General features: G+C 34.1%; 6 protein-coding genes, 1 long non-coding RNA gene and 1 pseudogene across 12 annotated transcripts; 5 read left to right on the plus strand and 3 right to left on the minus strand.

Moving 5' to 3' along the window:
- The first annotated feature begins 2,580 nt into the window (after nucleotides 1–2,580).
- LOC129301672 (uncharacterized) lies at nucleotides 2,581–8,759 on the plus strand. The gene is made up of 15 exons (XM_054940262.1): nucleotides 2,581–3,101; nucleotides 3,182–3,266; nucleotides 3,428–3,922; nucleotides 4,115–4,283; nucleotides 4,662–4,811; nucleotides 5,019–5,113; nucleotides 5,316–5,407; nucleotides 6,294–6,364; nucleotides 6,450–6,589; nucleotides 7,098–7,147; nucleotides 7,239–7,324; nucleotides 7,422–7,498; nucleotides 7,599–7,669; nucleotides 8,085–8,142; nucleotides 8,231–8,759. The coding sequence occupies exons 1-15, from the start codon at nucleotides 2,881–2,883 to the stop codon at nucleotides 8,378–8,380; spliced, it is 2,010 nt and encodes a 669-aa protein (XP_054796237.1). The 5' UTR covers nucleotides 2,581–2,880; the 3' UTR covers nucleotides 8,381–8,759.
- Nucleotides 8,760–9,391: 632 nt separating this feature from the next.
- LOC129302451 (uncharacterized) lies at nucleotides 9,392–17,793 on the plus strand. The gene is made up of 4 exons (XR_008591284.1): nucleotides 9,392–9,608; nucleotides 15,371–15,549; nucleotides 15,764–15,827; nucleotides 17,248–17,793. It is a non-coding gene; the product is annotated as an uncharacterized LOC129302451 (long non-coding RNA).
- A 2,535-nt stretch (nucleotides 17,794–20,328) lies between these two features.
- LOC129301751 (glycine-rich cell wall structural protein 1.0-like) lies at nucleotides 20,329–21,475 on the plus strand. The gene is made up of 2 exons (XM_054940342.1): nucleotides 20,329–20,387; nucleotides 20,606–21,475. The coding sequence occupies exons 1-2, from the start codon at nucleotides 20,329–20,331 to the stop codon at nucleotides 21,096–21,098; spliced, it is 552 nt and encodes a 183-aa protein (XP_054796317.1). The 3' UTR covers nucleotides 21,099–21,475.
- Nucleotides 21,476–31,200: 9,725 nt separating this feature from the next.
- On the minus strand, nucleotides 31,201–32,809 carry LOC129303840 (B-box zinc finger protein 21). Its single transcript, XM_054943381.1, has 3 exons — nucleotides 32,536–32,809; nucleotides 31,975–32,436; nucleotides 31,201–31,828 (listed from the first exon to the last, which is right to left on the minus strand). Exons 1-3 carry the CDS (start codon nucleotides 32,719–32,721, stop codon nucleotides 31,571–31,573), a joined length of 906 nt encoding a protein of 301 aa, XP_054799356.1. The 5' UTR covers nucleotides 32,722–32,809; the 3' UTR covers nucleotides 31,201–31,570.
- Nucleotides 32,810–53,503: 20,694 nt separating this feature from the next.
- LOC129303712 (uncharacterized) lies at nucleotides 53,504–60,330 on the minus strand. 2 transcript variants are annotated; one of them, XM_054943202.1, is made up of 8 exons: nucleotides 60,062–60,325; nucleotides 57,243–59,216; nucleotides 57,097–57,151; nucleotides 55,989–56,137; nucleotides 55,434–55,520; nucleotides 53,934–54,062; nucleotides 53,789–53,855; nucleotides 53,504–53,679 (listed from the first exon to the last, which is right to left on the minus strand). In XM_054943202.1, exons 1-8 carry the CDS (start codon nucleotides 60,128–60,130, stop codon nucleotides 53,567–53,569), a joined length of 2,643 nt encoding a protein of 880 aa, XP_054799177.1. In that variant the 5' UTR covers nucleotides 60,131–60,325; the 3' UTR covers nucleotides 53,504–53,566. The 2 variants fall into 2 exon arrangements, with proteins under 2 accessions (XP_054799177.1, XP_054799178.1); XM_054943203.1 differs by lacking the exons at nucleotides 53,504–53,679; nucleotides 53,789–53,855; nucleotides 55,989–56,137 and having other exon boundaries at nucleotides 60,062–60,330.
- A 9,760-nt stretch (nucleotides 60,331–70,090) lies between these two features.
- LOC129303747 (S-type anion channel SLAH4-like) lies at nucleotides 70,091–72,282 on the minus strand. Of its 4 annotated transcripts, none has more exons than XM_054943254.1 (2): nucleotides 71,327–72,282; nucleotides 70,091–70,570 (listed from the first exon to the last, which is right to left on the minus strand). In XM_054943254.1, exons 1-2 carry the CDS (start codon nucleotides 72,242–72,244, stop codon nucleotides 70,295–70,297), a joined length of 1,194 nt encoding a protein of 397 aa, XP_054799229.1. In that variant the 5' UTR covers nucleotides 72,245–72,282; the 3' UTR covers nucleotides 70,091–70,294. The 4 variants fall into 4 exon arrangements, with proteins under 4 accessions (XP_054799229.1, XP_054799232.1, XP_054799231.1 ...); XM_054943257.1 differs by having other exon boundaries at nucleotides 70,428–70,605; XM_054943256.1 differs by lacking the exon at nucleotides 70,091–70,570 and adding an exon at nucleotides 70,807–71,171.
- A 6,488-nt stretch (nucleotides 72,283–78,770) lies between these two features.
- LOC129303855 (protein EXPRESSION OF TERPENOIDS 1-like) lies at nucleotides 78,771–81,637 on the plus strand. Of its 2 annotated transcripts, XM_054943402.1 has the most exons (3): nucleotides 78,771–80,052; nucleotides 80,504–80,910; nucleotides 81,242–81,637. In XM_054943402.1, the coding sequence occupies exons 1-2, from the start codon at nucleotides 79,494–79,496 to the stop codon at nucleotides 80,860–80,862; spliced, it is 918 nt and encodes a 305-aa protein (XP_054799377.1). In that variant the 5' UTR covers nucleotides 78,771–79,493; the 3' UTR covers nucleotides 80,863–80,910; nucleotides 81,242–81,637. The 2 variants fall into 2 exon arrangements, with proteins under 2 accessions (XP_054799377.1, XP_054799376.1); XM_054943401.1 differs by lacking the exon at nucleotides 81,242–81,637 and having other exon boundaries at nucleotides 80,504–81,165.
- Nucleotides 81,638–91,539: 9,902 nt separating this feature from the next.
- On the plus strand, nucleotides 91,540–103,093 carry LOC129304025 (V-type proton ATPase subunit a2-like; annotated as a pseudogene).
- The last annotated feature ends 1,673 nt before the right edge of the window (nucleotides 103,094–104,766 follow it).

Here is a 104,766-nt window from a genome sequence, read left to right on the forward strand (position 1 = left end):
GCTGTGGTGTAGCACCATACATTGCGACATGTGGCATAGAAACATTCTTCCTTTGTTTTTCACCTCTTTTGATGCCCAAGTGACCCTATTTCACTTTGAAACTAAATTTATGGCTAAAATCACACTAAAAGTACTCATTGGTCCCCTCTGACCACATACTATATGATTACAACTTATTTGCATTCAACTATTTAATTATCAAGAGTTTTATTTTTGAAATGTTACACATTTTGTCCCTTGCAACCTCTCAGGTTCATGTCACCTGCCACCTTAAAGTAGATTTTATTTTTATTTTTTGCAAAGTATAAAAAATTCATTATCTCATTAATTCTAGTGAGGTGATTAAAAATAATTTATATAAGACACGAGGGAGAGTAATTCACATGAGTGCACAATATGTAATCTTTGAGTTATGGAATTAACCATAACTCAAAAGAATTGGGAAGGGTTATTGGCTTATAACCATCCACATCAAATGCTTATAACATTTAAACTTAATATGTGTACAAACAATTTTCTTGATTTTTAAAATTTGGTAAAAAAGACTTCTTTGACTTTTAAATCTGGGCAAACAATTTGTTTTTTTATTATTAACTATTTTGGTATTCCATTAGCTATATAATTTATCATTGACTAAGGACCCATTTATTTTAATTTATTTCATAAAAAATTAATTTTTTTAAAAATCCATCTATGAATTTCTATGATGTTTGTTTAAACTTTTGAAAATAATTAGAATAAAAAAATACATTTTTGATTATTTTAAAAAGTTACTTTGAGTATCTTATAAAAACAATCTAATGCAATAGATAAGAGAGAATATTTTAAAGAGGTGGAATACGCAAAGATATCATAAAATTTTAAAATAATATAATAAATTATTTTTATAAAAAATCAAGAAATAAATTATTAAATTTAAAAATAAATAACTAATAATCACTTCTTTATTATTAGAACCAAACATAAAATAATGTTTATTTTTAATAATTTAGGCCAAGCCCAACGGTCAGCCTAACCTTGCTCAAAAAAATTAGGACTCTGACCAAAAAATATTTTTTTAATGTTTGGACCTATTTGGACTGTGCCGATAGGTCCAAAAAAATTTAAACCAAGCCTAATTTAGTTTGAGCTTAGTTTGAATACTCGAATGAAAAAAATATTTTTAAAAAATATATAAAATATAATAAATTTTAATTAATTATTTAAGTTTTATGTCATTTTGTAATTAATTAATAAAATAAAAAATATTTATATTTTTATATTTTTAATTAATAAAATATCACAAAATAATATTTAAAATATATTTTAATATTAATTTTTAATTTTTCATGACCCACTTATTTTTTTAATAAAAATTTGAGGCTTGATTATCCAAGGAAATATATTTTATAATTTTTATAAAAAAAGAAAATTAATTTAAAGTAAAATATTAAATTAAAAATAATTTTAAAAATAAAATTTAGGTATGTACAAATTCTTGACTCTACTACTACATAAACATAATAAATAGAATAATATTCTTAGATAATTATTTAGTTATCTACACACCAAACTTAGTTAAAAATTTAAAATAAATTATAGTAAATATCCTCTATATATAGGAGTTAAATAATATAAAAATTAAAAAAATAATTTTAAAAAAAATAGTATTTTACTCACAATTCAATGATTTTGTTGTATATAGTATAGTGATGATTGTTTTTCTTATATTCTTAAAATAAAAGTATAATTTATCCAAAAGTTATTGAAAATTATGAACTTATCAAGTCATGATGTTAAGTTAATGGTTTAAGTATGAATGAATTGAGATCAACTTGATTATAATTAAAATATATAAAATATTTATATATAACCAAAATAAGTGCAATATTTCAACAATTAAGATATTAATTTATAAGTAAAAAAATATTTATGAATACATTATACATAATATAGCAAAACAATAACAGAGTTATTTAAGCACTAAGTTAATAAGTTATTATTTTTTTATTCTTTTAAAATTAAAATAATATTTGATACTCAATAGAGTTACTTAAATTAAATTTGGTTCAAAAATAAAGAAAAATATATTTTTTAAAAGTTTTGGATATTCAGGTTGGCTAAAATAACCTTGAAACATGAAGGTAATTAAGTTGGGTTTGACTATATGAGTTTCTTAATGAAGTTGGATGTTTTAAGCTCGATTCAAAGTGAGTCCGGTTCATTTAAATTATCAATTCTATTTTTAGGTGACCTTATCAAACTTTGAATTATACGGAAATAACCTCTTAGTTAAGTTTTTCGTAATATACAAATAAACTCTCAATTATGGACACGCAACTCAAATGTCGAAAGGTTTATACATAATTTAATATTTAATTTTTAGCACATTGGCAAACACTTGAATTTGTCGAACCGATGCTTCTGGATAAATTACAATTATATATTCGTAAGATAAGGCAAAAATAGGCATATGCTCTTTAAATAAATAAATATTAATTTTTTGATAAATAAAATTTTATTTATTTGTCAAAAACGCCGTCCTTCGCCCGTGGCGGTTTGTAGTTTGCACAAGTCGCGGTGTGAGGCTGTGAGCTACGCGCGTTTACCGCTGTGCGCCAGAAAATATCCTTCAGTTCCTTTTTGTTCCATGCGGCGAAGTTGGCGCGATCGGCTTTGAACTTTGAATAAGTTCCTTAACCACATTTTGCTTAATCGAGCAGCTATTTCAATTTCTCTTCTTCTTTTGATAACCAGGAAAATTAAACTAAATTTCCCATTAAAATCACATCACATTTTTGTTATTTTATATAGATAAAAAAACGAAAGGAAAACGAATGAAACTCCACCTGATTAGTCACTCATTGTTTGTCATTGAATGCGTATTCAAGCTTTTGAGTCATGGAAGATTCCTCAATATTGTCGCCTACACAGAAATACGCAGCGGCTGCTTTGTTTACGCTCGCGCTTAACCGGACTCAAGTTCATCAAGCTGGGAATCGGAACCACTCAATGCCTCGCAATAAAAAAACCGTACTTGAAGGCGGCGGGAAAATTGTCTGTTCAGACAACCCCGATCTTTGGATTCACGAAAAATTTTGCCTGCTCCGGCCCGTTTTAAGGTAATCACTCTGTACAAGATGCTGAAGTGCGGATCAATTTTATGTTGTAAAGTTAAGTTCCATATTCGGGGAATAAACAGGTTCCTAGGAGTGGATGATAAGGCCTTGCAAGGCCTAAAGGAAACTGCTGGTTCCTCTTCACAATTCTGGCATCATATAGGAGCTGTACGTCTTATTCGCTCTCTTTCATTTCATGCTCTGTTATGAGTCAATTGCGTTTTCTATCCCCGTGTGTGTCTGTGTATTTGTTTGTTTGTCATGTAACGCATTACTTCACTATAACTTCATGTGTTATTTTTTAAGAATGGTAGTTAATATTATTTCAGTTCTTGACATTACTGTCAGAGGAAGGTGATGGTGCCTCTCCAGAAAGATTGGATAAAGAGCTTGCTTTGACGAAAACTATTGATGCTACAGCTGCCAGCGTGGAGGGTGTTCCTGATTGTAAAGAGGGGGAATTGAAGCATCATGAGGTCAAAGCTAAAGGCCAAGACAATTTTTGCAATATTGAGGCAACGTCCCCGGTTGCTGCTGCTAGTAAGCCTCAAGAAAGCAAGGAGAACACGGCTCTGCATGTGTCCATGGAGACAGCACCGTCCACGAGACCTGAAAATGAAACTTTTTATCAGCCTATAGAGGAGGCGAATCTTATCAGCTACCCGAGGAAAATGACAGTTCTTTTTACACTTCTTTCAGCTTGTGTGGCAGAAACTGCTGAAGTTGATAAGAAATGCTCTCAGTCAAGACAGGGCTACGATGCTCGACACCGTGTTGCCCTGCGACTTCTTTCTACATGGCTTGCGGTTAACTGGATTGAAATGGTGTGTGTGCGTGTTATATATTTTCATCTCCTCCACCATCTTACCTAATATATCAGGTTATCTGTCTGCGTTCAAAAAAGCTGGAGGGATATGATGCAGATACTAACATGCATACAGCTAGGTTGTTTTATAAAAATGGCCTCTTGACAGTTTCCATTGCCAGAAGTTTACTTTTATTAGAATGTCTTGCAGGAAGCAATGGAGAAGACAGTTGTTTTTTCTATAATGGATTCAGCGAGACAAAAAGATGCAAATGTAGATGAAACTTTGACTTCGGAAAGTAACTGGGACAAATGGAAGCGTGGAGGTGTAATTGGAGCAGCTGCTGTAACTGGAGGAACCTTAATGGCTATAACCGGCGGTATGTATCTGTATATACAAGGGAAAATCACTCCAAGGCCCCTTGGAAGGATTTTAATTACCAAGAAGCCTTATGAAATGAGCAAAATACTTTCAAGTCCCAAATCTTGTGCAATTATAACTTGGCATAGGAAAATGACAAATTTGGTATGAGTTTAATATCAAGTTGTCATTTTCTTATGCCAAGTTGTAATTGCACAAAATTTTGGACTTGGTAGCTATTTGTACATTTCATGAGATTTTAAGGTAATTAAAATCCTTGTGTTGGACTTTTTAGTAATTTTCCCTATATGCAACTTACTAATATTGTTGTTTGACACAAGATTAAGATAATATCAATATCTTTGACGTTTAAATGTTGACATGAATATTTTGACAGGTTTGGCTGCCCCAGCTATTGCACAAGGGTTGGGTGCTTTGGCTCCTACCTTGGGTACTCTTGTTCCTGCCGTTGGAGGTGGAGTTGCTGCAGCGGCAACTGCCACAGGATCTGTTGCTGGCTCTGCTGCTGTTGCTGCATCATTTGGAGGTAAAAGAAACAATCATGCTTCACTTATACTGAGGTGTGGAAAGAAAATAACATCTAAAGCAAAGCAACCCTATTCATCTTTTTCTTTTTTCCTTTTTCTTTCCTACGGTTTTTGTGTCTTCTTTTCCCTCCGTGGGGGCTGTTGCTTTGAGCCTTTGACAGTTTATCATTGTATGGATAATGTTCAGTTCTTCTTTTCTGTATCAGCTGCTGGAGCTAGCCTAACTGGGAGTAAGATGGCTATGAGAATTGGAAGCCTTGAGGAATTTGAGTTAAAAGAAGTTGGAGGCAACCATCAAGGTGTAAGTTCCAAATGCTACTGTATTATACATATTCCTATAAACTGTTACGAATGAATGTCTATTTTAGTGGTATAGGGAAAAAGAGAGTTGGTACACTTGTTAGCGCTTTGTACATGCTTTGGTTGTGAATCTAACATATTTAATTAACCATTAATTACATTAAAATGGTAGTTTATAATGGAGACAAAGCCTCCTTTTTCAGTGTCTAGCAGTTGGAATCTTCATATCTGGCCTTGCATTTGAGGAGGAAGATTTCTTAAAACCTTGGGAAGGTCAAAATGACAACTTAGAGAGGTACGGAAAAGTTAACATATATTCTCCAAGAAATATAATAGTTTTGGAAAATTTTAATCTATGTAGTCTGCCAGAGGTGAAAAATGAAGTTTTATCTTTGTGTCCCTTTTTTCTAGATTTGGTCCTCTTGAGATCTTTTATGCATATCTTCTAGATAAGTAAAGTTTTGAATTGTAAGGGAAATTTAGATATGCTAATATCTGAAAAGTTAAGTAAATCCTCTTAGTCATGAAGCGTGTAGTCGTGTGTTAAGTGTGACTTGAATTGTTGAATTAGGTGGCTTGTGTGATGACACTCAACCAGATTAACTTGTGCTGGAAGACAGACCCATGTTCCACTCCTATAAATTGCAAAGTCAACATTTTGTGCATGGCCTATTGGGAATATATAGCCAACCTCATTTTTCACTGTTCTACAGCGCGCAGCAATAAGTTTCATTGCCTTTTCAAGCTATAAATAGCACGCTTGTCAAGCCTTTAGACATCAGGCAAAGCAATGCAACGGAGGAAGAGGATTGCTTTGTGAAGCTATAGTCCTAGTGTGAAGTGATCCTCTGGTTCAAAAAATTTTGAGATTTTTTTTTTGTTTCTTGGAGTATGGGTCGAGTATAGTTAAGCTGCTTCATATTCTTTTTTTTTCCCCCATAACAAGCCACGTAGTATTCTCCCCTTGTTTCCATTTGTGAAAAATTTGTTTGCTCTCTTTGTCTGTGAATGCAGACAAACTAAACCCTGTTAATTCCTTATGTCCATTATTTTAACCATTCATTGTTTAGCCTCAATAATCCTTTTATTGGGTTCTCCTTTTCCAGCATTGTCCTCCTTTTGTTGGCTGTTTACATCTTTATATCTATTTCATGAATCTAACAACCCACATCTATAATTAGGTATGTGCTTCAATGGGAGTCTAGGAATTTGATTGTGCTGAGCACTGCAATTAAGGACTGGCTTACATCACGTAATTTCATCGGACTTGTATGACCTGAGTAATGATTGAATTAATTTGACATTTTCTGACTTAAAGTAATTTTAGCTTACTGCAGAAATTGTTAAGGAAATTATGACAAAAGGTGCAATGATGACGGTATTGAGTTCACTAGTGGCAGCACTGACATGGCCAGCAACTTTAATTAGCACATTTGATCTTATAGACAACAGATGGGCAGTTGCAGTAGACAGGAAAGTTCTATCCTTTATGGCTGTAATGACTTTTCTCCGGTTTGAATAAGTCCATACTTGATGTTGTGATGGTTTTTTAATGAAGAAAAAATCTGAAGCATACAGCCAAATTTTATTTCTGGGACACAATATATGGATTCCCTGATTCTTCTATTTCTAAAGTTATATCCAATCGTAGTGCTCGCTGCTAAAAGTACTATAACGAGCAGCCACCATTCCACCGGAGCTTCTACTTCTGCTTCATACCCCATAACAAATTGATTCCTAACTTCATATTGTTTATTGAGATGCTCTTCCTTCTGAACATCAAAGATTACTAACTGTTGTGTTCACAAATTCTTAACCTAGTATTTTGCCTTTGTTCCATAAACATCTTCATGGTATCCGTTCGTGAATTATAGAGGAAAACAAAGATGATGATTTTTAGTATTTTTGGAAAAATTATGAAGGCTTAAAACTTTTTACGTTGTATTTACCTTGACTATTCTCCATACTGGAACAGATCAGACAAGGCTGGTAAGATGCTTGCTGAAGTCTTGCTACAAGGACTGCAAGGAAACCGGTAAAACCATCTTATGCTCAGAAAAGATTGATTATGACATTGTCTCATTGCATGATACAACATACTTCATAGCTTTCTATTGATGGTCCAGACCTGTGACGCTAGTTGGCTTTTCATTGGGAGCCCGCGTTATTTTCAAGTGCCTGCAATGTTTGGCTGAGTCTGAAGGTGACAATGGTAATTTAGAATCTGCTTCTCTGGCTTTCCATGTGACTGATTCGTTAATTGGATTTTATTTATAAAAATTTCATACGTACTCTGCGTATTTCTGCAGCTGGACTTGTTGAAAGGGCTGTTATCTTAGGAGCACCAATCTCAATTAAAGATGAAAATTGGGAGGCAGTTAGAAAGGCACGTGGAATCTCTCTACATCCGCTCTTTCTCTTTTATTATTGTAAATGGTTTAACTTTCTTAGAAGATATTTAATTTCTCTGTCCTGGCCCTTAACAGATGGTGGCTGGAAGGTTTGTGAACGTTTATTCTACAAATGACTGGACACTGGGAATAGCATTCCGTGCTAGGTATGGACTTCTATACGTATGGTCGCTTCCATTCGCTCCAGCTATGACGAAGATGTTGAATAGTTTTGTAGTATCTCAATATCTGAAATGACCAGAATAAATTAGTACCTGCGAGCAATATGTCCTGTAATTGTAGATTATCATGGGCTGCTGTTATTGTTTCCTGAGATGATTGATGATTTTTTGTTTGTTTCCTCTTTTGTATCTTTTATATGATTTTTATCGATTTGAAGTTTTCAACACTTATAAATTTATCGTCATCATCCTTGTTATGATTTTTGTTAGTTTGGTGGTCAATTGCTACATGTTTCTGAAATGATATGATGCATTAGCTCTGACTACTACTCCAAAGCACTTGAAAAGCGTAGGCTTTTAAAATACATATTTATATATTGAAGCAATTGCTTATGTGCAGTTTGCTTTCTCAAGGATTGGCTGGAATTCAACCTGTTGATCTTCCTGGTGTTGAGAATGTAAGCTGTTGAGTCAATGCTTTGTTACAGTTGACATTTTGTGAAAAGTTGTCTTGCCTAAATTAAAGTCCAATAGTCTGTTTTGTAGGTTGATGTGACGCAACTTATAGAGGGCCATAATTCATACCTCCGCATGACAAAGCAAATACTGGAGCAGCTTGAATTGGACAACTATTACGCTGTTTTCGGAAGTGGATATAAAATCACTCAGGAAGAGAGAGTCACTCAGCCTTGCTAATTTGTTGCTCTCTTTCCTTTGCCCTTCCTCTCATTCCCCACTTTTGCCTTCTTGCTTATATTTCTTTTCTAATGCTAGGCAGCTATGTGTTGATTAATTTGCGATTAATATAGACGGAAAAAGTGGAGTTTCAGAAGTAATGGTTGGCGGCGGGGAGAGATGGATTTGACCGAGAAACAAGGACAATAACCAAATCCACATGTTGATTTTATCCCAAAAGCTTGAGGATCTAAACTAGCGGAGCTTTCATGTATCTAACAATTTGCAGCATTCGACTTGTCTTATGAAAATTTGGCAAGATTTATGGATTTTTTTTGCATAAATTGAAAAATAAAATAAAATAAGTTGGTAGATTAGCTTATTTAATCCGCCAACCTTATATACAGCCTATATAAAAATAAGTTGAACTTAATTTAGTTCATATTTTTTTTTATTCCATGTAGATGGGATTGGCCTATATCCTCACCCAACTTTACTACTATGTTTATACTAAGTTGAATATATTTTACTACTATGTTCATACTAAGTTGAATAAAAGTATATGAAATTTAGACCAACATTTTTAGCACTTAATTGCTTAGTTGATGTAAATAGTATTTGTTTGAGAATAAACTAATGTTGTTACTTTGAAGTTAAGGTCAATTGTGAAAATAATTTGAAATGTATATTGTAAGCATTAATAGAAGGACATAAAATGTAAGAACTCTAAATTTTAAATTGAATAAATTTTTTTTCTCATAATGAATGCATTATTTAAATAAAGTTTATAATAAGTAAAAAGGGATAGTTTATAAGGATTTATGCTGAAATTTTTTTCAAGGATTCAGAATCCAAAATTTTCTTGCAAAAGTCTGGATTTAAATTATAAAAAATTTTGTGCTCTTTATGGTAAATTTTGCGTGTCTTTTGTTGTGATTTTTTTTCGTGCCCCTTCTTGTAATTTTCCCGAAAAGTTCTTATATTAGATTTACTTATTCTCGCGAATTATAAAGAAAGCAGAGCATCCCATTTTCGTTTCTTCACCGCCATTATACACTTCTCTAGACCCTCATAGTCGGTTCATGTCTCTGACTCTTGTCAACTTCTTTAGCTCGCCGTCGAATGGGTGCTTCTGTCGCTGCTGTTGCTTGATCTGCTGCCATCCTTCTCGTTCGTGTACGCTAGCCATAGTGGAGTTAGATTGCTGATTCTCTTTCCCTGTCATCGTGCTGTTCTGTGTCAGCGAGAGGTGAGTAGTGCTCTACTTTTCTTGCCACCGAGAGTTGCTAAAATTTCTGCCGTTGCTTCACCCGTTCTCCTCATGAAATTTCCGCCGCTGCTTCGTGTTTTCATGTCGTCCTCCTCTGCTCTGTGTCTGCGTGTTCGTGGGTGTGTTTGTTCTTCATTTTCCTCCCTTACAGCCTATATATATATATATATATGGGTATTATTGGTTGAGTGAGTGTTTGCTTACATATTTAAGTTAGGATGGTTTATTAGAACTTGTCACTAAATGAAATTTGGTTTGAAAGTTGAATTGGATTGGATTGAGCTCTTGGCAAATTAAAAATTTTGGAAGTAAAAAAAAAAAAGAGAAAAAGGAGGGAAAAAGAAGAAGAAGAAGAAGAATTATTGATAGAGGGCTAGGGAAACATTTATTTATGAGTCAATTACCTACAAAGTATTTGTTAAAAAAACCTAAAAGAGTAATTTGATTGCATTAAAATAGTTAATTTCTAAATAGAAGTTTAGTTATGTATGTATGTGATTGTTTGTGTTTTTAGGCAATGTGGTGCTAAGCTTGAGATGTTTAAGAGAGGAACTTGGCAAAATGCAAGTTGTTTAATTTTCATATAACTAGTTTTGAAGGAATATGCGTAAGTAGTGATTTGGTCATTAAATTGGGATCCTAAAGTACCTAGGGTATATTGTGTTAAATTAAATGATAGTTGTGGCACTTTATTAATCTTTAAGAAGGAAAACAAAAAGGGGATGGAAAATTCTTCTCTTGCTTTAGTTGAATTTATGATAAATTACTAAATTAGTTATGAATTTATTATTGTATATTTTAGGCTGTGATGTTACTTTGGGATTGAATTTGAATGTCACCAAGTGTTTAGAAATTCCTTGATAAGTAATTTTAGAATTATGATTTATTTATTAGGAATTCCATGAAATCATTCGAGATATAAGTGAGTAGTTGAAGAGGAGTAAGCTTTAGAAATTATTGAAAAACTTTCAGGTAAGTGGATAGCGTCCGAACTGATTTTTTTCAATTAAAATTTTCTTTACTAAAATATTACATTTTTTTGAAAATCATTTTAATAGCATTAATGCGATTATTGGATATTTGTTGATTAACATTGCTTTATTTTGAGAAATTAACTTTACTAAATTTGAAATGTTATTTGATCAATTAAATCAAGTTTGGACTTTGATTGTGAGATTTTTATTTTATCAAATATTGTATTGATACAGAAAATGATTCTTGTGAGTTCAACTTTGAATTTTTTTTTTTTGATTATTTGATAAAGGCAAGCATGAGCATTGGATATGAAATTTTATTCTGGAAAGTTTCAATGCTTAAAAGTATTCATGCGAGTTTGGTTTTGAGAATGAGAACTGTATCTTGAAAGTGATGATTTTCTCGCATGTTTGAAAATGGCTTTAAAAAAAAAGGGATTTTATACGGAACACTGGTTATGGTACACCTAGCTAGCGGGGTGTTTATAGGACGTGCTAGCCCCGTGCGATGGCCAACGCATGTGGAATGGAGGGATGGTTACTCGTGAGCATCATACTCACGTTTGTTTCGTGGCTTCGGCTGCGTTTAGTTATATACCCTTGTGGACTATGTATCCACGTTTGTTTTCGTGGCTTCGGCTGTGTTTGGTTAGTTACCCTCGTGGATTGTGTGTCCACGTTTGTTTTCATGGTCTCGTGGACTGTGTGTCTACGTTTGTTAATTGTTCTGATAAGTTCCTAAAATTATATATTTGATTATTTGATGATTTTATATCCCTTAGTTTTATTTAATGATGTATTTATAAATATTTATTTCATTTAAGTGCTTTCTTGGAATCAAGTCATATTAACATTTATCATGATAGTTCAATGATTTAAGATTTAAATTTAAAATTTTATAGAGTCATTCTATTTTGAAGTTTATTAAATATTTATGAAAGCTTTTCTCTCTTGAACTCACACAATTATTTTAAACTTTTCTTTTATTCATGTTTTATTTTATTGTTGGGACGTTATTCATTGAAAAATTATTATTGGTCTCAGATGCCTTAGTTGGCGCTGATTTTCCTACCAACCCCTGAGGATCTTTAGACGTGCTGGGTGGAGAATTGATTGAAATCCATCTCTTTTATATAATTATAAATGCCCATGTACTTATTTTGAAAAAGAATGGTTATATGCTCCACATAGATTATAGGTAAGATTTTATATTCACACAACACACACACGCGCACACACATATATGCTATCTGTTGACTGGAAGGAGCCAAGCTCCTGATTGATATGATAATTTGTGAACAATCTTGTACTGTTAAATTTTCAGAAGATTTTATTTATAGGGGAGGTTTTGCCAAAATTTTTATAAAAATGCTAAAGTTTTTATGTTGATGATTAATAACATGATTATTAAAATTTTAATATGGGTGTTATTATATTTTGAAAGTGGATTGAATGTTCAAATTAAGACTTACGGGGAGATGTGATGTGGTTCACACCCGTGCCGGTCACCCTCTATTTTTGGGGTATGACATAAAACATTTGCACATTGACAATGTCCATATGTCATTTAATTTTCAAAATATAAAATCTTTTTGGTTCATGTCATTATTTCTGGAAAAAAATTAGTTATTTAATTCATAATTTTCATTTAATAGTAAAAAAATGCAAAGTTAAACCATTATTAAGGTGTTGCACTTTTCATTCATTTATGTCAATGTTATTTGAATTTTATTTTAGCTTGCCATTAAAGTGATATAAGTGAAATGACAATGAAAATTCTTAACAACTATATCTATATGTGTAACGTAGAAGTTATATTTTAATTTTAATTTTAAATATGTATAAAATGACGTACAATATTTGCAGTCTTATAATTAGTATGGTTTGCTTTGTGAAAAGCTTCATTTGCAACTAATAAGCAGAGTTTTACTTTCAATAATAGTATTTATATATACAGGATAATGAAATAATTTATGGTTTTTCAAATATTTATATATACAGGAGAAAGAAATTTTAAATATAATGAAAGTAATCTCATCTTCTTTATCATTTTATATATGATCTTGCGTATCGTGTGTCCAACAGATTGGACAGGTGAAACAAATCCTCTTGACATACATAAATAAACGTACTTGGTACATGAAACATAACATTAGCATTTTGAAACTAGGTAGGTTTTATATAGAGTTCTCTTCAGTTTCTTTATCTTTGCAATAATTATATTAAAGGAAAATTAATTTTTCAGTTTTTTAACTTTTAACTCATTTCATTAACTATAATTCGCTTGTGACTTAATTCTTCAACTTTTGACTCACTTATAATTGATAATATTCGTTGAAAATCTCCTCCCATGACAAAACACTTCCCTCCAAATGTTGAATCAAGGTGCATGATTTCTCTTAATGACTTATCAAAGGCCTCAATGCATTGTCTTTTAATCATGGATGCCTCATCCGATATAATCAAGCTAGTCTTTCTAAGAGGTTGGCAAGTGGAGAGGTTTATTTGATATTGCATGTAGAATTTTCATTGATCTCAATTGAAAAGGCAAATCTTGAGTGAGCTCTTCTGTCAGAGAGTTCCAGTAATGCCACTGGATGCTATTGCAAGGATAATTTGACCCTATGATTGAATTGAAGAAATTAGTGCATTCTAAAGGAAAGTTTTTCCGGCGCCTCCATAACCAAAATGAAAAATCCACCTGATGAAGATGTGATTGATGATCATATCATGTCAAAAATATTTTTCTCTTCAGCAATTAATGATTTCAGGAGATGTTCACTTTCTTTCTTCAATGTGTCCTTGTTGAAATTTAATTCTTGCAAGATGAATTGGTTGCCAAGATCAATTGGCGTTTGAGTTGCATATCTTGGAAGGGATGGATAGTCATCTAAGCTCTTGCCATTTGCTTGGAGTGACTAATTAATTTCATTGGGAGCAACTGCAAATTTTTCTGTATCGGTGAAGCTAATATCTGTATGGTCAAAACATAATGCAACCATGAATTGTTATTCAATAAACAAATCTGGAATCCAAAGCTATGTATTATGAATGAAGAGAGGTGGAAAAAGATCAATATTGGCAGTAATTAAAATGTGGAAGAGAAAGTATTGTTTCACATGGGATTTTCTAGAGTGAACAAACCTGTCGTATCTTGATTGTTGTGTGGAATGTAATACGTGCCTTTGCAGAGAAGTACTGCTGATTTTTGCCATACATTATCAGGATCAGATAGGTAATAGCATAAAAGCATACTAACAAAGAATTTCCTCAAATAAGTTCCAAATGCCCATTGTTCATCTTCTTTAATTGCATCAATAAATTCGTTGTCATTATCAAGCAATCCCATGGCATAGCAATCAGCTTTGAAGGTGGGGTAGACTATATTATCAACAGTTTTAATGTCATCAAAGGAAATCAAACCTTTTACCCTAGTTTAAAGAACTCAAAGGTAGTAAAATTCCCACAAAGAAGGAGCCGCATGAGTCATCCTACCGATTGCAAATCCACGTTTTCTTTCCGTCCATTCCTTTTTCTTTTTGTCAAAGACATAGTTATGTGAAAATTCAATGTAAGTCAATGTCTTTGCATACTTATCTTTTTTGTTGCACTACACCCAAGCTAGCAATTGTGATTCTTTGACTTGTGGCTTGTTTAGGATGCTCCTTGCCTTTTGATTGCCATTGTACATGACTGTTTGCTCAATAGGCAAATGGAAGCTCAACTCTTCAATTGATGCATATCAGTGATAAATTTCAAATTCAAAAATTGGCCATGCGACTTCACATAAGGAAACATACTTGAAATCATAGTAATGCATTATTTCATCAAAGACTGAATGAGGGTTGACGGATTTATTGTTGTTATAGATCCCTGAAATTACTTTGTCACTGCCGTTGCTTATGTATTTGAAAAGATACTTGATAGAAGTTGATTGATTGGTCTTCTCAACATTTATATGTGCTTGAGAGAGCTCAAGCAATTGTGGATTGTATGGAACAACATAATGGTCGTCAAGGGGAACCCTTTCTTTTCAATGTTTTGTCGGTATTTTGTCTCCTATATGTAGGAAATCCATTCTCGTCAATAATTGTCTTGTTAGAGTATTTTTTTTTTTTTAGAAGTATTTGCTGCATTTGGCTTTTTTCATGCAAGGAGATTTTGGATTGCTATGGACTCACGGACCATGGATCATGAAAGAAGAAACTAAAATGGACTCACGGACCATGGATCATGAAAGAAGAAACTAAAATGGACTCACGGACCATGGATCATGAAAGAAGAAACTAAGTCATAGAGAAGACGAGACTCGTCCTTGTCTAGAATTTTCACAGAGATTATCTTGTCAAGTTGTTTTTCATTTTAGATTTTATCTGGAGGCTCTAAGAACAAAAAAATATGTGCATGTAGTAGGCCTCATTTTTGGAATTCTATAGTATATATCTATGCAAAAATTAAATAAAGTAAATGTTCATGTACTTAACATGGCTTTGAGAAATAAAGTTATTAATAAATATGAATTGTATAGTTAATTTGTAAGTTACTTACTTTAACTGCTCCAAAAAATTTTGCTTCCTTGATGACTCTAAGAAGAGCTTTTAGTTTCATCTTGAAAATCCTGCACAAGACATCTGGTTTGTTTGCTTCCTTGATGACTCTAACAAGAGCTTTTAGTTTCATCTTGAAAATCTTGCACAAGACATCTGGTTTGTCTAATGGATGCAATTAATGCACTTTACAAAATTGTTGAATTTGTTGCCAAGCTAGGTTACAAGTGAAAGTGATAAAGAGGTCAGGATATCCCACCCAACAACATATGGCCATTACATCTTGATAGTTTTGGATCATATATCAAGCACCTCCAGTAAATGATGGAGGCAAGATGACTCGATTCCAATGCTTGGGGCATTTGTCTCTCCTCTAAGCAATGCATCAGATAGACCTTGGTAAAGATCAACATGAAGTTCTTGCTAGTCCATGTTTATGTAATCAATCCTTTGTGATTCCATCATTGTAAATCTATCCACAGTAAATTGTTGGAGAAGTCACTTTGCATGAAGTAATGTTGACACTTCAGTCGGTCTTGTCATTAATCTATATGCTAGATATTCTCGGATTGTGACAGTCTTCACTTTGTCTGGTCTTTTTTTGCTTCGCTAGTTGTGCTTAATGGTTGAGTCATAGCCACCAGAACTGAACCGGAAGAGAGGAGGATATTGCAATGGTAAGTATGAGTAATGTACCTTGTCCTATTCTTTGAAGTGTTGCCGATGACTTCTCAACAGTGATGCCTCTTTTATTGTATGAATTGTCAAAATCTCCAAGAATTAGTGCTGCAACTTCTGATATTGAAGGCATGTTGTATGTTCATTGATCTTTTGATGTATTTTTAATTTAGCATTATCGAAGTTCTATTTCTGGATGTGATTGAAGTAGTTGAATGCTTGCCTGTACTCTTGAACATAGGTGTTATTTGCATCTAGGCAGATTTCAGCAACTGCACAAGTCCAGTCCTAATTGTAGAATCTTTTTGATGTTGGCTGCAATGATCAAGTAGTTTGATTAAATTATTACAGCGCAATGAAGATATGCTTTACAGGGAGCAAAATGATAATAGAAGCTGTGTACCTTACAACTAAGATGAGGTTGTTGATTTCATTGTCGGTGTCATGGATATAGAGTTGAGAGTACATAGGTTTAGAGCCTTCTGGTGGGAGTAAGCTTCCAATTCTATGATAGTTTTGACCATATAGAACAAAAGCATACAGTCCAGCACTAGAATTAATGAAATGGTGAATTTTGCCTCTCGTTGATGTGAATGAGAACATATTGTTAAATGATCGAATATTTGTAAGAAAGTTTTTTTATTGGGAGGAAGGTTTGTTGAAGAAAAGATTTGAATTCTGGTGGAGGTTTTATTGGTGGCAGTTTAATTTTAACATGACAGCAACAAATGGAAAAAACAGGATCTGTTGGTGATCCTGTTCGTTTTGTTCTTTCATTTAGCCACAGGAAAACTCCATAGTAGTTGCATTGGTATGTGGAATCTCCATCATCAATATAACCTAAAGAAGATATATGTCATAGAATGAGTAAGTAGAAGAAGTGCAAATACGATGTAATCAGGATATGAAAATAGAGATACAGAAGGATTTGGTGTTGAGATTTGTGACCTGTGAGAATTGATGTAGTTTCAGGTAAATTTTGTTCACAGTCACTGTTATAATCACTTATTGGGTCATCTTCACTTAAATCATTTCTGATGTGTTCTATACAGAATGAGATGAATTTTGGCCAATGAATGCAAGATATAAAGTGAATTTGTTATAGATGGTTGAATAAAAATAACTGAATGCAAGAGCTGTAACAAATGGAGCGTAAATTGACAGCACAAAGGTTGTATGAAAGAACCTGCCAATATAGCCGAGTCAGAGAATGTTTTTGAACTTGTCAGTGAGGTGGTATTATTCTGTTGCGCCACTTGTTTGTTTGGCTGTGCATTGTACTGTTGAGATGATTGCACTTGTACTTGAGACACTTGGAAATTTTCTCTATCAGAAATACATGAATTTTTGTCTTTTTTGCTCTTCTTGAAAGCTATATGAGCATTCTCGTTCATGTAATGCAGTTTCTTATTGTTACAGAAATAAAGAACTTATCAGAGTTCAATGAAGATTAAGATATGGAGGTTAGACCTATTAAAAGTACTAGATTTCATAATCTGGAGCAACAGCACAACCAGAAAACAAACTTGCCAGGTTAGACAGCATTACAAGTAACCGCACTACATGGAGGGATGGTCTTCTTTTTCCTGTTAATATTTAATATGAGATTATAATGATAGTAGAACATTAGTTAAATGGGTCATGTTGTACCTTGATTGTTGGTGATATCTTGCAATAGTAACTGCTGATGTATTGATTCCAGTAATTTTGTAGGTGGAGTATTTTCAAGTTACTAGTATCTCTTGCTATTGACTCTTTTGTCGTTGGATTGGTGTAGTATGAACCATTAAGTTGAGGCTACAAGTCAGAAAACAATTGTTAGCTATCTGTGAAGAAATAAAGTTCAATTAGAATATTGAGGTTGAGGAAAGATAAATCACCTCTTGTACAGAAGTTATGATGGTCTGCGAACTACGTGCTGTAGAAAGGGAAGAATAAAATTGGAGCAAATGGTATGACAGTTAATTAGCGTTGGATATATGTTTTTGCAATAAAAGCTGAGCCAAGGGAATGCAATGCTTTGGAAAAAATGATAAAAGATTTGATACTCACTGCAAGATTTTTGGTGTCTATTATACTATTAATTCTGTACAATTAGTAAATTAATAATAATAATAATATTTTAACAGTGTAAAATATACATTTTACCGATGTAAAAGTGCAATTCTAGCATTTATTTGTGTGCAAAGAGAAGTGACATGATTATATGGCATCTGGATTGAAGTGAAGAATGACTACTGTCCTATATCAGTAATAGTGAAAGGACAAAAATCATGGGGAAAAAGTGATCCATTGATTCTGTTAATTTTCTCATGCATGGGCTTTTGAGATGGTTGTGTTTGTTGTCCTTGCATTGAAATAAAAAATGAGTTAGATTTGAAGTTGAGCATTTTACAGCGCTTAATATATGTTGGAGCTGGGAAATAATACTGGAAGTGTAATGTTTACAAAAAAGGTACCAAGAATTAATGGAAAGAAACTTTCTTTATTTTTGATTTAAACAAAATCCAAACTGGAAAGTGCAATTCATTAATTTGGGAGTATTTTCACCATTAATCCGAACTCCTACTATATATAATGATTATTATCAATGATAGCCTCACAGATATCATGAGATATTTTTAATATATTTATTTAACATGATTACATATCCTGACTTGAATATGAGACCCATGATAAACTAGTTTAATTTCCTCAACTAGTTAAACTAAGACTAAGTCCTTTTTTTCCAAAAAAAGTGGTGCGTGTATTAAAAAAATATAATCCCGTCCAGTGCTGTAATTTGTATGAGAAGAAATGAGCTTTATATGTTGTATCAAAAAAAAAAAAAAGGGCTTTATATGCAAATACAATTCAAGTGTTTTTAAGGATTTTCTAAAATTGGAAATTGCCAAAGAATAGATGAATATGATAATATATATTGTATACAACATATCTGGTTAAAAGATAAATTCTATTATATATAATATAAAATTTATTAAAAATTGCACCATTACTGTAGTCGTAAGTCATAAACAGTAAGAGCTACCTTAACTACTATAAATAACAGGAGCCATGTTAAAATAGGATTTGACGTGGACGGTTTGTGGGAGGCATGATGGGGGACGGGTAAATTACAGCAATTCTGGACGATATAAATTTGCAGCAACCGCTTTGCCCCACCACTTTCTTGTACGCCTCTTGCTTCTTGTGATATACGCTCTTTGAAGTCGTAGGCTTAAAGGCCAAGCCACAGTAATTCAGAGGGCACCTTTTATTATTTGCTGGGTTTGGATGTATACCGGGTTTGGAAGCGTGACCAACCATGCAGCAATCAACCACCTTTCCGCTGGTTGTAACGCATGAACATGATGATGATAAGTCATTATTAGGTCTCCATCCTCTGCAATGCATTGGTTGAATTTGTTCACTGCAGGCATGCGTATGTGCATTTAATAAGCTATTGCTTTTAGGCATGTTCCGGTGATATCTTCTGCCAAAGAGCTAATATATAGATGTCACTTGAAACGGCGCTTGTGAGAAACTGTGAAACTTCTTTGCAATGGAAAAGAAAATTGGTATTTGGTTATGGCAACTTTTTCCTATAAGCAAATTTGAAATGATCACTAATGTTTGTCTGGTCAAAAAAGATAGAGTTTAGTTAACCATGATTCCTTTGTACCTTTTTAAGTTGCAAGAATCTATCGCGGGACATTAGAAAATCTGGATTGCAATTGAAAGCAGATTTTGGCATCATCAAAACCTTACTATCTAATGCAAGCACGCTTATCCTAAAGCCGAAGCCAACAGCAAATTCGCCAGGGCCGTCCTATTTTAATACAAGCTACTGTTAAAACCGTGCAAATTAAAGAAAATGAGATTAGGACATAGTCAGCAAGCAAAAGATATCTACACTCTAAGGGTGGGTAGATAAAAATCCTAGTATTCAAGTCCTTGTAGTTTGCTTAATGGACAAGCTAGTCTGCAACAGTGTTCACTTCGCTCTAAAGGCATGGTCTAGGATTACAATCTAGTTGTGCATGATATTCCTTGATTTTACAGATTTGGTTGATAAGTGGGTGGTTTTGATGAAAATAATCGCTACTAACAAGAGTGATGGCTTTAATAGAATCCCCGTAAATGAACATTAACATTCGAGTGCTTTTCCTTCCAGCAAAAGACCACTATAAATTGCTTTACTAATTAATTATCCAACATCCAGCAGCCTGCAAAAGCTAGTCTAATATGCATCTGATTTGTAAAATTAAGTAGACTAAAAATATATATTACAAGAAATACGCAAAATATTATTAACATCATCATTAGTAAATACACTTGATATGACCTATACAATTTAACACGTGAATTTATGGGCATATTTGTACATCAAACTAGGTATGAAGGCTGCGTAGCCGATGACATTGAAGGAAGGGCCCAAATTAGATATTCATGGTTTTATAGATTGAATATATTAACACTGATATATGTTGATGATTTAATATTCTGGTCCGGCGGGGAGTCATGGAGGGCGAGTGGGCAAGGTTTGAGGGCCACGGGGTGAAGTGGGGACAAAGTGAGATGTAAGGCACATACTCGCCCGGCTACATCCCACGCGGTGGGGACTCACAACTCTTGGCTGTTGGCGGCCCATCACAGTCACATTCACGTACGAGTAATTATATTTAAGCATGTAAGGCGAGCGCGTCCCTGTACAAGAGCGTACTGAGAGACATGGAGAGGTTGAGAATATTTCAGCTCCTTCACTTCATGCTTGCCATATCACTCATGGCACTTAAAGGCGACGACGAGCTGAACAATCTCAGCAGTGTTTCTACTCACGTCAACAACACTACTTCCGTAACCCAGCCATTGACAAAGGCAGGGGAGAACTCAACAGCTCCAACGGCAAAGCTGATGTGTTTAATACAAGTAAAGATCGCTGGCACTACGGCGGAGGAGGAGGAGGAGGAGGAGGAGGAGGAGGCGGCGGCGGAAGTTTTAGATGGGGATGGGGCGGTGGCGGGGGAGGAGGAGGAGGTGGAGGAGGCGGGGGCGGGGGATGGGGATGGGGCGGAGGGGGAGGGGGAGGAGGGGTGTGGAAATGGGGATGTGGAGGGAGAGGGAGAGGGAGAGCGGTGGGGAGGGGAGAGTACAGGGTGGGGGAATATGCAGAATGCAGCAAGGGAAGAACGAGGTGCCGAGGCATGAGGCTGGACTGTCCCCTCCACTGCGGCGGACCTTGTTTTTACGACTGCCTCTACATGTGCAAGGCTCATTGTCGCCGACCATGATGACTCCTTCCTCTCTTTCACCTTGTCATTGCTCCGTCAGTATTTCGTTATTATCTGCTTGCTTACTTAGTCGACATTAATGGATGGAATGGGCAATAGGGTCTCAGTCTGATGATGATGTGTGAACTTCCACCCCGAATGAATGTTGTAGCACTGGGAGAGAAGTATCCCGCAAGAGAAACGGAGAAGGATGTGGAGGAACACTGGAGAGGTCCCCTGCCAACAGCACGTGAGTCCCTCATCTCCTCACGTGTCTGGTGTCGCCTTCTAATTTGTTTAGTTTGAAATGCATGACCGTGCGGAATCTTCTCTCTGCTTTGTCAGTTTCACTTTGTAATAGTATTTGATTTCAATGGAATCAGTTTCACTTCCCTAGACGTGACGTTGTAATTGTTAATATATACACGGGGACGGAGGCACAAAATTTAATTAGAAAGCCATACTGAGAAAGCATATACAATAATAAAAAAAATTATATATATTATTGATATAACATAAATATTTTAATCTATGTATTTATATTTAATTTTATGAATATATAATAAAAATAAATATACAATTTTATTTTTTAAGTTTTGCTTATCAATTTTTTATGGCATAAGAATAATTAATTATATGTCATGTTTACAATAAAATTTTTAACAATTTTTTTCTCAATATAAATTACCATTAAATTGGCAAAGATTTCACCTTCCTCATAAGTATTGAATAATTTAAATGTATCCTTAAGATCTAAAATTTTGTTCAATCTAAAAGCCTCTATTATTTACTTACTGAATTTACTATTTAATTCTTTCAATTGATAATTGTAGTAAATAAATATATCAACATAGTAATGATGCTCAATTGTCACAAATTCTTTATGTTAATAAAATCTAAGTATATCATAATAAAAACCATTCAGATAATAAATTTTAATAGTTTGGTTATTATAGAAAAATAATTTTTTTTAAAAGACTATATCTTAACCATAATCTCTTAATTTTTGGATAAGTAATTTTTATGGTAAATGTCAAGCACATAGCATTTAATTTAACTTGGAATTTTTGTTGCGTAGCTTGACAAAATCGTTTGTAATAACTCTTTTAATTTCTTTCATAAAAAATAAAATGAAACCAAAATCAAATGACATCAATGATTTAAGGACAAGTTTAGCATTATCTTGTTAAAAATAAACAAATCTTATGACAACTATATTTTCAAGCAATTAAAATAGTTGGACTATACATAAAAGATCATGTATATAATTGAAATGAAAATTCTATCAATGTCTCAAAACTTAAATAATGTGCTTACTTAAGGAATTGAAAATATATAACTCCACTATTGCGGGAAGAACGTTAGTTGTTGAACTGATGTAAAAAAGGATTTTTCACATTGATTCTTTTGAAACCAACATGGAAAGAGATAACAAAATAAAAATAATTTTTTTAAAAAAATAAAGTTATAACATCAGTAATTTGAAAAACCTTTGTGAAAACTTTTTTACAACGGTTATTGAAAAAATTATTGTTAAAAGTGATTTTTTACAATAGTTTTTTATATTTAACTGTTTTAAAAAAAATTTCACAATAACCATTGTTAAATGTTTTTTAAAAATTATTTATTTTTCTATATATCCAGACTTAAAGCCTACAAATTGTATAGATTATATGAAAAGTATAAATAGCCAACCAGTAGAATCACAATAACTATGTTACAACTACACTTGATATATATTTAGAACTATACTATATATTTGTTCAACTACTAAAAAATTATAAATTTTTATTCAACCTCTTCACTATAAAAAGTATTCTTGAAAAAATTGTTGAGCTAAAATATCTCAAATGCTGTCAATCTCTTTTTTGTTATAGGGCTCCATATTATCAAAAATCTATATAATAAAATTAATCAAAAAATAATTTAAGAAATTAAATACCAAAAAAATGTAAACTAAAATAGTAAAACTAAATACCTCTTGTAATCTTTCAATACTTTCAACTTGAATTATTTCATACACATAACAGATAATGTAATATCCACATTCTATTTATCTTTTCTATTTGTTATAATTTAAAAAAAAATTGGTAGAGTCTCCTATAAAATTATGACATTCCAAAATATCAACAATCACAAAATTTATCAATGTCAAAGTTTAGATAGCAAAAATCACAGCATTAAATATATAATAAATGTTCTACTCATAATCATTAATTAAAAAAAATTATGCAACAACAAAGATGACAAATTGAAATATAAAACAACTTCTAATCTATTATAAATTTTAGAAATAAATAAAAAATTAATAAAAGACACAATCAAACTTACTTGGAATAGGAGAGAAAATAGGAAACTTTGAAACCCAAAAACACCAACAATGAAAGAGGAGGAGGGAAGAAGAAATCTACTACTGTATCATTGAAAGGAAGAAGAAAATGTTCCAAAAAAGAATTAAGAAATAATGGAGGAGGAAGAAGGAACAAGAAAGGAGCAAAAAAATCACATACACTTAAGAAGAAAGACAAATGGTGGACAACAGATGGCAACAGAAGCAACAGACGGTGGGAGTCAGGCAGTTGGTGGCGAACGACGGATGGCTAGCAGCGAAAACCCAAGAGGCTATCAATTTTTGAAAAGGTGTTTTGAAATTTCAGAGAGAATGGAAGCAAACTATTTAGGAAAATGAAAATGGGAAAGCTGCTATGCGTGAAATAGCCTTATGTAAAATCTTCAAGTTAGACCAATAAGGTTACCCTTACTAATCATCTTTAATCTCCAAACATTAATGTAATTATCAATTTGTCAAATTACACAAATGAGACCCTAAGTTTTTAATATTTAAAACATCCTAAAAGATCTTTACAAAATAAAAATCAAGAGTTTGATCAATATGTAGAAGCAAGGGATCTAAAAAAGGAATCAAGGCATTTGTTGAAAAGTTAAAAATAGTAAATTAGTCCAGAAAAGAGGCAGGCATCGGGGCTTGACACACATGCATCGTGGCTTATGTGCCTTTGTGCCATATATCTCGACTCAAGCACCCTACGCCCCGATGCATTGCATAATTTTGATGGCAATGTTACTATCAAATGATAATAATTGGGGCGAACTTCTAACACTTCTCATTCCTTTGTTTGACGTTCAATTGAGGCGATCTAGGTGCCTACAGAGAATTTTTTCCTAACTTTAACTAATGGTTTTAGTTTCACAATCAAATTATTATTCAATCAAAAGTTAGACACTCATTTTAAAATTCACTTCTTCTCATAATTTTTACATAACTTGAGTGCTAAAAACTCACTCCAAAAGCCATAAGCTACAAACACAGCCCAAGTCATACTCAATGGACTAAAATGAAATTGTGCAATATACTACATCACTAATATGCCATATATAATATATTTTTATTGCTCAATCCCTTAATCACCAAAAATAAAAGGGGGAGCATCTAATCACCCAATCCATCAATTAATTGTCATAAATCAAGTGCCATATACAACCCTCATTTGCATTAATATTTTAGCCTTATTATAGATTTTACAATTAGTATATATACACCATAAGGCCTAAAATACACAGCATAGTTTAATAAAACACATAGTCCAAGTAAGACACAACATGAACTTTCCCTAGTTAGCAACATCATTTGAATCGTACACATCAAAAATCAAAGTAAATGAAGCCTATTAATTTTAAGATCACAGTCCTATGCCTCAGTTTGTTTTCCTCATTCGTGTCCTGATGAGCTAGTTCTTGTAATATTGAAAATGATAGGGTAAGTACAACCATTTAATAACTAAGATCTATCTAACTTATACTAATGCATGTTAATAAATTTAAATGCAAGTAGCAATAATATCAATTTCAAATCATTTAAAATGATTAAGAGCACAAATTCAGAATTCTCATTCATAATAATACATGCTCATGAGATAATGAACAAGTAATACAATTTCATCTGCAATTAAGACTAATCACTTAATTTGTTTTACTAGGGTCACAATATAGAAAATCATGTATCCCTTTATCACTACATGCATGATTACACCTCCCTTATATTCTCTTTATACCTCTGACACGAAACCATAGACTATAACACATTAGGATTATTTAAAAACTAAGACTATCCTAGCCAAAACATATGTGAGAGGTTACTTAACTAAGGTTGCCCAACTCACTAATGGGTCACAGTTTTTTTCATTTCTCACATTGTGAGGTGTTATTCTCCCTAAACTAGCTTTTTCATTAAACAATTGGAAAAAAACTAGTTAGGTTCAAGTCTCTTATTGAACCAGTAGGATAGTCTTTCATTAAACAAGTAGGATGATAAATACGATAAACTCAAGCAAACCATTGAGCTCTAATGGAAGCCTCACTATGTGAATTTAATTCTCTACTCCTCTTTCTAGGAGAACTCTCACCTTTTAAGATCATGCAATGTATAACAATATAACATTTCAAGACATGCAATTACTTAATGTTTAGGCATGTAATTACTCATCAAACTCCTCAACTATAAATTTCATTGAACTCCACAAATATCATTTCATTGAGCTTTAGAAAACTATTTCATTAACCATTCACATATCAAGTCATTGAATTTTACTTAGCACATAATCATTGAACTTCCTATCAAATCATATCATTGAACTCCAAAGAAATTATGTCATAGTACTTCAATAATAATGTTTCATAGAATTTTACATATACCATATCATTGAACTTTACAAAATCATTATAGTAAATTTTTCAAGTAATTCATGCCACACTTGCATTTCATTCAATCACACATTTAAATTATCAAATATAAATTAATAAATCAATTAACACATAAAAGCATAAAAAATAATTCCCTCCGTTACCTTAAACTTTTAAGAGGTCAAAGATTTTATCCCTCAAACACACTCTCCTAAAGCTTTTACAAAGCTTGAATGGTGCCAAATATGCTCACTCTACAATTAATCACAATATAATTAATCAATATTCCTTTTTTACACAATTTTCACTATGAAATCAAACACTTCTTTACTCCTAAGTTCAATTTTTTCACATACAAGGGTACCTATAGGATTTATGAACTTCCTGTAACTTCTATTAACCTCATTGGACTCTTAAGTAACCATTAATTGAGCCACATTACTCTAATCGCACCATTAATCATGTATTTTTGTTCATTTATGGTTTTCAGCCACCAAAAACACATGGAATCATAAGTGCTAGGTTTAAATAGCTCAATTAACTTTCATTAACTCTATTTAAGTAAATAGATTCAAAAATATAGTCTCTATATATCAAAAATCTTTTTTTTCAACTAAACTCTAACTTCACAACTAGAGAAAATGGAATAGAAAGGGAATAAGTGAGCTTAGAAATCTTATCTCAGGTGTATAAAAGCTTTAATATAATCTAAATGTTTGAATTCTCCAAGCCCTAGCAAAGTTCCTCATGCTTCTCTTCATTTTTCTCCCTTCTTTCTCTATTTCATGAGCTACAAAATACTCTTATTTCTGCAAAAAAGTGACCTTACGCCATGGTGTGTGGCATAGAGAAGTTTTGCTTAGGCTCATTAGCACACATGTGCCATAGCAGATGAGCTACATGTTGCAGCGTATGGCACAATACTTCCTCCTTTAAATTTTCTCCCTTTTTCACATTCAGGTGACCCGATTTCAATTTGGGCTTGCATTTAAGACTGAAATTACAACTAAATATGCCCATTAGAGTCTCTAGCCACACGCCACATCAATAAACTTAATTATCCTAATCAAGCTTAATTAATCATGTTTAAATTTTGAGGATGTTATACTTTATGTAGAGGATTTAACGTCAGTTATTAGAATAACTAATGTTAAATCACCTTTCCACATCGATTCTCCTATAAACTAACATGGAAAGTTTAGAGAAAAATTATTTTAAAAAATCAAAACCTTCCACATCGTTTTAAACTACAACTGACATATAAAGTTTTACATTTTTTTTAAAATAACCTTCCACATTAGTTTGACTTACAACCTATTGGATAAGGTTGGCACCTAAAAGGGATGAATTAGGTGACACTTAATTTTTTGAGATTTTAAAGATGAGTAGAAGAAGATGATAAAAGATTCAAAAAGAAAAAACTTTGACACCAAGGATTTATCCTAGTTCAACCAAAAACTTGACCTATGTTTAGTCTTCAAGATCACTCTTGAGATTTTTAAATATAATCATAAGCTTAAGTAGATACTTGAAACATCAGTACAACTTTCAAGACTTGACTAGTCTTGTTTTAACAATAATATTTGCTACAATTAGTAAGTTATTACAACTCACTTGAAAAATCTCTTTTCAAGATTTTAATTTGATTGAAATGAAAAATTCTCTCAAGAATTAACTCTCTAAAAAGAGTATATTGAATGTAGTGAAGATTTAAGAACTTATGAGAGTTTTTTTAAAAAATATGTCAAAAGTTGTTGTATAAATGAATGTAAGACCTTTAAGGCACAAATAGAATGTTTTACAGAATGTTCAAACCTAGTATACCTCACTTAATCATCAAAATTCTAGTTTTAAGATTGAATTGTATTATATATATAGTTTGGCAATGTTCAAACCATTGGAACAATAAATGTAGTCGTTGGTAACATTTCATGTGTGAAACTAAAAGATTCATGAATGAAATAAAGCCTAGGCAAGTTTCGATCAGAGGCATATATGATGAATCAAGCATGGAACATAGGATAACTCAAGCGTGATTTGTTAGTTGCAAGAATCAAACTATTTTATAAGACAAATCAAGCATGGATCCTACCAATACTCATGTTGAAATGGTTAACAGAATGCCAAGGCCATTTTAGATGATAAATCATGCGTGGAACATTCTTCTATTCATACGTGATATGGTTATCAGAGAACTTAAACCATTCTGTGAAATAGATCACATGTGGAACCAATGTGCATTTAAACATAAAGGCATGATTAAAAAACCTAGTTCCTATAAGTGACAAATCATATTTGAACTTGTTACAAAACATGCTTGAATTGGCTTTAGGGTCTTTTAAGCCAGAATTGTATTTAAGTGAATAAGTGACAAATCAAGCATGAAAATTCTCCTTTCAAGCATGAAATATCATTGCTGTAAATGCAATCTAATACAATGTGACAATTTAGGAGTGAGTATAAAGATCTTTCAAGCATGAATTAGAGTATAGAAGCTTTATCAAGACTTCTCACAGGCATAGGTGACAAATCACATGTGAACCACTTCTGATTCAAGCGCGAAAAGTCATGCAATGTGTCCAAATTGAAAAATCAAGCATCAATCAATCATGATTCAAGCTTGAAATATCATGCTATACAATGATCAACTTCTATGATCCAATTTAAGCAAGACTCATATCGGATCAAGCTTAAAATGATCATTTAAATATAAATGCACTCTAAATAAATGACAATTAAGATTAATGGACTTATGAGCCTAAAGATGATGCATTCACTTTTGAATTAATGATATGTGATTAAGCCCTCATAGTTTTCATATTGAATCTAAGAGAAATAAATAACTAAACCTATGAGTCTTCTTTTTTTTTTATTCTTCAAGTTCTTTGAGGTTTTGTCACATTGATACATCTTGATAATATCTGCAAAAGTAACACACACATCTTTTTTTTATTTTGTAATTATCAAAACACATGATTCAATGCAACCGACATGAAAAAGGATAATTTTTTAAAATTAAAATTATTTATATAATGGGTTATAGTCCAAACTGACATGGTAAGTATTTATTTGAAAAAAAATTAATAATTAATTTACCATGTCAGTCTATATAACAATCGATGTGGTGCATTCCTTTAATGTCGATTGTTGTTGTAACTGACGTTAAACGATTTGCCTTTAATTACTTTCATGCCACTATTTCTTTTTACAATGATTTTTTCCATGACTGACATTAAAAGGTGACATAAATAGCTATTTTTTAAGCAATATCCTTACATTTTATTGAGAAAAAAATAAAAAATTAGAGTGTTGTTGCCCCTACTGGTCTCCTTGTCTCCACCCCTGTTTATACCTTGCTCTCTTAGCTTTGTGTGTGTGTGTCCAAGTGTCTTTGCCTTCCCTTCCCGGCCACATTCTTCAAAGATGAGGATGGCAGGATTTGGAGAATATTATTGCTCAATGACATAGGAAATGGAGGAAGATTTTATATTTACAATTGGTAGAGAATTTGATAGTATAGAAGAAGCATGGAAATTTTGAACTACTTAAGAAAGTTTTGAATTTTAAGTTAATTGGGTAGACATTCACTAGGTGATGCTGTTTAGAAGATTTGGATAGATTTGAATTAAGTTTTTCTTGATTTTGGTTATAATAATATTCTCCAAACCCTTGATTTAATAGATAATAGATTTTGTCATATGGATATAGGCACCCAATGCCTGTAGTTGCTATAGTCATGGGATCCAAGCTCATTTTATGTTCTCATATAATTTACAGTTTTATTGCAATCAATAATTTAAATATTAAATAGTTACAACCTTACAGGAACTTCCTCTGGATTTGCAGCATGAATTACGCCAGGGAGATTGAATAAACCTTGAAAGCTTCAAGGCACTACTGTCAATTAAATCAATAAGCAACAAACTAAAATATTAATTGGTCTTTATCATTTCATTGATGATCAAATGTCGAACTATTGTCTATCAATGGTAAGCATATAAATGAAAATTAACGCCTTCTATTTGACTTGGAATAAGGACGTTCAGGTTAGGCTTCGGCAAATGGATGACCTTGAGGTCCAAAATAAATTCCCTCGAAAGTTTCTCTCAAATTTAGCATAATAGCCTTGAAAAGCAATGTATTAACTATTTTTAGTTTATAACATCAAATCTAATGTTGTTCTAAACAAACTTAAAGTGAAATCGCTCCTCTCAATACCTTCTCTCTATGCCCAATTTTTTCCATTAATTATGAATTATGATCGAATGGTTAAGAGGAAAGCTTATAAATGAGCAATATGTCTGATTTAATGGTCTGCATTTGTTATTATCAGTGGGATACTCTTGGAAAGCAAGATCGTGACAATAAATAATATATTGATTTAATTTAATGTTACAATTAGCAATTAGTCACCATTCAAATAAAATCAAGGAAAAGAGGCTGTGTGGGTAGAATTTTATGGAAAGAAAGTATTGAGAAAACCCATTTCTTAATTATCTTAATGCACTAAAATATTAGAATGCGAGAGAAGTAGAATGCCAAAAGCCCAAGTCTCATAATTCTTGAAAGCAGCTATCACTCATAATTGAAACTATACTTGTTCCTCCCATCCTTACCTTGACTTTTAATTTGGAGAAGCAATCTACCTACCAAGCAAATTGAGAATTAGTTGAGCTTGAACAGAGGATAAAAAAAGCTACTTGTGCAGGTAGATTGGGGGATGCTAATTAACACGAAGCTTCAATGAATCTATTCCTCAAGTACATATATTTGCCAGAGACTTCTTTTCAAGCAGAGCCTCTAATTCCTCCTTAAACGGGTGATACATAACCTTCAATTACACATCATCCTGAGGTCTTGGTAGACTATTCTTGCTTCTTTATTCACATCTCCCATCTAGCTTCTTAAAAAAAAAATGGATATTGAAATTTGGGTAATCATATTCCAATGATTGTTGACAAAAATTGTAACATTAAATCTCAGGTGAACTTCCAGAACCAGATCTCTCCCGAGTGCCCAACACTCTGAATTACTCACCTTTAAGGGGAAAGAGGGTCAGAAAAGTGAGACCAGATCGTACTAGAAGGCGACGCCAAATATACCAACTTTCCATTTCTTGAAACGAAAATTCAATGATGGATGGAGGGTTGACCCCAACATGAATTTTCACGTTCAGACAAATCCATATGCCATCCATCCAATCCCTTTTTGGCCCCTGGTGCCCCCAGCCCCCATCTCTTTCTCCCTGTAATCCCATCTCCATCATCACATTCATCTGCAATCTTCTACGTCAATTTTTTCTGTGAAGTCTTGCATCCAGCAAACCTAATCAGTAGAAGGAGGAACAATTTACAGTTTTCGTTTTAAGATTGCGTTTAATAGAATCATCATTTCCTTCGCCTTATTTCTGGAAACTGTTCCCTAACACGTGGAAAACTATTTAGAATGCCTGCAAAACTCTATGAATGTTCAAATATACAATGGTGTTTGCAGATTCTGCAAATACAGTAGGAAAGAGAAGCACAAAACGATCAGCTTACAGCGCAGCTGCTGGGAAGCAGAGTACAAGTCACAAACAGTCCAAAAGGAAACCAAATTAACATTAACATTATAAAAACAAGGGTAGCATGAAAATTAAGGCAGATAGAGGCAGATGCGGAGAAACAAAAGAAAAGAGGAGGGAATAGACAACACCACCACCCCCCCCCCCCCAAAAAAAACCCAAAAAAAGAAATAAAAAAGGATGATACAAAGGCTGCGTTCTGAACAAGATTCGATTTTGAGGCTTGTTTCTACCAAAGAAGTCTGGATCTCTTTGACCCAGTAGGAGGGTTAATTTGTGGAACTATGAAATTATCATCCCTCGACCTTGATCTGCTGGCCTCAATATTGGTCGCCTCTTTTCTCTCTTGGAACTTGATCTGCCGATCCACTTGTTGGGTAAACAGAGTAGTGGGTGCTTGAGGAACCCAGATCCCCATACTCTCGGGCGAGAAAGAACACATATTTCTCTCAACATCAGCGTTGAACACGGCCAACATATCATCACTCTGCAATTTATTAGCCCTTAAAAAATGTCAGATTCGAGTACACGCAATAGAAAGCAGACACCTTCAATTCAGTGATAAAAAAAACTAGTTGTTTTTAAAACCCGAACTGGAGTGGAAACATTAAAGATAGGAGGTTCACCACAGACCTTACTGAAGCCAAACGGAACGGAAGAAGAATCGAGAAAGTCGTCGACCTGCCAGCCTGGGAGAGTCTCTATCAAATACTCAGATATGCTACTTGAGGAAACAATCCCTTCGTTCGTTAACAAGTTTCCCCCAGCCTTATTAATCGTGGGCGTGGCATATGTTGATGCTGTTGAAGGTGAAGCCTTGTCCATTGAAGAGGGATGTGAGATGGCAGAAGAAGCAGAAACAGAGTTCTTAGCTATATTCTGCGTCTTGGAATTAGACACAGAATCAGAACCATTCGTCAAGACGGAATTGGTAGTTGATGGTGAATAAAGCGTAGAAGCAGCAGAGAGCTTAATCCCCGTTAGAAGAAACCTATTATGCTTCTGGGTGTGCTCGTTGGCCGAGTGAATTGGCACATCACAATCTTTGCACAGAATTGCTCTGTCCTGTTGACAGAACACGAAAGCTCTTCGCTCCTACGATTTAAGAAAACCCCAGGGATATTTATTTGCATAGTGGAACACTAAACAATTGCTCTGAAACACACAATCCACAACCGTCATAGAGCTATTTACCTGGCAAATATCACAAAGAGGGAAATGGTTGGGAGAAGGGCGGTGAAGAGAAAAGCGTTGGTGTTTGGAGGCGAGCTTGTTGGCGTGGTGGACGCGCTGGTCGCAGGCATCACAGAGGGCGGCCTCGTCGGCGGTGCAGAATAGGGAAGCCTCGTGGTTATTACAGACGTCGCAGAGGATCTTCATTAGCTGAGAGTGGGATGGATCACCGAAACTCGGAGAAGAAAGGAAGGAGAGGAGAGACGGTAATTAGTGATTAGGATTGAGCCTTTTGGGTTTGCGATGTTCAAATTTAGATTATCTCTGTGGTGGACCACGCTTCTGCGCCGGAGACCATTTTACTGCTCTAACCGTATGTCACACTGCCATACGGAAAGGACCATTTATGTCAACAAAGTTAAAATTTCAATCATCAATTATTATTTAATGCCAATTTTTTAAATAACAAAGGTTATAAATTTTTAAGTTGGTTTCAACTATTAATTTGTTTTCTTAAATTTAATTTTTATTAGTTTAATGTCTTAAATTTTTTTAAATTATCACCAGAGTTTTTTAAGTTTTAAAATACAAATCAATTTTAAAAATAATTCAATATATAAAATATGTTAAAAACTTGGCATATATATACAATTAAATATGAATAAATTAACTTCAAATCAATTTAATTTTTATTAATATAATATTTTATATTACGTTTTGTTCTCTTATTGTTTAAAATTTTAGAGTTTATTTTTTCTACCCAAATAATTATACTTTTTTTTATTAATTACATGACTACTGTCAATATTTTGCTATCAAAGTCAACAAATTTTAACAATGTCATCTCATTTTTTAATAAGAAAAAACATGATCATCAATCTCTATAGATTCATCATATTTTGTTTTCAATCTCTACAATTTTTACAAGATTATATGATATTTGTTGCTCAAACTCTTATAGTTTCAGTGCTTTTAGTGGCTTCAATCCATACAAAGAGTGAAAATATTAAGAAAAAAAAACTTAAAAGAACTGAAAGTAAAATTTAATAAAATTATAAGGATCAATGATTATGTTTTCCCTTTAAATAATAAGGATTAAATTGATAATTAAAATAACATAACGGACTAAATTAATAAAAATTAAATTTGAAGGACTAAATTGATAACTAAAATAATAAAGGTTAAAAGTTACATTATCCTTTTTCTTTTGAAATAATTATAACTCATAAATTTCATTGAATATTAATCATTTTTATATCAGTTTATCTTTGAATGAATAATAACAATAATTATAAGTTGGCAAAACAACAAAAATAACTAGAAGGCGCACAATTTAAATACATCCTCTTTTTTGTTCATTAATGGTATTTTGGTAAAACAATATCCCATTTCATTGTAACCTAACCTAGCCTCTCTCTCATTTTTTTAAAGAGAAAACACTATTTTTTATTTCTGCACTTTATTTAAATTTTAATATAAGTCCTTATATTTTTTTTCGTTCTATGTCCCTGTACTTTTTTCCATTAACAACATTGGTCCCTACATTTTTAGAGGGACGTTGACATGGCACAACTAGTGTTAATAATACTAACATGTCAATTAACACCATTAATTTTATGCACACATGTTAAATTGATGTTGGCATGGGATTTTTAATAAGCAAATTTAAAAAAAAAAAAGCTTAAATGGGATTTGTGCTTTTTGTTGATTATCTAAAAACTCCAGGTTAGCCATTTTATTTCATCTGATGTAGGTTTTTTTTAATTTTTGCTTATTACATAATTTTATGTCAACATCATTTTGACATATAAGCACGAAATTAACAGTATTAATTGACATATCAACATTATTAACACCATTGATACTATGTCAATGTCCTTCTGAAAATGTAAGAACTAATGTTATAAATGAAGGAGAATGCAAGGGTCTAGAATACCAAAAACAAAGTGTGGAGATATATAGCAAAATATAAATAGAATGAAGGAACTAAAAGTAGTATTTTTTTTAATTTTTTTTTACTATAAATTTATGCCATGCATAAGCACAACTGCACAAGTGACTTGGGAGTAAAAGTTATCAATATTATTAGCAATTAAAATTAAAATCCAATATCACTTTAACAAAGTACTGCGTTGAAAACATTAGAAATGAAAAACTCTAATAAAAGAGCTTTTCCCATTGAAAATGAGACAGTTAAACATTAAAAAGGTAATATTTATATACTTAAATTTATATAGTTGATATAATTTTATCAAATCAAATCAAGGTGAGTGAAATTTAATATACTAATATCAAGATTTTGTTATAAGATAAATAATTTATAGAAGATACATATATCTTAATTTAATTAGAAACAAACACATTAAGTATATAAAGTTAAATATATAAATTTTTTCCAAACTTTAATTATTTCATACTATTAAATATCATTTAAACATAAAAAAATGGCCAATACTTTGTTTAAAAAAAATCAATACTCTACTATATTGCCAATACTTTGGCATTCGGCCTAATATTATTAGGGGAGGTTTCTCTCCTCTTCCTTCCCATCCTCTCCCCCTTCTTTTCATAGTGTCTAAAAAATATATCAAAGTTATTAAATTATCCAATTTTGATCTCTTATAGAATATGTTATTTTTTTATCATATTTTAAATTATTAATATTAAATTTTAGCAATTTAAGTTTTATTATTTATATTTTTTATAATTTAACATTTAATAATAAGTTTATAGGATATCAAATATGAATTATCTAAATCTTAATCCAATGGTTAGAAAGGGAAAAGAATGAGAAAGAAAGGGAGAGAATTTTCCAAAAAATTTGTCTCACAGCTATCAAATATGTAGGATAGGTTAAAAAAGATTCTGACCAAATAGACCTGAGTCTATATGATAAGTAAAAGGTTTAAAAACTGCATAAGTATTTTTTTTTAATAACTCAAGTCTGAACGTACCTAAAGTTTGATTTGGTTTGAAAGCCTATTTAAAAATTTAGTTAAAAATAAGCCTTTTAAATAGGTTTATATATTTATTTTAAATGTCTTAGATATGATTTAAGGCAATTAAAGTCTATATTTATATACCATAATTTACCAATTCTAATGTATATTAGGGAAAACAACAATCAAATAGGCTTGAACCTATTCTATATTTATTTTTTTAATAACTCAGGTCTGAACGTACCTAAACCTTAATTTGGTTTAAAAGCCTATTTAAAAATCTAATTAAAAATAAGCATTTTAAATAGGTTTACATATTCATTGTAAACATCTCAAATATGATTTAAGACAATTAAAGTCTATATTTATATATCATAATTTATCAATTCTAATGTATATTAGGAAAAACAACAATCGAGGACCACTGACTAAAATTTATATCAATTAAAGATCAATTATTGTTAAAACTTGAATGGATACTTGTTGATAAACAAGCTCGAATAGACTGTTATTAATTTAGAATGAGTTATTGTTAAAACTTGAATAGATACTTGACAAATATCCATTTAAGTTTTGACAATAATTAATTCTTGACTTATATAAATTTTGGTTAATGGTCCTTGATTGCTATTTTATCTATATAATAATTAATATGACTTATCATCTACAACATAAAAGTAAAGCAACAACATTCAATAAAAAAGTCCAGCATAATTTAAAACATAACTAAAAATAAATGGTAAAATTAATGTGTATATAATATATTACATAATATGTGTGTAGGTTGGCCTATTAAATTTGTAGGTTAGGCATAATCTATTTAACTAAAAAAGCTTAATCAAATGTTTGAATTTGGTTTGAGCCTGTTTAGTAAATAGACTATGTTGGGCTTGAAATAGATCAGGTTATCAAGAGTCTAGCCTATTTTTGTTCCTTACCTGTGAGATATTTTGTGTGAAAAAAAAAACAAGAAGAGGAGGAGAGAAACCTCTCCCAACATTATCCATGTTCAATCCGAAAAGAAAAACACTTATAACATGTGTAATGATGAATAGATGTCCTTATCTTTTGGTTATAAAAGCTTCACAGATCACTAATTTAGCATATGTAAAATCTCTCAATTATTTGCTATCAAAATCCACAAAATACGGTTGACATCGCGCATCATGTAACATCCCAATTTAAATTTTAATAGTTAATTTAGGTTAATAGAAATTTAAAAAAAAATAATATTTAGAGGTAAGAAAATTAGTAGAAAATGATTATTAAATCTAATTTACGATATAATTCTAAATTAAAAAAAATTAAAAAAATAATAAATTTATAAAAAAAATTAATTAATTAAAAAAAATTATTAAATTATTATTATAATAAAAAAGGGGAAAAGGTATGCCAAAAAAAAAAGGAAGAAGAAGAAGAAAAAGAATTTGCTTTCGGCGCCGCATGAATAGTAAATATAAAATAATAATAAAAAAAAGGGGAGAGAGAGAAGAAGAAATAATAAAAAAATGTGTGGGGCCCACTGAATTTTTATAAAACTCACCCATTTCCTTTCATTTCTTCAATTCCTTTCCTGCGTGCGAGCTGAGGCGGAGAGAAGCGAGTTGCCGGTGTGAAATATCTAAATTTTTAAGGTAAGAGTTTTTAATAGGATATTTAGGGTGTGATTTTAAGCTTTTCAAGACTAAGTAAGTGTTCTAAAATTTTTTCTTAATCATCCTTTTTCTTTGGTTTCTGAGTTTGTAGTGGTAGAAAATTTAAGATCTGGAAGAGGGATGAATTTATGTTGAATAAATATAATTTTTGAGGTTGTCAGTAGTATAATAAATGTTCTAGAGTATAAATTTATTGATGATCTTTGAATCTGTGGCTTATGGATCAAATTCTAAACTAGATCTGAAAATATATGTTGATTTATTGAGGTTTAGATGATTATTTGGGATGAGAAATGAATTATTATGGTTATAGGATTATGATTCTAAGCTAGAGACTTAATTTTTAATTTTTGGGTATTTTAGGTACGAATTTATAAAATAAAAAGAAAATTTTGATAATAGAAATTAATTTAGAAGTTGATTTTTAGATTATTAATGTTTATTGATAATTAAAAGAGGAGTTAAAAATTTTACTTAATAATATTAACTATAGATTTGTATTAAGATTGAAATTAGGAATTATATTATATTTTTAATTCTATTATTAGAATTATTTTATTAGTTTCAAAAATTGAAACTAATATTTATAAATAATATGTTATTTTGTAGATTGTATTACTGGTGAAGATTGTGGTGAGAGAGAAATTTTAAGGAATAATTTATTGAAAAAGCCACAAGGTAACCATGCTTTTAATTTGTGATTAGTGTTACTTCATGTTAATTGGGTGATTATTGAGAAAATTATGAATTTTGTAATATTGTATAATTGTGCAATATTATTATGAATTTGTTTAATTATTGTGGGAGGTGTTGGGAGACTTGCTGTTATTGTTGTATTTATGTGCCACGTGGTACGCCCCTATTGGAGCTCAATAGGTGGTTTGTAAGGGCTCGGGCTAATCTACCTTTGGCCGGGTAATTTAGCACCGAGTGAGGGCTACGGCTCGAGGTTAATGGAGGGATATAAGGATGGTTGTTTATGTGTATTGTATTATTTTTATATTTATTGAAATTATATTATTTTTAATTCTCACTTAGTAAACACACACTAACTGTTTGTATACACTATCATAAATTGGCTTTGGTTACTGGGACTTTTGAGTCTCATTATGTGGTTAACAATTTTCAGGAGAAAGCCACGAGTGACACGTGGAGGAGTCCCAGAGGCTTAGTGGTATAGATCCACTGTCTCTTTTGGGTATTTAATTTATGATTTATAATGTGTTATATTGCCAATATTAGGACTTTTTTTTATTGTCAATTATATGAATATATAAATGTAATCATGCCTTTCAAACTATTTCTATTTTTGGTACAATTTGGATGACTGTAATTTTAATATTTGGTTTACTTTGGATTGGTTAAAATGGCATGATTATAAGGCCAAATAACTGGCTTGTGTTGAAAATTTATTAAATTGCTTATTTTACTTGTTGGGAGTATAAGGATGGACAAATGTGATTTAGTTTACTTGTTGGGAGTATAAGGATGGACAAATGTGATTTAGCCTAATGGCATGTGGGAGGTAAAAATTTATCTGAAATATTAATTATAAAATATTTTATATTGAAATTATTGATATAAAAATGTGTTGGGTGGCTGTAACCCAACTATGGTTGAGTTAAATTATTTAAAAAAAAAATTTGGTGTGTTACACATCATACTGTATACAATATTCTTCAATGGGAGCGATCCCCTGAGAAATCCCTGAAGAAGAAGAATAACGATATGGAAGAACAAGAATTAATCAAAGCTACCTAAAAAAAAACAGCAGGCTAAAATCATGCACTCTTTGGCTTTGCCAGATAAGCCTTAACTCTAAAACTCTTACCTGACTAAGTAAACCAGCTAGCCAACAACGCCCTGACCTTTCAAATGCCAACTAATTAAGCTACAAAACTAAGGCCGTTATTATAATATAAAATTTGACAAAAATGAAAAAAAAAGGTAAAAAAACATCCCAAATCAATAAATAGCAAACTAACATATAAAACTCATGCTAATAAATCACACTTTTGAATATCAGTAATTTATTTTAAACTTTACATAATACATTAAAAAATAGGTCTAATTATGATATTAAATTGATGAGAAAAAAGCCCCCGTAAAGACACAAAAATCTACCATTAGAGGGGGTTCAACTATTTAGATCGAGATTTTAACTTCACAACATAAGACAATGCTACAGAATATTGAAGGTGTGCACCTTATAATTATGTTACACTTTGCTTGTTAAGGGAAAAAAAATACAAATCACTTAGTAGACTTCACTTCAAAATACATGATCTGTACTAAGGCTGAGCAACGGGGGGGACAAACTAGCCCATGGGACTATCCATAGCCCATCCCGTTTTGCATAAAATAGGAAGGGCCAACCCATACCCTACTAGCCCATTTCAACTAGTTTGAAAACGGGCTGGGTAGACCACGTACAGGTCTAGGCAGGTTGACCAACCCATTTTGTGTATATAGCCTTTTTTAATTAAAAAAATCAACCAGTGTTTTACGCTCCTAATTTAAATCAATAGCCCATTTTCAATTAGAAATCAATGGAATTTTTTTAAAATCCTAATTAAAAGAAAGAGATGAATGAGAAGAAAACTTGTACCAATTCTAGTAACATTTATGTGAAAAAACAAAAAGAAAAAGAAAAAGTGAAAAGATAAGGAAGAAACAGTCTTAAGCTATTCCGGCCAATCCAATATGCCATTTTTTTAGGAAAAAAAGAGCATAAAAGAATTAAGAGGAAGAGTAGAAATTCAAGATACTTTGTTTGAATCTAATAAGAAATCCATAAGTGAAAACATTAAAATATATTCCAAATACAATACCCAATAAAATTTTTAATCATTCAAATTCATCACAACAAAAAACCTTTCAAATTCAAACCCCACATTCTTTCAAAGCTTAGGTTCAGGCAGATTCGATACTACAGACAGCCACATGCAATAGAGCTTTCCAGCGAACATGGCGACAAAGATGTGTAGACTCCATGATGCAGGCTTAATCTCTACTACATAACCGACGGTGTAGCCCTTAGACTCAAAGATCTAATTTAGGGGATGACCGCAGCAATGGTCTTGACAGTGTAGGCATAAGAAGAAGACTAAAGCTTGACTTACCAACTGACCATCGACTAACCGAAGAGTGCTCAAGGGACAATAATGGTGACTAGATCTGGACGAGACTTAAGTGGTTGAGACTTGAGAGCTGAGAGACAAGCACGAGGCATGAGCAACACTAGAGAGATGACAGAGACAAGGGGAGCAACAAGAAATAGCGACGATGAGGGGATAAGAGTCTTCACTGAGGATTGAAGAAGAGGCAGAGACAAGTACGAGCGATGGCCATAGAATGATAGATAGGGATAAGAAATGTTTGTGCGTGCGAGCGAGGTTAAGAGACCTGAAGTTGAAGCAAGATTTTTGAGAGGCAGAGATGAGAACGCATTGTATAAGGAAGGATGGGAAACACAATTTGTTTTTTGATATAAACCTATAAACGGGCTGGGACGGTTAGCCCGAGGGGTAACCCGTAGCCCATCCCACCCATTCACATTAAGAACGAGCTAGCCCATAAAATTAGCCCCCTCCCATTTATTTCTTTTAATGGGTTTGTTTTAGCCTGCCCATTTAATCCAGGTGCAGACGGATTGTGTGGATTATGAGTTGTCTGCTCACCCCTAGTTTGTATCATAAGACACCTTTAACTACCTTATTGAAATCAATGAAAGGTAATTAAGTTATTAATTTTATTTAAAAACATGATAAACTTTCAATTTTATTTGTATTTTGTAACAACCCTCCGCTCACCCCGCCTACCCGAGGTCTTTTGCGGCGCTGGACACTCTCCCCCCAGGCCCCACAACAGGGCAACCTCACCCCTTACGGTGAGCATTAGGAGAAAAAGGCTTCCCCGCAGTAGTATGCGGATTATTCCCCTTTTTTTTAATACGTTTTCCCTTTTCTTTTATTATAATAATAATTTAATAATTTATTTTTTATTTATTTATTTATTTTAATTTTTTTTAATTTTTTTTTAATTTTTTTTAGAATTATATCCTAAGTTAGATTTAATAATCATCTCCTGCTAATTTTCTTACCTCTAAATATTATTTATTTTTTTTTAAATTTCTATTAACCCAAATTAACTATTAAAATTTAAATTGGGATGTTACAATTTACTTGACTCAATGGTATCAGACTTCGCCTCAACTTCGTTAAGGTGGTAGAGGTTGGAGGTTCGAGTCTGGGGAGGTTTCAAAAGACCCCGTGAGGGTGGGGTGAGAAATAACCACTGTACCACCAGTGGGAAAGCCGGCAATCATGTGGTGACATGTGTGTTGTCCAGCGCCTGGAAAAGACCCTGGAGAGGCAGTGGTGACCCAGGAGGGCTGTTACATAAAAGGCGCCTTTTAATGTAATAGCCCTCCGCTCACCCCGCCTACCCGAGGTCTTTTGTGGTGCTAGACACTCTCCCCCCAGGCCCCACAACAGGGCGACCCCACCCCTTACGGTGAGCATCAGGAGACAAAGGTTTTCCTGTAGTAGTATGCGGATTATTCCCCTTGCGGAGAGCCTCCCCAGACTCGAACCTCCAACCTCTACCACCTTAACAAAGTTGAGGCAAAGTCTGGTACCATTGAATCAGTGGTTATTCCTCACCCCACCCTCACGGGGGTCTTTTGGAACCTCCCCAGACTCGAACCTCCAACCTCTACCACCTTAACGAAGTTGAGGCGAAGTCTGGTACCATTGAGTCTGACCTAGGAGGGCTGTTACATATTTAAATGAAAAATTACGTTTATTATATCTCATTCTTTTTTCATAGTTAATGAGTTTAATAGAATTAGTATTGAAAAAATAATTAATACTCTATAAAGTATCTTATATTAAGGATTAAATAATCCTTCTAAAAAATTTCATATAGATATATGCGTGTCCAATTGAAAAAATGGACGGAAAACAAATGATTAAGTTGTTACTAATTAAGAAATCAAATAGAACATTCCAAAGAAGAAAGCATAGTTATAGTTAACTTTTGTTGCATCACAAACATCACAAATTTTTATGGGTAGGCATGTTTGATTTACTTTTCAATTGAGATTGGAGTAGTCCAAATCTCTATTGAGAGGTAAAACTCTTATTGACTCGTTTGATGTGTATTTTTGCAGTTGGCAAAGAAGTAGTACCTCTTGGATAATAAACTTCCATGATGTAAAAAGATAAATAAATCCATATATAAATTTTAACATAAAAAAATTATAGGTTTAAATTATTGATCATTGACGATAGAAACCGATCTCATTTAAAATATTGAGGATAAGGGCAGTCTCCTCTAAACTAGATTGTTGCACATATGACTATATGAGAGTTAGAATTTAAACTGTGAATCAACTGCTAAAATGACAAGAACTCATATTACTCCTAGTACTTGTGAAATTAGAAATAGTTTCTTTAAAAAGGGTGTAACAGAATTCAGTGATTTACATAAATTTGAGATGAGTTTACTTGTTCACCACTTTGTGAACAAAGCAGTTGGTATTATTTTTAACTTTTTTATATTTACAAAGAACTGCTTTTACGAAGTAGTTAGTTTATCATGTCATTGTAAGAAAATTAAAGACATTCAAATGAGGAAAGAAGTGTGTCCAAAAAAAAAACAGAGAGAAAAGAGGGAGGTGGGGGTCCTCGAATTTTAATGAGAAGGTCCACCCAGCGTCAACATTATGGACAATTAGACAGGGTCACAGTTATAATGGAAAAAGGTTTCGACTTAATAACCCACTAACCACAATATTAATAAAATATTATTTGGGCACAGCACTGCACTTTCATCAATTCATCTCCCCTTCCACCAACATCAAATCAAATCATCCCCGTAAGCCATATATGATTGTTGCCCGCATTCATTTTCACATGTCCTTCTATAATGCAGTTAAATTTTTTCCATATTTTTTATTCTATACTCGTTAAAGAAATTGAAAACCCATAATAATGTTCACGATTCATTCCAAATTCTATACAGATATCCAGCGCCCGCTCTGATTAATGAATGATGACCTGTATTAGAGATAATAAGATCCAACATTGAAAACAACTTCTAAAGCCAAAAGTTATTTACTTTTTAACCCTGGCCCATATAAATATGACCATACTAGGAATCCGTTATTGCAATTACAAGGAGGGCGAAAAAAATAAAATGTTGGCAAGGATGGAAAATAAATTGATATAGAAAGTTGGCAAGGAAAACAATCTCTTAAAAAAACAGCATTTTATGCCGCAGCTGATGGGATTCGGATCAAGCTAAGGCAAAGTGTAACATCCTAAAAATTTTAAGACTCAAATTTATTAGAAAAAAAATAGTCAATCTTTTAACATGTCTAATTTTTAATTTGACCATTGGATCTTTTTGAAATTTGGTACACTTATATTATCCTTTGAATGTGACGTGTGAGCTTTAAAATCACTTCAATCGGAGGTCAAATGACGGAATGGCACCTCCTGGAAGTTGGCCCAGGAGGGCTGTCATGACAGCAATAAATTACTGTCATGACAGCATCTTTTTATTCCATTTTCGTCTAACTTGCTTCCGTGCGCTATAGGTAGAGCCTATAATTATTTTTAAGGTTTTAAATGATTTATTTCTTAAGTTGGTTAGAGGATCAACTCCTTAACCACACTTAGTTTGTTTGAATTATGTGATTTTTGGATAACACTCGGGGCAAGTGTTACATTTGGTATCAGTTTTAGGTTTATGATTCCTTTTTCCTACTTGGCACCTTAAATACATTACTTTTATGCTCTTTCCCTTCTACCACTAACCTAGACTAATATGGTTTTTCTTTCTCTGGCTTGTTCCTTTAGGAGGGGAGAAAGGTCCGTACGCTTGTGGCCGTACACCTTTCAGTTCTAATATGGCTCGAAGGGGAAGGGGTAGATCGAGGAATGAGGAACGACCACCACCTCTACCTCCTCCACCTCCACCTCCGCCTCCACCTCTACCACCACCACAGGGGACAGATGCAGTCATGGCTAGGCTGCTTGAAGTTATGGTGGATATACAGCAAAATCTTAGAAGTCATACTGTTCCAGATCAGCATGTTGACCTAAGTGCTGGGCAGGGATCTTCTAGTACTATGGGAGCTCATACACCAGTTGTTAATAATCGAGAGGATGACATATCTGAACCTTGGAAGGAATTCTCTCGCTCTAATCCGACTACATATGATGGTAGTATGCTTGATGGGAAAGCTGAGGAGTGGTTGGATCGGATGGAGCAGTTATTTACTGTTGTGAGGTGTACATCTGAGCAGAAGGTTATCTTGGCTATGATGCAGCTTGTTGGTGAAGCCAAGCATTGGTGGGATTTTGTTAAGCCCACAGATGGAAGATCTATGTCTTGGGATGAATTTAAAGAAAGATTTTATGATTTTCACTTTCCGCCAGCTTTCAGAGATGAGAAAGAGGCAGAGTTTCATGCATTTCAGCAGGGGGACTTAGACGAGGAGACTTTTATAAGAAAATTCAATCAGCTGTCTAAGTTCTCAACATATCTGAAGGCTTCTAATGATAGCAAGTGGAAAGCAAAGAGGTTATTAGAAAAGATGAGGCCAGAATACCGCCAGCAGCTATCTTTGTTAGGCGAGGCGACATATGATGAGATGTGCAATCGTCTGAGGATTGCCGCTCGTCGAGGCCGAGACACAGAGAGTAACCGGAGTAGGGATACACGAGGTCGATTTTCTTTTGGGTTAGCTCCTACTGGTGGTGTATCTAAGAGAATGGGTTTTAGCTCTGGTTCTTCTTATAATGGCTCCTTTAGAATCGGGTCTTCTTCTACTTCTAGTAATCGAAATTTAAATAGGGGTTCAAGATTTCAAGGTAATCGGGGTGGTAATATGAGATCTGGGGGTTCTCGTTTCTCTGGGAATGCTCCAGCACGTTCTTCACAGACCAGTCAAGCCCCAATTCTAAGTACAGCGAGGTCACCTTGCAATAGATGTGGTAGGGTTCATTTTGGTCGCTGCTTTGCTTGTTACAAGTGTGGAAAGTTAGGCCATCTGATCCGTGACTGCCCTGATTTACATGAGAGCTCGGACCGGAGGAACGTGATTCCTGGTAGAGTGTATACAGTATCTCAGGAGGAGGCTAGGAAGTCATCGAATCTAATCACTGGTATGGTTTCTATCTGTGGCCTCGATTTAGAAGCTTTGTTTGATTGTGGTGCGACGCATTCTTTTATTTCTGCCGAGCGCTTAGATAGAATGGCTATGCCTGTTGACTAGTTGCCCCATGATATAGAAGTTTCCTCTACTTCTGGTTTAGTTGGTCGATCCAGTATGGTATGTAGGACTAAGATGACTTTTAATAGGCAATTGACTTGGGTAAATATGATCAAATTACCTATGCAAGGAATTGATTTAATTATTGGTATGGATTGGTTGACAGCTTATGGTGCTGTCTTGGATTATGTGGCTAAGACAGTGACTTTGGTAGAAGTACCGGAGGTGATCAAGGAATACCCTGGTCATTCTTGTTTTCTTTCTTCTTTGTAAGTTGAAAGGTTGATTGAGCAGGGTTGTGAGGCTTACGTGGTAGTGCTCGCTACCCAAGGGTCTGAGACAGGTATAGTGGATGAAATTGAGGTTGTTAGGGAGTTCCCAGAGGTGTTTTCTGAGGATGTATCAGGATTACCTCTAGAACGTGAGGTTGAATTCTCGATTGACCTGGTACCGGGGACTCAACCAATTTCAAAGGCTCCCTATAGAATGGCTCCTTCAGAGTTAGCTGAGTTGAAGAAGCAACTTAAGGAGCTGTTAAATAAGGGATTTATTAGACCTAGTGTTTCTCCTTGGGGATCTCCTGTCTTATTTGTGAAGAAGAAGGATGGTAGTTTAAGATTGTGTATCGATTACAGGCAGTTGAATAAGGTTACGGTGAAGAACAAGTACCCACTGCCTCGCATCGATGATCTCTTAGATCAGTTGGTTGGTGCCAAGATTTTCTCTAAAATTGATTTACGTTCAGGGTACCATCAGCTAAGAGTTAGTGAGAAGGATGTGGCAAAGACTGCTTTCAGGACTCGATATGGTCATTATGAGTTTTTGGTTATGCCATTCGGGTTGACTAATGCGCCTGCGGTTTTCATGGACTATATGAACCACATTTTTCACCTTTCTTGGATCAGTTTGTGGTAGTTTTTATTGACGATATACTGATCTACTCTAAAGATGAGGAGCAGCATGCCAGACACTTGAAGACTGTCCTAAGGTTTCTGCGAGATCATAAGCTATATGCCAAGCTCAGTAAGTGCGAGTTTTGGATGAAAGAGGTTAGGTTCTTGGGACATATCATGTCGGCAAATGGTATTGCAGTTGATCCATATAAAGTTGAAGTAGTCATGCAATGGGAGAGACCAAAATCGATAACTGAGATCCGTAGTTTTCTGGGATTAGCAGGTTACTACCGGCGTTTTATCAAAGGTTTCTCTCAGATTTCTATGCCTTTGACTAGACTCACAAGGAAGGATAGGCCATTTATCTGGGATGATAAGTGCGAGACAGCTTTTCTTGAGTTGAAAGAAAGGTTAACAACAGCTCCAATGTTGGTGATTTCGGATCCTCAAAAGCCCTATGATGTGCATACTGATGCCTCTCATAAGGGTCTTGGTTGTGTTCTAATGCAAGATGAGAGAGCAGTGGCATATGCATCTAGACAACTTAGACCGTATGAGGAAAATTATCCAACACATGATCTCGAGTTGGCTGCGGTGGTCTTTGCGTTAAAGATCTGGCGTCATTATCTTTATGGAACAGAGTTCAGGGTCATGAGCGATCATAAAAGTCTCAAGTACCTGGTAGATCAAAAAGAGCTGAATATGAGACAGAGACGTTGGATGGAGTTTCTTAAAGATTATAATTTTAAATTTAAGTATCATCCGGGGAAAGCAAATGTGGTAGCAGATGCTCTTAGTCGCAAGACCTTACATGTAGCCTATTTAATGGTTCGGGAGCATAAATTGATGGAATCTTTGGTTGAAATTTCTTTGGGTATGACTGAGTTCTCTTTGAATGGTCTTAATACTATGGTTATTTCTAATGAATTTTGGAAAGAGATACGAGATGCTCAGCTTCAAGATCCGATTTTGTTAAAAATAAGTCAAGACATCGAGAATGGTGAGATAATGGACTATTGGTTTAGTGATGATGGGTATGTGGTTTTCAAGGATAGGGTGTGTATTCCTAACAATGAGTCTATTCGAAAGAAATTGTTGGATGAGGCACATCGAAGTAGCTACACCCTTCATCCCGGTGCTACTAAGATGTATCATGACATGCAGCGTCATTGGTGGTGGCCAGGCATGAAAAAGGATGTCACAGAGTATGTTAGTAAGTGTTTGACCTGTCAGAAGGTCAAGATAGAGCACCAAAAGCCATCGGGGTTATTACAGCCTTTGGAGATTCCTAAATGGAAATGGGAGAGTATTTCAATGGATTTTGTATCTGGTTTGCCGAGGACCCAGGCTAGTTTTGACTCTATCTGGGTAATTGTAGATCGTTTGACTAAGTCAGCACATTTCTTACCGGTCAAGACCACCTATACGGTTGATAGGTATGCTGAAATCTACATTAAGGAAATTGTGCGACTACATGGGGTACCGAGGGATATTGTTTCAGACCGTGATCCTCGGTTTACATCGAATTTATGGCAAGCTATGCAAAGGGCTATGGGTACAGATATGAAATTCAGTACGTCTTATCATCCACAAACGGATGGACAAACTGAGCGGACGATCCAGACATTAGAGGATATGTTGAGGTCATGTGCCCTAGAGCTTCAGGGAAGCTGGGATAAGCATTTACCTCTGGCAGAGTTTGCTTATAATAACAGTTATCATGCCAGTATTCAAATGGCTCCTTATAAAGCATTGTATGGAAGACGATGCAGATCGCCTCTTTGTTAGTATGAGTTGAGTGAGAGGACAATGATGGGACCGGATGTGGTAGATGAGACCACAGAAAAAATAAAATTGATCCAACAAAAACTTCTTACAGCACAGAGTAGACAGAAAAGTTATGCAGATAATCGTCGTAAGGACTTGTCTTTTGAGGTTGGGGATCATGTTTTTCTCAAAGTTTCCCCATTGACGGGCGTTGGACGCTCAATTCGGGCTAAAAAGTTATCTCCTCGATATATGGGTCCTTTTGAGGTTTTGAAGAAAGTTGGGCCGGTGGCTTATCAGTTGGCATTGCCGCCTCAGTTAGCGGGTCTACACAACGTGTTTCATGTGTCACAATTGAAGAAGTACCAGCCAGACCCGTCGCATGTGATAGAACCTGAGGAGGTTGAAATTCAAGAGAATTTAACCTACCGGACTGAACCAGATCGTATGTGGATGCTAAGGATAAGCAATTCAGAAATAAGACAATCCGGTTGGTAAAAGTGATTTGGAAAGGGACAGCTCCGGGAGATGCAACTTGGGAGACTGAGGATCAAATGAGGAAGGAATATCCACAGTTGTTTCCCTAGGTATGTTTATCTCTTTGGTTCATGTATTAGCTTGGATTTTGGGGACAAAATCCTTTTTAAAGGAGGGGAGAATGTAACATCCTAAAAATTTTAAGACTCAAATTTATTAAAAAAAAATAGTCAATCTTTTAACATGTCTAATTTTTAATTCGACCGTTGGATCTTTTTGAAATTTGGTACACTTATATTATCCTTTGAATGTGACGTGTGAGCTTTAAAATCACTTCAATCGGAGGTCAAATGACGGAATGGCGCCTCCTGGAAGTTGGCCCAGGAGGGCTGTCATGACAGCAATAAATTACTGTCATGACAGCATCTTTTTATTCCATTTTTGTCTAACTTACTTCCGTGTGCTATAGGTAGAGCCTATAATTATTTTTAAGGTTTTAAATGATTTATTTCTTAAGTTGGTTAGAGGATCAACCCCTTAACCACACTTAGTTTGTTTGAATTATGTGATTTTTGGATAACACTCGGGGCAAGTGTTACACAAAGTCTATCTTTTTGCGTGTGTAGGGGTATGGGACTTGTAGATAATTGAAGGGTTTCACTACCTATGATGGTTTGAGAATTGAAAGGGAAAAGGAGCGCATAAAATAAGAACAGCCACCCAATGCCTACTCCAACGAGATGGATGTCCTGTGTCCTGTCTGACCCTAAACATATTCGTTCCAATATTCCACGGCCGCACCCTATGGCATCGCTTCCTAGCACTCACATTCACTATCAACATGCGATTATTTAGTTATAGTTTAAATAGTAGCACGCATTATGAATATAAAAAATTATAAAAAATTAATATTAAATTAGGACCATTCAAGTTAAATTTGAACTATACATATTGATAATAAACCATTATACAGAAAATTTATTAAAATTTTTATAATTTTTATTTGAATAAATTTAAAATAAAAATAAAAATAAAAACTTTAAATCTGAAAAATCCAGATTTCATAAGGGTGATGAGTTTTATTATTCTCATCCCCTTGACGAGCATTGAAACTTGATCCATACGTCTAACTATAGATATTTCACATAAATATCTAACAGCTGATGAGAGACATTTTTTTTGCAGGCTAAGTTATATATTACTCTCCTCAACTTTGAACCACATATGCATAACTTCCTTAACTTTTAAAAGTTTACAATAAGCTCTCCTCAATTCTTATATTTATATAGATAACTTTATATGATTAATTTTATACATTAATTATTTATACATAACTTAAAATTTTAAAGTTTGCAGGTTATCCGCATATCAATGAAAGTTTAGGGTTTAAACGTATGCAAAAATAAAGTTTAAAGGAATATATAATTAATGGCTAAAGGTTATTTATATAAACTTGAAAGTTCAAGAAAAAATTTATTATTAAGTTTTAAAAGTTAAAGAGATTATTTATATATAGTTCAAAAGTTAGAAAAGTTGTGTGTAATTTAACTTTTTTTTATTTATTTATCGGTTCTCACTTCAATCTCTGAATTTTTATTGTTTTTAAAATATACGTAGGACTATTATATAATAACATCAGCACTAAATTATATCATTAATTAATAAATGATGTGATTTATAAATTCAATAACTGTTTAAAGGAAAAATATAAAAACTTGACCCAATCAAATCAATGCATACATGAATTAAAAGCTAATACTTCCTTTGTTTAAAAATATAAGACATTTTTTTAAAAGTTGAATGTTAGAAAATGTAAGACATTTTTAATCTTTTGAAGTGTAATTATTACCTTTTTATCAAAAGTACCCTTATTGATATTTATTGTACAGTGTTTAGTGAGGATAAATATAAAAAGATAAGGTTAGTTTGAAAGTAGGTAACTACTTTATTGGAGGGTGAGATTCAGTTAAAAATGCCTTACATTTTTTAATGGAACGAGTATTAATATGTATATATAAATGCCACGCACCCTGACTAATAAAAAAATTTAAATGAAATTAATTAATAATTATATTATCTTTTCATTGCATTTAATTTCTCTTTTTTTCCATCGAACCGTTATTAAGAAGAATATGAATGATATGAAATCATTGGGATATGTAATAATGAATAATCTCTCAACCTACATAAATTTGTAAAGTCGGCAATACGACAAATAAGATTTGATTCATTTTTTCATATATTATATTAAAATAAATCATATTATTGATCACTCATGACATTTTTATATTCGATGATTGATTTTTAAGGTATTATACTATTTATTTATCTAGTGACCATGTTTTCATAAAAAGATGTCTGAACAAAGTGCGTTTAATATAATTTTATAGCGACTATATTGATTGTTGACATGTTGCCAGTTACATATATATTTTTATGTGTCATTGTATTTATATCTCTTCAATAAAATAATAGTTACAATATTATTGAAGTTCAAAATAATCAAACTATTTTTTCAAGTGATATTGATTTCCAAACAGGAAACAATTTAATTTATTTTCAATTTCAAGAATAGAAAACATAATATCAATGATAGATGCAATATATATAGATAGTAAATGAAAATAAGTTTTGAGTATTTAAATAAAAGTAGTCAAGTTTGTGGGAATGCACAACAAAAACATTCTTTGGGGGGGGGGGGGAAGCACTTGAGATGAAACAATAGGTGTTTTGTACTTCAGAGTTCAGCCCCAATTTCACCCTGTGATTTACATTTTGTTAATTTTATTTTGTCTCCTTCTCCTTGACAAATAGTAAGGCACAGCAAGTTATAAAGAGATGGTTTCAGTGAGGGAGGGACCAAAGGATTGATGTGAATCGTAAGAAGCAAAGTAATCAAACATAGCTATGGGCAGGCAGGTGTTTATAATTTATGAATTGAAGATGAAAGATCACATGATGTGCTCACCAAATGCATTTATCATGAAGCATGGAAAGCAGAATATTCTGGGAGTGACAGATGCCGGGAAGGGCCCACCTTTTAAACTATACTCGTGCGTAGTAAACGACAAAATCATTGGACAGATTAGACTAGATAGATAGAATCCATATAGCTCTCGGCTTGAGTGTGTCAGGCTCCTTTGTGTTGTATTCGGCTATTTGCCCAGTTGATAGTTCACTTGTCCACAAGGTTATTCTCCTTGTATAAAAATATATCAACCTAAACACTGGACGCCTTTATTCAACAGTCTTTAGTTGGATGGAATGGAAGGGAGAGAAAAGAAAAGATAAATTTTATAAAAAGCATGACAAGGGATTTTTTTTGTCCTTTCTTTTTTTTCAAGCCCCCTTCCTGACTGGGATTTTACTTTCTGCGCTCTACGATAGAAACAGAGGCCACTCGTGGCTGGCTATGACTATTTGCCTTTTCCCAAGGGTTGTTCTGTTTCCACAATAATTCTAATCTCGCATTCCTGAATGTGCCTGCAACTATATTACGTTAACGTCCTTTACTCACAAAAGCAACCAAATCCAGTATTATCTTCCTGGTTATGGATGCTAGTATGGTGAAAATAATTCATTACAGTAACATTATTCGGAAGAGATGAGCAAGGTGAGGAGGCATATGGGGAATCAGGAAGCTTCCAGTTGATTGGATAGAGGCCAGGCAAGGCGTATCATTAATGATCGCAATTTGCGAGCAAGCAAGGAAGGAGGTGGTCATAGCCAGCAACTGCGAATGAGATCCAATATGCCCGCCCTGCCCATATCCTTTGTTTGCTGGATCTCCAACACACAACCCATTCTTCTCTGGAACGATGCTCCTTTGTAGGGGACCTTACCGTTCTTTACGCCTATAAAGCATGCATCACTTAAAGCATCTTCAATTCTTGGAACCTTGGTCCGAATATTCGCCATTGTCTTCCACTGGTTTATTTAATATTCTAGTATGATATAGAAAACCACCGACAGAAAAAAAATCCCATATTAAAATTCGTTTGAATACAAAAAATATTACTTCATTTTTCTTTGGCAAGTGGACGCAATTGAAAGAAATCACTTTAAAATAGGAAAAAGAAAAAATATATATTGTTGCACTTCCTTTACTGGTTCCTTTCAGTCTGTTGAAGAGATCTTCATCGACCTGGGTTAATGTGAACTTAAAAGGTTCGTGACTGCCTCATTTTTTTCCCCCTAAATGAAAGGGCGAGAAGCCCTCTCGAATGAAGGGAGAATACCGAGCAAACTAGGCTCTTTGATTATCGAATCGAATCCACACCCTCAATTTCGGGGATAAGCAAAACCCGAAAGTAGAAAATCAATTCTGTGAACTCGCTTGGCCAGCTAATTTGCGAATTCTAGTTTCATAACTCATTCAACTCTTCATAGTCACGTGTGACTGTTACATTCCAGTCATGAGCCAGCATCTCTGTCATGTCTTCAAATTGTACAGAGGATGCCTCATTCTATTACATTGGTCCGAGGAAAAGGTATGATTTTGTTCCGCACGCCGCAAGACAAGTGAACTGTGCTGGCCCGAAAAAAGAAAAGAAAGGTAAATCTGGGTATGCCTAAGAATTACTTGAACACCAATAAGTTATAATTTAATCAATCAATACCAAGATATTTGAATTTTAAGCCGATATAATTTTTAATATATTGATTTTTAATAGTGGATACAATATGTCAACTCATTAGGGTAGGGAGCCCGAAACAAAACTGACCCGATATAACAGATAAACAGCGAATTCTACAGCCTAATGACTTTCTAAAACTTTTTAACATATACTGGATTGTGTCACAATTCGGTAGTCAACTAAAGAAGCAAGCATATATTCAATGATTTATTCAGATATCAACACATGGGTTTCAATATGTCCATTTATATGTTTTGTCACCTTTAGTTGTCAGCTCGGGAAGAGGAGCACGCATTTACTTAGCCTATAGCTCAATTGCATCATGACGAGATGGGGATTCAGCATCGGTAAAATGAAAACTGGTACGCAGAAAATCTCGGGTTGGGCTATATTTGCCACATTACATAAAATTTTGGCCTAGCAATTTGTGGAAGAATGCGCCTAGACACAGAAGTCCTTTCCAGGGGAACGTAACTTTGTTAGAAGCCTTGACATACAACAGCCGAATCACACCTTACCAAAATCAGAAAGTGCAGTTAAAATAAGCACTTTCTATGCTTGTGACATCTCTTGCTGCCATTTACAATTTGGCACTACAGAGTTTGGTTATTTTCGGTATTACCATCACTATCCAGGTACTGCTTCACCTGATTTTGATTTGTCTCGAATATGAATGGCACACCCCTTATCTGCAAAATTAATCATTTACATATACAACTCAGACTTGTAGAAATGTCTAGCAACTAAATGAAGCCTCAGGAGCATACCTCGATTAGACAACTGGAACTAAGTTGTTGAGACTGACCAAGATGCACTTCTTTGTTATTTACCAAGATCGAACTCTTGCCAAGGTTTTTAAGGTAGAAAGATCCAATTTTATCCATTTTTATAATTGCCTGCAAGATTAGCAAGGTAGAACATAATTAAAAATTCTGAAGCCTTTTCATTTTTTCCTTTAACGCAGCAAAGACAACAGCTAGCCTGCCGTTTTTCCCAGTCGATTTTTCTTTTTTTTTTTTGGGGGGGGTGTGGGGGGTGGGGCTGTGTTCCAGTGTTTTGCCTTCATAAGATGACCAGGACATTTTAAGCAGAAAGACCATTACAAGTGCACATGATCCACGAGAGACAAGATTTTGTCCCCACAATCAGTCTGTTCATGATATAACAAAGGCTGCAAATTACAATGGAAAATGAAGCTACCTTCTGATATAGGAGCAAATAAAGCCAACATTAACGATACAATCGGTATGCAATAATATCAGATAACATGGTATCTTGCATGCTAAGGTATGAAATGCCATAGAATAAGACTACAAGAAGTCAAGAAGCGATGGTGGATAGATATCCAAATTTGATAAGATAATAAATGGTATCCCGCATCTCAGAACTGGAAGATATCAATGTTTGGTTGCCCCTGTCACTCTATGTGTGTTCCAGACTTAAAGTGCATCTTATAAAATTATACTCTCTCCGTTCAAAAATGTAAGGCATTTTTTGAGAGGTTGAATGTTAAAAAATGTGAGGCATTTTCAAGATTTTAAGGTATAATCATTACCTTTTTTCTAAAAGTGTCCCTATTAAACAAATACTTTATATTTATTTTAGGGTAAAACACCCTATTAAATAGGAGTAAATGTAAAAAGATAAGGTTAATTTAAAGACAAGTGACTACTTTATTGGGGGGTGAGATTCAATTAAAAATATTTTACATTTTTGAACGGAGGGAGTATGATTTTTACAAATTGCAGGTAGAAATGTAATTAAAAAATAAACTAAAAAAGAGCTAATTTATATGTAATTTATTTCCTCTTATCCATATAAAAAATAAAATATAATGTATTTTTCCGAAATTTGTTTTATATTTTAAACACTACGGTAATTTTTAACATAACTTTTTTCTGGGGTAAAAATCAATAACTCCACTTATGTGGGATGACAGAACATTTTACTGGGACACGACACCAACTCTGGACCAGAAGTTTTGCTAATTAGTAGTGCGGTTTCAACATTGGCAATTAACCCATATTAAATGTAGCAATAGCTGAATGGCTAAAATCCAGTATAAATTCAAGAAAATAACCAACGAAGCATTTCCTAAAGGGTGTAATAGTTATTAGTGCATCATAAATAATTTGCCAGCACAATCTTGTCAAGCATATACAGTAAGATGAAAGTAATGCATGCCTTACTTCCCAGAATATATGAAGGTGCAGCAAAATACTTGCTGCCACATGAAGATACAAGTCAAAGCTGGTAAATATACTAACCTGTCGTCGAGATATTTTGTTAGCATTCACTCCTTTGCCTAAGTCAATGTCAACAAGGACATCTTCTGTTGCCCGACCAAGTATAACCTGCACAAAAAGTTAGCCATCATCAACAGAATTGTCCAACAGTTGAATCTATTTTGCAGAGTCAATTTCAGTTGGATGATACTATAATGTCAGACAGAATGCTCATACTTCCAAATTTTCTCAAAACAAAAAGTCCCACACACACAAATCAAGTGTACAAGTTACTCCAGGCTCGGAGCTTCACATATAACAACAGTGTATGTCAATATGGGTACTTTTTTAAGCACATTTGCTTGCGATTGTAAAACAAACCTATCATATTATGACCTTATAGAATCTTTGACCTTCATCACGATGCACTTCATAATTTAAATCACATCACTACCTAAAGTCAGAAACACAATCCAAATAAAATATCCAATTAAGAAAAACAAAGCACAAACTTGCTACACATCGAAAAGTCAACAAGAAATCGTAAGATCCTTTCAGGTCGTAAGTAGGTCATGCAGAGTTCCAGTGTTCAAATACCTCAGGTTTCCTTATATAATGCTTTGAATGGCGACCATATAGAATAGCAAGAGCCCCGTGTGAGGCAATTGTTCTTTGCATATAGGAATCGGCACTCTGTTCCAGCCTTATAATAGTTCGCTTAGCACCCTCGTGTTGATATTTCAATACTAAATAGTAGACAAAATATATTGTTATGATACATTGGTCATAAAAGAAACAATAAGAAATTATGCACGTTCACTTTAAACACAAAGTTGAATATGACACTCACCTTACAAAAACCATTGGAAGTGTGGAATAAAAAACATGGCGAAGGGAAATTGGAGATGTACTCTAGATGTACAATAGTTTAGCATTTTATTAAATTTATTATGCGTTTTAGTAATTGTATTTAATTTAATTAGATTTTATTTTATTTAATATAGGATTACATTATTTTATTAATATTGCATTGAATAGCCCAGGGTTATTTCGATGCGAGGCTATTGCTTATTTGCTCATTGAATCATTATTGAGACTTCTTGATGTCACGCAACTCTCTTCCCCCTCTATCTCTCCTTTGTTCTTCCTGTTTCTCCTTCTCCCTCCCCCTCTTCCCCTTGCCCTACATCACATTGGTAACATATATAGCATTCGATACTGAATGCCATTACTGGATTTTAGCTGTCTTCAGTATGAAGAATCTGATAACACCAAAATAGAACTCAAGAATTAAAGAAGCATCTTCAATAACCTTATGCCAATCCAGTCAAACACACAAACAGAATCTACAAAAACTTTGGAACCTATTCCATGAAATACAGATATTTAGCAGCTGAAGAGTAGAATTACACAAAACTATAATAATAATAACAATAAAAAGAAACAAACAAACAAAAGGAATACTAGTCCACAAGAACGTTGGTAAAAGCCTATCAAATGTTAACTTTACACTACAGAATGCCCAATTAAGAGTGTGAATTGAGTCCTTAAGCACCCCCCTCCCGTGCCATGAGGCAGCTTCTTAAAAGCATAGAATGTTATTCAGCACGTCATCAGTCACATTAGATTCCATTCTTAAGAAAAACATGACACCAAACAACAAAGATCAAGCAACAATAATCATAAGGCTATATCTGAGCACTACCTTCCTCACAATAATGCAAATCCTGGTCATCAGGATCCAAGTCCATATCAAGTATCTGTGGAAGGAACAGAATAAGTCAGAATTAACAACAAATCAAAAAAGGTAAAACAAATAGTCAATTGAAATGATGGCATTACATGCCTTACCATTGCTTCTATGTCAGAATAATAAGGAACGTCATCATCACTCTCTATATATTGCTCTTCTTGATCTAATGTTGGAGGATTTGCCACCAGCTCAGACTCAGCAACAACTGAGGATCTCATTTCAGGATGTGGCAAACGTTGATCTTGAACAGGCATAGCTAAATCGTGTTCCATTGTCTTGCCAGGGGCATTAGAGTGAGGATAATTTCTAAAGCTATCAGAAAAATGAGATGCTTTCTCATTTAAAGTATTTGCTAAATCATTATGTAAATGCACTGTTAAGCCAACATCGACAGCCTCTTTCTTTGAATCTGCATTGATGTTTGCACTGATTGAACGAATTGCAACTAAGCCACCAGATTCCATAACTGCACTCCTGGACACCGGGAGGGAGGTATGACTATTGGACAACTCACATTTTACCTTAGAACCAGCACCAGCACCAGCACCAGCACCAGGCAAGGGAGGAGATCCCACTATGTGAGAAGACACATGAGATTCTCCATGGGTTTTTAGTTCGACTTGCTTCAGAGTTCTATCTCCAGTTCTGTGGCTATGTCCAAAATCCTCAACCAACAATGAACTTGATTTATTGGATTCTCTTAAAGACTGTTTGAATGAGGTGGGGGCAGTTAAAGGGGGCACGTCAAAAGGTAGGAAAACATCCTCATTAGATGGAATTTCTGGGTCCTCAGTACTGAATGCACAGCAAATGACTCCATTAGTTAATTCAGGAAATCGAGGGTCTTTAGCTAAGGCATAAGATGGAATTTGAACATCTGATTTGGAAGTTACTTTTAAATCACTAGAGCTCAACACCATTTTGTCATCTACCTCCACATGACATGAAACAGATGGATTTTTAACCAGTGAATGTGAAGCCACGGACGTCTCTGTTTCAGTTATGGTAGATACCTGATCTAGGCTGACATCATCTGGTGAATTTAAGAGAAGTGAACTTAGACCATCATAATAAGACTTATCAAACCCACCTTTTCCATCAACGTCCATCAAATAGAGTTCTTCCTCGTTAGTGAAGTTCAAAAGAGAATCAGACAGTTCTGCTAAATAAGACTCCCCAGAAGCAATTGAATTTTTAAGGGCATTGCTCGGCACATTAGGCTGTTGGATGCCCTCACCTGCTCTCCACATTGACAATTCAGGAACTGAAGATAACTGTGAGGTACTAAATGATGTTCCACACTCTAAATCAGGTGAATTAAAGACATGATTTCCATCAAAATCAGAACACAAATTTCCAGGGTCACTGTTAATCAGATCAAATGTTGATAAAGGCAGTGATACCAAACTATCATCTCCCATAAGGCTATTTACAGGCAATTCTTTTGGACCACCAAATTCCTCAACACCTCCATTAAAAGACATACTGTCTCCAAGGACTTGAGGTTCATCTTTAAGTATATTTTTTTCTTCAATAGGGAAGTTCTCTTCAACAGGGTTGTCAACACCACTGTAAAAGGTATGGGCAGTAACTCCACTAGTCGCAAGATTACCATCCATAATATTTTCAGGAAAAGCACAATGTACATGATCATAATTTGATCCTTGGAATCCAAAATGATTTGGGGCAACATCAGGCAAGCAATTTTCAGACAAAGGCTCAACTCCTATCATGGCATCATTGTCATGTTCGGGCCTCATGGGAAAACTTAAGTTCATGGAATTAATTGCATCATTCAATATTCTTTTACGCATGGCATAGTAAGAATTACGAACACTTTCAGCTTTTCTCTTAACAGGAGCAAACTTTCTTTCTTTTGAATGCCCAAATTTACTGAGTTTTGATGGGAGAGACAAAGCAGAAAGCTCAACATTATTCATGCATGCAGATGCTTCTTCAGAAATAATCGGATCATAGAGTAGAGAATACCAACGGTCTTGTATTTCTCTGATGGTAAATCTCCGTGAAAACTGCACTGCACCTTTTGCAAGGGACTCTAAGGAAGCACCAGCCTGCAAACAGGAAACTGTAGATTAACCCAAGCAGGAAACCAGGAACAGGAGTCTCTACTATGGTCCTTTCCTGAATTTGGCAACAATAGGAAAATCCCCTGCCTCTCACCCCCAAATTGAAGCATACAACAAAATGAAAAGAAGGGGAATCAAGAAATCTCTCTAATATCGATAGCAGTTAGCTACAAACTACTTTGGGGAAATTCACCAACTTGCCTTCAAGTAAGTGCGACACAATATTATATGAAAAGAAGAAAGCAAGACATAGATTTATTCAATTCACATATACTGCCTAGCAAATAAATACTTCAATGTAGAGGTTTGCACAGCATTTCCTTAGACATCAATATTCACAATCCTACACAATTCATGCTCATTTGCCATTATATTCAGGAAGTGACGAGCTAGCGGAGGAATAAAAAATGAGGTCAGTTAAGGTTCTCCGTGATAACTTGCCCCAGTGGTGAACAATAACTCCCCTTCTTCAGGTTATAAATGGATAGTGAAACAAATAACTAATCGTCCTGTTCCAAAATCCCGAGCAGACACACTAAAAGCAATACTATAGACATTATGTACCCTGAGCCACAGTGAGTAAAACATTTATTGTAAGTTTCCGGGTTTCAAAATAATCGTGCCTATAAAACTGAAAGGTATTTTCTATCCGTGCCCGACATGACAGAAACTGGCACTAGATTCTCGAACTATCAGAAGCACGGGAAACGAGAAATGACACAATGAAGGAGTAACTGCAAAATGTAGAAGATGGAAGAAAGAACGAGCGGGTTCAATTGGACTTCCAGAAAAGGGAGGGAAATGGATAGCAACGGTAGAAAAACTCTTACCTCCACAGCATTTTTCAGCAAAAGATCATCTTCGGGGGTCCAGGAGGCGACTGTAGCTAGAGCTACCATCCTTGAAACGCACCAAGACCGCCTTCGTCTTTGGGTATCACTTTGTCGAGAAAGAGCGCGCTAGTTTTTCATGAAGGGATGCTGGGAAGTGGGAAGGGTTGAAGGAAGGGTTTTAGCCCTTTAGATGTGGGAAAGGGAAAATAAAATAAAATGAAATCAGATGAAATTCAAGGATTCGGGTGACCACGGAATTCATGAAAATTCTATGCAATCCATCTCATGCTATGTCGAGTGGCGAAATCTCAGCCAGTGCAACAAATTTAGGATGTATCGTGATCGTCAGGCGATCCCTTAACACTGTTTATTTTTTCAAGTGAATAACAAATTTAGAATGTAAATTTTTTGTACTGAAAATTAAAATTGCATCATCAATCAACCCCTTATTTTTCATTTTTTTTTTATTTTGTCATGAAAATATTTTCTAGTTAAAGCCCTTCTATTTTGCAAATAATTTATCGAAGCACAGTTAAACTCTTTTCTCATTCGTAGCATTGTTAGATGGATTATATTGACTAACTAAATTGACAGTCATGACATTGAGAAAGCATTCACCAACTTAAACACATCAAATTTTAGTCAACTCGTTAATATTATTATCTACTATTCACTAATCCTGCGTTTATTTAAAAGGTCTATATCGCATTTGGCCAGCAGAAAAAGTAATTTGGATTGCAACAAAGTTAAACAGCATTTTTCTCAATGAAATATAAAATAAAATGAAATATCGAATGCTTCATTGGAATCTAAATGTGGCAACTATTTTGAAAAATTATAACAACAATAACAATAAATCTTATTAATCTCACTCAAGATTAAAAAAATCTTATTTATCTCATTAACTTCAGAAATTATAAAAAATTACAGTAATAATAACAATAAATCCAAACCATCTTACTAAGTGATACTCATTCCGTTAAAAAATGTAAGACATTTTTAATCAAATTTCATCATTCAATAAAGTAATTACCTATTTTCAAATTAACCATATATTTTCATATTTACTTCTATTAAACATCTTATAATAAATATAAAATCATATATCAATAGAGACACTTTTAAAAAAAATAATGATAATATATTGAAAGATTAAAAATATCTTACATTTTTAAATTTTTAATTTTTAAAAAATACTTTATATTTCATAACAGAGTATGAATGTAAAATCAACGTTAGATCCTGTTCCAGGCAGAAGGCCGCGTCATTGCATGGGCCACCGGGAAGCAGTAAGTTGGGAACATCGCAGCGTGAACTCGGAGAAGTTTGGACTCTTTGCACATGGGTTCGCACATCGCTTGCACATACTATTAATCAGGGAACTGCTAACTGGGTTTCCAGCCCAGCCTAAGATAGCAGGTTGCCCATTAAGTCTAGAGCCCGTTAATCGAGTCCATTGGACTTTAATCCTCGGTCCGTTGTGCGTTTTTGTACGGGGATCCCATTTGAATTGACTAGAAGGTTTATTCAATTCCGTTTGTGACTTTTTCCATAATAGTTAAAAAATATTTTTAAAATTATCTTTCATTAAAAAAATAAAAAATAATATAACATCACTTTTTAGAATTATTATATAGAGACATATTTAAAATTGTACACATTTATATTTATTATATTTTTTTTACATTGATATTGATGGAAATGATTTAAAAAATAATGGGAGGAGTATGGGTTTTTTATTTGTCATTTGATGATTCTTATCCCAAAAATACAAATTGTCATTTGATGATCTGAAATGTTCGCCGATACAGCCCCAAGTTTAGTAATTGATTATTTTTATTACAAGTGGCATTCTGACATTTCTGTTCTCACCAGTCCTTTTCTGTTTTTATAATATTTTTTTATAAATTATTTTTACTAACCTTATCAATATTAATATAAAAAAATATATAAAATTTTAAATATATTTTATATAATAAATTTTAAAAATAATAATATGTTACTTTTTTGTAAGAATTAATTTTAAAAATATATGTAAATATTATTTAAAATGATGTACTGTAATTTATAAATAAAATTAAATAAATATTTTAAAATATGTGATTTATAAATAAAATTAAATAAATATTTTAAAATATGTCTTATAAATTAAAAAAATATTATAATATCTACTGATGTGCATCGAGGTCCGAGGTCCGGTTTTTCTCCCGAATCCATCAACGTCGGATTAGTGAAAGCTGCTATAAATTAAAGGAAAACAGTGGACGTGAAAACTGCAAACCAATAGCTAAGCTAGGTGTTAGAGTGAAGCTATCGTTTGAAGATATTTTCTACTATCGGTGACGTTTCCAGAATTCTCTCTCCATTAGTTCTCCTGGTTTTTTTTTTTAATAATTCTAAACTTAGCTCTCAAAAGGTCAAATGAATACATGCGTGACGCACCAACCTTGCCTGTGTAATATACTTAATCTTAAAACTTGACTTCTAAAGTTTTTTTTAGTCCTCATTTGTTTTTTCGGTTTAAATATCGTCTTGATTTTTTTAAAAAGGAAAAAATCTCGATATGAAGTTGAATGTTTTTTTTTCTGCAGCCATTTTTGTTTGGACATGCACAGCGGACAAAATTTGAGAGCGACACGTGTTGTCCCCTGCGGTTAAGCTCTATTAAAAAAAAACAATAAGAAAAGCCGGAGTTTATCTGCATTCCGAGTAAAAGTCATGGAAAGCTCTACCTAATCCCTTTGATTTTGACGTACCTAATTTTATTTAGGTTTCTCCGTGATAAATTTAATCCGAAAAGAGATTAACTCACGATGCTCTGTGATTTGTACATCAATTCAAATGAATAATCAACGCTGAGCCCTGTTTGTCCTGTTTTCATGGTTATTTGTTAGTCCCCGTGCAATTCGCTATTATTTATTATCCAATTCGCCATTAAACAATTAATTCTGGGTTGTATCCAATTACGACTTTGATATTTTAATCCGAAACCGATGGAGCTTTCAGTGCCTGCAAACGTTTTCATCAGCCAGGATTTATAAACTAATAAGAATAAGAATGACCTTCCGAGATGTAGAGTTGCTTGATCTGATAAAGGAAAGGCGATTAGATACGAAAAAGATATCGCAAATATAAATTCATGGGGACAAATTAGGCAAAGGCCCACTTAGTTTCGCGCACATGACTTTGCGCTCAAATTATAAATTTAAAAATTTTAATTTAACTCAACTTAATTAATTTTAAAATTATTAAAAATAAATATTCATAAACCTTTATTATTAAATCAAGATTGAGTTTAGATCATCATTCTCACACTCCACTTATCATGCTTGAATTATGAAAATATATCATGCTTGAATTATGAAAATAAAAAGAGTGATTATAATAAAAGAAGTGCTTCATAAATTTAAAAAAAAATAGCGATTCCAAGGCTTAGGTATTAAGTTAGAATCATTTATAAATAGAGAAACTTTTTTAAAAAAAAATCACTATTATCATTAATAAATTATCAATCAAATTTTTAAATTTCATGTCTATTGCTTTCCCCTTTTATCTTATATTTTTAATTTTTACTTTGCTGTTGTACGACTAACATAACTCATCATTTTTTTCAATTAATGTATCTTTATTTTTTATAATTACATTAATTTTTTTACTTCACATTTTCTCGTTCAAAAGAACTATGATAAGAGAGCTTGAGGGTTGTTTGAAATTATTTTTATTTTATTATTTTGAGATCTGTTGTTTTGTAAAATATATTTCGAAATAAAAAAATAATAAAAATAGGTGTTTTTTCATTCTTCTTTGTTCTCCAAAATAATAATCACATAACACCTAAAATTTATTTTTATTTTTTATTCTTCAAAATAATATTTTATTTTTTTTATTTTTTAAAACACTTTTTAAAAATATATTATTAAATAATTTTTTTTATTTTAAAGGATAGAAAACTGTTTTCATAATAAATTTTCAAAAACAGACTTTAAGTTTTTCACGATTTTAGAGGTCGGGTTTTTTTATTTTTTTTTTTGAGAACCCCCCCCCCCCATTGTGTGTATGTGTGTGTGTGTGTTTTTTTTTTTTTTTCGCCGGATAACATGAAATTTGTATCGCAGACTTTGGCACAGGGAAAGACTTCGACTTACGCTGACGCCATTGTGAACACGATTTCAATTTCCACGTGTGGCTGCTCTCTGACGATTGCAGGTTGCAGCAGATTTATACAAATAAATAACACACACACACTTATACAATAAAACAAAGGAAAAAAAAATAAACAGCCGTGACAGAGGGGAAGAAAATAAAGGGGCTTTCGCAATTGCATTGCAGGAGGTAAAAGGGAGAATGACAAGGGCTTTAGCAAAAGATTAAAGTCAAATTATTTTTTTAACATTAAAACTCTTAAATCCAATACTCTTTTTTCTTTATTTCAATATTAAAATTCTTAACTTGACATTAATTTTCTTACAACATCTTTACTTGTAATTCCTTCGCGCGTGTGATAGGAACGTTTGAATATTTAAAAGTTTATTCTCATGAGCGAAAACTCCTGATCTTGAACCTTGATCGGAAACAAACGAATAAAAAGGTACCGCAAAAGGTTCCAATATAATTAGTTGGCTATGAAAGGTTAAAAAACTGGACAAGTTGGTTCAATCAATCTAATTATTAAACCATGAACCATTTACCATTCTAACTAGTTTAACGACGGGTAGTTAAAATTAAATTTAAGGGTTCTAAAGTTAAGATTCGTAAATTTATATGAATTTTTTTATTATTATTTTCGCTGGTTTCATTATTTTTTTTACAAAAACATAAATTTTTCTTCCTCTCTCTTTAAACAGATAAATTCTATGAAATTCATGAATTCTCATTTTTAAAAAATTTAAATTTAATGAGATTGACTCCATTCAATTCAAATTATAAGTAACTTTTAACTATAATCCATGTATAAATGAAATTTAATTATATCTATAGTTTTCTCTTTGTAAAATTAGTCCCAGCCACGAGTGATGACTTAAATCAAAGAGAATATTTATGTGAGAAAGTCAGAATAACATGAAAATTGGCCAATAAATTAAGAAGGAGGTGATAAACTGCGATGCCACATAATGAACTAGGTTAATAAATGTAAAGGTAAAATGAGAAAGACAGTTTTTATAAATATTAAACTGTTTATATTTTAAATCAATATTAGCTGGTGGAAAAACTTATATTTCGAATGAGAAGGAGCACATAAAATATTTTCTAAATCAATCAAGTCAAGCACACTATTTTGCGCCTTCCAATGGAACATAGTTAATGTACTCGAAGGATTCGAGACATTTAAGTTAGATTTATCGGATATGAGTAATGTCAAAGAATGAATATCAAAATAGCAAAATATATAAAGATAACTTTTTTTTTTTTGCGAATGATTATACATTGATATTTAGTTATAAAATAGCAAAATATATTACGGAAAGGTTGCAAATTCGTACCTGGCATCCATACGCCACTTTCGTTTCTACGCATATATAAAGATAACTTGTCGGTTTAAAAAAAAAAAAAGAAAAAAGGAAAAAAGATGACTTGGAGGTTGTAGCTGTATTGATATAATAATCATATTATAGGCAGTGCTTTCGTATGGGGTTTGATTAGAGACGAGACATACACCAGGGCGGAGTCAAAATTTAAAAGCAAAGAGAGCCAAAATTAAAATATATATATATATATATACTGTAATGTTTTCCTAAATTTAAGAGGAGTCAAAAATATTTAACACTTATATAATATAAAAAAAATTAAAAATGCTAGTCCCTTCTCTTTCCGCCACTGTACTGTTGATTAAAAAAAAAAAGAAGACAGGAGAGATGAGCCATGAGATATACCGTGTATCAATTTCTATATGTATATTTTTACAGTGGATCAATTATGAACAGTACATCTCATAAATTTTATAAATTATTTTTATATATAGCTGGTAAAAAATAAAAAAAAACAGAGAGGTGAGGTATACTGGGGTTCATTAACAAACGATAAATCTCATACAGCCGTTCAACGTAAACTACTATAGCATTATACTAAGTACGGTCCAGCTAAGAGTAACCTTTTAAATGATTTTTTTATCCATAAAAACATATCACAATCCTCGATCTTCCATGCCATGTTGCTGTATCTAGATTTACTTTCTTTCACACAAGTTATATCTATATATATATATATATATATATTGCTAGCAAACAGCATTAATCAAATATTGTTAATTAAAATAACTGAAATATAACTATAATCCACTCATAGAGACATACAAGTGGCGCAAATTAAAATGGCCAATTGACTTATTATCTCTCTCCTCAACAACAAATTTGTTTATAACAATTGTTGGAAATATAGAAAAGGCGTTAATTACCTGTTTAGATAAATTTTATCCAAAAGGGACCACTGATTCGTCACCATGGATAAGGAGGAAGATGATCAATTTCAATGACTAGATTATGGGCACCATACTTCACAAAATATTTGAAATAAAATTAATTATATACTTTCTGTGAAGCTTGTAGCTTTTTGTTTAATTCGTGACATATAATTTTTGATGAAACTTTTAGTTGCTTAACTTTTTTTTAATTATTGATTTGGTTTTTTAAGCTTAATTTTTATGAATTTGGCTCCATATCTTTTTTAAAATTATCATGTTAGTCATTTAAGTTTTAAAACAAAATTTATTCTTAAATTAATCTAATGTATAAAATATAATATTTTAATAACTTAACATGCATATGTAGTTATTAAAAAAAATTAGACACTGAATTAGTTTAATTTTTATTTACACACTCCTTTAAACCATGTTTTTTTAATTTCTTAATTTTATTTTTTTCTACCCGAATTGTTACACTTCTTTTAATTAATCTAAATAATTATCATTAATATTCTTTTTTTTTGTATCAACAGATTTTAATTTTTAACAACTAGCTTTCACACCTTGCAATGCGCGGGAAAATTAAGACAAAGATATTAAAAAGTAATAGAAGATTAATATTAAAGGTGATAATTATAGTATAAAAATAGTATTTATAAGGCATAAAATATAATTGTCCCGATGAACATAAATTTTTAAATATAACCTATCATTCCAAATTTTGATTCCTAGAGATGTGTGTGGAGCTCATCGCTTGGGAGATGATAGGCAATTAAACAATGCTCGAATTCCTTCGATGCTGCTATGGCAACTCTACATTTTCAAATGATTTTTAGGCTTTAAGATCATTCTTTTAATCTCAACTTTCCCAACACAATTGAAGATGTTTTGTACATGGTTGTAAATAATCATGTTTTGTACATGATATCCCTATTTTTTTTATTTTTTGTGCATTGAGGATTATTTTAGTGAGTAGATAATAGAAATAAATAACAATGTTTATATAAATAAATTTTTTTAATACACCAAATGCATCTTAGAACAACATTGTTCCAAGTTGAACATTAAACCAACATAAATAGTAATAAAAACGTATCAATGTCCAAAAAATAATAAGATATATTTTAAGTTTATTTCAAAATATACTCTTATAAAATTTTCTTTTTATAGTAATTTTTTAAAGGACGAGTGCTCACCCAACCGCTTTTACAAGATGAGTATGAAGATTTTATCTTCTATTCAAATCATAAAAAAGACTGACCAGATATTTGAGACAAATTTTAAAAGTCAAATTGATAAAAATTAAATTTGAGAGGTAAAATTGATAACTAAAGTAAATTTAAAAGATTAAAAGTTTTATTATTCCTAATTTTTATTATTGAATGAAAGGATATATTCTGTCCAGAGTGCTTAGCAGGCATGTTAAATTATTAAATAATGGTTAGTCAAAAAACCATTAAATTAGAGTATCAGCTTTAAAGATTTGGAAAGACAACTATTTGCAAACAATGATCCAAACACACACTTAGTTTATAGACATTGAGTCACTGACTCCTATCAAAGATGGAAAAACAGACAAGTCTAGCACTTAAAGGCCCAAGTCTTAAAACTTGATTTTTTAAATTTTGAGACTCAACCCTTATTAAAAGGACTCAAGTTCGGGTCCAAAAGCCCGGTTTTTAAAAAATATAAAAAAAATCAACATTGTAATTTAATGTTCTTTTTTTAAAAATAATTTAATTCAACATCATAATATTTAACACAATAATTTAATTCTAAAATTTAATATAAACTAAATTAAGGTCTCACGTCATTTATAAAATAAATAAAAAATTTAAAAGTTTAAATAAATGTTAGCTGATGCCATCACAATTTATAACAATGTTCAAAAAATAAATGCACGAGGCATATCGATATAATCCTCATAAAATAAGATGGGAGATTAAAATTTTAAATTGAATTGAAATCTTAAAAGTAAATATTAAATTGAATCTCGAAACATCCATGACCTAACAAAGGTCTATGTCAGAAGAGGAATCACATGAGAGTAAGAGAGCCAAAAAGCTAGAGCAATATAACACCGAAAGGGAGACATCGAGTCAAGAGACAAGAGGAAGAGATGAGTCGAGAGATGGAGAGGGCTAGAGAGTGAGTAGACCAATGAGGGGAGAGGCGAAGGGACTAGAGGAAAGGAGAGGTCAAAAGGGAGAGGTTGAGCTAGGAGACAAAGAGAGCTAAAGAATTTGGAATTGTTAAATACTGAGAGTTTTTTCCCATTTGCCACACAGTGCATTCCAAGGTAGAAAAGAAAAAAAATAAAACAGGATTTGGAGGACCATCTGGGCCTAAGCTCATTTTTTAAAGCTTATCAAGGATAGGTCTTAAAGCCTGATTATCCTACAAATCACTTATTTTTTAAGTCTAAATTCTTATTTAAATAAGACTTTCAAACCCAATTTTTATTGCTGACTCTATTTCTATATTTATTATTTAACATAAATTTTTGCAATGATTTTTTCTTGAAAAAATTGCACCATTTAATATTTTAAAATGGCTAATATTTTTTAGAGAATAGATTAAAGATAAAGAGGCCCTTTAACCCATGCTATTATTTATTGATATATTGATTGATAGTGTGGCAGATATTCAAATATTTTTCAGAGTTGACGTCGGTGCATATCATCTTTTTTTAGTGTGTATTTGGTAAAAGTTAATTCAATGAAAGTTAGTTATTAAAATAAAATTTGTGTCTGAATATATATTTTTTAAAGTCAGTTTGATAAATTAAAAGTTATTTAGATTAATGATAATTTGTACTTTTAAATATACAATGACATTAAATTATGATGATTTATAATTTTTTATACAAATATAATATACTATAAATGTTTAAAATAACACAAAATTTAATATGTTATGTAATTAAAATAAAAAATATAAAGTTTAATATGCTGAAAAAATTATGTAATAAATAGTTCAATATTTATTAATGTTCAACCTTCATTACTAGATAAGGAAGCACCGACGGCAAGGAGAGAGAGACAGGAGAAGTTCGGTTGGAGGAATCGTAGATGGCACTGAGAAGAATAGAGACCAAAGAGAATTCGATGATTGTAGTGCAAAGAAAAAAAAATATTAAAGGTAACATGGTCAATTAAAAAAGTAGGTAAAAATTTGTTCTCCTCGTTAAATTTTCAACTCAAACTTAACATTTTAAAATCTAATTCAAAGTAGAGTTTCAAAATTCACTTTTAAATTTCATTTCAATTTACATTTTAAAAGTCATTTCAGCCAATTAAAAATTTTTCAACCAGTTTTTAATATTTGAAAAGTTCAAAAGTACTTTTAAGATGCCAAAAGTTGTTTAACCATATTTACTTTTAATTTCATGCTAACATCTACCTTAAGACGTACATAAGCATCGCAAAATTAACGGATCTGAGTGTGAGGTTTGATTAATTAAGAATATTAATTTTATTGTTTCTTGCAAGGAAAGGATGGCTTTTACCTTTTAGCATTATAAAAGCTCGATCTCCCTTGTGACTTTGTCAATACAAAATATTTGATGAACCTCCAAAATGCTGCCAGCACAGAACTTTGATTGATGACGGATGGACTTTATTTTCCCAAGTAGTGAATCGCATTTGCCGGTAGAATTTTATTTTATTTTTTGGCCAAAATTTGCCGGTCGAACTAACATGCACAAATATATGTAGGCAGAGACAAAGGAATGCGCCACGCACATACATGCACGCATGTGTGTGTGTGTGTGTGTGTAATGAACTAATTAAAAAAAGAAGATGAAAGAAATAAAGAGGCATGGGGGTCAGTACTCAGTGGGATGTCGGTAGATGAAGGAGCAAACTAGCGATGGGATCGTTATCGGGAAGAAGCATCTTAGAGTTGAGCAGAGTGAAGAGCGTGAGAACAAAGGATACCAACACCGAGAGAGCCGACAGAATCAGCGTCAGCGAGTTTGCGATCCCTCCCTTCACTTCATCTGCATATTCCGTCGCCGCAATCGCCAGCACCGTCACCGGAAACGAATATGCCCACCATGCCACGTTGAATCTTCTCATTGACCTCCTGAACAGCATTGGCCTGCATATCTGTTCGACACGCCAACATCCATCTTCTTCATTCGCTATTCATTTTTTTCCAATTATTATTATATTTGACAATCGACCATGACGTAAAAGGGGTCTACAACATTAGTAAACTAATGAAAGCACACTGAAAAATGGTCATGCATCTACATGGGCCTGCATAGTAACTGAAATTTAATGATCCTCACCTGCTCTTCATTCTTTATCAAACTTTCGTCAAGGACCAAAAAATAATTACATTGATTCAAAATTAGCTATAATTATTTCTTTGAATATCTTTACATAAAATGAATTCATTGAATCAAATAATTTCGGGTCCAAAAAAATCAAATGTTTTAATTATAAAGATTATATTTAAGGGCAAGTTTTGCAGGCATCCATATAAAGTACAAGCAGGTGAGAAAAATATGTGTGAAATTTTCACAAAAACACACAGTACTGGAGATCGGCCGTATAACCACTGCCCGGAAGGATCCTTCTCTAGGCCTTTGTCAAGTCTCCCTTTATCTCAACGTGAAGCAGATTTAGGACACCGGATGTGTAAACAACTAAAAAGTACAGGTGAGGAAGTCATTGCACTCCAGGGAAACTTCCAGAACATAAACTGAAACTAAAACATGTGTGGGTCTGTGTGGTCATAAATATAATGAATGGTGCTGCTTTTTATGTGTTTCATATGTTCATATTATGTATAAATATAGGTATTCAGGGGGGAATGATAAAAGAGATAAAAATATGCCTTCGAACGAATATAATTACCAGTGACGTGAAGAGGAACAGGGATAGAAAGAAGAGCATCTTGGAAGCAGTATCAAAGCCGCCAACAATGGATTCCCAGGCCAAGCTCGCGACGCCTGGAGCAGCAAAGAACAAGAAGAAAACCGGCCTTAACAGCACGGGAAGCCGATCTCCACCGGAGAGGCGCTGATAAAGCGTCACAAATAGCACCAAGTAATGAACCATGCCCAGCGAAAACAAGCAAACCGCACTCTCTCTCCACCCCATGTGAGCCGCGGCTCGTGCCCCAACCAAGTTCCCTATCACCGATAGCTGGCTCGTAGGGTTCGCCACGGTGGACAGAAACCTCTTCCCCTTGGTGAACCATTGACCGTAGATTTTCACGTCAAGCAGCACCACCGGCACCGAAAAGACCCACCACAGAACTAAGTACGCACGGGTCTTCGGAGCCACGCACGGAGCCGACTGAAGCAATAGAAGCCAAGAGATCCAGGGAGCGAAGAGATAGTTAACCCCTACATGGTGCAAGAACTCTGCCTTTACCATCTCAAAGTAAAACAAGCACCTCAACAGGTAAAGAATAGAGAGTAGGACGAGTACAAAGAGTGAGAGAGACCACAGTACGAGAAAAGCGGTGGGATGGAACATGTTGCGCACGTGCCCTAGTATGCCTGTGTCATGATCTGCTGCTTCTGCAAATATCTTCCATAGCAGAGCTTGGCCACCAAGGGAGAGGCTTATCCTGAAATAACCTGCATGAAGTTTGGTTAGGATGGAATTTAGGGACATTATTAACGAGCGCTTAGCGATTATCATCACGAGGGAAGAATCGTGACTATGAGTATCGTTATCATTGGGGCTAGTATTGGTCACCACGGCGGGGGCGGGGGCGGTGGCGGAGGTGGGGTTTATCACAAGCTCGATCTCACATGAGGCCATTGGTGCTGGCTGGGGGTAGATTATATCAGACTCACATACGAGAGAGTTTATTAGCGCGCTTTTCCCTGTCCATATGCTGGGATTTTATAGGGCAGGGTAAGAGGGGGATCGAGGCAAGGGGGCGTATTATAAAAAAAAAAAAAAAAACCAGTTGACCAGTTTTTAAAGGAAGAAAATACTTGTTTTTTTGGGTAGGCTTTGTATGCTGTACAGGGAGGGGATTACGTACGATGTCCTCGTCGCTAGTATAATCCACGATGATTCATGCATTTGTTGTAAATATTAATTCAAACATCGTTTTCTTGGGTACAGTCATCTGCGCACACCAGTACGTTAGGGACTGCTCAGGCTAGCTAAGGCTGCTTTTGCCAATACTTCAAGAATCATTATAACATTTATGCAGGTGAAACATCGGAGTTATGTCGAGGGATATCAGGATTTCGGTTCTATAAGACAACATAGAACATACACCAGCATTTTGCAATGAACACGGGACAGCAGCTGAAGTCTGGGGCAGTGGGGATCATCTTCAGCATTTACTCAGACTAAAAGTGGGCCAAAGTTTGGGCCACAACAACGGCCCAGAAATTCGACCGGGCCTGCTTGTCCTTTTGGAGCTGAGCTTATATATGTTCTCATGATTTATCCGCGGCCTGCAAGTAATTACTTCCTCCGTCTTTATATATAAAATATTTTTAATTAAATTTTACATATCTATAAAAATTTATCATTTAGTTAAATTTACATAAAAATACAATAATTTTTTAATTTTATTCCTAATAATATCATAATTAATATTACGATAGTAGTAGAGAAAACATGCAATTAATGATCTATTTTATTTTTTAAGATAAAAATAAAATTGTTTAATTATTCAAAAATATTATTGTCATTTTTTTATTTAAGAACAAATTAAACTTATAAAAAATACCTTATATATAGTGATGGGAGAGTAACTAATTATTGTGCATGCGCATACCATGTGAAGGTGAAAATTAAACGTGTGTTACTATCCAATTCCGGGTTTTTGTTTTTAATCTTTTCCTTTCTTTGGGTTACTGTGCCTTGAACCTTAACCTTTCTTTCTTTTCTTGTCTTTTAGTGAATTATGATTCCAGCATCAAAAAAGATAATTACGCTGAAACATCAGATATAATGATTAATTAATTGTAAATGCATAATAAGGCTTTGATTTAGCATATGTCAATGGGAAACATTAATAAACAGTATCAATGACTTGAGAAATAAAATATTTATAACAATTGTGAATTTTGTAGATTGACCACTCGTGTTAAAGTTCCCTGCTCGGAATGTATGATAGAGGATGGTGGAAAAGGATACGACTAGCTACGAGATATATCGGAGACAATCTGATGATGGGCTAAGAAGAAACGAGAGGAAAGGATTCAAGCCAGTGTTGTTGTATAAGGTTGAAACCCTTTGAAAACGTATTCATCGTGATTCGTTTTCCCTTTAAGGAAAGGACAGGCATAAAACTCGTGCCAACGAGGTTTCCGCATCTGTGAATGTCCCTGCTCAGGCATGGTATTGGTTGGAGAATTGTGTTAATAATTAAATAGATAATGGAATTATTTTATTTGAAACAAAAGAAGAGTAAAAAGGAGGGGGAAGGGGATATGAAGTCCTTCCTGTCTTATGGGTTATGATGGCAGTTGAAAGAAGAGAGCATTGCTTCCCTATAAATAAAAAGAAGGAAGGAGGCCAATTTCATTGGTGAACAAGGAATTGTTTGCTGGCACGAGACATGATGACAAGTAGACGGCTGAGGGCAAATTGTGGAGTTCAAGAGGGACCTATCGGGGAAACCCGAAATCGGGTCTACGACACTCTAGTCTAAATTCTGAGGAGCCATCCCATCATTATTTGAGTCACATGCCGGCCCAACTGAACCATACACTTCTACATTTTTCACATCTGGAGTGTCCAGTTCATTGTATTGGCTATTTTCAGACGCTAGTACACCAAATTTCTTCTTTTTTGTTTTAATTTCTCATTCTCTGTTCTTTTTTTTTTTTTCAAATGCCAAACATTGGTCGCTAGGTTCCTTTGGTTCTCCCAGGGGACAGAGGCAGGAGCAGGAGTATTAAAAGAGGAGTGAAAGTATAATAATTAATAGAGGGGGAAATGGAAATGCCCGGGAAAAACAAGAGGAGGGGAAAAAGATAGGAGAGGAATGAACTGAAGTTTTTTTTTTTAAATCTTTTTTCCTTTTCCATGGAGGAGTTAAAATTTGAAACCCCAGCAATATTAAAGAGGAAATGGAATGAGAAAGGAGGGAAGGAGGAAGCGCAGGGCTCGAGAGACAGGGGGACGGGGGAAGCATTGATTGGATTCAGCGACCTTAATAATTGCACTCAGTGTGCATGAAATGTAGACCACTTTGACCATACAAAACACAAAGGACTCTTCCAAGTGCGAAGAAATGACCCGCAACGGATTTGAATAATGCAGGCAGCTGTTAAAACAGGGAGGAAATTTTGGGGAAAAGTAGAAACGTGGTCTCAATTCTCACTTGAATTAAGGGGCACCTTCTCTCTCACTGTGGGGGCGCGGGCGAAGGAAAAGTGAACAAGAGAAACACATTAAGAAAATCCAGGGGCATGAAAAAATAACTATATAAACGGATAAATTACACGAGAGACAGGCTATGTGTCAAGTAATCAAGTTGTTGATTTTTTTTTTGTTTTTTGTTTTTTGTTTTTGCTGCCAAGAGTTGTTGATTCAAGTTTAAATGTTAAATTAAAAAATTTGTGTGTCATTTCTCTTTGTGAGGCCAGGAATTCACGTGTTAATTTCGAGACGTTTAATTTACAATTTTAAAATACAGTACAAAAATTGAACATTGTATGGATATAAATTTTGAGAATTAAGAGGATATTTATAAACTCTAAAACCAGCATATATACCTGTGAATAAAAAAAGCACGTGTTACCTTACAAGTCATATCTGAAAATAAAGACTCGAGTGCACGTCTCCACGCCAATAAAATTTTGAGAAGTATGCAAGACACACTGTACATAAGCGTCGTTACTCATTAAAGAGCACTCAAAGAATGAATTTCAGCGGCGGCACTCAAGAGAGCATCTCAATAGATAAGCCATCCATCAAGCGGACGTGGTCAGTTTTACCTAGTTGCGGATATACGTACAAGTCCTCAAGTTACACGACTAGTGTATTTAAATTTTTAGGTCCCGAGCTAGGAGAAAAACCGGTGCTAGGAAGGAGCAGCACCAACTCGAGGGCCCGTTCTACGTAGATTTACATCACCCACAGCATCCGCCAGTGTTAGTGTAGTCCTGAGGAAGGAAATGGACAATGATGGCTCATTAAAATAAGCTATGTTGTTGGGCCAGCCCAAACCGACCACGGCATTGGTCTAAACCTCAATCATGACCTATGACCCGATTGGGAGAAGAGGGAAGGAGGACACCGCTAGAAATTTGAAAACTGGGGAGGCAAGGTCACATCCCCTCAATTCCCATACCACTCCACTGCTACAATGAACCATGGAACATGGATCACCCACCAGATTCAAGACGCAAGCGTAGCAGTATCACAATTCATCATTGAACTCAAAACCTCGACTCCAGTGGCCGATCAGCCATGAGTAATGACACGCACTTTATCGCCGTGTTCATGATTCGGTTTAATTGAGACGTGCTCATTAAATTCATCAAGTCCAACCGAACCTGTTGTTTGCTTTCCGGATACATTTGACTGTAAAAGTCCAAAAAGGGCCGTTTGACCAGCTTCGAGGACTCGGACATGACTGCATAAGGAGGGGAGGCACCGATCGCGACGATTGAGCGCATCATTGTTTCCATCTCGGCCACTAATTGGCCCAATCATTATACATGTATATATTATGTTCAAAAAATTACAATAATATACTGTATAAAGAAGTCAATGATGGTTGAAAGAAAAGAAAAGGTTAATCAGTGGCATGCTGGAGGGTCCAACGGCAGGGGGAGGAAGATTTGTTTTCTCGGGCCCCTAATTACAAATTAATAATAATAATGAAAGGAGATTATTGGGGTAGAGGCGGATAGCGAAGGACAGCGTACGGGCAGTGAGCAGCGCAGCAGCTTAGGTGGTGTTCTTTCCAGTTTTATATAATAGAGAGCCAATTATTAGCGGTGGTTCTTAATTAGATAGGCCTGGGGCTGGTTCACGTGATGCACCCATCTCACTATTTCATGGATTCCTTAACACACAACAATCCCACTCTAATACTCGTTTTTTCTGTGCCTCTCGCTTTCTACCTTGACAGCTAGCTCCGAGGTGTTTACTCCTTTTTCTAAATTGACCACTTCCCAACTTCTCTTCCCCGTCATCCTACTTCTCTCTGCCTCCCACTGTACGTTACGTTCCAACCGTTTACTTCTAGAAATTCGGCGTTCGCCCCCTCATAATCTCCCTTCTTCTCCTTCTTTTTCTTTTTGACCTGGGATTCCTCATAATCAGAAGCTAAAACTTAATTTGTCCTTTTTTATTTATTTATTTATAAAATACAACTTTGTCTTTGATCACCGTCACTGTGCCACCACACCACCCTTCAGCGTAATGGGTCCAGGTCCAGTCCACCGTTTCCTTCCATACGCTAATATAATCAATTTCAATTCAAATGGAAAGTCATGCATGCATGTGCTGCTTTAATTCATTTTCTTCACATTTCATCTCATAGCTACTATTCGTGTTTAATATTTTCAATAATTTCATGTCGAGACGCGGAATTAGGACTCATTGCGCGGGTTCTTTTTCTCCAATTTCATGATTGTGAGGGCATATTTATATCGGTGATTGCTGCGTTTGCTATGTATTTATAGACACAAAGTCCTATGAACAAATTATGCTTGATGCGGTTCCGTGATTAAAAAAAAAAACGACTTCAATTACTAGCCACTTCATTCCAACTTTTATGCATATATTACTCGTGTTGCCCCTCATATCTCACCATCTATGCATAGACGTTGACATGCCGGAGGTTTTTCATCAACAAAGCTTGTGTATTGGAAATCGAATGAAATTCCATGAATTTTCATAATCTCCCCCCCCCCAAAGTTTTAGATGTAAATGTATAACTGTAGCCAATTTTTACGATGATAAACACAACAGATTTAACTTAATTAATTAACAAGCTATCACGAGTGGCTCAAATAAAATTAAAATCATTTGTGAGTTCATACTACGATTAATTCGTTTTCAAACGAGCAAAAAAAAAAAAAACGGAGTTGCCAAATCGAATAATTTCATCATGTAGAGGGTAACACGCGAGTTATTACAGGTGATTTATGGGGCTTGACGCCCTGATCACCTTGATAATTGTTTCAGAGACGCTTTTCCGTATGTGAGTGAGGAGAAATCATGAAGGGAGCAACTACGAGGTAATGTTATGCGAACCGTTCAATATGGTAATCATCGTGATTGAAAGCAATAATCACATATCTGTGGAGGGTTTTATGATGCATGTTGCATAATGTAGGGTCTAAAATTGAAGTGATTTTTAATAATATGCCTCAGGCACGGGGCAGGGTAGAATCTTTGAAAAACACAGAAACTTTGACATCGATAATCTCGATTAAAACGCCAAGATACAAAAAATGAAAAAAAAAGAGAGAAAAATCTTATTCCCCACACACACTCACACGATAGTCCAACTATTCTCAAATCCACGTAGTCCTTTTAATTAAGTCAACAAATGCTTAAATATATGAAGTAAACGAATGAAGGGCCGTGTATCACATAGGCGATGACACCGCCAGAAGGGGGGGGGGCTACTATTTCCAGCCTTGTGTGAAGTGAAAGAAAGCCGAATTCGACGTATAGGTGTTGACCTGGTCGAGAAGCTGATTTTCTAAATCGTAAAATAAATGGAGCAATAAAGAAAGTGTTTATGTGAAATTGAGAGTCAATCGTATAATGATTACTGAAAGAATTTTGAGGGGAATACGAGGCATGAGACGAGGAAATAGGAATAGAAAAGTAAACCCAGGAATGCAGGGCACTGGGTCAGGTAAAAATACACTAGGCCCGAGATTAACCCATACAGATGAAGGAACGATTTGGTTTTTCCAAATAATAGTAAAAAAAGGAAGCAACGAGGGGCAAGTAAAATGACCTCAGTTATAATGGCAATGACGCGTGGGAGCCGTCCGATGAGGAGGAGTCATGATGAAAAGCAAGATTTGAGCGGCGATGGAGAGGCCCGTGAGAGAATGCGCAACGCGGGTGCATGTGAGCGACGCACATTGGTTTTTCCACTCTGGGTAGATTGCTTCATAGACGTTAAAAATCAAAAGAATACAATCTTAATTATAGGGACGGTCAGAGAAAGTACTAGCGGGTTTTCCGGTGTAAGGACGAATAAGGAAAAGCTCTAGTCCTGACACGTGGATCAACGGCATCCGTCAGATGGTCAAAACTCGACTGGAATTCACTCATCCGGCTGAGATTCAATTGAACTGAAAGACCACTGTAGTGAAGTGGCCTGTGATAGATTTTCATGTTCCCCCACGCAGACTCTCTCCCTCCATACTCTCTCTCTCTCTCTCACTCACACTCATAATCATGCCATATTGCCATCCTTAACACATTCTGTCCACAGTCTGAGACACAATAAACCACCACACCGCAGCAGCAACAAAACCCAGTGTGGCGCGGACTATCTATGTTTGAGTGATTGATTACAGAGAAGGGGCGGGGGGAGAGAGAGAGAGAGATGACGGCGTGGTGACCATAAATGAGAGTTCGTAATTTGTATAGTAGAGTCGATGGGTGCAGTTCCCATGGCGGCGTAGCAGAGGCTCTAATTCCGTGCTATAATTGCTTCCAACAGCGAACAGAATTGGGCAGCATGAATACCACCTTCCCTTCCCTATTCTCCGTCCTTTTTATCCTTAATTTTCTTTAATTCTGTCTTTTGAACTGCAGTTTCCCTTCAAAAGCTGCAAAATCCCAACCACGACCAGAACCAGAAGATCATACTTGAGACTTGAGACGCCCCCACCACAACCCCTAAACAGTCAGCAGCGGGAAAAAAAAACAGCAAAAGGATCCGGGTCAAATATTAAACCAAACCAACCACAGATCAACCCATTTCCTCCCTCCCGATCCAAAATTTACAGCTGTACTCTGATCTTTGAAAATTATTTTTAAGATTCGGGGAAACTTTCTCTGCTATGGATTGTATGCCTCAATTAGACACTGTTTCAGCTTGTGGGTGCAACAAATGGCTGGGTTCTTCTCTCTAGGCCCACAGAACAAACAAGAAGAAGAAAAAGAAGATAACAACAACAGTAACAGCCTATTCTTGTTCAGGAACGAGGAGATCTACAACAAAGGATTCGAGATATGGCCGCAGTCTTATCATCAGCCGCATCACAACTTGAACAACTACTACTCGTTCGGGGCGGGTCCTAGTCGCAGAAACTCCTCAAACGACGACGTCGTCTCTGACGACTCTACGAGGTTCGGATTCACGGTCATGAGGTCTGGAGGTCTAGGAGGTGGCATGAACTGTCAAGATTGCGGGAACCAGGCTAAGAAGGACTGTGCACATCTCAGATGCAGGACTTGCTGTAAGAGCCGAGGGTTTCAGTGCCACACCCACGTCAAGAGCACTTGGGTTCCCGCAGCTAAACGCCGTGAACGACAGCAACAACTCGCTGCGTTGCAGCAGCAGCAGCAGCAAGACCAACAATTTAGAGGAGATAATTCGAAACGACACAGAGAAAATCAAGCTTCCGGCTCTCTTGCCTGCGCTCCATTAATGCCAATTGCCACAACAGGTGAAATTTGTCATGTAGAATAAAAAAGAGGGATAGAAGGAATAAAACAACTATTAGAAAGAAAATATTGGGTGCGGGATTTTTGTTTGAATTCAAGGCTTATGAAATGATATAGCCGAGGAAAAATGCCCCGAGATCTTGAAAAACAAGTCTTCTATCACTATACACCTAACTGATGCCATATTGCCATATCATTTCAGTGTGAAAACTAGATTCCACTCCATAGTCACCGTCTTTCTTTCTCTTTCCTCTTTTCTTTTCCATCACTGTTTTAAGTAAAATTGACAAAAATTCCTTGTAATCCTTTAGACTTTCAACTTGTTTGTTTGGCTATCACTCTTGTTAAGAGACAAACCATACCTCTCAAACAAGTGAAGAATGGAGAGGAATTCTATATATCTAGTTTCTTTTGCTTTACCATGATCTTCTTGTGTTGATTTGTATTATCTAGGGTTGGAACTGGGACAATTCCCACAGGAGGTGAACTCTTCGGCTGTGTTTCGCTGCGTGAGAGTAAGCGCAATGGACAGTCCAGAGGACCAGTACGCGTATCAAACGGCTGTGAACATCGGAGGTCACCTTTTCAAGGGAATTCTGTATGACCAAGGCCCTGAAGGTGCTTACACCACCGGTGGCGAGAGCTCCTCCGGTGGAGCTGAAGCTCAACAATTAAATCTCATAACCGCGTCGACCCCCACGAATGCGGCAACAACCAGCAGCGCTAACCCATTTGATCCATCTTCACTATACCCGGCTCCGCTCAATGCCTTCATGGCTGGTACGCAATTCTTCCCACCCCCGAGGTCCTAAACACGTGACTCTCCTATCTCCGGGAACTCACAATGAAGTGTTGCTTTGGTTAGTGAAACAATTCCTCTCTTGTCATCAACTCTTGGAACTTTTTTATTGACTATACTCGTGTCTTTAACAACACCTGGAGTAACTAGCTAGAAGGAGGAGTTAGGGATTTTAAAAATGATTATGGAAATGATTCAGAATGCATGAAATGGGGGATGTTTTGTTTCGTCCGAATGTCGCGATTTAAGATTTCAATTATTTGCAATGTTTTGATATTATCGATGGCATACTTTTAAATTCTAGAGTATTTGGATTCGTCGTGGATTTTCTTGGCGTTATTTGGGTATTCGTGCGTTATGTTATGCAGCTGATTTGATTTCTTCATGTGCAGTATTTTTCTTTTTCGGGTTTTTTATCGAGTAAGCTTTCTGGTTGGTGCTGAACTCGAAGCCGCTTTTCCCGTTTATCCGTTTGCTTGCCGGATCGATATAGGTTTCGTGTTTGGCTAAGCTAGCAATAGAATTTCAATTGAAACCCTATATATTTATAATATTTTCGTAAGAGAGTTTGTGTGTGTGGAATGCACACACTCTTTTTGCACGATTTCTGGGGAGAAAGGTCACGGCACTGCCCATCTTTTCTTTGTCTCTCATGCATCGGTAAAAATTAAATGGCAAACTGGGCGTCTCAGTCTAGTACCAAAAGTGAGATTGCTGGACGCAAATGCTCAGTTTCCATACCTTTTTTTCTCCTTCGAAATCTGTATAATTAATTGTATTACGTATAAATGGGGAATTACAACAAGCATTTACACCAACTACTTGTCTGAGAAACAATAAAATTTAGCCACTTGAATAGACATCCATGGATGTGACTCCCATATGCTAGAGTTGGAAAATGGGTTCTTCTTTAGCCGATAATGTTTAATGCTTCTGAAAGTATGTGCATGCGATGCATGTATATATGCATACAAGTGTCGACTGCCACCAATGATATAGGGGAGGGTACAACATATGATATGATAGGGTAAATGATATTTTTATAGTTTGCTGGTTTTGGTTCATAAGGAAGAATCAGAAACTTTACGAAAAATTTCCTAGTTCTGTATAATTACTGGCCCATAACATGTGCTGCACTACCTCCAGCTGATTGAGATGCAGCAGTCTCTTTCGCTTGCATCTATAATTTTGTTCCTTCGTATTTATATAAACCCTTTTTAATTTGTATACTAGTTTCTTCCCCTTCTGATTCCTCTACCATCCCTTGATAATCTCAGCAAGCTTTTGTGGTTATGTAGCATTATATATTACAGAAAGATTCACTGCCCCTCCCTTTTCGCTTCCCACTCCCTCCCCCGTATCTAACTGTTCAGATAATAAAAATCTTGTTCCGCTAATTAGATTTCTTCATAAACCATTAAAGATTGAGGATTAAAAGTAAAACGGATTATCTGATGGGAGGAAAATCAAGGGAATCAAGAAAGAGTTTATCGATATATAACTTTATTAATTATTCAAGTCAAAAGATTCATCTGTTGGTCACGTCCATAGAAAGATCAGAAAGAGAATAGAACCAAAAATAAAAAAGTTAGTTAATTGTATGAAACTGTGCTTCAATTATTTTCAACATACAGAGCGTCGGTATTTCTTCAAACTATAATGGTCAGAAGCATCGTAAAATCGCTCAAGCTTAGGAATTAGTCTCACAAAGGCAGTGCACACATGCACAAATACAGTAAGGTGAAAAGAAGTTGCATTAATTATTTACCCAAAAAGTGAGAATGGCCTTCTAGGCTGAAAGACGTAGCCAGCGAAAAAAACCAAAAGATCTGGAATATAGTCCATTATTGTCTATATTCGGATTCTTTCTTGCTCTTTTCTTTTTAATTTATTTGATTTAATTTATTTATTTTAAAAGAAGAGGAGTCTGGGCTTTTCATTGATTGAAACACCACGATTATAGAGGGGATAGAGAATATTCTGTCGCGCGTTTAACTTTAGCCTATATGTGCAAAAGAGCGTGTGCGTGCGGATGCATTTATAATTCCATGTACTCACTCCAGTTATAAATCCTAGTTAAAGAATTTATTTTGGTTCTAAGTATGACTTTAATTTTATTTATCGCCATCCTTTAATATTTTTTTAAGTTAAAATATACTTTTGATCTTTTAATTTTATATGAGATGTTAATTTAATTCTTTAAAACCCTAACATCATTCGTTTTGAATTATTATTGTTTGGGACAATCATTGTTTTTTTTAAAAAATTAAATTAAATATGTCAAATGTTTTGTTAATATTTGAAAAATTTAATGTAAAAAATTTTGTAATGAAACTAATAATATTAGGATTAAAGATTTAAAAATATATTTTATAAAATAAAACTCTGTCTAATATAAAAGAATCAAAGGTATATTTTTACCTATTTTTCTATGTTACCTCGTTAATTTCACCATTTTTTCCCACTCATTTTGCAATCCACATTTAATATCCTTATTAAAAATGAGTACCTTAGAAAAAAATAGGACAAATAATCAAATTAACCAAGTTTCTTAATGCAAGTTTAGTTAAGTAGGTCTTATATTTAAAATCAAAGGATGTATATGATCTAGTCTAAAAAACTGAGAGCTCTGGAGTAAATTCATATTGAAATATACATAAAATATAATAAGAATGCTGCACATGCCTATTATGAGTCCTACATTGAGAAGCTTTATAGGTGTTGTAGGATTTACAAGTTTAAAGGACTTTTTCTTCTAACAGACTAGCTTTTGAGAATAGGCTCTTCCTTTAAGTTTGTACTCATTACCTTGGTCTTTTCATTGAGAGGTTGGTGTCACGGAAAAGGCTATCCATAAAAGTTCTGATAGATAGAAAAGCGAGTGAAGTGTCATGTAGTGAAATCGTTGGAGAAGTCGACTCTTGACGAGGTGGCATTACTATGAGTCTTATATCGAGGAACCTCATAAGTCATAAGTGATATAGGGTTTAAAGAGCTTTTCCTCTTAATAGATTAATCTTTTAAGATAAGCTAGCTTTGAGTTTGTACTTGTTACAATGTCCAAGAAAATTTGAGTGAAAATTGCTCGTTATTCGGTAAGAAGCCTTCAGTCGAGTTGCAGTTGGACGAGTACTCGTAGAACCATCAATAAGTATCAGCTGTTAAAGACGGCAGATCGATGCAAACGACTGTGACGGAATCATTGGGAAAATTACGGTGGATTGGCTTTCACAAAATTTGTGTTCAGTGCCCCTCAAAGGAAAACATAATTTAACATCCTGAATATAGTATATTGTAAGATATATGCAACAAAAAATTGGTAAAGTACTCTGGATCGGATTTGAATATTTCGAGCACTGGGACTAAATTAAGCATCCTTCTTGTACGCACAGACAATCATACATTTAAGTCGGGCGATAATAAACGGAAGCATGCAGATCAACGATCGATAGTGTATTTGTGTTGTCAATAAGAAGTTTTTACCTGTTAAAACGTTATCAACACAGAGCATGTGTCTGTTGAATTCGTGAACTTGGAATTGCTTGTTATAATTGGCGCTGCAAGGTAACGAAGAAAACGAATTCTTGTTTGATTATATTTCTTTAAGCGATTTTAACTTTAATGTGGAGCACGGGTTTCCTCGAAGTAAGCAATACCCCAAGAGGAAGGGAATTGGACCAAACTCGAAAGATGGCTCAATTTGACATGGGTTTAGATTTGTCTTTTCCCGCAAGTTCCAACGAGAGAATCATGCACGTTTTCAAACCATTTCATGTAGGCTATAGGTAAAAAGATTGTTTGATACGGCCATGCTGTCTTCGAGTTGGGGTCAACTAAATGAACTAATTAATATTCGGTCCCTATGTTCAACCATAGTCAGCATGAAATTGACTTCTTTCATGCCAAATTAAATGCATTTGCGAATATGGACATTTGACAGTTCGTGAATGACAGCAAGCAAATTTTTATATGGATATGAATAAAAACAAACAGCCAAGCTGCACAGATTTTAGCCAGAAAGAACGAAAAGAAACAAAAACCGTTCAAGTTTTGACCAAAATAGTAGTAGAATGAACGGCGATTTTTGCATTTAGAAATTATTTGATATCGTGTCATATTGAGTAGTCACGAAAATATTGCAGGTGAGCTTTATCATCAACTAAAAAAAAAAAGAAGAAGAATTATATTTAGATCCTATAAAAAAATTAATTATTATAAAAATTTATTGACAATTAAATTAAAGAGATTAATAATATAATTAGTTGTCAATCTCTTTAGTTCAATTGTTGCTGAATCTTATAGTAATTAAATTATTTTTGTGAGATTTTAATATAATTTTTTAAAAAAAGTACGTATGGTTAATATTGATAATATAATCAATTATCAATCTCCTTAATTCAATTATCACTGAACCTTATAATAATTAATTTTTGTATGTGAAACTTTAATATAATTTAAAAAAAAGGACGTGCGGGTGAAAAATCACTAATTTAGTGACTTGTTATCAAAATATTATATATGTATAATTAATTAATATATTTAAACGATGTATCTCTGTTTACATCTGTGGAACCCATATATGTACAATTCTAGTGATCGGAGAAATAGTGCATGTGGTTTCACGGACTCATTTGACGTTGATCCCGTCCATGACACAAGGTTGACAAGGGGCGGTCGCATCCTTGAATGTGTTGTTTTTGAATTGGTGAATCCAAATCACGGGATATTTTATAAAAAAGAAAGAAATTGACACTTTTGCAGGAAGATATATCAGGTAGGGTTTGTTATGATAAGATGGTCACGGCCTTAGGGTTCGTGACTTTGGGCAAAGGAAAAGCAGCATGCCCCGTGTGTGCAGGTGTAGGTGATGGGCCTCTGCTCAGCTAATTAAACGGTGCTCCAAACTAAATATATTAGCTACGGTCATGCCAAAGCTGCTCCTGCACCCTGCTAGTGTTCATATGTCATACGCCTTGCTCTTCTGACTTGCGATTCTTAATGTTTCAGAAGCTTTGCAACGTTAGCTTTATACACGTACGCATATTTTCTGAAAATTAGTATATTGTTAGGGTTTTAAAATCTAGAACATAACTTACAAATAATATGCCAACTTAATTTGTACGTTAAGGGGGGATCGCCACATGACAGCCATAAAAAAATCAAATCGAATCTTTTAATTTGCATGTCTTTTTTCAAAATAAAAAAAGTAGAGATTCACAAGGGCATGCTTTAGAGAAAAGTCACCCTCGGCAATAAAATGATATTTTATGGCACGATTTCAAAGAAATTAATGGATCCTTATCGGTGCAAAACTAGTGATATATCATATATGCAAGCTCCTGCGGAGAACATGGAGCTTTTTATTTATGGATCGGATGGAATGCACTAGAACGAGCAGCAAATTTAGGGGTGTGACATAAATGTCTGAAAATGAAAGACAATGGAATTTGCATTTTTATGCACGCCGATTTGAGCTGTGACAATAACAATAACGTATAAATTGTACAGTGCACCATAAAGAAGGCACAGCCTCGGACTGAGACATTTCCTGACTTTCATTGACCCTCGGACAGTGTGAATAAGACAATTAACTATGTTCATCCAAACAATCCGGGAATTCACACACTTGCCGTCGTACCGAACCCTTGGTCTTGTGATGTGCAATTTCTATGCTATTGGGATGGACCCCTTTTGTTTGCGAAATTTCGGACTGGAGCCTGTTACCGGATTTAGAACCACCTACGCTGCTCTTGGGCCAGCCCTTATTTTCATTGTTGGCCAAGGAAGGAATTTCGCATGCTGACCTCTTTGATTCTGTTCACTCTTTTTTAAAAGACTTAAAAATTGTTTAATATGATAGAAGAGTTTTTAATAGAGTTAAAACTAAAATCAAAATTAAAATAGAATTAAATTTTAAAAATGTGTTTGGTATGAAGATAAAATTTTAATATAATATTAAATTGTACGTGCATTTAAAATAAGAAAAGATTAAATTGTCCTTTTTTTTAAATTAAAAAGACTTACCTTGTCATAAATGGACAAAAAAGATGAGAATAGTGGGGTTCACAAAATAAATTTAATAGAATTGAAGTAAATTTATAATTAATATGATGGAATTAAATTCTAGTATTTTTGGTTGAATTAATATTCTTAAAAATTACAACTCTTATATATCAATCATACTTAAATTAATATTTTTTTTAATTTTATTTTTATCTTATCAATTGAATGATATTAGAAATGGCTTTGGTTTCAAAAGAGAGTGAGGGAATTCAATTGCCTTTTTTTGTTTGACTTTTTTACTTTCCGGGCTTAGCCCTCGTTTATATACATACATACACACATATATAAAAGCTTTCCATTCGCCCGCTCACACTCACGCGCAGGTCCCATAGTTGGCCCGTTCATCGCCATTTTACTTTCACAATGTTCTCTTCTTTTGATTCCTTCTGCCAGGAAGTTTATCGCATCCTCTAGACACACGTCCTGTGCATACAGTTCTACAAAATAACCGAGAGCCCTTTGGTTAATCAAAAATTACAATCTAAATTATTATACTTTGCCACGATCTAAGTTATTTAATAGTTTTATTAGTTTGTATATGCATAATTTTAAATAATTGATATCTTAAAAGGAAGATAATTATTTATTTGAGGTTGTGGTATGAATTTACACTTAAAATTTCCTCACAAGCGCATCTCATATTAAGTATTTTTTTGATACAATTTCATTCCAACATTTTTTATGTGGATACAATATTGCCCTCCTTTTGATTGTTGATTGTTAATTTGACTTTAAAGTGCTTAGGCGGCATGCCAAGTGGCATGACCTCACCCTTTTGTTTTCTTGTTCGACTAAAACACAAAACTAATGAACAAACATCTTGCCAATACTATTAAGAAAATACAAATTAGTGAAAAAATTTAGTGAGAGATTGTCTATTCCTATCTAAAATACCAAATTAGTAAGGAAATTAGTGAGGAATGTTAATTTTGTAGCTTGATTTAAAATTAGCGAGGGACTGTCAATCCCTCTCTAAAATAAGAGAATTAGCGAGGAAAATAGCGAAGGACTATCAATCCCTTTCTAAAATAAGAGAATTAGCGAGGAATTGCCAATCCCTCTCTAAAATAAGATAATTAGCGATGAATTTAGCAAGTGATTCTATCCCTAGCTAATTACTATAAAAAAATTAACTTTTGACAATGACTTTTAATTATACATTTAATTATTTTTATTTAAAAATAATAATTAAATTTAAAAATTAACTAAAATATTCATAATAAAATTATTTAATATTTTATTTATTTTAAGTTGATTTTCATTAATAAAATAATATTTTTAACATATTAATAATTGAAAATAAAATTTAATATGCATATGTGTATATTTTTATAATATATTTTTTGATATATTTATGCAGTTAAATAATATATATATACATATTTAATTTCTCATATAATGATTACAAGTGCCTTTCAGTTCAACTGGCAAAGAAGGAGAGTATAAAGTTTAGAAGGTATGAGATCAAGGATTCAAACCTTGGCTTTAACATAAACATGATGAATATATGATATGGTAAGGAGCAAGTGACATGGCGCAAGGTGGACAATGATATGTCATGAGTTATCGCACATGTGGTGGGTAATAGGGTGCAAGATGATAGGTGACATGGTGGTTGATAAAGCATGAGGTTGTTGATGACATATCACTAGTTGACATCACACATGACGGGTGATATGGCATAGTTACTTTTAAATATAAGCATATTTAGCGAGGGATTAGCGAAGGACTAATTCCTCGCTAGAATTATCAAATTTTAAATAGTATTAGAGAGGGATTAGTGAGGAATTTAGTCCCTCACTAAAATTAGTCAGGGACTAAATCCCTCGCTAAATTCCTCACTAATTAACGAGGTAAATATAATTCTTCGCTAAATTTAACGAGTTATTTTTTAACTATGAATTTAATGAAGAACAAAAATCCTAGCTAAAATATAATTTAGCTACAAAAAATGACATTTAGCGAGGGATTCGTCCCTCACTAAATTTCATTTTTCTAGTAGTGCACGTTTCTGCATCATTTGCTTCATTTGTATCTTTTGCTTCAAGGAGCTCTAGGTCTTTAAAACAAAATTACAACTTTCACTAGCACATGTGAATGAGATTTGAGGGTAGATTTGAACCTTCAATCTTTATTTGATTTTCTAACATCTGACCTCAAGTAAAGTGACGTTGTGCACCCATTTTTTGGTATAAAATTTGAAATTTCATGTTATTCGTATGTGATTTGTAAGGTGGTTTTATATAAATTAAAGGGTAAATATATATTTTTGTCCCTGAAATATTTTTCAAGGAGCACTCAGTATCCTAATATTTTTGTTAGAACAATTTTGTCTTTAACATTATTAAAATGGAATATCTTTGCCCTTTCTGTCAGCATTTCAAAGTTGACCTCAAATATTGCCTGTTAAAAAATTTGACAAAAAGAAAAAATGCTCTGTTTTGAAAACATTAAGAGCAAAATCGCTCTAACAAAAATGTCAGGATGCCGAGTGTTCTTTAAAAAATATTTCAGAAACAAAAATGCATCTTTACCTTGAATTAAATGGCGAGTTCATGTTTTGCATAGAACAAGTTAACCAAATTCATGGTTTATTTATTTGGCAAATCACATACATAGCTTTTAAATAATATATATACATATACATATATATATATATATATATATATAAAATTTATATATCACATATGTAAATATAAGAATAGACATAGATAAAATATATGGCGCGATCATGTGCATGAATGTTACAAAAAGGACCCTACGAATTTTAACATAAATGACATTTTTATGACACACAAAAAGTGTTAGTTGTTGGGGTTTTATATATATTTTATCACATATCAAATTAAGGCATGTGAATTTTAATAGGGTAAAAGAACAAATTTATTTTAAAACTTTTTTCAAGGGCGTTTGGCATTCTTAAATTTTTTTGGGAGCAATGTTGTTCTGAAATTCTTCAAAATGGTGCAATATTGTCATGCCATTAGAGTTAAGTATTTTATTTGACTAGACTTGCCACATGACATTTTTTAAAAATTTTAAAAAAAATAATAAAGGTGCAAATTTATTTTGAAACTTTTTCTTCAGGAACACTTGATATCTTCAACTTTTTTTGGAGGTAATGTTGCCTTGAAACTCCCCAAAACGGTGCAATGTTGCCTTGCTATTTTTGTTTGACTTTTAAAAAAATAAAAAGGGCTATGCTTTGTCCTCATCAGCTTCTTCTTCTTCATCCACAACACTAAAAATATAAAATAACTTAGAATACTAAGATAAAAAATTAAACTTAGATTTTGGACATCAAAAAACAATCAAGCCAAGATTTTTAACATAAAAAAACAATCAAAGACAAGGGGCATAAAGAAGAAAATAAAAAAATAACTCAAAAACCCCACAATTCAAAAACAACACAAAATATCTAGGACAACAAGAACAAAAAATTAATAACTTAGATTGACTAACGCCAAGTAGGAAGTAGTAAACATGGTTAGATCGACAACAAGAATCTCTACAAAACTAGGCACTTTCAATAAAAGCTCAAAACTTCCAATTCCAATAATAACAATTTTCAAACCCGTGAAGCAAAAACATTAGAAATCTTATGAAAGAAGCTCTAACTCTTCATTAGCCTTAGGTTTCTCATGAGCATCATTGGCTACTCATTTCTATGGCTCCTCATATGAGTGACAGCTATAAGCCTTTTCATTTAGCTCTTATCTTGCAAATGTTGATTGTGAAAGAGGGAGAGCGATGTGCAATTGAGACATAAGGAGAGAGGGGAATGATGAGCCAATTACTATGACCCAATGAGCGAAAAGTCAGAGAGCCAAGGATGCTTTGATGGAGGCCACCTATTTTTGCATTTTTTTAATTTTTTAAAAATGTCATGTGGCAAGTGAAGTCAAAGAAAACAGTTAACTATAATAACAGGATAACATTGCACTATTTTAGAGAGTTTCATGATAATATTGTTCCCATGAAAGTTAACGATATTAGGGGGCCTTAGAGGAAAAAATTCAAGATAAAATTGCACTTTTATTATTTTTTAATTTTTAAAAAATATCATGTGACAAGTCTAATCAAACAAAACGATTAACTTTAATAATAGGATAACATTATATTATTTTGGAGAGTTTCAGGGCAACATTGCTTTGAAAAAAAGTTAAAGATACCAAGTGCCTAAAGAAAAAAAGTTTCAGGTTAAATTTTTACTTTTACCCATTTTAATATGTTAATACTATTAATAAAAAAAATTTGTTATAGATTAAATAATACATATATGTCAATTTAATTGAAAGCATGTACTTTGAATATGTAAGGTTAAATATATAAATTTTTTCTTTGCATTTTACATAGGTGATTGTGTTAATATTAATATTGATGATGATGTTGATAAGGCTGGCAACAAAAAATATTAATGTTGATGGATGACTTACCACTGGAAATATAAATATATATTTGTAAATAAAAATGTAAATTATAATCGTAATTATAAATTTAGAACTGGAAGAAGGACCCACTGCCCACAGCATTTGGCGCCGTAAAGTGTAAACGATTTGAATTTCCTTCCTTTGCCCACAAAAATCATCGAGCAATTTCGAGAGCCAGAGAGTTGGTTTTCCCTACAGACCCTCTCCGATCAAGCATACAATATATTGAATTCGGACACATTCACCACTTCTGCATTTAGAAATCCAGATACAAGTAAAGGGGGCGGAATAGCGGACGGAGGTTGTTGGCAAACGATGGATCTGCTTCGGTCGGAGCCAATGCAATTTGTGCAACTTATCATTCCAACTGAGTCAGCTCACCGAACCATCTCTTACCCTGGAGATCTTGGCCTCTTCCAGTTCAAAGATGTATGCCTCATTTCCCTTTGCCATTCCTCACTCTTCTTTTCTCAATTTAATCTTCTCGTTGCTCTAGCTTTGTTCTGTATATCACGTGTGGATCCTTCCTCTCCCTAAACCTGCATTGATCCCTATGCAGGCTTGCTTTTAATTGTTCATTGAATTTTTTCTTTAAATCTGCTGTCTCTTTATTTTCATATATTGATACATTTTTTTCATTACAATTTTCCAGCTAAATGCAGAGAAAAGCCCACTTCAACGGACATAGGCTGTTCAGGTTAATTTTTGGATCCACGTATTCCTTGGACTGCTTGTTATACATCTTCAGAAAAATCATCCACCTATGTGCAGCCTCCTTGAGGATTTTCCTTCCTTCCTTCCTTCCTTTCTTTGGTTGGTGAACTTGAGGACATTTCTTTTCATAATTATAATTTGGCATCTGAAATATGCTCTCCAGACGCGATTTCACTGCAAATTAAATTGGTGATGATGATATTAATTTGTTGGCTTGTCCCCCTGTTTTTTCTTTTTTGGTGTTTTTCTGTTTGGCGTTTCTTCAAGCTTAGGCCTGCCCTTGTATTTGGAAAAAAAAATTATGAACTATGAAAACACCGATACTTCAAAAACGATGCGCATGTTACTCTCCTATCAGACCTCACATGACACGACGTTTTAACTATTGCTAAGACTTTGCAAATTTTGCCATGTTATGCAGTCTGTATTTCTGTGTTAATATCTGTGCTTCTTAGAGCATAACCAAATAACCTTAGTGAATATATTGTGAATCATGACTCACAATGGAAAAGGCTGGAGGCCTGAAGTTCAAAGTATTCATGCTTTCACAGGCTCACGTATGACATGATTCTTGGTGTCTTCTTATTTTGTTATGAGTTCATGGTGATGATTGGTAAATGTAATACCCAGAGTTGGACATTTTTTTCCTTTTGACACAACGGTTGGACAACTAGGGGCAGCAGATCTTTATGAATTTATTAATGCAATATGTTGATGTAGCTAAATCCTATATTTTGGATATGCCTGCAAAAATTAGCAGCAGCATATTCTATCGTACGATATTTTATGCTAATAATCCCTTATGAGATTGGAAAGCTGATCGTTGTACCATGCAGATTAAAAGGTGCGCGGAAATGGCACGTAAGCTTTGGTTCTTTAGGGAACAAATGATTAAGGCTGGCGTATCACCCTCAAGAAGGTCCACAGAAGAAACTGAATTTGATTTGGATAATTTGCAGGTTGTCATGTGCTCTATAATTATTGTCATGTGTATTAGAATTCCCTGTACCATGTAATGGAACATTTCTTCCTGATCAGGTTAAACTTGCAGAACTTGAAGCTGAGCTACTGGAGATTAATGTGAATAACGAGGAGTTGCAGCACACCTACCGTGAGCTATTAGAGTATGAACTTGTTCTACAGAAGGTATGGCTATGCTAACCACAAAGTCCATCGTTGCTAGCATTGTCATGTCCTCACCAATCTGATATTTGGTATTTCAACCAGTAATTGGTTGTATTGCTTTGTTTGTTATCTTGCTTATATCAAGAAAAAAAAGTGTACGAGCATTTTATTAGTTATGTACTTTGATCTGTATTCGTTCTCATTATATACATTTTGCCCCTACCATATATGCATCTTCTCATCAGATTAATTAGCGTGGCTTTGTTCTTTTGTCCTATGTTAAAGCAAGGCTACACCAAATTAAATTAATTTTTTTTATTTTTAAAATTCATTCCAGGCTTCTGAATTGTTCCATTCAGTCATTCAGTAAACATAGTGCCACAGCTCACCGAAGAGAGCTTGAAGCCCAGGACACTTTTGAAGGGTCTATTGACAATCCGTTATTACTGGAAAAAGTAAAATTTTACAGTATCGACACACACATATTACAGGTTTATTATAGTTCTCCTTTTGGTGGTGCATAGAGAATTTATATTGCGTAGGAGTCGCCAACAGATATACCAAAGCAGCTTAAGCTGGGGTTCATCAGTGGCCTTGTTCCTAGAGAAAAATCATTGGCATTTGAAAGAATCTTATTTCGTGCTACAAGGGGTAATGTGTTTCTGAAGCAAGTTGCAGTTGAGAATCCTGTTCTTGATCCCTTGTTAGCAGAGAAGGTTGATGCCAAAATTTTGAATTTTAAATCTATGACTTATTGAACAAGTTCAATTATTTTATTCGCATGACTGATTATCATGCTTTCATTCTATTGTCATTTGTCAGTTGGAAGCACTAAACATTCATAAATGAAGATTCTGTATGCAATGGAAATTTAGAATTATTCTTTACTATTTTATTTTCAACTGTCAATTTAAAGAATAAACGACACTGTTCTCATCCTGGGGATAGTGCGGCTTGTTATAAATTTGATATGTTTATATTGATGATTCCTTAAATTGAAAGAATGAAACTTATGTCTCTCTCTCTCTAAAAGAAAAGAAGAAGAAGAAGAAGAAGAAAGAAGAATGAAACTTATAACCTGTCTTTTTGCAGATTTATAAAAATGTATTTGTAATATTTTATTCTGGAGAGAGAGCAAAAATTAAAATTCTGAAAATATGTGATGCTTTTGGAGCAAATCTTTATCCATTCACTGATGATCTGGATAAAAAATTTCAGATGACAACAAAGGTATACTCAAATTTTCTTTTGGGCTTCTGCCGATCTTGTCATAGTTGAAAAATATACACTTCCAAATCATAATTGATTCTTCATTTACATCTTGTTTAGAGTAGTAATAAGAACTGCTGGTTTACTCATTTTTGGTTTGGGCTTTTTAGATGATTGATTGTTATGAATTTGATTCATTTTTGTTTATTCACATATTAGGAAGAGCTAACATTCTAGTTGTCTCACTGGAGAAGTTTTATTGTGTTTACCCTCCAATGATAACCATGTAGTTGACACCTAATAGGATAAGGATTGTTGTTGTATCATCCAATTATAGCTGTGTTCTGATTGATTTGGCTAAATTCAAGCTGTTCGTTCCTCACAGCAGCAGTTACATGGGGAGTGCTTTTTCCATTTCATCTGTGTAACAGTAGCCTTTACGTCCAACGGTTTCTGTAATATTATTTGGCAAACATTGAGACCATAACTTAGTTTTCTTTAAAAGAGATCTTTACTATTGACATAAAATCTTGACTTTATGATGTCAGCTTCTAGAAGCTCATGCATGATACAGGATTTTATTGATTTTTCATTGAAAATAATATATTTACTGAGCATATGATATTCTTTCTTGTCCAATTGTTGTAAGCCATAGGAAATACTTTCTGAGTTGAAGACTACCATTGAGGTTGGACTGTTGCACCGAAGCACTCTTTTGCAGACAATTGGTTGTTACTTTGAGCAGTGGAGCATTCTGGTTTGTTTTACTACTCTAATATAGTATTTCGAAGGATTTATTTCTGACACACATGCACAGAGTCTTTGTGCTCATGTCTCTTTTAGTTTTGTTGCTCAGATTCTGCATTTAACTTCCATTCCAACTACGACATTCTTTGATTTAATGATAGGTGAAGAAGCAAAAATCCATTTTCCACACTCTAAATATGCTTAGCATAGATGTAACAAAGAAATGTCTTGTAGCAGAAGGTTGGTGTCCTATTTTTGCAACCAGCAAGGTTTGTTCTTGAGCTGTATTTCTGATACAATGCACATCCGAACCTCTATATTACACCCATAGGTGCATGCAAAGACTATAATATATTATTAGCTGGCCTATCTAATTAATTTATATTAAATACTTTGGCAGATTCAAGTTGTATTGCACCGGGCAACCATGGACAGTAACTCACAAGTTGGGGTGATATTTCAAGTTCTACAAACAAAAGAATTATCGCCTACATATTTCCAAACGAATAAATTTACTTCTGCTTTTCAAGACATTGTAGATGCCTATGGGTAAGTCATCTTGAGGCTAGATGCTGTCAAATCGGGTCCATTTTTTCCTGAAGTGAGTAGGTCATTTTCATTAAACTCAATTTGATAATGTTTTCAAGTGTAATCAGCGTATCTTTTATGTGCCCTTTTTTGTGTGTGAAATGCATGTGTCTATTTTACCAGTTTAGCTTTCACTTTTGCACGTGAAGATTCAATAAATTGTGACTGAGAATAACGACAAAAAATGAAAGTGAACAGTTTCATATAATGGCATTGCAGAATATGAGCAGAATGCGAGATGATGCTGGACATTTGATACTGTATATAGAGCGTAATCTTTGAATCATTTATTAGAAAATAAATATATAAAATTCATTGTGTTGACCCACAATATTTTAATCACGATATTGAGGTTCTCTCATGTTGGACACACATAAGTTTTACATTTTAAATGTTATTTCAAATGCCAAATGTTATATGAATTTCATTTTCCATGATTTGTTTATATTTTTGTGTTTGGGTCTAGTAAGCTTATAGATTATATACATAAAGAAATGTTCTCTTTGGTGTTTTTGGAACATATCATATAATATTTTTTTTAAATGAGAAAATATTTTGTCAATCTTTTATCTTTCACTACATGTAGGAGGATTTGAACCCCAGACACAATCCCCACCCTATCCGACTTTTACAAACTAAGTGGCCTTAATGGCATATTAATCTTCAATATAAAGGATAATGAAAGGCCTTTTTTTTTGGGCCGAATGAGATGTTAGTTATTTGAAGAGCTATAACTTCTCATAATCTCATTTTATTTTTTAAAATTAGAAACCAAAAAATATTATCTAACAATCTTATGTAATAAAGGGAAAAGGTGGTGTGAATATAATAAATTAGCAATACTGGCCGGAAAAAAAATAGCATGAAACGAAAAAATAAAAGAGCAGAAACAGAAGTTACATAATAGAGCACAATAAATTCTCTGTAACCTTCCCTTATACTTTGTGTGCTTCAATTTCAGGATTCTAGTACTATAAATAGGGCCTTTATTGCCTGTGTAAAACATTTCAGTTTGAAAAGAATTAACAAGTGTTTGTTTTCCATTCAGTTTTTATACCATTTTGGTATCAGAATTGGTCCAGAGAGCGAAAGAGTGAGGTAAAGTTGAGGAACTGCATTGGAGAGGAGAGAAGCTTAGAGGAAGAGTCCTTAATTTGTTCGAATCCTACATTCCGCACTCAGAAGGTTCGAAAATGTGGAAGATAACTGAAGGTAGAAGACAATGACGTCATCTGCCACGTCATCGATCTGACCGGTTAACGATAGATCAGCCCAATTTCCTACCACGTGTCACAGTCGCCACATCACCCTACCCAGTTAGCCATATTTCTTGAAATTATATTTTTGCCCTAAATCTTTCCATATTGACCCCTTAACTTTATGAAATTTCATAGTGGCTCCAAAATTTTTCAATAATTCTATTTTGACCTCTAATATTTCTTGAAATTACACTTTTCCCCTTATTTTTTACCTAAATTCCATTTGATCCCTATATTTTTCATAAATTACAAATTGACCCTTATACTTTTAGAATCTCCATTTTTACCCCCTAAATTGTCCAAAATTCCCATTTTACCCTTATATCCTTTCAATGTTTTCATTTGCACCTCAATTTTTCCAATATCCCTTGCCTTGACACTTATCAAAATGCTTTCAAGATGCAAGCATGTGCAAGAGGTTGAGATGAAAGAAATGAGACATAAGATATGAGAGTTGGAAGCTATTATGGAAATGCAGCTAACTCTATTAAACAGTAATATAGAAAACTTAGAGGGAGATTTAGGAAGCAGCAATTCGTCATCCACTGATAACCGCCGCCGTCCACAATAACAACAATTCTACACTAATAACATTAAGGTAGACATTTCTAAATTTGAGCGAAGAATCCAGCCAGACAAGTTTGTAAATTGGCTTCAAACTGTTGAATGAGTATTTGAATTCAAGTAGATTCCAAATGCACAGAAAGTTGAAATTGTCACCCTCAAACTCAAGAAACATGCTTCTATTTGGTGGGAAAACCTCATACAAAAGCGGGAACGTGAGGGAAAGCGCAAGATTGAGACCTGAAAAAAAATGAAATGCCAGCTCACCAGGAAATTTCTACTAGATCATTACCACCAGGATAATTTTATCTAGCCGTAAAATCTTCAATAGAGATCTTTATCTGTAGAAGAATATATTAGGAAATTTGAACAACTTATGATGAAGTATGACATTCAGGAGAAGGAGGAGCCAACAATAGCCTAGTACCTTTCAAGTTTAAACACAGGTATCAGTCGTCTAGTCTAGCTTTAGCAATATTAGACCTTGGATGATGTCATCTGTCTAGCCATGCATGTTAAGAAGCAAACACTCAAGAGATCCACTTTCCAGCCTTCATCCTCTAGGGGTTATCCAGAAGGCCGTAAGGTAGAATTTTAGTGGACCAGCTCCTCAAACAAGCCACAATCTACCACTATGCACAAACCACTACTCAATGTTGCCAAGGAATTTGGCTCTAAAGCAATCAAATGCTTTAAATACCAAGGATTTAGCCACATTGCTGTGACCTGTCCTACTTAAAGGGTTGTCACTATTAGGGAAGGAGCAGAGTATGAAGCACTTGAAGAAGATGAGGAGGACATTGAGTTCTACAGAATTGATCCTGTATATGATGAGGAGGTCACGCCTGCTGATCAGGGAGAAGCATTGGTGCTTAGACGAAGTCTACATACAACTATAGTTAAAGAAGAACCTTAGCTACGACGCAACATTTTTCACACTCGTTGCACTACCTAAAGAAAAGTTTGTAATGTCATTATTGATAGTGGAAGCTGTGAAAATATAGTATCTGATTACATGGTGGAGAAATTGAAGTTGTTAATACAAGATCATTCACAACCTTACAAACTTCACTGGCTCAACAAGGGGAATGAGGTAAAAGTTTCTAAACAATACATTGTAACCTTTTCTATTAGGAATCGATATTGTGATGAAGTTTTATGTGATGTTATTCCCATGGATGTATGCCACCTTCTTTTGAGGAGGCCATGGCAATATAACCGACATGCTACGCACAACGGGCGAGCAAACATCTATTCTTTTATGAAAGATGGTGTCAAGTTCACACTAGCACCTCTACTGCCCAGCGAGATTAGCCAATCTTTGAGGAAATCTAGCGCCTCTAAGCTATTGGTGTCTTTAATGACTAAGAAGGAATTTAAGGTGATGAAGTCTGAAGCCTAAATAATGAGCTTTATTTTGGTACATGAGGTGAACGACGAGTCGGCCAATCCACCAGAGTCATTTCGTTATTGTCAAAATTTCTAGATGTAATATCTGATGAGATACCACCAGGGTTGCCTCCCATGTGAGATATACAGCGCGCCATTGACTTTGTTTCAGGAGTAATCATTCCTAACAAGTCTGCTTATAGGATGAGTCCTTAAGAATATGTCAAAGTCTAATGGCAAGTTAGAGAGTTGTTGAAGAAAGGGTTGGTTTGAGAAAGTGTCAGCCCTTGTATTGTACTTATTCTTCTAGTACCTAAGAAAGATGAGAGTTGGAGAATGTGCATTGACTGTCGAGACGTCAATAAAATCACTATTAAGTATCGGTTTTTGATATCTCAGCTCGATGATATGTTAGACCAGTTGCATGGTGCTGCTACCTTCTCCAAAATTGACCTTTATAGTGGGTACTACTAAATTAGAATTTGGTCAAAAGATGAGTGAAAGATTGCTTTCAAGTTCAGAGGTAGCTTGTATGAGTAGAATGTGGTGCCTTTTAGGTTAACAAATGCCCCTAGCACATTTATGCGCCTGATGAATCAAGTATTGAGACCCTTCATTGGCAAATTTGTTATTCTGTACTTTGATGATATTTTTATTTACAGTAAGAGTCAAGAAGAACATTTAGATAACTTGCAGTAAGTTTTGCAAGCCTTACGTGGACAGAAGCTTTATGCAAATCTCAAGAAGTGTACCTTCCTCACTAGTAAAGTTGTGTTCTTGTATTACATCATTACAGCAAAGGGTGTTCGAGTTGATCCACGCAAAGTTACAGCCATTGACAGCTGGCTAATTCCAAAATCTATCCAGGAGCTTCGAAGCTTTCATGGATTAACTTCTTTCTATAAGAGATTCATCCGCAATTTTAGCTTTATTGCTACACCACTTATAAATTGCACTAAGGGAGAGAAATTTCAGTAGACAGAGCAAGCTCATAAAAGCTTTGAGGAACTTAAGAAGAAGTTGACTGAAGCTCCAGTCCTAGCTCTTCCTAATTTTGACCAAATGTTTGAAGTTAGTTGTGATGCTTTTAACACCGGCATTGGTGCTGTCTTAAGCTAGGGGGGCCATCCCATTACCTTTTTTAGTGAGAAGCTCAACGATGCCAAGCTTAGGTATTCTACCTATGATAAAGAATTTATGCTATTATTCGATCTCTCCAATATTAGAGTCATTATCTCCTAAATAAAGAGTTTTATGCCATTGCAAAATTTGTCACTTGGCCAAATCTAATGGTTAGAATACGGATTATACATGCCTTTGCCAATTCCAAAAGTACCTTGGGAAGATGTAACTATGAATTTTGTTCTAGGTTTACCATAAACTCAGAGGCAAAAAGATTCTGTCATGGTGTTTGTGGATCATTTTTCAAAAATGGCCTATTTCATTCCATGCTAGAAGACTAATGATGCTATTCAAGTAGTAAACTTATACTTTAAGGAGATTGTGCATCTTCATGGCATTCCCAAGACTATCACTTCTGACTATGATGTGAAGTTTCTTAGTTACTTTTGGTGGACGTTATGGAAGAAGATGGGAGCTAAGCTTCAATTTAGCAGCGCTAGTCATCTCCAAACAGACGGTCAAATTGAAGTTATAAATAGGATTCTTGGTATTCTTCTTTGCAGTTTGGTGGGGAAGAATTTGAAGCAGTAGAATCTTGTTCTTACTCAAGTTGAATTTGCCTACAATAACTCTGTCAATCAAGCAATTGGGGAGTGTCCGTTTGAAGTTATTTACGACACTCGTCCCATTAGTTTGCTAGACTTGACCCCTCACTTGATAAGCATCGATATAGTTCTGATGCTGCCCAAAGGGCTAAGGAAATCAAGAAGTTGCATGAATAAGTTCGTGCATGAATACAGAAGCAGAACTTGAGATACAAGACTCAACGTGACAAGCATCGGAAGTATCAAATATCATACTTTTAACATGGGCAATTTGGTTTGGAACATTTACGAAAGGAACGATTTCCTAAACAACCAAATGCCAAGTTGTCCCCGAGAGCTAATGGTCCATTCAATATAGTGCAAAAGATGGACAACAATGCTCACAAAGTAGAATTACCTAGTTCTTATGGTGTATCTGCTACCTTCAATGTCGCTGATCTATCTCCTTACATTGACCAAGATAAAGAATTTGACTCGAGGGCGAGTTCTATCCAACCCAGGGAGGATGAAATGAAAAAATAAAAGAGCAAAAATGGAAGTTACATAATGGAGCACAATAAACTCTCTGTAACCTTCCCTTAATTCCTGTAACCTCCTTTTTACTTTGTATGCTTCAGCTTCAGGATCCTAGTACTATAAATAGGGCCTTTGTTGCTCATGTAAAGCATCTCAGTTTGAAAAGAATAAACAAGTATTTGTTTTCCATTCAGTTTTTGTGCCATAGTAGTAATAGAATATGCTCCTGCTATCTAACACGTGTTATGGAAACTTAAAAATTGAGCCAGTTTAAGTTATTTATAACTGGACAAGGGGTGAAATAATATGTTTTGTCCCATCCATATGATCCCAGGCATCTTTATTTATTTCACTTGTGTTAGTATTTTATATGTTGTAATTTTAAATCCAATCTTAGCAGCATGGTATATTGATTGTCTTCATTAATTGGTATATTCAGGGTTGCTAAGTATCAGGAGGCAAACCCTAGTGTATATATAATTATCACTTTTCCGTTCCTCTTTGCTGTTATGTTTAGTGATTGGGGGCATGGTATATGCCTATTGCTGGCAACTTCACATTTCATAATTAGAGAGAAGAAATTTTCTACTCATGTACTTTATTCATTTTGATCGATTTCTGTACAATTCTATGCACTACTCCTCATTAACTTGGATCAATTTTACTTGATGTTGTGAATAACAGAAATTTGGGGACGTATAAAATGACTTTTGGTAGTCGCTATGTTATTATGATGATGGCATTATTCTCAATATACACAGGACTGATATATAATGAGTTTTTCTCTGTCCTACTTGAACTATTCGGCCGATCTGCCTATGGATGCTGTGATCCTTCATGCAGGTGGTTATCAGTTAAATTTATTTTATGCATATATATATATATATTTTTTCTATAATGCAAGTTCATTAAATTCTAAAAGTATGTTCTTTATTGACTTTTTGCAGGGATGCAGCCACAACAGGCTTAATAAAGGTGCGTGGCACTTATCCATTTGGTGTGGATCCTAATTGGCATAGAACACCGAGTGAGGTTGCCATTTCTTAACTCATTGAAGATGAAGATGTCAATCCTATTGGGAGTAGCCCAGATGAATCTTGGAATTATATTGTGCTACTACAATGCAAAGTGTTTTGGCAATGACATAAATATATGGTAATATGAAAAATTTAAGATGTATTATTTTCATTTATATGTGAATTATTGACCGTCTGACTCACATACTTGTTTTCAGGTACCAGTTTGTTCCCCAAATGTTATTTTTAAACAGCTTGTTCGGCTTCCTGTCTCTCCTCATAATTGTTAAATGGTGCACTGGATCACAAGCTAACTTATATCATGTGATGATATATATGTTCCTAAGTCCAACTGATAATCTGGGTGAAAACCAGCCCTTTTTTGGCCAAAAATTCCTTCAAGTAAGAAAATATCAAATATTGATATGAATAGATTTTGTATTCAGTGATACTAAATAGATGCCACATTTGAAATTGTCCACCGTTTCATTACTAGCTTGTGTTACTATTGTTAGCACTTGTTGCTGTACCATGGATGTTGTTTCCAAAGCCTTATCTCCTCAAGAAGCAACACCAAGAAGTATGCCTTTAACTTTCTTTAAATTTCTTGTTTTGTTGACATCATATTTACAAACTCTAACCTAATTTTTGGTATCATTCTTCCTCATCGGCATCAAGGTCTCTTTGCTTTACAGCAGTGATAACCCTGTTGAATCAGGGGCACACATTCCCCATGGCAACGATGAATTTGAGTTCAGTGAGGTTTTTGTACACCAACTTATTCATACAATAGAATTTGTGCTAGGGGCAATATCTAATACAGCTTCATATCTACGACTATGGGCCCTTAAGTAGGTGGTAGAAAATATCTTTTGCCAACTTGTGAATCCTTTTAGCATATTGTGCTATTCAACATGATTAGAAAGGTTGATATGTTCTTTATATGGTAGATAATGGCTTAGTTCACAGATAATTTTTCATCACTTGCATTTCATGGATGAGATCATTACACATTAACATCTTTGTCAGCATCCCCAACCTAAAGAACTTCTGTTTTTCATCCTGACTAAGACCACGTATGCCATAATCTTAGGTAGGCATGATCGAAAATGAAAATAGCATTCATAAAAGATGGTCCGTGGCTTTGATGAAGAAATCTCACTACACAGTTATGTTGCCTTTTGGGGCAAAATTTCAAAGAAAAATTGGTTCTCAATACCAGTTTGTATTCAAAACAATTCATCAACAAACATCTACCTTTCATTCTCTTACATATATCTCATAAGAAAAGCCAACTGATTAGTTTGATAGTCAGCTTCTCTAACTACTTGTAATAGTTCTTAACAAACTACACAAACTACTAACTGAATAATACTTAATAAAGTAGCTACTAATCACTTCCTTCCTGACTCTTCTTACACATGACGCCTTTGATCTCAGCAAGTTCAAATTTCAATCTTTTGCTTCCTCTTTCAATGACTAGTTGACAACAAATTTAAATGGTTTATTCTACACTATGCATCAGTGCCAGCTTCTCCTCATTCTTGAAGATGTTTAGCTTCTGACTTCTACAGATAGACTTTAAAGGCTATACCTTTTTCCTATTAAAAGTGCTTCTCTATCATACCCTTTCATTCTGACTTTTTTCCCTTAAAATTTATTCCTGTCCACTCTAGCACATTCAGAGTTGTCAAGTGTGTTCTATGACAAAGTCATTCTTCTGGCCTGGGGGTGAGTCAATGTTTTGTTATGTTGGCTGTAGAGGATTGTAAGGAATTAGTTGACATCTTAACATGTCTTTTTTTTGTGACTGACGCAGGTCTAACAACATCATTGTTTTCATTGTTGGCATTATTGTTTTCATATGTGCTACTGTTGGTGTGCTACTGGTGATGGAAACTCTCAGCGCTTTCTTGCATGCATTGAGACTCCACTGGGTGGAGTTCCAGAATAAGTTTTATGAGGGAGATGGTTACAAGTTCAGCCCATTTTCATTTGCTTTACTTAATGAAGAGGATGAAATATAGTTGCAAAATAATAGAGTCTAAAATCTAGAACTGAAAGGGTGAAATTTATTACTTTCGTGGTCTTTGTACGGGAAGCTGAAGCTACATGCTATCATGATTGTTATTGTATCACTATGTCAATTTTTTTGTTGAAATTTCTAGATTTTTAATTTTTAATTTCCATCAGCTCATGGATTGGTAGTCAAAAGCCTGCAGTGTAAGAGGACAAGGGAATGGATCTCCGTGGGCACAGACTACTGTCACTAGTAACTGCACTTTGAGGCATGCTACAGTTGTGTGGAAAGTACTGAATGTGAATGATGCTGTAGTTTAGGTTCGCAAAGTGCTTCTGAAAATGAGTAGTTTCTTCTTTTGGTCATGTAATCTTCCGTAAACAGTCAATAGAATTTCTCATCGGACACTGCTACGTTAAATTGCTCCGCATAGTGCATAGTAATATTTATCAGCATATAATGCGATCTATGTTGTTGACCCCCTCTAACAAGATAATGCTTGTTATTATAATATTCTTAGCATTGTAAAATTATCTTCCTAGTTTTTTCA

The sequence above is a fragment of the Prosopis cineraria genome, unplaced genomic scaffold (genome assembly GCF_029017545.1).
Source record: "Prosopis cineraria cultivar Desert tree isolate PC_DT_omini unplaced genomic scaffold, ASM2901754v1 PC2, whole genome shotgun sequence".
Taxonomy (NCBI): domain Eukaryota; kingdom Viridiplantae; phylum Streptophyta; class Magnoliopsida; order Fabales; family Fabaceae; genus Prosopis; species Prosopis cineraria.

What these genes read in the sequence shown, in the direction of transcription:
- LOC129303747 (XM_054943254.1), bottom strand. Translation starts at nt 72,244, where the DNA reads ATGGCCTCATGTGAGATCGAGCTTGTGATAAACCCCACCTCCGCCACC. An exon ending in TGTTCCTCTTCACGTCACTG is followed by an intron (nt 70,571 to 71,326) that starts GTAATTATATTC and finishes CGTGTCGAACAG; the next exon opens with ATATGCAGGCCAATGCTGTT.
- LOC129303840 (XM_054943381.1), bottom strand. Translation starts at nt 32,721, where the DNA reads ATGAAGATCCTCTGCGACGTCTGTAATAACCACGAGGCTTCCCTATTC. An exon ending in CTCTTTGTGATATTTGCCAG is followed by an intron (nt 32,437 to 32,535) that starts GTAAATAGCTCT and finishes CTTAAATCGTAG; the next exon opens with GAGCGAAGAGCTTTCGTGTT. An exon ending in TTCCGTTTGGCTTCAGTAAG is followed by an intron (nt 31,829 to 31,974) that starts GTCTGTGGTGAA and finishes AATAAATTGCAG; the next exon opens with AGTGATGATATGTTGGCCGT.
- LOC129301751 (XM_054940342.1), top strand. Translation starts at nt 20,329, where the DNA reads ATGGAGGGCGAGTGGGCAAGGTTTGAGGGCCACGGGGTGAAGTGGGGA. An exon ending in AAGTGGGGACAAAGTGAGAT is followed by an intron (nt 20,388 to 20,605) that starts GTAAGGCACATA and finishes TGGCACTTAAAG; the next exon opens with GCGACGACGAGCTGAACAAT.
- LOC129301672 (XM_054940262.1), top strand. Translation starts at nt 2,881, where the DNA reads ATGGAAGATTCCTCAATATTGTCGCCTACACAGAAATACGCAGCGGCT. An exon ending in GGAATAGCATTCCGTGCTAG is followed by an intron (nt 7,670 to 8,084) that starts GTATGGACTTCT and finishes GCTTATGTGCAG; the next exon opens with TTTGCTTTCTCAAGGATTGG. An exon ending in ATCTTCCTGGTGTTGAGAAT is followed by an intron (nt 8,143 to 8,230) that starts GTAAGCTGTTGA and finishes TCTGTTTTGTAG; the next exon opens with GTTGATGTGACGCAACTTAT.
- LOC129303712 (XM_054943202.1), bottom strand. Translation starts at nt 60,130, where the DNA reads ATGGTAGCTCTAGCTACAGTCGCCTCCTGGACCCCCGAAGATGATCTT. An exon ending in TGCTGAAAAATGCTGTGGAG is followed by an intron (nt 59,217 to 60,061) that starts GTAAGAGTTTTT and finishes TCCTGTTTGCAG; the next exon opens with GCTGGTGCTTCCTTAGAGTC. An exon ending in GCAGTACCTGGATAGTGATG is followed by an intron (nt 53,680 to 53,788) that starts GTAATACCGAAA and finishes GATTTTGGTAAG; the next exon opens with GTGTGATTCGGCTGTTGTAT.
- LOC129303855 (XM_054943402.1), top strand. Translation starts at nt 79,494, where the DNA reads ATGGCTGGGTTCTTCTCTCTAGGCCCACAGAACAAACAAGAAGAAGAA. An exon ending in AATGCCAATTGCCACAACAG is followed by an intron (nt 80,053 to 80,503) that starts GTGAAATTTGTC and finishes TGTATTATCTAG; the next exon opens with GGTTGGAACTGGGACAATTC.